General features: G+C 34.4%; 1 protein-coding gene and 1 pseudogene across 1 annotated transcript; one reads left to right on the top strand and one right to left on the bottom strand.

Moving 5' to 3' along the window:
* Positions 1-33,117: 33,117 nt before the first annotated feature.
* On the top strand, positions 33,118-130,727 carry LOC148944620 (uncharacterized). Its single transcript, XM_089100220.1, has 17 exons — positions 33,118-33,223; positions 53,856-54,122; positions 56,857-57,696; positions 63,825-64,121; positions 74,604-74,790; positions 80,725-80,882; positions 83,345-83,575; positions 87,134-87,172; positions 93,343-93,450; positions 93,993-94,088; positions 95,026-95,133; positions 99,697-99,813; positions 101,284-101,402; positions 109,975-110,027; positions 118,981-119,188; positions 123,134-123,257; positions 127,427-130,727. Exons 2-17 carry the CDS (start codon positions 53,865-53,867, stop codon positions 127,460-127,462), a joined length of 2,979 nt encoding a protein of 992 aa, XP_088956346.1. The 5' UTR covers positions 33,118-33,223; positions 53,856-53,864; the 3' UTR covers positions 127,463-130,727.
* Positions 38,934-40,892, bottom strand: LOC148944621 (uncharacterized; annotated as a pseudogene).
* Positions 130,728-138,545: the final 7,818 nt, after the last annotated feature.

The following is a 138,545-nucleotide window of genomic DNA, read 5'->3' as shown; positions in this document are numbered from 1 at the left end:
AAAAAACAAAAATAATGTCGTGAAATCATTCTCAACACTCAGAGCAGGGGGGGCGCTGGGATTGAATCATAGAGAATCAATGAATTTTACTTAAAAAAAAATTGACTCAAAGACGTTTCGTTCTTTTCACTGGCTTGAAATTGCATACCAACGGGCCAATCAGGTGTTACAATCCTTTTGTTTGCTCAAAATTCGACAAAGCAACGACGGTTAGGCTAGTTTATTTTGCATAATATTTCTAAAGCCAATTAAGATGAAGATATGTCTTCAAAGTCAAGGCTATAAGAAATCATAGTTCTGAATATTTTTGACAGTTTGTAGTTTACGCACTAATATCAATATCAGCAACGATTCTGTTTGATGTTTCTCCAAGTTTCACAAATTGTTCTCTATATGGTTCATTATAAAAAAATAGTTTGGTACGAGAAAAAAAAACCCTAAGATGAGGTACTGAAATCCTTTTCAAGACAGCTATCAGGGGGGCGTTGGGATTGAATCCTGGAGAAAAAAAACATATAATTTTAAAAAAATATGAAACAAAGACGTTTTGTTCTTTTCACTTGCTTTAAATTGCATACAAACGAACCAATCAGATGTTACAATTCTTTATTTTGCTATAACTACAACACAAAATTTACAATTAGGACGGCGTATATTGATCGATACTGCGAAGGCCTATTAAGATTTTGTTATGTCTTCGAATTAGAGGATAGAAGAAATTATAATTTCGATACATTTTTGTAAGTTTGTATTTTTTGCACTAACATGGATGTAAATATTGAACCAATTTGATTTTTCTCTGAGGTGCTCACATTAGGCTTTAATCAGTCTATGATAAGAAAAAAAATTTGGGAAATGAAAAAAAATCTAATCTGATATCTTTGAATTATACTAGACAATAAAAGCAGAGGGGCGCTAGGACTGAATCATAAGAAAACATCAAATTTACTTGTAAAAAAAATGTTACTTAAGGACATTTCTCTTTTTTCACTTGCTTTAAATTGCATACAAACGTACCAATCAGGTGTTACAATCCTTTTGTTTGCTCAAAATTCGACAAAGCAACGACGGTTAGGCTAGTTTATCTTGCATGATATTTCTAAAGCCAATTAAGATGAAAAAATGTATTCTAAGTCAAGGCTATTAGAAAAAAAAGCTCTGTATATGTTTGTAATTTTGTTGTTTACGAACTAATATCCACGTCGGTAATGAATCTACTTGATCATTCTTCGAGTTTATAAAATTAATCTCTAAACAGTTCACGATAAAAAAAATAATTTTGGGAAAGAAAAAAAACCTAAAATGATATCTTTGTATCATTCTCAAAACTAAGAGCAGAGTGGTGCGAGGGTTGAATCATAGAGAATCAGCGAATTTACTTTAAAAAAAATTGACTTAAAGACGTTTCGTTCTTTTCGTTTGCTTAAAAATGCATAAAAACGTGCCAATAAGGTGTTACAATCTTTTTTTTTGCTCAAAATTCGACAAAGCAATGACAGTTAGGCCGGTGTATTTTGCATGATATTTCTAAAACCAATTAAGATGAAGAAATGTCTTCAAAGTCAAGGCTATAAGAAAAAAAAGCTATGGATATTTTTCTCAGTTTGTATTTTACGCACTAATATCAATATCAGTAACGATTCTATTTGAACTTTTTTCAACTTGATTAAATTGGTCTCTAAACGGTTCATGATAAAAAAATAGTTTGGGACAAGAAAAAAAATAACCTAAAATGATGTCGTGAAATCATTTTCAACACTCAGAGCAGAGAGCGCTGGGATTGAATCATAGAGAAACAACGCATATACTTTTAAAAAAATGTGACTCAAAGACGTTTCCTTCTTTTCACTGGCTTGAAATTAAATACAAACGAGCCAATGCGGTTTTACAATCCTTTTATTTGCTCAAAATTAGACAAGGAATCGACAGTTAGGATAGTTTATTTTGCATGATACTTCTAAAGCCAATTAAGATGAAGAAATGTCTTCAAAATCAAGGCTATAAGAAAAAAAAGTTCTGGATATTTTTGTCAGTTTGTAGTTTACGCACTAATATCAATATCAGTAACGATTCTATTTGAACTTTCTCCAAGTTGATCAAATTGGTCTCTAAACAGTTCAAGATAAAAAAAATAGTTTGGGAAAAGAAAAAAAAATCTAAAATAATGTCGTGAAATCATTTTCAACACTCAGAGCAGGGAGGCGCTGGGATTGAATCATAGAGAAACAACGAATTTACTTGTAAAAAAAATTTGACTCAAAGACGTTTCGTTCTTTTCACTGGCTTGAAATTGCATACAAACGAGCCAATCAGGTGTTGCAATCCTTTTGTTTGCTCAAAATTCGACAAAACAACGACGGTTAGTTTAGTTTATTTTGCATGATATTTCTAAAGCCAATTAAGATGAAGAAATGTCTTCAAAGTCAAGGCTATAAGAAAAAAAAGTTCTGGATATTTTTGTCAGTTTGTAGTTTACGTACTAATATCAATATCAGTAACGATTCTATTTGAACTTCCGCCATGTTGATCAAATTGTTCTCTAAACGGTTCATGATAAAAAAATAGTTCGGGATATGAAAAAAACCCTAAAATAATGTCGTGAAATCATTTTCAACAATCTGAGCAGGGGGGCGCTGGGATTGAATCATAGAGAAACAACGAATTTACTTGTAAAAAAAATATGACTCAAAGACGTTTCGTTCTTCTCACTGGCTTGAAATTACATACAAACGGGCCAATCAGGTGTTACAATCCTTTTGTTTGCTCAAAATTCGACAAAGCAACGACGGTTAGGCTAGTTTATTTTGCATGATATTTCTAAAGTCATTTAAGATGAAGAAATGTCTTCAAAGTCAAGGCTATAAGAAAAAAAAAGTTCTGGATATTTTTGTCAGTTTGTAGTTTTCGCACTAATATCAATATCAGTAACGATTCTATTTGAACTTTCTCCAAGTTGATCAAATTGGTCTCCAAACGGTTCATGATAAAAAAAATAGTTTGGGACAAGAAAAAAAAAACCTAAAATAATGTCGTGAAATCATTTTCAACACTGAGAGCGGGGGGGCGCTGGGATTGAATGATAGAGAAACAACAAATTTACTTGTAAAAAAAATGTTACTCGAGGACGTTTCGTTCTTTTCACTGGCTTGAAATTCCATACAAACGTGCCAATCAGGTGTTACAATCCTTTTGTTTGCTCAAAATTCGACAAAGCAACGACGGTTAGGCTAGTTTATTTTGCATGATATTTCTAAAGCCAATTAAGATGAAGAAATGTCTTCAAAGTCAAGGCTATAAGAAAAAAAGTTATGGATATATTTGTCAGTTTTTAGTTTACACACTAATATCAATATCAGTAACGATTCTATTTGTACTTCCTCTGAGTTGATCAAATTGGTCTCTAAACGGTTTACGATAAAAAAAATACTTTGGGACAAGAAAAAAAACCTAAAATAATGTCGTGAAATCATTTTCAACGCTCATAGCAGGGGGGCGCTGGGATTGAATCATAGAGAGACAACGAATTTACTTGTAAGAAAAATGTGACTCAAAAACCAGTCTGGTTGAAAAACTTGGAGTTGAAACAAACTTGTGTGGGGAATCCCCACTCATGCTGCTCGCTTTTTTGCAATGTGTAGGAATCGGAGGGGAATCCCCGCTCGTTTGGAAAGGTACCAAGGAAAGGCAAGCGAAACGTGTTTAATCACGTGTAGAGGTCCCATAGAATAACATTGGAAGGAACATAAGCCTTTAGAATAGCATGAGGGAATATAAACCCTTAGAATAGCAAGGGAGGGAACATAAACCCTTATAATAGCAAGGGAGGGACCAAAAGCCCTTAGAATAGCATGGGAAGGAACATAACCACATAGAATTGCATGGGAGGGAACATAAGCCCTTACAATAGCATAGGAAGGAACATAAGCTCTTAGAATAGCATAGGAAGAAACATAATCCACCCAAATCCATAAGTACATGCTCTGGAAAGACGCCAAGAAACATAAGGCAAGCAAATCCATAAGTACGTGCTCTGGAAAGGTACCAAGGAACATACGGCAAGCAAATAGCACAGGAAGGAACACAAGGAAAGCAGAGTATAAGTTAGCACTCTACTCACACTGGCTAATCATGATAAAACAAAAAAATAGTAAAAAGAAGAGAAAAACAAGGATTATACAAGCCAGTGAAAAATTTGGACTAAAATGCAAATATTTCGGTAAAGAACTCCGCTTGACTATCCTCAATGCACTATAATAACATAAAAATTACTAATAAAAATCCATGGATACTATAAAATCCATGGATAAATTTTAGTTGTGCTTTGTTTTAAGGTTTGAAATTTTTTTATAGTATCCATGGATTTTTATTAGTAATTTTAATGCTATTATCTTGCACTGAGGACGGTCAAGCGGAGGTCTTGACCGAAATATTTGCATTGTAGTCCATATTTTTCGCTGGCTTGTATAATCCTCGTTTTTCTCTTTTTTATTATTGTTTCGTTTTAACAAATTAGAACTTATAGTTTTCCTTATTATGGGTCAAAATCTATTGGCAAGCATCCAACAATGGGGCAACAAACATTTTTTCTATGGTTTTTCCCTATTCTGCTTTTTTTCTTTGGTTTCCTTATAATTACTATATAGTCCCAAATTCCCAAGTGGAGGCCATGAACCCTCTACCCCCCACCCCTTACCGGTGCCCATGGCCTCGTTAAGCCAAAAATGTATAGAAATAAATTCAAATAATTTTCCAAGCGTAAAACAACCACCAATCACCATAAATAAATGAATTGAACCCAAAACGAACAGAAATAATAATAAATAACCCATTCAAACTCAAAAGAGCAACAATTAGCATGAGTAGGGCTGACAACCCCCACACCTCCTCAAGGCCAGAAAGTAATTTGCACTTTACTGAAAACAAAATACATTTTAAATGTTTTGACTTTTTTGACTTAAACAAATAAAGAAGCATTAAGACTATAAAGAATAGATATCACAATATGTATATCAGACTGACAATACATGTTTTTTTTTTTTAAGGAAAGTTAAAGTTATTTTTTGGTCTGAAGAAGACATTGGGGTTGTCAGCCATACTCCTTTTACTTTTTGCTCGTTTTGAGTTTGACTAGGCTATCTATTATAATTTCTGTTAGTTTTGGGTTTCACTTATTTGTTAATAGTGATTTGTGGTAGTTTTATATTTGGAAGATAAGAAAAACAAACTCGTAGAATTTGATAACGCTTTTGTCCGTAAAAACTTAAACAATTTAGAATGTTTTGGTTCCCAAAGCCAACTGTCTTTTCACAGGATAGCCAAACCTTCTTAAACTTTTTGATGCCATGTGTTTTATCTTAATATTGATGATTGTTTGCCTAAATTGTGTTTCTTCTTCAATAGTTTTTAATTTGGCACCCGCTACTGCCAAAAAATGCAGAAAATCATATTGAGTCTTGTAACACAGGTAGATTTGTGTGTCCTTTTTCTAAGCATTTAAGACATTTCTGATGTGTAAATTTCACAGTTTCCAGTTCCTTGCCACCTTTCGACAAAACTATAAAAAAAACTCAAATAAAAACTTCAAATTTAGAAACCTTATTTTCCACAGGGGGAGAGGGTATTTTCCACGAGGGTATTTTCCAAAGAGGGGGTATTTTCCGCGTGGGTTACTTTCCGAAGGAGGGAGAGGGGTAATTTTCGCGGGGGAAGACATTTTTGGTGGGTTAAACACCCCCCTCCCCGGTCACTATATTCAGTTATGTTATTTTACTGTGTTCATGGCCGTATATTTGGCTTTAAAATACAATTATTTGTCTATCTATCTAATATGCAGAATAATTTTACCAAACAAATTTTGCATGCAGACCCTTTATGCTTACCCCCCCCCCCAAATGTGCAAATCTATAGCGCATATTTATTTCTAAAGTAAAGAAGAAACTAAAAAAAAACAAAAAACGGTGTGTTCTCGAATTTTACACTGCGTAAACTTGAGTGAGTAGCGCATAATACACAAGTACCAAAATTCCATCCCCCTACGGAAATTGAAAAAATAAAACTCAAATAAAATTCTCCAATTTGGAAAGCCTTATTTTCCACGGTTTTATTTTTCTTTTTCTTTTTTTTTTGGGGGGGGGGGGTATTTTCCTCGGGGGGTATTTTACGGGGGCATTTTCCTCGGGGGTGGGATTTTCTGGGGGGTACGTTCCGGGGGGTATTTTCCGGGGGGTATTTTCCGGGGGGGGGGGGGTATTTTCCGGGGGATATTTTCCAGGGGGGTATTTCCCGGGGGGTATTTTCCGGGGGGATGTTCACGAGGAGAGGGTATTTGCCTAGAATAGGAGCTTGAAACTTCTGTAGCAGATTTCTCTGATACGGTGAATCTGATGGTGTGATTTTCATTCAAGTTCTATGACTTTTAGGGGGTTTTTCCTCTTTTTTTCGAAAATAAGGCAATTTTTCTAAGGTTGGTAACTTTTGATGGGTAAGACATAAACTTGATGAAACTTATATATTTGAAATCAATTTAAAAATATGATTCTTTTGATATATCTAGTAGATAATTTCGGAGACCACACTGCCTTTCCATGACGATAAAATAAAAGTTCAAAATAGGGATAAAATCCTTTTTAATAGACAGTGTATAATAAATTTCACAAAAAATACCAGATATTTTGGTCACATATGCAGTAACCGTCATCAGTAGTAAAACTGTTTTTACTACTGATGTAGTACGTTTTTACTACTGATGTACGTCATCAGTTTTACTACTGATGACGGTCACTGCATATGTGACCGAAATATCTGGTATTTTTTGTGAAATTTATTATACACTGTCTGTTAAAAAGGATTTTATCCTTATTTTGAACTTTTATTTTATATCTAGTAGTATCAAATTTCCGTTTTTTAGAGTTTCGGTTAGTATTAAGCCGGGCCACTCCTTACTTAAAGTTCGTTACCACGAACTGTTTGATAGGTTGGGAAGCATACAAATGTACCACTCAAGTTTACTTTGTAAGGAGCCCTTGACTTTGGTTTTACAATACCCCCTCTTGAATACTCCTCCTCTCAAACCCTTTAGTATGTGAAAACTTAGAAACATGTTTTGAAAAAGACAGCCAAATGAAAAATATTAGTTAAAGTTGATTCACAAATAACAATTGTTATTTACGTTTGTCTTAATAGCAAACTTTGATCATGAAAACAATTTTTTGAGCATTTCGGAAAAGAGCTTGAAGCGCTGATATGTCTGATTTTTTTTTTGTATCTCTTCAGCACTGAAAGAGCATTATGCAGAGCTGATTAAACGCTTATTTGAAAGCAATACTTGTATTGCTGTCTCTTTTGTAAATTAAATAAAAAAACACGTTTTTTCAACTGAAAGTAAGGAGCAACATTAAAACTTCAAACAAACAGAAATTATTACATATATGAAGGGGGTTGTCCCCTCCTCAACACCTCACTCTTTGCGGTAAAGTTTGAACTTTGACCCAATTCTTTAAGAATGACTCCTGAAACACAAGGGCCGCTTGATTAGAACAATAAGACGTTTTTTTTAAAAGTACTAAAAACCTTAGCGTAAAGAGCGAGGTGTTAAGGAGGGGGCAATCCTCTTCATATACGTAATAATTTCTGTTCGTCTTAAGTTTTAATGTTGCTTCTTACTTTCAGTTTTTTTTATTTATGTTTTTTTTTTCATTATATATAATGTTTTTTTTATTTAATTTCTGATTGTTTTTTAAATAATGCCAAGAAATCTGGCCCCACCTCCACGGAGAAACCCCTTACCCAAGGAAATATCCTCTAGACAATTCAATCCCGGTGAAAATTTACCCAAACAATTACTCTTAACCGCTCCGCACTTAAAATTGAGACGGGAAAGAGAAAGCAAGACATATAAAAAGAATTTTATATAAGAATTCTGGCAAATTCTCCTATTGTATAATTTCCACTGACAAGTTCACACCCTGAAAACTTCCCTCTCCATGTAAAATTCCCCCGTGAAAAAAAGAACAGCAGAAAATTTGTCCCCCCCCCCCTCCCACCCACAAATGTATGCATACATCCCAATAACAAATACCATGTGTAAACAATGGGCAAATTTTGCAACCAAAAGACATTTTCTCTGGATCTGTGGGGGGGGGGGGAATATTATACCCAAAGGCATAGTTATTGGGCCTTTCAACTATGATGAACAAAATGGCTATCTCAAAATCTTGATCGGACGATTTTGGGAAAAAAGGGACGGGGGAGGGGGCCTAGTTGTCCTCCAATCTTTTTGGTCACTTAAAAAGGGCACTAGAACTTTTAATTTTCGTTCGGATGAGCCTTTCCCGATATTCTAGGACCACTGGGTTGATACGATTACCCCTGGGAAAAACAAAAACAAAAAATAAACGCGCAACCGTGATCTTTCTTCTGCCAAAAAATACAAAATTCCAAATTTTTTAGATAGGAGCTTGAAATCTCTGCAGTAAGGTTCTCCGATACGCTGAATCTGATGGTGTGATTTTCATTAAGATCAGTTGACTTTTAGAGGATGCTTTCCCCTTTTTTCGAAAATCAGGAACATTTTCTCAGGCTCGCAACCTTTGATAAGTAAAACAAAACTTAATGAAATTTATATATTTGAAATCAGTATAAAAAAGCCAATCCTTTTTATATATATTGTCATCAAAATTCCGTTTTTTAGAGTTTCGGTAACTTTTGAGCCGGGTCGCTCCTTACTTAAAGTTACCAGTTATCAGTTCGTTACACAGTCATTAAGTGCCATATGGCACCCAAATGACACAAAAATACCACTTGGATGCTCCCCTTACAGCCCTCCTTGTAAATAAAAACTTAAAACCAGCGTCTGAAAAAAAAAACACCAAATGAATATTAGTTCAGTTAAACTTGATTCAGAATTGACGACTGTTATTTATTTTTATTGTAACAGTAAAGGTAAATCATGGAAATATTTCTTCAAGAGTTTCAAAAAAAAAAGCTTGAGACGCTGATATTCATCTTTCTTTTTTCTTTTTTTTTCACTAACACAACAGGGATGCTACAACATCCTAAAGGCCTTTTAAAGAGCTGATTTAGAAGCTAAATAATGCTTACAGGTATATTTAATGCATAAATCAATTTGAAAAAAAATCCTTCGGAAGGAAACAGCAAAGTTGGAACTCAAAACGAACAAAAAGTACTATTTTACAGATTAGCTTACGCAAGATACTTCTTCAAAATTAGCTCAAATAAACTGACTGGTGATATTTTCCGTAGAATTTTAAAAACTAGCCCTTTTCTGAAAACATAAATCAAAGCCTATAAATATGATGTTCTCTTTGGAGCAGAAAATTCCACGAGCAGGCAGCAGAAACTAAAAGACTAATTTGCAAGTATCTAAGTAGTCTTTCGCCGACCACGATGTTGATAACTTTTTGCATACAATTTTATTTATCTATAAATCTTAAGCAACCCCAATTGTCAGTAAAATGCTAGTTTTTAGAATTCTAAAAATACTCTAAAATGTCTTGAGTCAGTTTATTTTAGCTAATTTGTATATAATTTCATAGTAATCTGCAAAGTAATAAATTTTAGTTCGTTTCTAAGTTTCAACTTCAATCCTTTCTGGGTTTTTTTTCATAACGAAATATTTGTTTTTTTAAAGAATTTTGATCGCTTCTATTATTTTTAAACATACACAACACACCGTGCAGAAAGACCTATGTTTTACTTAGGCGATGAAGCTAGAGATGTCAGTATGATTTATTGTTAAAATAAAACATAGGTTTAACCTATGTTTGATATTAAAGATTGGCCTTAGGATTATGAAAAAAGACTTCAAGCCTCACTACAGGTTTTCCCTCATCACCGTAGCTTAATCAATGTGAGTGCTGGTCAAATTATAGCTGTTGTTCTGAAATTAAAAAAAGGGAAAGCAATGGGACTTGATCAAATTAAAAGTGAGCACCTTAAGTTAGGTTCGAAGCCTCTTTTTGAGTTGATTGCATTGCTCTTTTTATGTGTCTGAACACTGGTATGGCCCCGAAGAATTTTGTTGTGGAAAAACAACTAATATACTGAAAAAAGGGGGTGACAAAAGTATATGTTCCTCGTTTCGCCCCTTAACAGTTTCTTCGGTTCTTGGCAAGGTTTTCGAAAGAATTCTGCTGCCACATCTAGTCCGGTCTTGTGTTACGGGTTTTAAGCAATTTGGTTTTAAGGCTCATCATGGTTGTGCAATGGCGCATAGACTAATGAAAAAGATTTTCAGGTGCCTAACCGAGTCAAAGACAACTCTCTGCAGTGTTGACATAGCTGCAGCATTTGATTCAGTTTTGCAACCACAGTTTCTTCTGACTGTTCTAGAGAATGGGGTTGATCCCAGCATAGTTAAGGTCCTACATTTTTGGTATAATAATAGTGTTATTCGTGTTTTTACCGGTATAATGGAACGTGAAGGATGATCTGTACCTATTCTTACAGAAGAAATACACCTCAAGAAAGGAGTCAGGCAGGGATCAACTATTAGCCCGGTTTTATTTATTGCGGCAATTTACAGCGCTACTAAGCATATCCATGGTAGCTACTTTCTTGATGGTGTAGATTTGAGTTTCATATCGTATGCGGATAACCTCCTTCTGCTAAGTTCTTCACTGTCGCTTTTACAAGAAAATCTTGAGATGCTGGTTAACCTTTACAAAGATATTGGTCTCCGTGTTAATATCTCTAAGACAAAATTTGTAGTATTTAACGGTACAGATAGCACGAGAACCCCTCTTTCGGTTTGCGATGACCCTGCTGTCGCTTGATCAGAGACAATTAAGTATCTCGGAATTCAGTACGGATCTGACATTAGAATGCTGCACGGCCTGGTTTCGTCCTGGGCATATTGGGACACGCGCACCGGGTAAGCAAAAGCGGTAGCTATGTAAAATACAGTGAACAAAAGGATTGTTACATTTTCCCTTTATTTGATCTGCTTACACAGTCCGGAAAACGACAACTTCGTACTAAATACTTCAAGCTTGCAAAATATCTGTTAGGAATCGTGCCCTGGACGTCCAACACCTCCTTAAGTCGAAGGTTCAGAATTATTGATCCTACCGCAAAATGCGAAGAATTTGAAAGCCGTGCTCGTGCCAAAACCCTGACGTATCTGTATTTTTCTCCGCTGACGCGGCTTATGTATGATTTTGCTACATTCACACAATGTAGTTGTGTGAAGTGTTCTCTTTTTTTCTTTTGTTGATTATTTACTCCACTACCTTCTTTTGTTCTGTAGTGGGTATAAATAAAATATTATTATTATTCGTAGTAGGCCAGCGGTATCTTTGAGAATTTGCACATAAATAATTCAAGTATTTCATTGAAAATGAAAATAGACAACTGACATTTTCTTTCACTAAGCAATTTTCTTTTCAAAATACTTTTTTTTTAGTTTTTGTTTACTAAGGGGATTGGTGGGGGAGTATACATGAAGGGGGATTATAAACCTCCACTGAAAGATTCCCTGCCATGGAGATTATAATGGCAGACTTACTGTGCTTGCCAGCCTTTCCACTCCAGAAGATGCCATGTGGCACTTAAGAACCGATTTATTGAGGCAAATGTATAAGAGGCACGTACAGTGAGGCAGCAGCTTTTAACTTAGCCATTAAATATTCTTTTGAGATCCTGCTCTAATCAGATAGCCTTGGAAGAAAAATGAATTAGAAATAAATAATAAGAAGCGTGCTAACCATGCCCAAGGCGATTTTCCTTGTTTTTCAATATGAGTTGCCCAGAGCCTTCATTTACAAATCTTTAAATTTGTCAATTCAATTGCCAATCTTCGAGTTCCCCCTTTCTTCTTGAAGACGAAGAAGTGCCAATCTGCCAATCTGGTATTGTGGATATTCTCCTGGTATTGTGACCCTCTTTGGCAGATTGGCAGAAGATGTCACTTCGCCGTGGCACGATCTCTTTCCTTACTGACAAAGGTCTCAGCATCTGCTGGTTGTTAATAAAAAATCATGGAATCATGACATTATCAGGTGACAATTGGTGTAAAAAAAAACATTGTAGCATCCGCGTCATACTTTAGAGCCGTTATTAAAAGTGGGTTTTTAAAAACCTTTTTTTGGGCCCTAAAACCTTCTGTTTACAGTTTTAGACCTTGAAAAATTGAATTTTTATCTTAGAATTTCTATTTCATGGCATTGGACCGTTTTTGGTCAACATTGATGTTTTGTGGCATAAAATGTCACTCTTCTTGTAGTAAGATCTCTGTTCCTATTTCAAAAGTCATCATCTGCTGGTGACCTATTGACAATCCTGGTAATCCCTCCTAATTTATGTCTTGATCAGCTGAACATTTATGATCAGCTGAGCACTGCGGTATTCACGTCATACTTTACAGCTTTTTTTAAGACGTGGGGCTGAAAACCTGCTGTATTATGTTTTGGACCCAGGCTTTCCTATTTTTAGATCAGGCATGACAAATATACAGCCCGCAGGCCAGGTTTACTAATCGAAATAGTTTAGATAGGAAAGTATCACTACTATTCTTAGAAATATTATTATTAGAAATGGCCTTTTCCTGATGTGAAAACTTATTAACTAACTAAACTAACAATACTTATTTTTGTAACTTTTACACGGGAATAAATATAGACATAATATATAGAAATTTATATATACAGACATTCCAATTCCATTTTTGATTTTTGCTTGTCATTGGTTGTCATGAAATCCAACATATTATCGGAAAACTTATATAATACATCTGCTGTTTTGTTTTCTTAGCCATTAGTCAATTGTCATCTAAATAATTAGGATAAAAAATAGAAAGCCATGTGCAAATTGTTTTAAAACATAGATGGCGAATATATTTTTTCGATTGCTTCTATTTGAGACGGCATTCAACGACATTTTGACCCTTTTTGGGGGAAAATGGATGTTAAAGACCCGTTTTCTATGTTTTTTTTTTCAAGATTGGTTTATGGCTTGTTTCAAGCTTCAGACCATGCAAAACCGTTTAGGTCTACTGTAATTTTTATTGTCTGGCCCTTTGTCCCTCTGAATGCTGAATGAATATCCTGTGGCACAAAATGGTAGATAACACTGCTTTGCTGTGGCATGATCTCTTTTTTTTTAATCCCTTTTTTGAATGCCTGACTTAGCAAATGAAAAGTAATGAACAAATTTTGAAGTAAAGCCGCCTAGCAAAAAAATCGTTTAAATTTGATTCAGGAATATTAATTGTTTTTATGTTTATTTTAACAGCAACACTGAACTACGAAAATACTTCTTGGAAATTTTGAAAACAGCCTTGAAATCCTCGAAAAAGGAGGTGGATCATTGTGAAATGTGTAAAAGTAGATTCACCATGATTCAAGTGTTTAACCAATGGTATATGATCCCCCATCTTAGAAATTTCAGTCCGATCTCTATATTGAAAATACAACCTTCTTACGCATGAAACACTTGTTTAACGTCATCTTGTGATATTAAATCCAGGAATTATCCAGCCAGAATACTGTTTTGGATCATAAGAAATGGTAATATTCAGTAACTTATTTTAAGTTTTTAGTATGGAGGTTTCTAAGTAAAAAATATATTCCTTATTGCTCTAGATTTTCCTTACAAAGTTATCTTAACTCTTGATACCAATAGAACAAACAACCTAACGAACTTTAATTTACAAACATTTATGAATATAGGCCACACTAAAGAATATAAAGTAATTAACAAGAGTGGAAATTGCCGCTATTGTTGACACACAAAAATTATCAACGCCATCTAGCGTGTGGCGACACTTTGCATTTTCCAAGCTATGCAATCATTTTTTGTCAGTAACTGAGATAAAATACTTATTACTGCCCTAATTTTACTAATTACATTAATTAGATTAATTATTCTTATTATTACACTGAACAAGGTCAAGTACTGCCAAACACCAGCTGGTATTGATAGTTTTTTTCGACACTAGCACCAGTTCCCACTTTTATAAGTTAACCATACCCCATACCTATTTAAGCCATACCCCATACTTCAAAATGGAACGTGGGTTTTATTTCTTGAAATATATTCTTCCCCTTGAAATACATCCAATAATGAAATTGAATTTGGATTAGCGGGGTTTCTGAAACGTGTTTTCGAGACATTAATTTAAGACTACGGTAAAAATGCCTGTTTAAAGCACACTATCTGGACATCAGAGGAAAAACAATCACTCAATCGATTAGATTCATATAAATTCTGACGGTAAACCAGACTTATAAAAAAAAGATATATGTGCAGCAACTTGTTTGTTCTAATGGAAATGGGCGCGATTAAAAAAAAAAAAAAAAAAAAAAAACAGGTGAATTAAATGGAAAATATAAGCCAATGTGGCATAAATATTAAATATTAAGCAATTTAAATATTTTGGCGAAGAGGGACTCTCAAATGTGCTCTATTGTTTTGCGTTTGTGGCTGTGCTAAGCATGTAGGCTTTTTGGTTCAAGTAGGCGATTATTAAAATATGAACCTTTCCTGTATGGTCTGAGAGCAACTGAATCCCCGTTTAACTGAACCTCGTGCAACTCATCCCATTTAGCCAAATCCTCGTTCGACTGAAGCCTCGTTCAACTGAACGCCCGTTTAACTCAGCCTCTATACAGCTCAACCCCCATGGAATTCAGCTCTCATTCAGCTCATCCCCCGTGCAATTAAACCCTTATTTAATTGAATCCCGTTTAATTCAATCCCCATGTAATTTAACCTACGTTTAACTCGAACCTGTTAAATTCAACTCTAATGCAACTCAACCCTATTTAACTTATCCCCAGTTTACCTCAACCCAGGTTTTATACCAACCCTTTTTGACTCAACCCCCCCCCCCCCTCAACTCCATTGCTGCAACCGTGAAATTATAATGTGTTCAGGCCCTGGGTATGACAAATTTCCTAATTTCAAATAAATAAGAAGGAGGGATAAATTGTTTTTTTTAAGGGAGGGAGGGAGAGGAATAATTTTGCAAAACATCAGCATAAAAACAGTTACACTTAAATTATATTTGACACACTTACATTTGAAGACCATTTCACTCGGTTCCCGTACAACTGAATCCTCGTTTAACTGAACCCCGCGCAACCAAACTCATTTAACTGAACCCTCATACAACTAAGCCCCGTTTATCTGGATCTCTTGCATGTCAATCCCCATGTAATACAGCCTACATTTAACACGACCCCTGTTTGACTCAACCTTCATTCAACTGAACCGAATTCAACTTGAACCCCATGCAAGTCAACCCTGATTCAATTAAGCCCGTCATAACTCCACCCCACTCAAATAACTCCTCCCCCCATAAAACTCAGTCCTCTTTCAACTCAACACACCTTTAATTTAAACCTCATTTAACCTGACCCTTCTTTAACTCAACCCGTCTAATTCAACCCCTGTGCAATTCAACTCTCGTGCAACCCAAACCACATTCAACTCAACCCCCATGCAACTCAACCTTCATGTAACTTAATCCTCATCCAGCCCAGCCTTCGCTTCACCCAACCCTATTTGACTCAACCCCCATTCAAATCAACTTCATTCAGCTCCTCAAATCAACAATACAAATAGAAAATGTAATTCAGGCCGTTGTGTCGGAAGCGGTAAAAACTAACTCGAACGAAATGGTCTTTATTTATTGATTATCCTTATGCTGGTGTTTTTATTGCATGCTGCATAAGCGCAAAACTACCCCCCCCCCCACCTATGAAAACAACAATTAATCATGTCTTAATATTGGGGAAGTTCATGCCCAGGGCCCAAGCACACTTGAATCTCATGGTTGCAGCAATAGCTGCAAGTTATTGCACAGAAGACCGCGGACCATATCAGCCAAAGGCTAAAAAAAGTTTAAAAATATTGTCTCGTAAGAAAAATTTAGCATTAACTCTGATTCAATAATGATAGCTATTATTTAGATTCATCTTAATAGTGAAAGTTTATTGCGAAAATGAATTTATGTGTATTTTTCAAAAGAGCTGGAAACACTGATAAGTCTCTTTTTTTATTCTTTATTTCTTTACTGCTAATAAGGCACTAAAATATCGTATATATCTATTCAGGGTCATTTGAAAGCTAATATTCACATTTATGCGGTTTTTATAGTTTCGTCATGCCAACACTATCATAAAATGCTTCATGGCATCAAAATACGATTTTAGTGTCATTTCCAGAGTGCATTAAATAAAAAAAAGTTTTTTTTAAACTGAAAGTAAGGAGCAACATTAAAACTTAAAACGAACAGAAATTATTCCGTATATGAAAGGGGCTGTTCCCTCCTCAACGCCTCGCTCTTTACGCTGAAGTAAGACTCTTTCTCACAACGCCATTTTTTAAAACAATAAAAACTTTAGCTTAAAGAGCGAGGCGTTGAGGAGGGGACAGTCCCTTTCATATACGGAATAATTTCTTTTCGTTTTAATCGTTTTAAGTTTTAATGTTGTTCCTTACTTTCAGTAAAAAAAACTTGTTTTTTTTATTTAATTTTTGAACGTTTTTGAACTAATGCAGGTTTTGATTCTGGCTCACCGTACATGAATAATTAAAACAAAATTTTCATATTAATTTTACTTTTATTTGGTTAAATAGCTTTCTCAAACATTGTTTACTTTTATTTATGAACGTTTGTATTAGTAATAAATATAAGTAACTTACGAATTAACTTACGTAACGAACTTCTATATTCATATATTTTTAATACGTATATTAGAGGGTTCGCCCCCAAGTCAATACCTCGCTCTTCACGCTAAAGTTCGAGTTTTGTTCCAATTATTCAAAAATGACTTCTTAATCACAAAGGTCGTTAATTAGAATAAATAGCTCTTATGAAAGTACTAAAAAATCTTTGGCTTAAATAGCGAGGTATTGACTAAGGGGCGAACCCAATCATATACGTAATGTTTTCTGTTCGTTTTAAGTTTTGATGTTGCTCCTTACTTTCAGTTGAAAAATTGTTTTTTTTATTTAATTTTGGATTGTTTTTTAAATAATACAAGGAAATCCGGAACCCCCTTCATAGCAATGTCCCTTCCCCCATGAAAACTTCCTCCTTGTAAAGATCCTTCAACATAACCCCCGACCGCCCCCCCCCGCACTACCAGAAACAACCCCCCTGAAAACGTCTGTATACTTCCCAATAACCAATACTATATGTAAACATTGGGTAAAGTTCGTAACTTTCAGCCCTCCCCTGGAAGCTTTGGGGGATTAAGTCATCCTAAAAGACATATTTATTATATTTTCGGCCATTTTGAACAAAATGGCTATCCCAAAAATTTGATCGGGTGACTTTGGGAAAAAAATGAGTGTGGGAGGGGGCCTAGTTTTCCTCCATTTTTTTGGTCAGTTAAAAAGGGCACTAGAACTTTTAATTTCCGTCCGAATGAGCCCTTCTACGATATTCTAGGACTACTGGGTCGATACGATCACCCCTGGGGGAAAAAACAACAAAAAAACAAAAAACAAATAAACACGCATCCGTGATCTTTCTTCTGGCAAAAAATAAAAAAATCCACATTTTTGCAGATAGGAGCTTGAAACCTCTACAGCAGAGTTCTCTGATACGCTGAATCTGATGGTGCGACTTTCATTAAGGTTCTATAGCTTTTAGGGGGCGTTTCCCCCATTTTCGAGAATCAGGCAAATTTTGTCAGGCGCGTAACTTTTTATGAGTAAGATTAAACTTGATGAAAGTTATATATTTGAAATCAACATTAAAATCTGATTCTTGTGATGTATCTATTGGTATCAAAATTTCGTTTTTTAGAGTTTCTGTTACTATTGAGCTGGGTCGTTCCTTACGTACAGTTCGTTACCACGAACTGTTTGAAAGGTTTGAAACCATAAAAGGACTACCACTGAAAACTAGTTTTTATAATCCCCTCTTGAATACTACCCTTCCCAATCCGTTTTGCAAGTGGAAAATAAAAAAAAAGAGATTTTTAAAACTACCAAGTAAAAAATCAATTAAATACAAAGGTGATTCGTTAATGATAGATGCTATTTATTTTCATTTCAATACTGAAATAAATTACGAAACAAATCAAGGGAATTTCAAAAAATATCCGATACTCGGATGTTTCTTTTATTCTTCACCACTAGCGGGTCATTGGAACATCGTAGGGTACTGAAAAGGGTAACCATATGAGACTCCCGGAATTATGGTTTTATTTCCCCCGCCCCATAAATTTGCGCATTAACTGGTCACTGGTTTTGACGTTACATAGCAGATTTCCCCCGATAGTTCCAAATGATAAAGATGATTTATTCTCTATTCATAGCTGCTTCAAAGTATAATGATCTATCACATTCGTAATTTCCTCTTAGAACTTATTTTTTGCAGCAGTAATTTTTGAATCTGTTAAACTTCCAATACCTCTCAGTTTTTTCCAAAGTACTTTCTCCTATTGTGTATTCTTAAACTAGAGACTACATCTTATTAATACTTAGCCCGACCAGAGAAAATACTGTTTCTAATTTTGGAACTAAGGCCCAAAATCAACGACCCTCCCCATTCACACTTTTCAAAACAACTTAAAAAAACTTTTTCGCCTGCTGACCAATGGTCTACGTTGCGCAGGTACCGCTCTCCTGATTCGATGCCTTTGGCCGGGAGTGCAATGTGTGGTTGGGGGCAAATCATCCGACGCTTCCCGTGTCTTTACCCCAGATTTCTCCAGGTACCCATTTAGATCATATACTAAATACGTAACCTAACCTAACACAATCTAGGTACCTTTTTTTGCCCCTTCAACCCCAAAAAACTAAAGTTTAAATATTTTTCACAGAGTGAGCAATGCCTCACAAGGCAGCGGAAACCTGTTTTTCAATAGCATCTTTGAGATTCAATTTGCAGTTCTTCTCGCGTGTTGCCAAGCTACTAAAAAAGTACTGGGTTTAGTTACACAAGGATTTAGTTGTACGAGGGCTCAGTTACACGGCATTCCATTTTTTCATGTTGTACATAACAACTTCTGCATTGCGATCATTTTGTTTCCAATTGAAGTGCTGCTCTGTCTCTAAATAAATAATAAAAAAAACAAGTTTTTTTTCTTTTTAACTGAAAGTAAGGAGCGATATTAAAACGAACAGAAATTATTCCGTACATGAAAGGGTGTGTCCCCTCTTCAACACCTTGCTCTTAACGCTAAAGTTTGACTCTGTCTCACAAGTTTATTTTTTAAACAATACAAAATTTTAGCGTAAAGAGCGAGGTGCTGAGGAGGGGACAGCCCCTTTCATATACGGAATAATTTCTGTTCGTTTTAATGTCGCTCCTTGCTTTCAGTAAAAAAAACTTGTTTTTTTATTATTTAATGCTGGATAAAGACTGAATGCCTAATAACGCAAAATAATTAAGTATATACGACCCATGGATTAAATGGGGTTATAGAACAAAGTTGAAACTTAAAACAAACACAATTATGACCCTTCTACTTGTGCCGTCATAAAATTGACTAGCGCTTTAATGAAAGCATGATAATGGAATAAAGGTTGTTCTCTCACTTCCAGAAATAAACAGCCACTTAGTGGGCTATACCTATTATCAATTATCGCCCCTGAACCTCTGGAGGATATTTATCTGGTAAATTTGGAAGTGATATGCTAAAAGCTTGGAACAAAATAGTGCAGAGCCAGAGGTGTATTTTCTGTTTGTTACTAGGTATTCTTTTAAGCTTACATAACACTGTTTTTTAACAAGATCATGGTATGCATGCAATAGCCCGAGTGTATAAAGATCAATTTGCCTTTATATATCTTTTTCTTTCAGTGAAGCACTTGTCAATTTTGGTGCGGCATACTTGGAGGGGTTGTTATTTTTGTTCAGAGAGCTCTTTTGACCTATACTTATGTGAAGATTATCTGATATACCGATTGCATTTCTTCCTCGTTTACCCCACACCAGAACTATAATAACGCTCACTAATTTTGGGTTAGTGATTACGCCTGTTTGGGCTATACGCTCTGCCATAAAACTGGCAACCGTGCCTACCGGTTGTTCTGATTAGATGGAATGTTAATTTTGCTAGCTGAAACCTGAATTCAGAGTTACCATTGTTCAAGGTACGTCAGCTTTTCACAAATTGTTTTTAACTCTACATTATTGTCTTATCATAATAATATTCTAAAGATAAATATAATCCTTTTAGATAAAAAATAATTTTCAACTGCAAATTGTATTTTTCAAAAATATTATGACAAACAAATAGTTAAAATATACATTTTGCAATAAAACAAGTTTTGTATAAAATATTTTTCATTTTATTATATTAGAAATTTCAGCAGAAAAAAAACTTGTAATTATTATAACGCATATTTTTGAAATATAAAAGCAGAAACAAGATGCAATTTGTAATTAACATATATGCCTATTCCATTTGATATGTATTAAATAAAAAACAAGTGTTTTTAGCTGAAAGTAAGGAAGGACGTTAAAACTTAAAGCGAGCAGAAATTATTCCGTATATGAAAGGGGATGTCCCCTCCTCAACGCCTCGCTCTTTGCGCTAAAGTTTTTTATTGTTTAAAAAAAGAGTTGTGAGAGTTGTGAGTTGAGAGTTGTTTGACTTTCTCACAACTCTTTTTTTTAAACAATAAAAAATTTTAGCGCAAAGAGCGAGGCGTTGAGGAGGGGACAACCCCTTTCATATACGGAATAATTTCTGTTCGTTTTCAATTTTAATGTCGTTCTTTACTTTCAGCTAAAAACACTTGTTTTTTTTTGTTTAATTTTTGAACGTTTTTTAATTAATGCAGGTTTTGATTTTGGCTCACCGTACATGAATAATTAAAACAAAATTTGCATATTAATTTTACTTTTATTTGGTTAAATGGCTTTCTCGAAACTTGTTTAATTTTATTTATGAACGTTTTTATTAGTAATAAATATATGTAACTTACGAATTAACTTACGTAACGAACTTCTATATTCATAAACTTTTAATACGTATATTAGGGGGTTCACCCCCTAGTCAATACCTTACTCTTGAAGCTAAAGTTCGAATTTTGTTCCAATTCTTTAAAAATGACCCCTTAATCACAAAGGCCTCTAGTTAGAATAAACTTATGAAAGTACTAAAAAATCTCTGGCTTGAAGAGCGAGGTGTTGACTAGGGCATGAAGCCAATCATATACGTAATATTTTCTGTTCGTTTTAAGTTCTGATGTTGCTCCTTACTTTCAGTTGAAAACTTTTTATTTATAAAAAATTTTTGTTTTTTATTTATTTGATTTCTGATATTTTTCTTTAATAATGATGAGAAATTGGAAGCCCCTTCATAGCAATGTCCCTTCCCCCATGAAAACTTCCTTCATGGAAAGATCCTCCCATATAACAACCAACCCCGCCACCCCCCACCCTTACCAGAAAAAATCTCCCTTGAAAACGGCTGTATGCTTCCCAATAACCAATACCATATGTTAACATTGAGTAATGTTCATAACTTTCAACCCTCCACCAGGGAACTTTGGGGGATTAAGTCTTCCTAAAAGACATAGTCTTCATATTTTTAACCATGTTGAACAAAATACCTATCTCAAAGTTTTGATCGGGTGACTTTGGGAAAAAATCAGCGTGGGAGGGGGCCTAGTTGCTCTCCATTTTTTTGGTCACTTAAGAAGGGCACTATAACTTTTAATTTCCATTTCAATGAGCCTCCCACAATATTCTAGGACCACTGGGTCGATACGATCACCCCTGGGGGAAAAAAACAAAAAAAAAACAAAAAAACAAATAAACACGCATCCGTGATCTTTCTTCTGGCAAAAAGTACAAAAGTCCACATTTTCGTAGATAGGTGCTTGAAACCTCTACAACAGGGTTCTCTGATACGCTGAATATGATGGTGTGATTTTCATTAAGGTTCTATAACTTTTAGGGGGTCTTTCCCCCTTTTTTTGAAAATCAGCCAAATTTTCTCAGGTACGTAACTTTTGATGGGTAAGACTAAACTTAATGAAACATATATATTTGAAATCAGAATTAAAATCTGATTCTTTTGAATTATCTATTGGTATCAAAATTCCGTCTTTTAGAGTTTCGGTTACCATTTAGCCGGGTCGCTCCTTACTTACAGTTCGTTACCACGAACTGTTTGAAAAAAACTACGTTTGGTATTGGCTATACCTATTTATGGCTATACCTATAATGGAGGTAAAACCTGTTTAATATTTGAGACTCCTGTCATGTTTAGTTCACACGTTTGAGATCCGCAAGACACATATAAATCTTAAAAACTGTCTTACTGTGCCTATAACTGTGTCAACTCTTTACATTCTCATATTCTCAAATTATTTTGGGTACGTTTTCATGTTTCTAGCTTGATTGTTTTGACAAATTTGTCAAGTACAAAGAAAACTGGCCACTTGCGTATTATACCAAACACAGTCGAGAAGTGAAGTCAGGTTAATCATAATGAAATATACCAAAATATAATGAAAAAAAAATAATACTTTAGAAACAAAATTATGGAAACTACGACAGAGAATTATGTAAAGCATGCCGCCCAGAACGCATTATATTAAGTACTTAACCCAACCTAACCTAACCAAAATACCAACTACCGAAAAATGCACACACACAAAGCTACACTTGATTTTCTGTGATCGTTTTCATGGTTTCATGTATTCTTGATACTTAAAGGGATCCTTAAAGTACCAAAATGAAAAAATCACCGCCACCACCCCATTTCCTTGGTACTTAAGAATTCTTAAAAGCACCAAACCTTCAAAGGAAAGCTACGCCATTATTTTAATTTATTTATTATTTTTTAATGTAGAGTCAATTGCTGTCAAAAATTGCATAAATGCAGCACATGTGTCAGTTATACTAGTTTTTTTAAATATATATATATTTTTGTGTAAGTTTCCTGTGTAATTAAAAACAATCGGTTTTCATTTTCATTGATCTTGGAATTTTATGTTAATAGCCTTAAGAAATAAATTGTGAACATAATGTATCCTAGTTTGGTAGATACAAAGACTTTATGAAAATGCACTGATTGTCATTTGACATGATTAATTTCACCATATGGACTAAGAATAAGGAAGTAATTAGGTAGCGACCAAGAACAAATGACAACGAAGAAACTCCTTGATTTATAACCGCATATTTATAACCGTATATTTATCATCAGTATGGAATCATGACTAAGGCGATATCTGCAACTTAGTAAAGAACAAGTCATAGCCAATAGTAACTGAAAATTAGGCCGCCAAACATCTGTGTGTGTTTAGACTCCCCTTGCCCCCGGGACTTACGGGGTCTGGCTTATCCCCACCCATCCCCTAGAGAATTCGGTACTCCTGTATTAAACGCACTCTTTTATATACTGTCACTGCAAACCAGTCACTAAAAACCTGTTTTTGACGACTTAATTCAAGACACCGCTATAGGGTAATAATACAATGGATAGCGTGGTTTTCATTGCGTATACAATATTTAAACTGTTGTTTTTTGGGGTTTAAGGGGGTGGGGGGAAGGGTGCCTAGGTTAGGTTAGGTTATGCAATAATATATGCTATGCTTTACCCTAGCACTATATAAAAGAGTGCGTTTAATACAGGAGTACCGAGAATTTTCCCAGAAAATTCTACCCTCCTCCCATAAAGTATCCCCTCCCAATATTTTTCTCTGGAAAATTCTCCTTTAATGTCTGTGATTTTTCTCCGGCGGCACGCCGCCGGCTGACGGTGATTTTTCTTATTTGGGAAGAGTTTCAAATCTGTTCAAAACACCACGAGTGACGTATTGTTCAAATTCGAATAAACATACAACCCTGTTAAAGCGCTTTAGAACTCCGAGGGCAAGTACTACTTAATGACACTCGTAAATTCGACGAAAACATGGCTCAAGCAACAACACTTAAAAATCTGTAGGATCAAGAGTCTTTTTTAGGACTTTTAAATCTCTTGCTTTTCAATAAAGGGTAGCGTTTACTTCCTTCCGTGTTTGTATTTTCGTGATACCTGTCGTTGTGCTTAATAAAACCCAGTAATTGCAGTATCATACCTTTCAACCCAGTGTCTGTCGCAAGAGTGAAGCAGCTTTTCTTCTTGTGTGCAGCGGAATACGGAAGAAGTTCGGAAACTGTTTGTTTAGGGAAAGAGTACGAAAAACAACAGACAACTACGTCTTGCAAAGTCATTATATCATTCAAATTAGACCAAGTTCGGAAACCTTAACTAGGACAAGATTTGAACAATGGAAGCCGCAATGCTTGTAAATTTAAGTGGATGCTGTTGTCTATATTGATTGTAACGAGCAGGGGCGTCACAACAGGGGGTGGGACATCAACCAAACTTTTTGTTATTTGGTGAAATTTTGACCAGAAGTCCAAAATTACACTGAATCCGAGAAAAGACGGAGTAGCTACAGCGGAATCTCAGAAAGTCCAAAGTTTCGATCTGATACCAATTCCAAAATCCGATAGTGAAGGTCCGAAATTCAGGAGTACAATTTGCAACTTCTGTGAAGAAAGTCTTGTGGTGATATGTCTAGTTATTCAATATAGTTAAAGCCGAATCAAAATCTAAAATTGTCATGAAAATTTGAAAAAAAAACTTGAGGATTTAGTTAAATTTCGCACGAATTTTTAATTCTATTCCTCTTTTCTTTCCGAAATCCAAGTGAAATTTTTGGAACGGATGTGATAAAATGCGAAATTTGTTAACTTTGAATTTTCGCAGTTTCGCCAAATCGGTCAAATTTAAATTAAGAAATTAAAATCTGTTTCTGATCTTAAACAAGTTATTCGCCTACTGAATTTACTTCTTTTGCATTGGTTTGACCAATTCTTATTATTTATTTCCGACAAAGTTGAACAGTGAGCAATAAAATAAGCAAAATACGACCTTGGTTGCAAGAATTTAAGAATGTACTTTCATCCCACGGATTCTTAGAAATATCTTTAACTGAGAATCGTTGATCTGAGCTGAAGTCTTCATCTGCGATAAAAAAAAAAGAAGTTGGTACTGGTGCATTATGCAGGCACCGTAAAGAAGTCAAGTTCTTGAATGCTTTTAAGCGTGGAGTCAATATTTCTGTCATCAAATCGATACGTGATATGTATAAAAAGCTAAATGCCAAAGTTAAGGTTACCATCTCACCTGGTACGGTGGAACTCACTCCTTCAATTCCAGTAAAAAAGGGCATTAGACAGGGTTGTGTTACTTCTCCCCCCCCCTGTTTAATAATACTATTATTGTGCCACAACAGAAAGTTCTAACCATATGTATATTTAATGGTATTAATGTTTCGCTAGCTAACTATGCTGATGACATCCTTGATATTAGTAGAACAGCATTTGGAATTAAGAAAACTTTTCGAATTCTCGATAGGAAGTATAAACGTATGGGTCTTCGATTTAATGAGAGTAAGACCGAGTTCCTGGTGTTCAATCACCGCTTAGATTGCCCAAAAAATGTTCAGTTGGGTGAACATGTTACTAAAGCCCAAGATACACTGACGTATCTGGGTGTACGGATTGGGTCAAATCTTCGCACCACGCGTCAAATTTTGAAAGATTTTTTTTGTCAGAAAATCTAGGAACGCGTACGATTTAATAGTTACGTTAAAGCTTAAATTTGACCACCGTATCCTAGCTAGCGTTTATAGTGGATTTGCTGTTCCGCATCTACTTGCCCTTGCACCATTTTGGTCTCTTCTTACTGCTTCAGATATTAAGGATATACGGAAGTATATCCCTACGAGTATGCGAAATATTTGCTAAGGCTGCCTCTCTGGACTAATAACAGCTCACTATCCTTGCGGTATGGAGTTGCAAGTCCAGTGTCCGCGGTACAGAAAAGAAATGAGAGATATCGGAGGCAGATTATTGGTGAAAGCACCTCTGAAAATGTCCGTCTTTGATAATAGGTTTGTTCTTACATATAATTGCCCCTATTTGTAATTGTTTTTCTTTTTGTCTGTTCTTCTCTGTTTTGGTTCTGTTTGTATTTGTCAGAATTTATTTGTTTTTTTCCATTTTCTTTCTTTATACTCCATCAGTGTTGTATTTTACATTTATGATATTCAATAAATTTATACATACATACATACATAGCGATGCCCGCATAATGCACCAGTACCAAAAAAAAATATTGATGGAATGTTGCCCCCAGTTTTTACCTTGCAAAATTCGAAACAATTAAAAACTAGTTTAGCTCTTTAAATGCTGTCATAGATTAAGCAATTCAAATCTTTAGTTGATACATGACATTGTAAGGTCGTTTCATGAAGGAAGAAAAATTTTACGGAACAAACACTTTGTAATCCTCTAAATTCTAAATATTTTGTAAATTCGTGACATATTGAGTCACTTGAGAGACGGAAACTGATAATTCTTAATCCAAAATTAAAATAAAAAAACAAAAATTTTGCAATTAAATACGCTTGAAACTAAGAGCACAGGGATGAACTGACAGAGGGAATGACAAAGTACGTCTAATGACGTGAGATATTTCTTAAAAGTGAATAAGTAAAAGTTTTTTCAACAGAAAGTAAAGAGCAACATAATAAATTAATTCGAACACACTATTCCCCATGTTAGGGGTACCCTCCTCCTCTACCCCTCAATCATCACACTAAAGATGTTTAGTGCTGCAAAAAATATTATTAATCACACCAGCAGATTTAGCATATCAGAGAATCCTGCTGTTGAGATTTCAAGCTCCTATAAACAAAAATGGGGAACTTTGAATTTTGCCCAGAAGAAAAATTACGGATGCGTGTTTATTTTTTTTGTTTTTTCCCCTGGTGTGATCGTACCAAACAATTTATCCTAGATAATTAGGAGAAAGGTCCTTTTATCATAAATCAAAAGTCCTAGTGTCCTTTTTAAGCGACCAAAAAGATCTACGCACTTTTTCCCCCAAGGTCATCTAATCAAAATTTTGAGATAGCCATTTGATTCAGCATAGTAGAAAGGTTTGATAACTATACCGCTGGAGATAACATGACGTCCCACAGTCCCTAGAGAGAGAGGGCTATAAGCACTACACAATTTTCACATTGCTCACATATAGCATTTGTCATTGGGAAATAAGCGGAATTTTTTTAGGGGGAGGGGGATTTTTTATGGAGAGATTTTCCATTAGGAGTAAAGTTTCCGGGGGAATTTTCTAGGAGAAATTCTACACAGGGAGAAGGGGATCTCCTGGCATTATTTGAAAAACGGTCAAAAGTTAAATAACAAAACAAATTTTTTCCACTGAAAGTAAGGAGTAACATTAAACTCTAAAACTAACAGAAATTATTCTGTATATAAGGGGAGCTGTCCCTTCCTGAACCATAACTCTTTTCGTTAAAGTGTGACTTTTTGTTCTGATTTTTAGGAAAGACTACTCAAACAAAAGGAGCGTTGATTTTGAACGAGAATTATAAAAGTTTATAAAAAAAAATGTTGACTTTAGCGTAAAAAGCAAGGTTTGAGAAAGGGATAGGCCACCTCATATACAGGAAAATTTCTGTTAATTTTAGGGTTTACTGCTGCTTCTTACTTTCATTTGGAAAAACCTTTTTTTATATTTAATCCTAAAGTATTTTCAATTGTGGATAAAACACACTGCACCTTTACTATTCTGCTTTTAAACATGTTACGAAATCTTTCATTCATACTATCATAAGTTAATGATGCTGTGGAAATCCACGAAAACTACCATATATTAGGTTAATTTGTAATTTCTCCTATTACATGCTTGTGAAAGTAATTTTCTTTATGTGTTTACTAGTAGAATACATCTTGAGGGCAATAGATGACGTTTCTAAGTCTTAGAGACGAGAGTTGGGCTACTTTTGGGGTAGTGCAGACGAGTTCCCACTGTTCCTCATGATCATCAGTACCTTACTCAAAATTTATGATAGACAACTAATCCTAAGTTCTTTTCAGGGTAAAGCAAGAGCGTAACTTATAATTTTCGAATAAAATGTACGTCTAAACATGTGAATTGATACTTAGGGTTGGGTAAGCAATGATAGTGGTGAGCAAAAGGGGGACTATTTGGTGCTAATCCTAATGGTGGTGCTGAACTAGAATATTGTCCTCAAATTTATGCATTGGGCTGCTCAGACCAAATAAATCTTTGTGCTATGTAAAGATAAAATGGAAGCATTTGTTAAATATGCATGTTATTAAAACATTGTTATTATTTTTTTTTAACTGGGATGTTTTTGCAATAAAACCTAATAGATGCTGGTCCATCGCCTGCGTTTTTGTTAATTCTTGTTGAACTAATTCCTATCCAGTTACGTTCTCTTTCATGCTGGTGGAGGTCAACTGTATATTTGTATTTTTCATCGCAGTTCTAAAGACACCATTTCTTTTTTTTCTTTTTTTAATTTTGACTTTTCATCCCATTTGTGAGGTGCTACCATTTCGACTATCCGTCAAAAGCACTAAACGTCATAACATCTAAAAGGAAAATCTGTCAGAACCACTAACCTTCATAACATCTAAAAAAATTTATAAGTTTATATTATAGTAATAAGTATATAATAGTTTAGAAACAAATTTCGGCTATATATTTGCACATCAGGGGGGTTGGGGTAAAGCACAGCATATATTAAATACGTAACATAACCTAACCTAGGTACCTTTTCCCCCCCAAACCCAAAAAAACTAAAGTTTTAAAACTTTAGATGTTATGACGGTTAGTGGTTCTGACGGATTTTTTTTTCGATGTTATGACAGATTTTGTAGTGCTCCTGACGGTTAGATGTAATGACGCCTTTCCCCCATTTGTTTGATTTAAAATTTTCACCTGTAGGGTTGCCATCCGTTGAAAAAATCACTAGATTCTAGTGATTTTTTGGTTGATTTATGTGCTGATATAGTGATTTTCTTCAGCAATATAAAATATCGCTAGAAATACTAATAAATCACTAGGGGAGGCAACCCTGCTCAGCTGAATTATGAAAAACATTCCTTCATACTTTATAAGTCAGAAAAACTATCTGCCCATAGATTTATGAGATTGAAATCTTTTTTTATTATTCCATTTTAGATGCTGTTTTGGAATCTCCCTATCTTTTTTGTTAACTCCATTTTGAGACAAATAAGAATTATTCTTAATAGGCTATACTGCTTCTTCTCAACGAATTTATGGCTTTTTTGGGCATCTCTAGTCTTCACTAGGGCTTTTTAAGGCACAATAGCCGTATAAGGCGCATGAGACGTGGCTTTTTTAAGGAAAAGTCTAACTCGGCAATCAAAGGTTGTCTACATTGAAACGGCGCTCGGCCGACTTTGCCTGAAAAAGCCATAATGGAGAAAGGCCTTAAACATATGCGAACCTGTGCTGCCAAGTGGTGCGTATTTGCGCCATTTGGGTGATTTTTTGAGGTGATGGCGCATTGAATTTTTTTAGCTGTTGCATTGCGCCGATTTCGCGCATGTCAAAAAAAATTCGGCGCAAAGTGGGCACATTAGGCCTTTACAATAACAATGACAAAATAATGAAAATGAAACTCTTGAGGAAATTTTGGGCGATATAGAAGGAGTGTTTGCTATTTTTTAGAAGTTTAAATTTATATTTTATTTCTTTGTTGTTTAACTTTTAAATGATCTTGAATACTAGTCAAAGGTAATTATAATATTTGATTAAAAAATGTACAAAACTAATTTGAAGTTCATTAAAAGGGAAGCACAAATAAAATAACTATTGAAGGACCTTGCCAAGTACAATTTTGTCTCATATGTATGTCTTTGGCTTCTGTTTCATGACAAAAAATCTCAGAACATTGTCTTTGACCCGCAATTTTGTAGATTGTTGCATTAATAACGGCCGGTCTAATTCCTATCTTTGACTTGGTCGTTCTTGTCGTTCTAATTTATATTTTGAAAGCTACGAAATATTTTGTTCTCATAACTATGTTTGAGCATTTACAACTTTTAAAACTTAAAATTGCGATGTCATAAAAACATTGATGTTACTTACCTAAGGAGAGATGTGACCTTCAAACATCATGCTTCTCTTTTGTTGTTCATTAGAAAATCCCATCTATGAGTTATCTTTGTCAAATGCGCCTTTAACTTCCACGTTTTTGTGTAACTTATGTATATTACAAGACCAGCATACTAAGTAACTATTGCTTTTTTAGTTATTTAATCACAATTTCCATTGTTAATAGGGAGTAATTCAAAATATCAGCCAGAAAGTAATGTAAAATACCACCTTAGATGCTGGCAAGTATTTTTTTTTTTTTAGATCTTCTTTACTTCTTGATTTTATTTAATTCTCTGACACACCAGAGAACTGAGGGAAATACCTTTTTTGTCAAGCCAGAAACTGAGAACAGAAAATTTCGACCACAAGAGTGCATGTAATCAGTCAAAAAGTGCTTCACAGTTTCATATTTTGGAATCTGGTGGCGAAATCTGTCAATGAAGACTGAATCCTGCTAATTTTGGGTTCTAGTATTCTGAAAGACAAAATTCACACAATTTGTACCTATCTGGTAACGTTGTCTCTGATTTTTTTTTGCACTCACCCCTGCAAGATCTAATTTCTCCTGAATTTCGAACTCCTCCCATAAAATATATAGCTACCCTTGGTGCGCTATCTTATGTCAGGCACCTGGCATCACTGATGCGAACTGACCCAGCTTGAAGCTAACTGGCTTGCCTAAATGAGAAGATTGAAATTTTTTTGCCTCCGTTACTTGGCAATACCCATTATTAAGTCCAATGTTTCTCTTTTCTGTTTGACTGGGTGATCTTGATTTATCGTATCAAATTTAGACAAGACAACTTCCATTTCAACTCACTAAGATTACAAAAGCTAACTCTAGTTTCTTGTATTTTATACCTGACAACTATAGTACCATTGAAAAATTTCATGATCTAGATTCAGATTCACTTTAACTCTTGCATGTACGTAATATTTTTTTTGGGGGAGGGGATAGTAGAAAAATAACAATAATATGAACAAGAAGTTCCCAGAAATTCGGGAAGGTTTGGGCTTTTAGGTGGAAGGTGGGTGAAGGATATGGGGGTTGACCCTGTTTCCCCCTCCATACGCCCTTGCTTCAACCCACAAACTCTAATTAACTTTATCTGAGTAAAAACTAAAGTTTATTCTTGATCATTGGATCTTAGTAGAATAGAACAGAATTTATTGGTGCTCATTGCCCATAGGCCCTGCCAAAACATATAAAGAAGACAACAATTACACAGAAATTACAAAAATCCTAACATAATCATGCAAGAACTTAGCTTTATGATCCATCATGAGATGGAGGAATCATGCCAAATTTCTTACACCCTTAAGACATTGATTTGCAAGCACTCCCCTAACCACTCAAAATTAAAATCCTCTCTACCAAACTCCCTAGAAATACTTTCATATGTAAAATGGTAGCTCACTTCAATTTAATTCAACTTGGTAACCAATAAATGCTTAATAGATTGCTAATTTTAGCTCACATTCACTGTGCTGTAGATAAACTTCATTACACAAAGTTTAACTAACTAACCAACTAAAGTTTGCTCTTGCTCACTTTGTGTTACAGCTTACGACAAACAATAGTATAGACAAACTTCATTACATAAAACGCCAACTCACTTCAATTTAAATCAACTTGGTAAACAATAAATGCTTAAATATTGCAAATTTTAGCTCACATCCATAGTTCTGTGAATAAGCTTCAATACACGAACTTCAATTAACTAAGGAACAAAAGTTTGCTCTTCCCTTTTTTATTTTACAGCTTACGATATACAGTGGTATAGACAAACTTTATTACATAAACAAGTTTTAATGAATGTTCTTGACCATTTGATGTCTTTGCTAAAATACCTGAACAGACTATCTTTACGTCTTAACAGTCGTGTATATGGGATTGATTTTTGTCTTTTTATTCTGACGGAAAGTCAATGGAAGCTAGTGAAATGGTTTTAGAATCGCTCAAGAGAGAAAAAAAGAGCAAGTGAAAATTTTCACGTATTTTTGGCCCAGTGAAATAGTAACTTGTATATTTCAAATATGTTCCATTTCCCCGGTTTTCGGCCGTTGATGCTCCAGGGGGATTTTGTTCTGCTACCGTAGTCTGTACTTGAACCTATCAGGGATGAGGTTCACTTAAGAAAAGTTTCTGTATCAATGCACATAATTGACGAAGCCTAATCTATTGACGAAACAGAAATTTGAACAAGTCAAAAATCCGTTACCAGAAGCTTCAAAAACAAAATAATTCATCATTATATTCTTAAAAAAGAAAGTATCCGAACGGTAAATTCTATAAAAAGAAAATTTCGAACATTTACTTCTAAAAACAAAAAATATCAACATTATTTTTTTTAAATCGAAAAAAAATTAATTAGAAAAAATTAATTAAACATTCATGGTTGAGCAAAAGTAAAGTTAAAATACTAATTTTTGAAAAAAAACTAAACTTTAAACACTAATTTCGAAAAAAACAACCACTTTTTTCTGAAAAAAGAAAAATAATGTGAGTTTGTGTGTATTTATGTGTGTGTGTATCTTTTTGTTTGTGCATGTGCACGTGTGTGTGTGTGTGTGCGCGCGCAAGTGTTTGTGTGTGTATTTGCGTGTGAAATGAAAGCTTCTGATCAATATGATGTTAAAGGTGTCTACAAAAATGTAAAAAAACAAGGTTGCTCCCCCCCCCCGACCACAGTTTGGCCCACCAGCTGAAACTTAGTCTCTTCGAAAATCTTGTCAAAACTAAGATAAACCAGCATAATTCAAGCATCAACAGAAACAAATCATTATTTTAGTACATATTTACCTTTATAGTACTATAAGTTACCTTTATATAGTACTATAAAGTACCTTTATAGTACTTTTAAAGTAGTAAATAGTACATTTATGGTATCAAACGGCTTATTTTTTTAGTTTTTACTGTCATTTTCACTTGATTTGGGAAAATCGGCTCCAAATTTGCCCCTCCCCCAAGGATTCTGACGAAATTATGCCCCTGTTAATGAGCAGTAAAAAAAAATAGAACTTATCCAACACAGCTCAGGATACCAGAGTTTTCAGTTGGCTAAATTCGATATGTGCCCAAAACACCGAACAAAACAGCGGTATTCTACTATGCTGCTATCATCAATTGTTTCTGTGAAATGGCAATATTGTAAATATCCGAATTTTTAGAGCATGCCTTTTTCAGACAGATGAGGTGTTAAGTAGGCCTAGGCTAGCCTTACCTAAGCCAGATAACAAGTGCTGACAAGCTTCTGAAGCATTTAAAACAAGTAATATTCAAGCCTCTATTTTCAGATCAGCCCAGTAGGCCTATGAGATCTTCAAGTTTGATAAATTGTGGAACTAGGCCTATTTTACCTTAATTTTCTGCTATCAGTTTCTTTTTCTCTAGGTCTAATTCTGAAAATGCAATTCATGCTATTAGAGTAAAATTTCAAGCCATATGAATGTTCTTTTTTCAAAATTTAGGAAATGTATTTTCATATCTTTAAAACCTTATAGGCTAAATTGGGATTGAGTAAATTTGTGAAGCTGAAAACAATTTTGTTGCACTTCATTTAAGCAGAAGATGTATTTTGCAAGGTTTCATTTTTATAACCCACAGATTTTAAAGGTCAGGACCCTCTAGAGAGAGAAGGAGTGAAGGTAGGTACTTCAAAATACCTTCCCAGGACATACTTTTAGCCTATAGACCCATCCCTGAAAGATTCATGTTCCTAACTTAACACCTTTCCAAGACAGCCAAAAGTTGCTAAAGTAGAATTTTACCCTTAATGACTAGCCTATTTATGCTCTTTCATAATTCAAAAATGATTTCTAAGGCAAATAAAATTCTTGAGTCCTTAAATGGCTAAAAAAGCTCAGAACAACCCATAGAAACCAAACATCCACCACATGGCTAATATGGGAGTAGGCTAAACTTCATTTGTGATGCAAATGGATGTTAGCCTATATTTAGATTGAGGATGCAATTCTTGGTATTTATTTGCACACTAGGGGGGTGGGGGTATATATTCTGTGAATATATAGGCTCTAAGAAATTCATGAATTTCTTAGAAAAACAAGGACATAAGTGAAGATGAAGGCCCCCCCCCCCTGCAAAATGTGTTAACTAAGATTATTCTCCATATTATGGAGTAAGAATTGTCTTCTTAATATGATTCCTTGTGCCCAGCTGGACTCTTGTGCTTAAAATACTGGTTGGCTGGTTGGCGAATTTAAATATTTGTATATATATACACTGTCAAATTAGCCATCTGGTGGTATCCCATAGAAATCTAAAGTTGAAAATGTGTTTCTATAAAGACTGTTGATAATATTTTGCAGTTTGTATTATTGAGTTACAAATAAAGTGAACTTACTACTCAATGCCTTTTTTTATGCTCTTTACAAATATAATAATCATTTTTGTTGCAAATGAATCTTACCCCCACTCAATTGGGGGTAAGATTCCAATTAAGGGTATATATTTGCACATTAGGTGGGGTTTGGGGTAAAGTTTAAACTTTACCTCTCATTTGCATCAGAAATAAACTTTACCCCCACCCTCCCTAATGTTTAAATATATACCTTGAATAGGTATATATTGGGGTGTGGGTAAAATTCATTTGTGAAAAATATGACTATTATATTTAGAAAGAGCATGAAAAAAAAAAACAACAAGTGATAAGTTTACTTTATTAGTAAGTCAGTAATATGAACTGCAAAACATTTACCAAACTGTCTTATGAGAAAAAAATTGACATTTATAGCTGATTAAAGAATTGTGATTATTATTTTCCTTAGCACTAATAGTAAAATGCTATTTTGAAAACAAGTTTTGCAATTTTTCTTGACACAATCCAGAAACTCCTAAAAAGTTACACTGGTTTTGCTGGGACATCATTTTCAAAAGTTTTCAGGTTTTCTTCTTAAAAAGTTTGTGCATATTTGTTTTCAAAATAACAATTTACTGTTAAAGCCAAGCAAAATAATAATCATCATTCCTTAATTGCCTAAGACAGTTTTTTTTAGAAACATATTTTTTTACTTTTGGTTTCTATGGGCTGTTTTACCTTTTATTGAGGGCTCAAAATGTAATTTCATCCAGAAGTAATTATTGAATTATGAAAGAGCATAAAAAAAAGGCACCAAGTGATGTACTCATAGCGCTTGTATGATATAATGCCAACTACTTGAAAAGTGAAGTTTGGTTAATCCTAATGAAATTTACATAAGTATAATAAAATATAGGTAACTTTCTAGGTAGCACTATAATTTAGCTAAAATGAAAGTGAAAATGTCATTTGATGCCTTTTTTATGCTCTTTTGTAATTCAATAATTGCTTCTGGGGCTAGTTGCATCTTGAGCTCTTAAAGGGGCCCCAAAGATATTTCATTTGGTAAATTTCTTGGTGGCCCTATAATTTAGCTAGGATGAAAGTGAAAACTTTATTTGATGTCTTTTTTATGCTCTTTCATAATTCAATAATTGCTTCTTTTGCAAATTGCATCTTGAGCCCTTAAAGGGACCCCAAATGTGTTTCATTTTTCTAACCACACATAGAAGTTATAGCCTATCCTGCAAAATACTTGATTTTCAATTCAAACCATTTCAAGTTTTTCAAATGCCACCAACAAAAATAGTGCTGAATTTTGTGATTTAAAACTTTGCTGTCAACAATTTAGGGTATATTCCAATTCAGGGTATATATTTGCACATTAGGGGGGTGGGGTAAAGTTCATGGTAAATTTGCAGTGGGCCATATAATTTAGCTAGGATGAAAGTGGAAAAATCATTTGATGCTTTTTTTATGCTCTTTCATAACTCATATAAAATACTTTTGGGGGCCATTTATGGGCTCAAGATGCAATTTGCAAAAAAAGCAATCATTGAATTATGAAAGAGCTTAAAAAAAGACATCAAATGATGTTTTCACTTTCATCCTAGCTAAATTATATGGCCACCTAGAAATTCACCTTTCATTTTTGTAACTGCACAAAAAAGTTATCAAAACTAGTTAAGTTAATGAAAAGTGGTTAAGAACATATAACTAGTTTATAAATAAGTTGTTCAAGAGTAATATATTCCAAAAATACTTATTGATAACAATTCAAACCTCATTTATTAGGCAACTCAAATATACTGTTTTCCTTCTGTTTCAATTTTTTCAAATGTCATCAACAAAAATAGTGCTGAATTTTGAGATTTGAAACTTTGCTGTTGACAATTCAGTGCATATATTTGCACGTTAGGGGGGTGAAGGTGGGTAAATTTCATGATAAATTTGCTGTTGACCATATAATTTAGCTAGGATGAAAGTGCAAACATCATTTGATGCTTTTTTTTATGCCTTTTCATAATTCATGTAAAATAGATTCTGGGCCCCTTTAAGGGTAATTGTCTTTATTGTTCCCGCTCAATTTTCGAAACTGGTCTTACAGATCTTGGTAACGCCACTGCTTGTATCTCGTCGATAGCAAACCCGGTATGAGACTATTGACAGAAACATAATTAGTCTTCGACACCTGGGCTCTTTTTGTTAATCCAGTTTAACGCAGGAGAAAAAAACAAAAGTAAAAGCACGTTAGATTCTATGAAGATCAAATTAGATGAGCAGGTTAGGATATGTAGAAGAAAATATAACCACTTCTGAACTAAAAATTGTATTTTTTTGCATATGAAATTAATCTTGATTGGGTCACTTTGGGAAAAAAAGAGCCATTGTTTACGTATAGTATTTGTTACTGGGAAGTATGCATACATTTTTAGGATGGGGTAGGGGAGAATTTTCTGCTGGGATAACTTTCCAAGGGTAGAATTTTCCATGTGGAAGGAAGTTCGGGGGGGGGGGTGAACTTTAACGGGGAAATTTTATCATGGGGGACTCTCCCGTAATTCATGTACGAAATTATTTTTATATGTCTTGTTTTAGCTTTACTGACTCAATTTTACCCACTGAGATGTTGAGGGTAATTGTCCTGGTTAAATTTTCACCGGGATTTAACTGTCTATAGGATATTTTTGTGGGGAGGTGATTTTTCCGTGTAGATTTAGCCAGATTTTCTGGCATTATTTAAAAAAATGATCAGAAATTAAGTAAAAAAATAAATACTCATTTATTTATTTGTTTATGCATGTATGTATTTGTAAATTTTTCCCCCTCAACGGCTCCATATTTTTGTTTTAAATTGGCACCCTGGTATATTTTGCCTGAAAAAAAAACATCTAGATGGGTCACAAGCTTGAGAAATTTTTTAAGAGCCCTAATTTCAAAAAATAATTCATATGAGTAATGTCATATATATGAACATATTTCAAAAGCACAAATACGTCATTTCCGCGTCAGGAGCTGTTCTTTCATTTTTAGTATCTATGGCTCATGTAAAAATAAACAAAAACATGGCTAAGTATAAAATACCAAATGTAATGATACTATTTACAAAAGATATTTCCAGCAGTTTGATAATATCTCAAGGACATAAACATAAATTAACTATTGCTCAAAATGAACAAACTAGAGCATCAAATGAGACAAGATCAAGAGGACGACCTTAAAAAACGTAAATCCGCAATCTGTGAAAATGAACATTCTAGATCATCAAATGTGACATGACTAATCCAAGCAGCTAAGGCAAAGGGTATTGAAAAAAATATCTGATGATAAAGAAAATGAATAAAAAAAAATATGTCGTTAGAATACTGGCGAAAAATACAATTATGAGTCGAAAACGAAATTGAAGAAAAAAGAAATAAGCGTTAATAGTTAAACGGCAGCGAAAATTACAATGACTCAAAAACGAAACTGAAATATAAAGAAATGCGTGGTTAAAAGATAAGCAGCAGTGGAAATTGCAACGAGTCAAAAACGAAAGTGATGCGGTCACTGAAAAAAAATTCTAAAGTAATGATGAACGAAATTGAAGAACAAAGACATATGCAGTTAAAAGATAAGCGGCAAGGGAAAAAAGTGCAACAGCAAGGGAAAAAAGTGAAGTACAAAAAATGCGGTTACAAGACACACTACAATGGAAATCAGGACGAATCAAAAATTAAAGTGAAGAACAAAGAAATATGTGGCTAAAAGATATGTAACAGTGGAGATATTGGAAGAAATATTGCGAGACACAAAAAACTATGCCAAAGGTTACATGAAAATGTCCAGGATAATGTAAATCAGCTTGCTGCTTCAATGGAGCAACAGCCATGGATACGAGACAAGTGACAATGAAAATCGATATATGTAAAAGCCTGTCTATCACATCACAAATAAAAAATTGTTAAACACATGCAAAAAGTCAAGGATGATGTAAATCAACCTCCTGCTTCACTGTAGCAACAGCATTGGATATGAGACAAGTGACGATGAAAATGGTGGAAAGAAAAAGATGGAATATCGAGTGGCTTTCCACTCTCTGAAATCATGTACACCAGGCAGTGCTTACCAAGCGTGGTGGGAGTGTGCAAAGAACGGCGGGCCTCTGAGAGCTATGCCAAGAGTGTTGGAACTATGCCAAGCATGGTGGATATGGGGCAAGCCTGGTAAAAGGACACGACTTTGATCATCACAGCAAGCTGGGATTATGCATTATACACTTACTAATTAAAATTAAAGAGCCGTAATAATCACATCACTGTCACATCACATCAAAAATACAAGTACATCAAAATGCATCACATAAAATACATCAAACACAAAGATTCATTTATTCCAAATCAGACCAAAATATTTCTTCAAAACCGCTGTTTTCATGCGCTGAATGACTGGTGGATTCTTCGTTGTCTCCCGATCCCTTCTGTGTATTTTTCCTGTTGTCCACGTCAACTAAACTTGACCTTCTTTTCTTCCCTCTTTTGGTTTCTTGAGACAAGCTTGGCTCTCTGATGTTCATATCCTCTGAGACCATAGGCTCTCTGATTTCCTTATTCCTTACCAACCGCGAGTCTAAAATTTCAGGTAGGCTAGTAAGGATTCATTCCAGAAAGCTTCAAGCTTTGGAAATACTTTCGCCCAGTATTCTTTTGACCGGTGAACTGTAATTATTTCCCAGTCATCAATGGAGTTAAAAACTATTAAGTGGCATATCTTTCTATATAGTATCTCGAGTTGGCCTTGTATCTGGGAAAAATACCTATGATTTTTTTTTAACTGAAGACATTCTCTGGATAATTCAATAAAAAATCCTTTGACTAGATTTTTGGACTGAGCAGCATCATAAATGGTTTTGAATTCTGGTATATTATGTACAGTTTTTATCTCTATAGGTGTGCCATCAGAGAGCAATCCATCTACAGATGCACCAAGATATTGATGTTGTGGATGCACACTAAGTCCTATTTCATCTCCCTTTATGACATTTAAGTTGAATTTCTTTTCATACGCTTCTAGAGCAACTACTTCTAAATCCAAACCCTTTTTCATAAGGGCAGAGCAGAATCTAGGTGCCAAATTTCGAATTTGCTTAACAATTGGGGCAACTCTAGTGCTATTTTTTCTAGTTGCAATTCTATGAAAATAACTGCTCGTTATTCTCCTAGATCTCTCTTCAACCCAGTTCTCATTTTTTGATTGCCCCTTGGTATTATAAAACAAACGGCTAATACTGGCACTATCCAATTTTAAATGTTGCTTAGTATATTTTTGTCTGGCTGAGCTTATTTTATCAGAAGTCATATCTGGCTTATTGCAGTTTGGTCCATAGTCCCGATCGCCAAAGTTGTTATTTCTGTTTTTTAACTTAGCAAAATGTTTTCCTCCAAGAGAACTATAATAACTGGTCAAATTACGTTTAGATCTTAAGCGATGTTCTGCTGTTTTTTTTGCAATACTTTTTCGTCAAGCAAGAAGGACTGGACCTAAAAATATTTTTCCAAGCTAATTGATGCCATTTCGGACCTGAATTATAAGCAAGGCTGGCTCCATTTACTCTTGCTTGGTATGAACCTCCCTTAGACCGGCTTATTTGCTTTCCCCCGATGAACTTTGCAACAACTGACATGTAGCTTTCAGCTAAGTTTGTAGTTGCGTCATTTCGGAGCTGCTCTGATTTTCGACACACAACCTCTACCCCTGTCATAACATCCTCAAACACGTGCATGGGCAGAGTATTCCACCGACTTTCTATTTTGTCATTAATGAATTTAGGGCAACCGGAATCGCATTTTATGTGGTTTCCAAAAACATGGTACGAACCTCTTTTTAACAGGTTCTTCAATTCTTGCGCTGTTCCATTATTTTCGGAATTTATTTTGATCGAACCTCTTAAATTTTTGGTCAATTGTTGGATAATTCCTCTGGGAAGAAATTTTGGGTACAACCCTTTCTTATTTTTGCACAAGTTATATAGATGCGTTGTATAGTTCTTTGTGACGTGATTGGCACATTCATCTTTCCGTATGTTTGAACTGTAAGAGACACACTGTTTTAGCTTATAAAAAACACTTGAATCACTGTCACCAATAAGCTCTAAAAACTGTAATCCATGCATCTTTTCACTGGAACGAAAGCCTTCAACTAGAATGTCTGTTTCCATGCTCTTCGAATTTCCGTTATAGTTCAGAAAGCAGAAATGGTCTTTAGGACTTACTTTAGAGTTTGCAGAAGAAAAACACATATAACAGTATTTATTTTTTATGCCAACATATAACAGTTTTTTCGTAAATGCATCTATGATAACCGCAACACATCCTTTGGCTGAATAATCATGCCCTTTGCTACGCTTATTCCACCCTCCATCACATATCACTTTTGTCCAGTATGAGTCCTCTTTATACCTATCTTCATGAATGGCTAATTGTAAGGCCTCTCGTCCATTTACTCGCAAAATTTCCGACAAACTATTCATCCAAGCACTACCCAGCTGTCTTTCAATACGGGAATAAACTATTTGCGACATTGGCTTCACTCCAAGCACTCCGATGAGTTCACACAGTGTAGAATATCCACCTCCAGTGCCCATGGCTCCCCAAACGGCCTTCAAATTCAAGCAACCTTTTAAAATTGAGTCTTTTTTTGAGAAAGTAACTTGTTTACTTTCTGTAGTAAAGCTTGAAAAATATTATTTTACACTTGTTACTGGACATTCTGGTTCATTTTTAATCCTCTTTTCCCAGTTACACTTTTTACATTTAACTTTCACTTCAGTTTGCAGGCCTTTCTTTTGTAATTGTTTTATTATCAAATTTTCATATGAGAGTCTACAACTAATCTTGTGTGCGAATACAGAAGCTACTTCACTGAGGAAATGTCTTAGATTTGCAATGCAGTTTCCATCTGGAATTCCAGATAAGTCAATATCGGTAAATGTTGCCGACCCATTGATAGCAGAAGAACCTCCACCGCTTCCCAACTGCTTTACTTCGTTTAGTTTAGGATTTACTGAAAGTTCTTCTGTAATTTCAGATAAGGTTGAAAAATAATCTTTTTGTTCTCCAAGCTGTTCCTTCCTAAAAATAAAAAATGAAACATAAAAAAGGAATGCTGGTTGATAAACCCATCATTCACAACATATATACACATAAGGGAAGTAATTATTGATGTATTGGAAACACTACTACTGTTAACAACTCACCGCAGCACTAAGTCACCTGAGGCCAACACAGCTACACACGCTCCCAATCCATCTTATTCTATTCAAAGCCCCCTTTTTACACCCTCCTTGGAAGTTCCCATTTCCCTTGAATCTTTCTTAATGACATCATTCCATTCCAACTACAGACGACCTGGTTTTCGTTTAGCCCTAGGTGGTTGGCCGAAAATAAAAAATCTTCAGCAGTCTGTCATCTCTCATCCGCACAACGTGCCCTAGCCATCTCAAACTTTCTCTCATTATAGTCTTAGAAAGAGGGATTTGACCACACTGGGACAAATCCGGATTGACTACTCTCTCTTAATTTATTAACATGTCAATACAACATTTTATTATCATGCCGTCTAGCTGCATCTTCCAGATCCTCGGCAATTTCAGCCAAGGTCTCCACTTCACACCTCCTGAGTTCATATTTTATGCTTTCTCCACTTTCATTACATTTTTATTTTCATATGATCCATTGGAAGTGCTCTGTTTTATACAACTCATAAGGATAGACATAACTTTACAAATCTCAGGAATAGCTCAAGGATAGATTTATGTTTGTTCCCTTTAGAAACTACTATAAAAAAAAGCCAAAGTAAAGCTTATTGCATATCATTATATACCAGAACTCCACTGACAAGGCCCTGGGATGTCTTCTTCATAGCTTCACAAGTGTGATAGCTGGAAACCAGGGGCTAGAAAGGCCCCCTACTCCCCCTCCTCGCCCAAAAAACAAAGCTAAAAAACTTTCAAGCAAGTTTGCTTCCTCTATTGGATATCCTGGAGGCAAGTAGTTAATCTTCCTCCAAATCATAAAACATCCTTTCACCTGAAACAGAAATTTGTATTGTTTGTGTAGAGCTGGTAACATTTTTCTGCATCCTCCTCCATAAAATTACATTGTACGTGTCTGGGAAGCCTAATATGAATTTGTCTCCTAACCATTGTACATATAAAAACAAAGTTTTTTTCCATAAATTTTAGATTGAAGGGGATGTAAAACCAGAACCCATCGGAAGCAATTTTAAAAGCTTCTGGACTGGATGGAATGAACATAGCATATGTAATATTTTGTTGCTGGTATTTTAAATTCAGCCACCTTCTGTTTATATTTTTCTTCCTCATGGCTAAAATGTCTTTTTGACGGTTTCTATCCCAAAGTCATAATGATATACAAAACAGAATCCAATCAGAATTGCGGGTTTTCTTCCAATTGGCTGACGAAATAGCGCTACCAAGCGGGAAACAGTGGATATATAAGGTAAAAATCGAGCAATTTTTTTATTTGTATTTTTTTGCTTTTGTATTTAATTTAAATTGTGGTAGACATCAGACACTTTCTGTAATCATTGTAGATTATAGAATTTGCATACTGTCAAAAATTCTAGTCATTGGAGCACATTTCATGCCTTATAGCAAGAAAATAATAAAAACTAAAAATAATTTTTTGCACCAAAAAAAAAAAAATTAATAATTCTGTAAACAACATTTTTTTTTTAAATACCAGTAGATTCAACTGAAAAAATATATACTTTCATTTCCCATCTACTAAATTTTTATTCAACAAAATAAAATAACTTGTTTTCTTTTTTTCGACAAAAGTAAACAAATATATAGAAAAAGTTAAACCAACATTATTTTACTTTCTAACTCGGGATTCGTCAAAAAAAAAAATCAGCGCAAAATCACTTATATCGCAGCAGTTATTCCCGATTTCCTAGCATAGGGAAAATAGCATTAGCCACTAATAAAGACGATTAGCCTTAAAGGCTCAAAATGCAGTTAGCCCCAGAAGCAATTATTGAATTATGAAAGAGCATAAAAAAGACATCAAATGACATTTTCACTTTCATCTTAGCTAAATTGTAGTGCCACCTAGAAATTTACCAAAATATAATGCTTTAGAAACAAATTTGGGCTATATATTTGCACATTGGGGGGGGGGGGGGGCAGGGGTAAAGCATTGTGGGTCTGCATGCAAAATGTGTTAGCTACAATTGTTCTGCATGTTATGAACTAAGAATTGTTTTCTAACTTAAAATTGTCCAAATACTATACCCCCCCCTGCCTCTAATGTGTAAATATATACCCCAATTTTATATTTCCCATCTATTCTGTTGTTTGTTTTTGTCTTATCTCACACTAAGCTGAAAGAAAATAGCAAAAGAAACCTGTTTACAGCACATCAATGGATTAACAACATGAGTGGTTGGCACTATATAATACAAGTACCATATTCACTTTTGCCTAGCTAAATTATGTTGAAAACTGCAAATTGACCATTTCAATTTCAAACATATATGCATATATATTGAATCAGAGAATAAATCTTAGAAGGGGAGAGGAGGCTCAAAGGTAAAGGTGGAGGAGTTTACATTACTGACTGACAAATAAGGTGAACGTACCACACATTGCCTTTTTAAGCTCTTTCTGAGTGTAATAGTTTTACTCAGAAATTCAATTTCAAGCCCTTTAAGGACCCTCATAGATAATACCTTTTTCTCTTATTCTTGGCTATATGGAAGGGTTAAAAATAACATGCTAACATGCTAATCATAAGTGCAGCAATAACTGCAACCTAGTAAAAGACAAACACAGCCCATAGTAACCCAAAAATAGCCTGAAGCCCCTAAAAATGGTGTTAGATCTGAACACAAAGTGTACTATTAGCCAGATAAAATAAAAGAATTACATCTGGATTGCTTATCTATGCTGTTTTCATCACGGTTGCTTTTCTGTCAATGCACCCCACCTGCTAATGGTCCTAGATATAGCTCTACTATTATCTGTCTTTGTTATTTCTTATCTTGTGATATGTAATGTTTTCTTTATTTAGTGATCAGTTAGCTCACATTCTTGACCTGGTGAAAACAGTATTCCCAAAGATCTTAATACAATTGTTGGAAAAAAAATACTGCTTGAAACAATTTAATATATAACTAGCAATTGAAGGAAACATGATAATCTGATTAATAGAAATATGGTGCATCTGAAAAACTAAGAATAGCTTTGTTTAAGTGTTTTTTATATTTATTTTTTGTATGTTGTAGAGCTATGTCTTTGACCATCAGGGGAAGGGGGATGTCATGAATTGAGAAAAGCAATCTTAGAGTTTAGAATGAGCAATACTAGGGCAAGGCTGTACCCAGAGGGGGCTGGGGGTTAGGGGGTTTCACCCCCCCCCCCTGAACTGTTTGTCTGACTTGTAAAAACATAACATAAATGGATATAAACAAATTTTGTTTGCATTTTTTAAGGTTTTTGTATACCCCTCCCCCCCCCCCCAATTTTTTTTTTAGTAAAACCTCCTCCGAAGATAAATCCTGGGTATGGCCTTGTACTAGGGTACTATATACAATAAACAAAACCCATTGATCTTGAATTTATCCTTCTATTCTGACCATGTTTTTTATATAATTAGAAAAAAGATATCCAACTTTTCTGACTGTTTTGCAATGGTGTGATGTTGTGTACTTGAAGGAAATTCCAGTAATCAAGAGGTGCAATAATTTAAGCAATAAAGAAAATCAGATAAATATGTTATTTATGACCATATCAAGCCCCTCTAGGAAATGGGGGATATTATCACAATAAAATTGTTAAATTTGGAAAGAGCTTGATTGGGAAATTACTTCTGGTACCAATCTTGTATTATTAATAATAATTTATTGTTACCCTCTGTGCATAACAAAGATAAACTAAGAGGAGTATGAAAAGGACACTGACAAAACTTACATACAAATATTGAAAACTTAACTAACATGGATACTTAAAAGGGAGTTTTGCCTAATGATCTGTTGCTACCTGGAGTAACCTCTCAGCAGAGGTTATCTCTCAAAACCCCTTGCTTGAGACCTTCCAGCAAAGGGACAACAAGTATATTAATGCTCAGAATAAAATAAAGAAACTACTAGGACTAGCTCCTTACAAAAAAAATAAATTTTCAAATGTTGATAAATCCATTTAAATACCTAATTTAAGGTGTTATGTTGAGAACTAGCTCCTTATTATCATTGTTAATGGAGTCATTCAGATTGTAAGTTAAATATAACGCTGAATAAAGTCAATTTGAAATGGAAACATGCAACATTTTGTTTATAGCTTAGGACTATATCTTGCCCAGTTAGGGATGCTGTGATGTGATTCTTTGTTATTTTCATTAGTGCATTTGGAAATAGCATTGAATGCTAAAATTGAATGTTGATGACATAAGACAAGCCAAGGCAAAAGAAGAAGTTTTTGTCCCACCACCTGAACAATCAAAAGAAACAAAGGTGGTTGTCAATGCCTTCTATACTTTGTGAAACTATAAGCCTGGACTAGATAGATCATTGGAAGAAAAAGAAGTGTTTTTTCCACCACCTGAATAATTGAAATAAACAAAGGCTCGACAATATGTCTTACATGATGACAAAAGACAAACAGAGGCAAAAGTTAAAGGTCCAATAAAATAAAATTAATTTTAAAAAGGCACCACTTCTAATTTAAGGTCTATTTGAACCCCCCCCCCCCGAAATGTCCAAGAAAATTGCTTTTTTCAACACTTTGACCTCTTTATGAAACTATCATATTTTAAGCTTACCAAATCACAAGGTCACTATAATTACTGACTTAGCTTAGGTCAGCTCAGCACTGGCTTAGGTCAGTTTGTATCTAACACTGAAACAATGAGGAAGGGACAAGCGGATAACGATTTATTTTGATACTTTCAAGGGAAAAGGCCTGCAATAGAAAGCCTGGACACCTGGCAACCAGAGCCAGAATGCGAATCTCAGAACAGGTACATTAGGGCAAAAGACCAGTATCCAATTGAGCAAAACTGTGTAAAACTAAAACCCTCACATCTTGTTACCAAATAGGAATAGAGACGAATTGCATATGTCACTGAATAGCTAAAAACCTAAGCTATGCATCAATATAGTTATTAGTAAAATTATTCTAGATTAAATGCTTGAAATTATTAGTTTATTGACTAATAATTGATGAAAAAATAACAAAATTAGTTTTTCAAGATATATATAAAAACTGACCCCCCTTTTTTTATGCCAAATAAATCCTTAAATAAAATATAGCTACAATTTATTTTCCAATCAAGCCAAAACTAATTGTCTGGTATAAAGAAGAGGTTGCTTTATTACCCATGATAAAAATGTTAGTTTCAGAGATGTCAAGTTAGTTGTACTGAGTGCCTGACTGTTTTATCTTGAAAAACTGTTAGTGAACTGGGGACTGTTGTCTTAGGACTCTTAGGTATAGCTTCGGAAACACCTTGTACCAGTTCTAACCTCGAAAGTTTTCTCCAGGGATGATGACTCATCAACGCAGGAGACCTCCCAAGGCAGCAATCATCTTCAGATCCTACAAAACGACATTGGACAAGCTGTCAACAGGGCCTGTGATTTAGACATTACTGCGAAGTTGCAGTTACTTGAATCTCCATGACTGCCAGACAAGAGCTAATTGTTTCCAACATCAGGCAAACATTATTTAAGGCTTCAGCAAAACTTGATGGCTCGTTTTCCTTGGCTTGTTGTACTAGGATAAATTTAAGGGTGCTTTCTGCAAATACTGTGTAATCATTGCAGCTGAATGCTCTGGTAAAGGAAATCACCAAAGGCTTGGAGCACTGGTCCTAAAACCATTTACAGAATGGAAAGACGCAATTAAAGTTCTTGCTTGTCACAGTACATTGAATTTCCATATAGGAAGTGCTGTACTTGCAGAGGGCTTTGTAGCTGTACAGAAAGGTAAGCGCAACAATATTCTCTTCAAGTTAGATGATGCTCAAAAAGCCCAAGCAAAAGAAAATTGCATGAGACTCAAACTAGTTGTAGAAACTATTGTTTCTGTTATCAACAGCAGCTAGCCCTTTGTGGTATGAATGATCACAGTCCTCTGCATCCCAAACAAAAAGAACCAGCTTTAAACAATGGAAATTTCCATGCTCTTTTGAGAATGACAATGCAATGTGGTGATGACGAGCTGAAATGGGATATTTCTGTCTCCAGTGTTGCAAAATAAGCTTATTGGTGTTTGTGGAAGGATGATTCAAGCTGACATTGTTAAAAGGGTAAACGAAAGTGTGTGCTATTTGGTTTTAGCAGATGAAACATCTGATATAAGAAACACAGAGCAGCTGTCCATTCGTATTTGGTATGTTTCAAACAGAGCTTTGCACAAATATTAGAAACCTTGAAAAACTATGGTTTGGATTTGAGCAAGCTTGTAGGACAGGGATATGACAGAGCAGCTGCTATGAGTTGGTGCCTGAGAGGCACTCAAGCTTGGATTAGACAGCAGTACCCACAAGCAATTTATGTCCACTGTGAAGCACATACGCTCAACCTGACGATCGCTTCAGCTTGCTCCATTCCAGTCATGAAAACGTGTTTAGGACAACATCTCTGATCTCCAACTTTTTTGGCTCATCCCCCTCCTGTACCCAGGTACTCAAAGACAGAATTCGACAATGCATGTCAGAACCTTGAAAAACTACTCTCAATACCCTTTGTGAAACACGGTGGGTGGAGAGACACGGTGCCGTTAACCGCGTTGTGGAGCTCTAAAAGCCAATTTTAGAAGTACTGGAAGAGCTTCAAGAAGGAAATGTGAATGCTGAGACTTCCGCAAAGGCCCATCAGTTAATAAGCTCAATGAAGCAAGGACAGTTTCTAACCAGTTTATTCATAGCAAAAGAACTCTTTGGTCTTATGTTGCCGCTGTGTAAAGTTCTTCAAGCTGTTGACTGTGACTTGGTGCTTGCATGCGACCACGTTGAAACTGTGGTGCTGACAGTTGTGGGCCTACGCGAGGACGCAGATTCTTCGTTCGACTCATTGTATTCAAAACTTGAAGATTTTGCCAGAGATCTGAAGATAGAATTGAAGTTTCCAAGAGTTGTTCCTTGTCGAAACGACCACTATGAAATCAGTTCGCTGAAAGAAGCATACAGAGCTTCCATATACATTCCATTCATGGACTACTTCATGTCAGAACTCAAGGAGAGATTTACGGTGGATTGCACAATTTTGACAACTTTAAGCGGCTTCATACCTGCAAACTTAGACAAAAGAAATTTGTCTGACACAGCAATCCATGAGAATACTGATATTTACTCCAATCTTTTACCAGAGCCAGATCCCGAAGCCACAAACTGAAATTGTAGAAAACTAAGTGGCAGAACGTTAACAACAAACAAAGATCAGTCTCGGCTTTGGCTGCACTTGATACGTGCAATGCTGATTTCTTTCTAAACATCAGTTGCCTTCTTACAATTTTAGCTACTTGGCCTGTTTCAACTGCTACACCAGAAAAGACTTTCTCTACCCTGCGACAGCTTAAGACATGGCTACGAAATGCAACCGATGAAGAATGTTTGAGAGGTCTGGCGTTACTGTCAGTGCACAGGAATGTTGCTATTGACACTGATACATTTATTGACATGTTCACAACTCAAAAACACGTCGAATTGGTTTTGTTCTGTGAATTCATTTTGCAACTATTACGTTTCTTAACTTCAATATACAGTGTTTTATGTTCCTATGTATTGTCTTCTTTTACCAATAGACATGGATTAGGTCCAACCCGAGGAGACCCCCCCCCCCCTTCCGAAATAATTTCCTGGATACGGCCTTGCTAATATGAACTATTTGGAGGTTTTAGAAAACTGAAGAACATAATAAAAACTTTTAGCTGATAGACAATATTTTTTAGCTTCCCATAAGAAAGTATAATTTTGTTGTTTTTGCTTCATGTGCTTCAGCATTCTAGGAGAACTCAAATCGTTTGGCAAAAAAAAAAAAATTAAAACAGAAGTGAGTAAAAAAAAGTCAAGATTTAGTAGTTTAATGTACAGCTTAGGGTCTTTATTAACAAGCTGGAAAATGTAGTTCAATATAAAACTTTATTATCTTTGCACTATCAAATTAATTCAAAATTTTTACCATTAAAGAAACAACAAAAACATATAAATTGAAAAGACAGGGGATGATAATTAACTTTTTATTCCAAATAAGAAAACAATAAAAATAAAAAATCCAAAGAAGAGAAAATCGAGAATAGGGTTTTTATAAGGCCAGCAAAAATACTGGAAGAAAGAAAACACATATTTGAAGAGGACAACTGTTTCCCTTCTTTAGCCCTATAAGAGAAAGTCTCAAAAAAAAATTGCAATATCATGAATGATTGCTTCTATGCTTCTATTGCTTTTCTGCTTATGCTTCTAGTGCCTGTATATGCTTGCAGTTGCATATTTGGCTTTTTGTTCTAGATGCCTGGATTTTAATAAACTAATAATCTGGTAGAAAATTATAAATATGCTATTTTTTTTTTTTTAGCAAAAATGCTAAAATGGTCAGAATTTCTTATTCCAGATAAACAAGCAATAGTTTAAGTAAATAATGTGAAAGGCATGTGAATGTGAATAGGCATGTAAATGTAATATTATAATTTACACAGAAAAAGATTGTCACAATGAAAGATTGTCAAGCCCTCTCCCGATCTTCTAGGGCTCTTGGTTCAATATGATCATCGCCTGGGAAAGGGATAAAAACAACACACTCCCGTGGTCTTCCTTTGGCAAATAATACAAAGCTAAAAATTTTTGTTGATGCAAGCTTGAAACCTATACAGTAAGGCTCTCTGATTGTTTTGTAGCTAGGGAGGGGGATGATGCCTCAAAGGGCGCATTTTAATGTCATCCTAACTCTCATTGAGTCTTCAGATAAATACATAATTCTTTTTAAGGAAGGGAGATGAAAATGGAAATTGATATATATTCCTCTTCATTTGCAGGAATATTTCCCGTCTACGCCATTATAATAAAAGTAAAGAGTAACATTGAATCCCGAAACTAGCAGAATTCAGTATAGTAGGAAGGCTGCCCCCACTTCATCCTCAGTCTCTCCTTCCTGATTGTAGAAACTTTGTAGGATGCTCATTAGATTGGAAATGGTATAGTAATGCAAACTCCAGAGATTTATAGTCCTTTTTAGGTCGAAAGTGACTGGAAACAAACCAACCCGTTTCCTAAAACCGTTTTTATATCTGGCCCTTCTGTCATCCCTTAGGATATCTCATCAACATTTCGAGGCAACTATTTTGTACTTTCTCTGCGGCTGCTCAATTTGCGTGTGGGGTAATTTACCAGGGAAATTTCCTGAGGGGAAATTTCCAGGGGATGGGCGGCCCCCATGGCTAAAAGGGCTGAAATGGGTAGCACTAAAAAGGGGAATTGTGAATCTCTGGCTACTGGTCTTCCATCATGTAGATTTGTATGGTACCCTTTTTTTATAATTTTTACTCCAGAAATTCACCAAAAGCCATTTTTGGTGGCATTAGGTTTAGTTATCAATTGGAATTATGGTGGATTTGTGTTAGAGTTATAATGGAGTTATCAAGACGTATTTATTAAGGGGACGTAGATGTGATCAAGAGCTTTAAAATTGACCATTAAACATCTTTCTATTGTTAACTTTTTGTAATAGCATTGTTGAGATGTTGAATTTGTTCAAGGAAAACTGGTGCTACACAAAAGTATTTTATTTAGATATATGTAGATCCATGTTAAACACATCGGTTATTTGATTGGTATTAACAGTGCCAAACCCAGTAGAACACTACTGTAGGGGGAGGGGGGGGGGTGATTTCCGAGTAGGTTTCCAATTGACGTGGTAAGTTTAGTGTAATACTCCTATCAATGGCTCAGCAACAATACATTCTAAATGCACAGTGCCCGTTTGTAGAGTGTTCATATCTTGAGGGCCCGAGAAGTCCAATACAATTACACCATGAGCTTTTGAAAACATAGAATTGGTTATTCCGTTTTGGAATACTGCAATCTGGAGATTGAATAGTCAAATTGTGCAGGGTAATGTACGATTTATTAAACGACATGTTGTACAGATAGATCCTATTCACTTTACAAACAATATTGGAAAGTCCAACAAATTAACGTGGAGAGGCAGTCCACCATCCTATGGCACTGGCACTATTCACAAAAGCCAATGCAAGATTTAAAGGGATTTTGCAGCTGATAAATGAACGATCAGTGTAGGTTTGTGAATCGCACTATGTCGTTGATTGGTGATTGTGTGAGGTACATGTAGTTTGATATTGTTCTCACTGACTCTCAATTTTTCAATTGCCGGGGCAACAGAACTCATACCCTGCTGTTTTTGGACATGATGTTTTGCCAAGGTGAGAGTGACTGATTTATTGTGTATGCCTGAAATCAATTTTCACAAAATGAAATTAGATGGAGCGAGTCTTAATTCTATGTCCACATTAACATTTGACGGCAATCACTGGGATATTTTAAAGATTTCATGATTTCCAGCCATATTGAATACAGTACTTTTGCATTTTTAAGGGCAAACATAACTCCGTATCTGTAGTATATTCACACCCCATGGCTCAACATCTCAATTTATTACAGGACTTTGGAGTCATCAGCATGAATTGTATGTAACTTGTATAGTTTTGTAGATTGTTGCTTGTGCTCACTAGTCTTCCATTTACACAGACACTAATCTGATTATTGTGCAATGCACAACTTTCATTGGGCAGACCTTCAGCAAGAGTCGGCATTTCATTGGTAGATTTCTTGACTGCCACATGCAAATCTTTATACGTGGAAAACAAATCCTCAAAATAGTCATCATGGAAAAAAGATTGAAAATTAATATTTTGATAGAGTGGTTGCTTTGGGTAGAATTGTTCATAGTAGCTGCGCTTTACGCTTGCATCAACACTTTCTCCTGTGAAGAAATTTAGACATGAACTAATTACCGGGTGGGATTCCTTGAGGGAAAGATATGTCATCTCTGCCTCTTGCTTAAGAGAAGAAATACTTTTTGGATCTGATAATTTTCCGTCTTTGTCATTTCTTTTTTTTCTGTTGTTGTTTTTTTCGACTGTGATAGCTGTGATGTCTTTCCTTTCTGTCCTGAGTAGAGACTGATCAGTAAGGAGGTAGCTTTTGAGTTTTACAAAACTTTTCCACTTTGTTGGGATTTTAGTTGGTCATTGAGTGCTCGGGCAGAGGATAAAAAATTTTCTGAAATTGTTTCTTTCAAATTCTTGCCAGAACCCCATCATGTACCGTGGAGATCGTAAAATCTGTAGCAGCTGGTACAATTTACTTTTTAACCAGATGTAATGCGGAGTGAAATAACCTAGCAACCCAATTGCCGAGACCATAGACCAATGCTGACATACAGACATACAACCCTTATAATACCCCATTGTCAGGGTCTAAGAGCAGAAACATAGTGATCAATGTCAGGGCAAGCGAAGGTAATTTTTTTACTAGCCATCTTGAACGTGTCAAAAAGGACATGTAATTACCATCAAACCTTTTGTTATCACTAAAAGGTTCCCAAATTCCGTTCCTAGTATTAGCTAACAGAGTTCAAAATACAAAGTGTTTACAGGAACATATATGAGTTGTCTTATATTGTAGTGATTAACGTGATCTTGAGTGGTTTTCCATTTAAGAAACAATAGGAGGGGAATATTACTATTGCCAGTTTTGAGGGCTCAAGGGATGAAGCAGAAATAAATATATAACTATCTGAGGAGAAGCTGGGTGTATAGTTTGCATAAATTAATAACACTAATTTATTTGCACCCTCTGTACCCAAAAATGTGCGCTAAGGGATTAAATAAAAAGAAAAAAAAATCTAAGCACAGGAGACACACACAAACGAGAACAAGAACTACTAAGGGAAAGTAATAAACAGCAAAAAATACGAGGACTCAGGCCTCAGCAGGGACTCGAAAAAAAAACATGAACTTAAAGAAAAAGCAATTTTACTTCTAGGTTAATGCATAAAGGTGTCCCAACATTATCTTCAACGTCTTTCAAAATTACATTCGAACCTACCTGTAGTCTTGATATATGCGTTATGTTCACCTTCGCTGCTAAATACAATTGTTCATCCATTTTAAATCTACCTAAAAGATATTACATATTTGCCAGACATTTCCTCCCACTCAAAGGTCAATTGGCATCCCTTTGCATTTTCTACTGTCACGTTAGTGACTCTTGTCTTCATATAATCAATTTCCGTTATATCAGCAACATAGAGCCGTTTAATAAATGTTATAACAAGAAAGATTTTTTTCTATATAAATAAGAGGGAATCACAGCTTATTGAGCTCTGTAGCATAGTGAGTAAATGATCAATTAATCGGTATCAATAAGCGCTTTTGAACGCAATTCAATAATCTTAATTGTCTATTGAACGCCAAAAATGATGAATTCGGTTGCATTAAGCTTATTGAAAACAGGTCTAACCCATTCTTTTTCCGTGTCTTCTTTTCTTATAAACATAGTTTTTTTTTCAGGAGCAAAATATGGAATGCGATTATGAGAAAGCGAGGAATAATACAATGTGTATTTTAACTGTTAGTCCAGATGGCCTATCGTTGTCAAGATTTCTGAAGGAGTATTCAGAAACTATATCTGAAACATTCCCTTACCGAGAGCTTGGATATAAGACCCCATTAGATTGCCTTAGGTCGTTCAAAAATGTGCTAAATATCATAAACAATCCCCGTGGAAACGATCCTCTTTTGGTGGCTATCCCAGAAAATGAAGTTAGACATATGAGGGTGAGTAGTTTTTGTATGTGACAAAATAAACTTAATTTTCCTAATTGCAGATAATAAAAACGTGTAGCAACCTGGTAATGATTTATATTGTAAGGTAGGCTTCTTGAGGAAGCTAAGGGATTTTTTTTTTCAATTTTTTATCGTATATATGACTTGGTTCTAGCATCTCCAAGAACACTAAATTGCAAATCGACTGTCTCATAATTTTTAAGAACACTTTACATGCAAGAACACTAAATTGCAAATTGGCTCTCTCATAATTTTTGCCATATGTCATTTTGGCTTTTTAGGACCAAGATTTACCTTTTGCAACTTAAAATGTCACAAAAGGCTTTGGCTTTTTAGGACTAAGATTTTCCTTTTGTGACTTAAAATGTCAATAAGTGGTAGCAGAAGGTTAAACAGATATTAAGCAGAGTACTTTTGGATAAAGAAATAGACTGTACAGTGATATTCAAGCTTTTGGGTGTAGCCTATGAGTGAATGCGAAATTTTTAGCTAGTAAATCCATGAGTATTTCACTGTCTATTCAAAACGAAGAGTACTAAACTATTGGAAAACTAGAAGAAATAATAAATAGATGCAAATACTACGAAGATAAAATAAATACAAAACCGGTATAATTCACAAAGGCAAAGTTAGTAACAAAAGGAAGAAAAGATAATAACTCCAAAAAAACGTACAGTTAAAAATTATTCTAAAATCCGTTATGAGCCTTTTTAACATATCAAAGTGTATCAATATTAAATATATTAGCCTCTTAAAACTGGTTCAGGATTCCCAGAGTATAACAGTAAAAACAAGAAAATAAAATAGATAAAAGTCCAAGTTCTTCATCCTTAGGACTGAATAGGCTGTGTGTGATTCTGGTGTCTCTTCTCCACGAGCAAGTATCGACAATTTAGATTTGGGTCTTTTTTTTACACCCCTTCTAGCCTAGAAATACATAATTTTAGCCCTGCATTTTTTCTAACTCTGCAGGTAGCGGGTGAGGACGGGTTAGAACAAGGCAAATGCTTTGGATTAAATTATTCAGGCCCAGGCCTGGTTGGGAACTAATGTATATTTTGTATATTTTAATCACTGTATATAAGTAATATAACAGTAAGATCACGGCTCATTGATTTTTGGCACTACATACTCGGTGATTACAAACAGCTCCTCCCATTTAATCTGCCATCAACGGTCCAGTGTATATTACCCTGGAACGCGTATTTTCGCAGAAACTTTCTCAAAATGCCTTTGAAACCAACTCGAGACTTCGAGACCTACTTGTAAATTCTAAAAACACTTAATATTACTTTTGCGTCATTTATTGTTGATTTTTATGTATGTATTGGGATAAATAAATTTAAAATTAGGTTCTTTAAAATTCAGTGTTACAAAGGTGAAACCAAGTTTCACGTTCAAGAGAAATCTGACTTGTCTACCCGTGAAAAAATAGAATGTCGCTTATGTTTATACTTGTTTAAATGTTTTCTGTAGAACTTGCATCTCGGTCCGGCTGTCTGGCCAAACCTAACTGATTCCGAAGGCATTCCTTTTCACGAAGAAAAGTATTCCACTTAAGGACTAATAAGGATGGTCTCCCAACTCTAGGACCCTGATCTACACTAGTAAGAATCAATCCACGAGCAATGTCCCTTTTGAAGTACAGAACAGACATATGCTGAGCATTTGTCTCATTGTACTGTTGGCTATGTATCAGCCAGGCGTTGTTCACAGCCATGTCAAAAAAGTAAACCGTAATTCTCGTATGTCATTATAGCGAATATCAGTCCCTTAAAGTTCAAGGAGTATTTCCCCAAGATCTACCCAAGACATCGATTTGTTGTAGTCATGGACGATTTGGGCCAATCAACTTCGACATAGTTCCTAGTTGTACCATCCCATTTTCGTCACTTATCAAAGAGGGTGACTGCACAGTATGACGAAGCCAAATAGACTGATTTGTTGTCATACCATCTTATGAGATTTGACCCCTGGAAACCCAGTACGGTAACTCCTTTGCAACTAACCACTTTACTGTAATCCCGTTGCTTTACAACCGTTTTCTGTGGATATCAACTTTAAGTAACTTACTGTAGCTAATGTAAAGTTACAGGTGTTTACAACCTGGAATCCACCACTCTATGAATTCTGTGTTGAAGAAATGTTCTCTAAGCATCCAATGAATCGCAAACAAATGATACACATGTGTTGCATTTCTAAGCGTAACAACATTGATTAGTAAAAGTAAGGTAAATAAAATGGTGCTGGACTTTACAGTCCCTACTGGTGGTGCTGATCTCCGTTGCATGGTCCTTCGGCCAGAGAGTGCAGCGGCGGACTGAGGGCCAGCCATTCTGTGCTTTCCCACACCATTCCTGTTCACCTTCCCTAGATTTCTCCAGGTATCCGTATATAGCTGTGTCGACTCTGGCTGAGCTTATAGTTACCCCAGTAACCCCGTTCCAAACCAGATAACCAGCGATAACAGTCTAGCGTGCTAAACATTCGTCTAGTAGGGATGTCACTCGGCTAGGACGACTGATTGGTTGTTAAAATTGATTGGATGCCAAAAAACAGAACAAAGTTAGTTTTAGGCAAAAGCAGTGTGTTTTGAGATCTTTTCTGTGCTTGGTTGTGCTTGGTTTATCACAGAAGCTTCTGTGCTTGGTATCAAAGGGTTGATGCAAGGGTTGCGCAAAGGGTTTCTCATTTTATGTGCATCTAATATATTTCTTTCTTGTAGAAACTTGTCGCACAGCAGAAATCTACGTCAAAACAGTCCAAAATAATCAGAAGTATTTATCTTAATATTGGGAAGCGTTTAAACGGACAAGGAATTTCAATGACCAATTGTGAGCCAAGGAGAAAAATGGAAGAAGGAACACCCATTAAATCGAATGAGGGAGAAAGTCGACTTGACGTTCCAAAAGTCGTTGTTCAGCCCCAAAGACAAATAGTAGAACTCTCAACTAGTGCAAGTAATCAAGAATATAATGTAATTGAAGAGTCTCTAGATGATAATGTTCCAAAAACACTAGATGAGTTGAAAACCAATATCAAATTATTAATGTCTCGTCATCCTGAAGGTATACAACTTCATTCATTTAATGAATGCTATCAAGAACTGTTTTGTCATACCATTAATCCACGTTTTTATGGAATGACGAACCTTAAAGGGCTACTCATCAATTTTAGCCCTTTTATAAAAGTACAAGGCGAAAATGTGGTTTTGACCTGTGAAGAAGACATTGAAGAAAAGCTGAAAACAGCCCACCGTCAAAAGTTGAAAGCATTAAAAAAGCGCATACTCTCCATTTGTGAAAAATATCGAGAAAAGGGTGTTCTCCTCACTGAGTTATCTGCTATTCATAAAGAAATCTATGAAACCAGGATTAAACCAAGCGATTTTGGTTTTGCCAATCTTTCTGAAATATTATTGGAATTCAGAAGTGAAGTCAAATTGGAAGATTCAGAAAAAGGCTGTGTTATTTATGAATCTGGCTATAGGCCCAAATGGATGAAAAGGATATTAGTGCCCAATTTACCAGCTTCAGTTCAAAATCGCATTGAAACTGTTCTCAAGGTAAGAATAATTATGATTCATAACATTAGGAGAATAAACACACATGTGCTCGTTAAGTGGAATTAATTCGCGATTATTTTTTTTTTTTGGGGGGGGGGGAGGGTCAAATACACTTTTTAGTAGGTAATTTCAAAAACCACACTGTCTTTCTATGACGATAAATAACAGTTTAAATACGAGATAAATCCTTTTATTAGAACTGTTCACTTATGACTCTGGCATAATTTTGCAAAAGTATTTTTGGGTCTAAATTTCTAATCTTTAGTGACTTTAATTGATTTTTGGGTGATGATTCCCATCTTCATCTACTTTGATGTAGAACAATCGGTCAGAGTGATCAAAATAAAGCTTACAATCAAAAAGGAAAGAAGGCTAAAATGAAGATCATTTTCCTGTACTTCCATGTTAAAAATTTCGCCTATATTCAATTGGTTTATTTTTGTCAAGTTTTTCCTCAAAATTGTCACTTTATTCCTTAAGCGTATTTTAGAAAGGAAAGCTAAATAACCGATTTTGTGACGTTGTCGATACTAATACTCAGCAATAAGTTCCGACTGGCAAGGAAATACAATTTCTGAAGGAAAACAACTCCACCTTTTTTAAAACCCTTTTTGGTTCTTTTGTTAGAAATATTAAGCCAATAAAATGAATAAAAACTTTCTGAGTCACAAAACTTCTTAACATAGTCCCGCTTTTAAAAATCTTTGTGAAATTTGAAGCCTGTAAAATGAACGAAAAGTTAAACCCCTCCTGATTAGTTCATTTCTGTAAAATTTTAAGCCAATCAAAAGAAAGAAAAGTTTCCAAGTCACGGTACTTACAAGTAGTCCCACTTTGCAGTGTACACTCTCTGTTTCTCGTTATAAAAACCGCGTTTTCAAATATAATCTTCATTAAGTAATGGAAATGTACTTTGGATAAAACTGAAAAATTGTTAATACTTCTGTTTCCTTGAATTAGACGTTTAAAGATGGCTCTGCGGGAGAAGGATGTTTTTTCAGTCCATTCTTTACTTCTTTGGGAAATAAATGTCAATTCAGATATTAATTGTAGCCGCAAATATGAGAGCACTTTAAAGTAATTCCCTCACCTTATTTATTGCTTGAATGTGTGCTGTTTAGAAAAAAAAATCGTACTTTAAAAAGAATATTTATTGCAATATTTGTCCATTTATTTATTGAATTGTTTAGTCCTAACCTTTGTTAACTGCTGTGTTAACTTTAATCTTCTGGGCACTAGCCAAATTTTTGGAGTAAATATTTCCAAAATGTTTTTTTGTCCATCTTTGAAAATTGTTGAGATTGAAACTTTTGGGAATAAATACAGCCCAAATTGTGGGCATAAATAGGTTTTTACCAGCTTCTACGCCCACCCTACAACTGTTGGATTTAATAGTGGTATTTTAAGGCTTAAGTAATGTTAAGAGTTAACTTTACTGTCATTGAAACGTTATACAGGGGCGACAATTCAAGACAATGTAGGGAAGGGGGGAGACCCTCAAAATCTAGTAGTCTGTGATCTTGCTGTTCTTTCAAATTTTTCAACAAAAGTACCAAAAAGGCATATTCCAGTGAAAATATCAAACAAACATGTTTTTCAATGGAAATACCAAATAATGGTATTTTGCAAGGTTTAATGCAAAGAAAGGTTCAAAACAGGTGTGTCAGATGGTGTCTACAGAGAAAGGAGAAAATGTGACAATGTTGGGATTTTGATTGGTAAAAGGTCAACAAAACCGCCATTCTTCATCTTTCCAACGATGAAGGTCTATGATCAAATATTTTGTGAAGGTCTGCCTGGCTGTATTGGGTTACTGTACCAAAGTTGTTGGGCGACCCCTCTTAACTTTGTGTCTTCCATCCTGTGTTTAATCCAGCTGCTGAAACCTTCAAAAGATGATCCAGCATTACTACTATTTGACAATCATGAGTTCAGGTTGTGAAACTCTGTAGAAACACTAGTATAAGTATTTTGACCTTCCCTCCACGTTGTTGATATCCACTTAATGACTCATTGTACTAGCCGATTAAGAGAACAGTTAAAGAAAGGATGAGCTTATGGCTGCAGCTTAATCCTGGTTAGCCAGTTTCTGTTAATGAAGCAGCTCAGCTGTGCAAAGTGCCATTTTTGAGCAAGCTTTATCCAGATAAAAGGTGGGGCGATAAGAGCAGGGATTTGGCCATTCAGCAGAAGTATTTTTACAATATCTGACTTTTTACCAGCCCAGGTGAGTGACAGACAATATTAAAATGAAACCTCTTGTGAAATTAGCCCAACAGAGGGCACTCCTTTACCATGAGGAAGTGCAAAAACAGCAGAGAAGATTGACTGGGCTCCTGCAGTAGTAAGGCTTAGTTCGAAGGCCAATTTCACCAATGGCGAGGAACTTCTAGAAAGCAGGAGAATACTAAAATACTCACTGTCATGCCAGAAAAGAAGCCGCCGCACAAGCTGAGAAAGAAAAACGAAACCGAAGTAAGAAGACAACTAAAACAATTTTTCAACTCAATCCAGCACAAAATAAAACATGGCTGACCAAAATACTGATGATTCTCTTCATCTTAGTGAAAATGACATTCAAGACACATGTGAGCTTTAGGCTAGAAATTTTGTGCTATTATGGTTTGAGTACAAGAAAAAGAAAGCCCACTTGCACTATATTGGAGAAATCATGGAAACGGAAGGATGCTCACATCGAACTTCCCTTTGTCTGAACTGTTGAGAAGACACGCCAATAATTCCTAGACTAATTGTTCGATTTGATTTGTCTAAGTTTCACATTAGAATCCATTTCACTAGGGTTCCAATGTTCATGGTTCATAACAGTTCCTACTGAAAATTTGACTGTTTAATTTTTTTTTTCAAAGGTATTTTTAGAAGAATTTTGTTAATTTTGTGTTTTTTCTTGATGCCTGTTCTCTGCAAACTCCTGTGAAGACCTGAACATCATGTTCAGTGTTTATAGTCACCCTATTTTTCCCCAGGTTTATCCCTTGGACAGGGCTAAAATTTATAACAGACAAGGGTCTGGATTCATGAATATCCTGCTTGTCTGAAATCTATTTAAATCTGAAACCTTTTTCGATTATTCAGGAGATTTTCAGCTTTCAAGCGGTATAGTTTTTTTTTTTTTTTTTTTTTTTTTTTTTTTTTTTTTTGCTAAACCAGATCCTAGCAACGGTTGGAAAGGCAAAAGTTGTCCAATTTCACACCCTTCTCTCCTACCCTAATCGTCAGAAAGTCTGCACGCAAGCAAGCATATTTTCTTACCATATATTCGGTTTCCTACTCTACACGTTTTCCAACTATGATGATTGCCACCATGACAATTGCATCCCACGCTGCCTAAGTAAATTCGTGCTGCCTAAGTAAAGAACGATTTTGGCAAATATATTATTATTTTTTCTTTTTGGTTTTATCTTTTAGACCAGAGCACTTCGTATCAAAAAAGTTGTCATAGAAACTTCGAAAGGGGCTCATTTGATTCAAAATTGGAAGGGCTTGTGTCCTTTTTAATAGTCGAAAGTGATTGACTAACACCCCTTCCCATGCCCGCCATTTGCCCAAACATATCCAATCAAAATTTTGAGATTGGTATTTTGTTCAACGTCGTTGAAAGGTCCGGAAATTACGTCTTTGAGGATGACAGGGCAAGGGTTGTAAGATATACCCTGGGGGTATATAAGGTCTTTATATGGTTATTGGGTAGGTAAACCCCCCACAGGTATTTAATTTGCCCATTATGCTTAAAAACTAAATGTTGCTTTAAAATTAAATCGAAATACACTGTTTGTATGCTGGTTGCCAATAACACATCTCAGCAATATACCAAGAACGACTGAGGGTATTAAGTTCAAATTTTCGAGGCTACTTCTATTACTACTTCTGCTCTTAAAATTTTACTAATTCAAAAGAAAAATTTTACTAATTCAAAAGAGTATAATTGTATCAAGGCTGTGAAAGAGCATAGATATAATGTTTTGGGAATGGTATTAATTTTTGTTTATCTGGTCAACTAGAGGATGTAAATGACTAAATTAAATTCTACTGTCTCAGGATTTTCAAAAAAGTTTATGTCGTTCAAAATTGCTGAAGAAGTTTCTCCAGCACATAAATAGCAGGCCAAGCTATAAATTCTTAAAGGAAAACCAGAAAGATTCAAACTATTGTTTTCTTTTTCCCTGAAAAAGACTATGTCAATATAAAACGGACAGAAATAATTTAAAAAAGCTTTTCCCACAAAATAAGTTTTTCAAAAAAAGTAAAGAACTCCATTAAACTACAAATGAACAAAAATAGAATCAAATAATCTACCAAGCTCGAAACTACCACAAATCAGCATCGATAAATAAATGAAACCCAAAACGAGCAGAAATTAACATGAGTAGGGTTCAAAACCCATATGCTTTCTAAAAGCCAGAATATAATTTTTACTTTACTGAAAATAATTCTTTTAAATGTTTTCACTTTTATAACTTTAAGAAATCAAAAATGAATTAAGATTTTAAGGAATAAATATCAGCATATGTATATTAAACCGAGAATGCATATTCATTTGAATTTTTTAGTACAGTACAAATTATACTCTGGCTTTTAGAAAACATAGGGGTTTTGAACTCTACTCATATTAATTTCTGCTCGGTTTGAGTTTGACTCTACTATTTATTTTAATATCTGTTCCTTTTGGGTTTCATTTATTTATTGATACTTATTTGTGGTAGTTGTATGCTTGGTAGATTATTCGATTTTATTTTTGTTCATTTTGGTTTAAACTTATTTTGGGGATTTTTTTTTAACTAATAAGTAGATAACAGCAAGTCAACAGAACCAATAAAGTGTCGTATATAGCCTAGGGCTATATCTGGTCAGATTGTGTGGGGGTTGGGACTTATTTGACATGGAAGCAACTATTTAGTCAGAAACCTCTTTAATGAGGAATTGAACTCTTTTGTTATTATAGTACTTAGCTCAAAGGAGGCCATGTTTTCAGTAGTATTTTCAACAAGCATGTGTTCTTTTGGCGGCTATATAAAATGGTTCTAGGCTTATTTTCCAAAGTACAAGTTGAATATATGTTGTAGGATATCCTATAGAATTTATTTTTAATTCTTTTAATATATTTTTCGTTTTTCGCGGGTTGAATTATCATTGCAGGGTATAATGAAGATAAAAAAAAAATAATTTGGAAATATGAAGTTAGTGGGCACTGTAGAAAGGCTGCCCTTTGATGGAAGTGCACAGAGAGACATGCTGGGACTAAGAAGCACGAGTAGTTAGTTTTCGTGGACTTGGTACCAACATCTGTAGTACATGATACCAGTTCACTCATTGCGACCGAGAACGCGTTCACTAGGTGCACATCAAAAGGATTTCCTGTCTGGAGTACCATTAAGAGGCTTTTATTATTAATTTTTTTTTTTAAGTTACGTGGATCAAACTTCAAGTCAGAATCAAGCACATTTGAAATGGACAGAACTTCTCATTTGAAATAAGTTAGCAATTTTTTTTTTTTAACCTTCATCATACATATGATAACTCAATCACCAGTCCCCGAAAATAAAACGAATTAAAAGAAGTAAAAATATAAAAATAAATCCTATAGTATGCTTTATGCCACCTATTCTACCTTTATTTTGGAGTATAGGTAGAATGCTCCAGCATTCGTTCTTTTCTTCATTCTTTCATTTGTTTTACATTCCCTTAGGGCTGATCAGTTTTAAATGGGGGTAGAATTTTCGGGGAGGTGGGGGGGCATCAGCTGGACACCATATATAATACCGTACCTAGTAAATTATTAGGCAAGATTGTTTTATACTTTTTCTAAAGGCCTGCTAGACAATAACAAACTACACCCTTTCTACTGCTTCAAAAAGTAAGTAGGTGTATAATCGATTTGGTGATTTATTACTCATTTTCTGATTATTTCCTCAAGATCTTATTGATGTTATTTTTGATCTGGTGGTAACCCTGGCTAAAAGTGTCATCCATGTATCTTAACTATTTCCGGGAAGGGGAAAGTAGCTTTAATCTGCTGTTATTATTTTTTTTCTTTGCGTAAATACTGTTGCTACCTAGCAGATACTAACTCTAGATTTAACTTAATTTTAATTTAATTTTAATTTTTCTAGATTTACCAAAAAGGAGGAATATTCATGGATAAGCTGGAATTTGGCTATCAGCATCATTTCAAAACGAATTTTGCGTTATCTGAATGGGGGTATGAATCTCTGGAAGACCTTGTTAACTACTTGAAAGGCAAAATCCTTACAATTGACAAAGATGCAAATGACCGATTGCTGCTTCATTATTTGCCAATGGCAGAGCGAGATCAGCATTCCTTGCCGATTTCTTTTGATTCCTCAATTATTAGTGATTGGGCGGTGCCAATTCCTGAAAATGTTGTCCATCCACTATCCCCCTTTAAGGTATGGCATCTTTTTTTGTAGCTAGTATAGAGTAACCGTATTCAAGAGATGAAATCTAGTTCAGTTTCTGCTAATTAAAAATTGTTGTCATTAACGGCAATTTCATTGCCACAGGTTAAAGGAACCAACAGAGATAGTTCCTTCACTCTGGTCGACTCTTTTTTTTTGTCTATCTCCTCCCATTAATAGGTTAAATGAGTTGACTCGTTGCAATTCGTTGAAATAGGATATTAAAACTAAAGATTTAAGTGAATTTAAAAGGTTGTTGAAGAATGGATTGTTTCAATGTATAATTTAGTTATTACTGTTAATTATTACTGTTTTGTGGATTTTTTTTTATTATCCCTCCTCCACATCACAGGGATGACATTATGTTACTCTTTTTGTTAGTGTTTGATATTAAATAAATAGATTAGTTCTATATTGGAGGCATTTATCATGCTGTGGCATTTGGAGGGGATATCTTTATCTAGCGTTTTTGTTAATAGTTGATATAAAATAATAAATTAGTTCCAAATTTGGAGGGGATATCTTCATCTTACTTGTTGGTTAAGAGTTGATATCAAATAAATAAATTAGTCCCATGTTTAGAGATATTTATCATGCTGTGCTATTTGGAGGAGATGCCTTTATGTTACGTTTTTTGTTAATAGTTGATATTAATGAAATAATTTAGTTCCATATATGGAGGCATTTATTATGCTGTGGCATTTGGAGAGGATGTCTTTATGTTACGTCTTTGTTAATAGTTGATATTAAAAAAAAAAAAAAAGTTCCATATTTGGAGGTATTTATCATGCTGTGGCTTTTGGAGGGGATGTCTTTATATTACGTTTTTTGTTATTAGTTAATATTAAGTGAATAAATTAGTCCCATATTTGGAGGCATTTATCATGCTGTGGCGTATGGAAAAGGTATCTTTATATTACCTTTTTTCTTAATAGTTAAAATTAAATAAATGAATTAGTCCCATATTTGGAGAGATCTATCATGCTGTGGCATTTGGAGAGGTTGTCTTTATGTTACGTTTTTTTTTATTAGTTGATATTAAGTTAATAAATTAGTCCCATATTTGGAGGCATTCATCATGCTGTGGCGTATGGAAAGGGTATCTTTATATTACCTTTTTTCTTAATAGTTGAAATTAAATAAATGAATTAGTCCCATATTTGGAGAGATCTATCATGCTGTGGCATTTGGAGAGGTTGTCTTTATGTTACGTCTTTGTTAATAGTTGATATTAAATAAAAAAAAAAAATAAGTTCCATATTTGGAGGTATTTATCATGCTGTGGCTTTTGGAGGGGATGTCTTTATGTTACGTTTTTTGTTATTAGTTGATATTAAGTGAATAAATTAGTCCCATATTTGGAGGCATTTATCATGCTGTGGCGTAAGGAGAGGGTGTCTTTATATTACCTTTTTTCTTAATCGATATTAAATAAATGAATTAGTCCCATATTTGGAGAGATCTATCATGCTGTGGCATTTGGAGAGGATGTCTTTATGTTACGTCTTTGTTAATAGTTGGTTATAGGCAGCGCAATAGCGCTGCCTATAAAGAACGATGTTGGCATAATGTATTATTTATTTATTTATTTTTTATTTATTTTTTTTTCCATACCAGGACACTTCGTATCGAAGGATTTGTCGTAGAAACTTCGAAAAGGGTTCATTCGATTGGAAATTGGAATGACTAGTGCCCTTTTTAATAGTCGAAAATGATTGGAAGGCAGCTAATACCCCTTCCACGCCCACCATTTCTACAAACACATCCAATCGAAATTTTGAGATAGTCATTTTGTTCAGCGTAGTTGATTTCCAGATAGAAAATATGGTTTTGAGGAGGTCACTCCCCCACAACTGTCAGGGCAAGGGTTTTGAGTTATACCCCAGGGTCATATAGGAACGATGTTGGCACAGTGTAGTATTTGTTATTTTTTTCCTTTAGACTAGGGACTTTGCATCAAAGAAGTTGTCGTAGAAACTTAGAAATGGGCTCATTCAGTCGGAAATTCGAGTGGCTTGTGCCCTTTTTAAATAGTCGAAAGTAATCGGAAGGCAACTAACACCCTTTCCACGCCCACCATTTCCAGAAAAACATCCAATAAAAGTTTTGAGATAGCCATTTTGTTCAGTTTAGTTGATTTCCAGATAGAAGTTATGTTTTTGAGGAGGACACTCCCCCACAGCCCTCATGGCAAGGGTTGTAATTTATACCCTGGGGCATGTAAGGTTTTTATAGAAAACGTTATCATAGGAACTTCAAAAAAGCTCATTCGATTAAAAATTCAAAGGGCTAGTGACCTTTTTAATAGTCGAAAGTAATTGGAGGGCCACTAACCCCCCTCTCACGCCCACCTTTTCCCCAAAAGCATCCATTCAAAATTTAATATGGAAATTTTGTTCAAGGTAGTTGAAAGTTCTTGAAATTAGGTCTTTGAGGATGACAACCCCCCAGAGCCCTCAGGGCAAGGGTTGTAAGTTATGCACTGGGGGCATATAAGATTTTTATAGAATATGTTTTCGTAGAAATTTCAAAATAGGCTCACTTGATTGGAAATTGAAATGGCTAGTGCCCTTTTTAATAGTCGAAAGTGATTGGAATACAACTAACACCCCTTCCACTCCCACCATTCCCCCAATCATATCCAATAAAAATTTTGATATAGCCATTTTGTTCCACGCAGTTGAAAGTTCTGGAAATTATACCTTTGAGTAGGACACTCCCCCCACAGTCTTCAGGGCAAGGGTTATAAGTTATGCCCTGGGGGCATATAAGGTTTTTAGAGAAAGTGTTGTTGTAGAAAGTTCTAAAAGGGCTCATTTGATTGGAAATTGAAATGGCTAGCGCCCTTTTTAATTGTCGAAAATGATTGGAAGGCAACGGACACCCCTTCCACGCCTACCATTTCCCCAAACACATCCAATCAAAATTTTGAGATAGCCATTTTGTTCCACGCAGTTAAAGTTCAGGAAATTATACCTTTGAGCAGGACACTCCCCCCAGTCTTCAGGGCAAGGGTTATAAGTTATGCCCTGGGGGCAAACAAGATTTTTATTGAAATCTTTGTCGTAGAAATCTGAAATAGGGCTCATTCGACTGGAAATTCAAAGGGCTAGAGCCCTTTTTAATAGTCGAAAGTGATTGAAGGGCAACTAACCCCCCTCTCACGCCCTCCATTTCCCCCAAACACAGCCAATCAAAATTTGAAGAGATCCATTTTGTTCAACGTAGTTGAATGTTCTGGAAATTGAGTCTTTTAGGATGGTAACCCGCTCAGAGATTTCAGTGCAAGGGTTGTAAGTTATGCCCTGGGGGCATATAGGGTTTACATAGAAAGTTGTTGTAGAAATTTCAAATAGGGCTTATTTGATAGGAAATTGAAAGGGCTAGTGCCCTTTTTGATAGTCAAAAGTGATTGGCACTCCCCCACAACCGTCAGGTCAAGGTTAAGTTATGCCCTGAGGGCATATAAGAACGGTGTTGGCACAATGTATTATTTACTATTTTCTCCCTTTAGACCAGGGCACTTCGTATCGAAAAAGTTGTCGTAGAAACTTTGAAGAGGGCTCATTCAATCGGAAATTGGAGTGGCTTGTGCTCTTTTTAATAGTCGAAAGTAATTGGAAGGCAACTAACACCCCTTCCACGCCTACCATTTCCCGAAACACATCCAATCAAAATTTTGAGATAGCCATTTTGTTCAGCGTAGTTGATTTCTGAATAGAAATTTTTTTTGAGGAGGACACCCCCCACAGCCCTCAGGGCAAGGGTTATAATTTATGCCATAGGGGAATATAAAGTTTTTATAGAAAGGGTTGTCGTAGAAACTTCAAAAAAGCTCATTCGATTGGAAATTCAAAGGGCTAGTGACCTTTTTAATAGTCGAGGGCTAGTGACGCAGTTGAAAGTTCTGGAAATTATACCTTTGAGCAGGACACTGCCCCCACAGTCTTCAGGGCAAGGGTTATAAGTTATGCCCTGGGGTTATATAAGGTTTTTAAAGAATGTGTTGTCGTAGAAACTTCAAAAAGGTCTCGTTCGATTGGAAATTGAAATGGCCAGTGCGATTTTTAATAGTCGAAAGTGATTGGAGGGCAACTAACCCCCCTCTCACGCCCACCTGTTTCCTCAAACACATCCAATCAAAATTCTGAGATAGCCATTTTGTTCAATGTTAATTGAACGTTCTGGAAATTAGGGCTTTGAGGATGACACCCCCCCCCCACAGCCCTCAGAGCAAGGGTTGTAAGTTATGCCATGGGGGCATCTAAGGTTTTTTATAGAAAGTTTTGTCGTAGAAACTTCAAAAAGGGCTCATTCGGTTGGAAATTGGAAAGGCTAGTGCCCTTTTTAATAGTCGAAAGTGATTGGAGGACAACTAACACCTCTTCCATGCCTACAATTTCCCCAAACACATCCAATCAAATTTTTGAGATGGCCATTTTGTTCCACGCAGTTGAAAGTTCTGGAAATTACGCCCTAGTGCAGGAAACTCCCCCCACGGTGTGCATGACAAAGGTTATAAGTTATAGCCTGGGGTTATATAAGGTTTTTAAAGAATGTGTTGTCGTAGAAACTTCAAAAAGGTCTCGTTCGATTGGAAATTGAAATGGCCAGTGCGATTTTTAATAGTCGAAAGTGATTGGAAGGCAACTAACACCCCTTCCACGCCCACCATTTCCCCAAACACATCCAATTAAAATTTCGAGAGAGCCATTTTGTTCAACGCAGTTGATAAATCTTGAAATTATACCTTTGAGCAGGACACTCCCCCACAGTCTTCAGGGTAAGGGTTATAAGTTACGACCCGGGGCCATATAAGACTTTTATTGAAATATTTGTCGTAGAAAATTGAAAAAGGGCTCTCATTTGATTGGAAATTCAAAGGGCTAGTGCCCTTTTTAATAGTCGAAAGTGATTTGAAGGCAACTAATAAAATAAAAATTTAATAAAATTTTTTAGACAGCCATTTTATTCAACGTAGTTGAAAGTTTTAGTAATTAGGGCTTTAAAGCGTAACAACCTCTCCCCCCCCCCCACAGCCCTCAGGGCAAGGATTGTAAGTTAAGCCCTGGGGGCATATAAGGTTTTATAGAAAGCGATGTTGTAGAAACTTCAAAAATGGCTAATTCAATTGGAAATTGAAAGGGCTAGTGCCCTTTTTAATAGTCGAAAGGGATTGAAGGGCAAATAACCCCCCTCTCACGCCCACCATTTCCCCAAGAACATCCAATCAAAATTTTGAGATATCAATTTTGCTCTGGAAATTACGTCTTTTAGGATGATAACCCTCTCAGAGCCCTCAGTGCAATGGTTGTAAGTTATGCTCTGGGGGCATATAAGGTTTATATAGAAAGTTGTAGAAATTTCAAAAAGGGCTCATTTGATTGGAAATTAAAAGGGCTAGTGCCCTTTTTAATAGTCGAAAGTGAGTGGAGAGTAATTACCGCCCCCCCCCCCCTCACGCTCACCATTTCCCCAAACACATGCACTCAAAGTTTAGAGATGGCCATTTTGTTCAACGTAGTTGAAGTTCTGGAAATTATGTATTTGAGGATAACAAACCCCCAAGAGCTCCCAGGGCAAAGGCTGTAAGTTATACCCTGGGGGCATATAAGATTTTTATTGAAAGCGTTGTCGTAGAAACTTCAAAAGGGCTCATTTGATTGGAAATTGAAACGGCTAGCATCTTTTTTAATAGTTGAAAGTGATTGGAGAGCAACTAACGGCCCTCTCACGCCCGCCATTCCCCCAAACACATCCTATCAAAATTTTGAGATAGCCATTTTGTTTAATGTAGTTGAAAGTACTGGAAATTAGGTCTTTGAGGATGACAACCCCCCTCACAGCCCTGAGAGTAAGGGTTGTAATTTATGCCCTGGGGGCATATGAGGTCTTTATAGAAAGCGTTGTCGTAGAAACTCAAAAAGGGCTCATTCGATTGGGAATCGTAAGGCCTAGTGCCCTTTTTAATAGTCGAAAGTGATTGGAAAGCTTGACATTTTTATAGTAAAGATCGATGTGGGTACATTGTATTATTATTTATTTTTTTTTGTTTAGATCAGGACACTTCGTATCGAAGGAGTTCTCATAGGAACTTCGAAAAGGGCTCATTCGAAAAAATAGAAAGGACTGATGCCCTTTTTAACAGTCGAAAGTGATTGGAGGCAACTAATCGCCCTCCCACGCCCACCCTCACATTTGCCTTTATGTTTACAAACTAAATGTTGCCTTAAGATTAAATCAAAATGCACTGTGTTGATGCTAATTCCCAATAAGGCACCTCAGCAACAACCCAAAAACGACTGAGGGTGTTATGTTCAAACTTTCGAGGATACTTCTGCTCTTAAAACTTAACCAAAATCAAAATAGCGTAAGTATATCCAAGCTTTCAAAGAAAGTAATCAGATTTTTTTGCCAATGGTATCAAGTTTTTCATTTCAGGTCAACTATAGGAGGTATGAAACTAAATTAAACAGTACTATTTGTGTCCAGATTTTTAAGAGTGTGTAAATTGTTAAAAATTGCTGAAAATTTTTCTCCGGCATACAAATAGCAGGCCAAACTATAAAATCTTAAAGAAAACGTACAGACCTAAAGCATTATTTTCTTTTTCCCTGAAAAGACTATATCAATGTAAAACGAACAGAAATTAATTAAAAAAAAAATCCACCAAGTTAGTTTTTCAAAGAAAAGTAAAGAACTCCATTAAACCAAAAATGAGCAAAAATGAAACCCAAAACGAACAGAAATTACAATAAATAACCGAGTCAAACTCTAAACGAGCAGAAATTAACATGAGTTGTGCTCAAAACCCCTATGCCTTCCCAAGGCGAGAACATAATTTGCACTTTACAGAAAAAAAAATACAAATGAATGTGCATTGTCATTTTTAATATACATATACTGATATTTAGTAATCAAAATGTTAATTTTATGTGATTTATTATAGTTATAAAAGTAAAAACATTTATATTTTTCAGTAAAGTGCAAATTATGCTCTGGCCTTGGGAAGGCATAGGGGTTTTGAGCCCAACTCATGTTAATTTCTGCTTGTTTTGAGTTTGATTCGGTTATTTATTATAATTTCTGTTTGTTTTGGGTTTCATTTTTGGTTTAATGGTGTTCTTTAATTTTCTTTGAAAAACTTATTTTGTGGAATTTTTTTTTTAATTAATATTAAATAAAAAAAATAAGTTCCATATTTGGAGGTATTTATCATGCTGTGGCATTTGGAGGAGATGTCTTTATATTACGTTTTTTGTTATTAGTTGATATTAAATAAATAAACTAGTACCATATTTGGAGACATTTATCATGCTGTGGCATTTGGAGAGGATGTCTTTATGTTACGTTTTTTGTTAATAGTTGAAATCAAATAAATAAATTAGTCCCATATTTGGAGGTATTTAACATGCTATGGTGTTTGGAGAGGATATATTTATATTACATTTTTTCTTAATTGTTGATATTAAATAAAATAATCAGTCCCATATTTTTAGAAATTTATCATGCTATGGCATTTAGAGGGGATTTCTTTGTATTACATTTTTTGTTAATATTTGATATTATAAATAAATTAGTCCCATATTTGGATACATTTATCATACTGTGGCATTTGGAGAGGATATCTTAATATTACGTTTTTTTTTAATAGTTGATATTAAATAAATAAATTAGTCCCATATTTAAAGACATTTATCATACTGTGGCATTTGGAGGGAATGTCTTTATAATAAGTTTTTTTCTATTAGTTGATATTAAATAAATAAATTAGTCCCATATTTGGAGACAATTATCATGCTGTGGCATTTGGAGAGGATATCTTTATATTACGTTTTTCTTAATAGTTGTTATTAAATAAATAAATTAGTCCCATATTTGGAGGCATTTATCATGCTGTGGCATTTGGAGAGGATGTCTTTATATTACGTTTTTTCTTAATAGTTGTTATTAAATAAATAAATTAGTCCCATATTTGGAGGCATTTATCATGCTGTGGTATTTGGAGAAGATGTCTTTATATTACGTTTATTCTTAATAGTTGATGTTAAATAAATAAATTAGTTCCTTATTTGGAGGCATTTATCATGCTGTGGCATTTGGAGAGGATGTCTTTATATTACGTTTTTTCTTAATAGTTGATGTTAAATAAATAAATTAGTTCCTGGTCATTTAGTCCGCTTAGTGTGCTATCAAAAAAAAAACGGCAAAAAAAATAGTTTTACGAAGATAGGAAAAACCGTCTCTTGTGCAGTTGATCACTGATATCTAGTATCTGTCCACACCATATCGGATATGTCCGACATGACCAATATGTCCTATAGGCAGGAGTGGGTGTGGATAGACAGGGGTTCTGAATTTTTGTTCTCAGGACAAATAAGAAAGAAGTTGTTGGATTTAGCTGAACCTGGTGGACAACAAGAGAATGTGCCGTGATAGTAGGTCGAGGCTAGTGTCCTAACTGTGCTTTGGAGCGTCCTGACACAATCTTTCAGTGGTGAGGTAAGTTGAGGAATAAAAAACTAGGTAAAGAATGCGACATTGGATTTTACAGTCCCTACCGGCTTGTTCTTTCGCATACTCTTTCTGTTTACTTTCTTCACATTTCTCCAGGTACCCATTTAGAGCTGGGTTGACTCCCAGCTCTAAACCAAAATAACCAGCGACATCGGTACTCCAACCCCTATCCTTACGGGCAAAGGATGTCAAGTCTAGCGTGCCTGTGGGGTAAGGGGGATTCCCGAATTCTTTTCGTTAGAACACCTACTTAAAAGGACATTTAATTTCGACCAAACGTGGTGGAAATTAAGAACTCTTTCATGGATCAGAACCCGATCCACGAACCCTGTATATATATATATATATATATATATATATATATATATATATATATATATATATATATATATATATATATATATATATATATATATATATATATATATATATATATATATATATATATATATATATATATATATATATATATATATATATATATATATATATATATATATATATATATATATATATATATATATATATATATATATATATATATATATATTTATATATATATATATATATGTATATGGAGGAGGGGTGTGGAAGGAGGATGGATCCTAAACTCTTGTCACCAGGACATGTAATAGAAGAGATTGTCAGATCCAGTCAAACCTGGTTGAAGATAAGAGTAAGTGTTCCAGTTGTACTTTTGAAAGCCCATGTCTTATGTGACTTTAGTTAAGATGGAGAGGAAGGAGGTCCTTAAACTCTTATCATCAGAATACCTAACTAAAGTGGTTAGTGAAAAGTATGAGTCCTTCTGTTCCTTCTAGCTGGACACTGTGTCCTCGAAGGCACTCCATCCGCTGCGGGGTAGAGGCCAAGTAGAAAAGCTAATTTTATAAACCTGTTAAGAGGAAATAGTTTTAGATAGACTCCAGCTAAAAGAACTATCAAGGTAGATCCTGTATGCCAGTAGAAGAATTAGAAAGATGGGAATATTTAATCAGAAAGTATATATATTAAAATATTTTACATGGACATTTGATGTTCGAAACAAACAGTTTTTGCACGTAACAGCATCTTTTGCCTCAAGTTTTAAGAATGTGTCTGGTTTTGAGCGTGCATTTTAAATTCTTCCAATAGCGAGCTTGCACACGTGAAATGATTTTCGCAGGTTATCACATAGGCAAGAGGCGAAGAGAGGGATGGAAGGCTGTGTAAAAAAAAAAAAAAAAAAAAGGTCGATTATACAAGAATGATGGAAATTATAGGAGAAACCAAGGGCATTTAAAGGCAGCTCAAAGGCTGCCTGTTTACATGCAATCAAAAACCAATGAGGGGTCACGTGAAAATTCATAGCAATCTTAATGTTCAGAGGGAGACCGAGTGCTTGATCAAACATGTACGCGAGGATCTTTTGGCTGGAGCCCTGAAAATTTTGAGAGGACAAGATATTGATTAAGTTATGAAAATAGCCGAACATGGAAAACAACATATAGGAAGAAAAAGAATGACAAACTCGTAAGATTTTGGGCAGAAAAGAGAATGCCTTCATCCAAATGCCTCCCCTTGCTCACTTACCCGGACTTACCCATTGTCAGGTGCATAGCTCCAGCATTTAATTGGGGTAGGGACAAAAGGGGTCCACATTCGGGAGGTCAAGGGGTATGGGTTATATGATATTTTTATTTCCAAGCTATGAGAGGGGGATGTCTCTCTTGCTCCCTCCCCCGCAAACGACGTCACTGCCCGTTATCCTGCCAATTAATCATATCAGTCTTTAATTTTACTGTACTGTTTAAAGTAATACTAAAAGTACAGTGTTTGAATTTGTCAGACCCTGTGGTGGACTCAGAGACTAGCACATCTCTGCACCCCCTGGTTACACCTCTGTTCGAAGGTGCTGTATGAAAACAATTTAAGTTTTAATATTTTTGTAAGTTTTCTTTTATTTTCTCATTCTAGCATTCGGAGCTGCCTAAAAATATTGATGGAAACTCTGAAGTGTTTTTGGCTGCCGGTGAAATTATTAGCCCAGGAAAATTCTATTTTCAATTTGCTGACGAAAACCAGAAGACAGAATTCGAAGAAACAGAATATAAAATGAACGATTTCTATTGTGAAAACTACCAACAGTATCTTCTGCCCAAAGGTTAGATGTATATTTTTGTATTTACTATTACTTTTTATTTTTATATTCTTATTATTTATTCTATTTTTATTTTTGTTTTATATTTATTTTTGTTTTATAAAGGTTAGATGTGTATTGTATTTGCTCAGTTTACAATAACTAAAAGAAAAGGCTCAGGAAGTCATCTGACTTATTATGTATTAATTAAAAAAGACTTTTCTTACTAAATATGTTTTTCAAAGAAAAGTAAAGAACTCCATTAAACGAAAAATGAACAAAATAGAATCAAATAAACTATAAAGCGACAAATCAGCCTCAATAAATAAATGAAACCCAAAACGAACAGAAATTACTACAAATAACCGAGTCAAACTCAAAACGAGCAGAAAATAACATGAGTAGGGCTCACAACTCCTACACCTTCTCAAGACCAGAATATACTTTGCACTTTCATGGTTTTTTTTTATAATTTCACTTTCATAACTTTGATAAATCAAAAAGTGTTAAGATTTTAAGGAATAATTCATTTGTATTGTTTTAGTGCACTTTTGACCCCCTTTTGATGCCCTTTTAATCTTAATACTCTAACCCTTACAAGTTGTAGCAATTGAAGTAGTAGTTGGGGTAGTTTAGTAACGGTAGTACTATTAGTAAAAGTAGCAGTGATAGTAGTGTTAATAGTGACATGCATATATCACCTTTTTGTCAGTTGATCTTCCCTTTCAAGTACTATCTGAAAGATCAAACTTAATACCCAAATCCATTCTTGAAATACGCCCTTTGGGCAACCTGCATCCGTGTTTTGATTTAGTTCGAAATCCCCCTCCATATTCTGTCAAAGTCTCACCTTCATACGCGTAGCCTTAATTGTACTAGTATCATAGTAGTAGTGGTAGTAGAAGAAACAGTAGTAGCAGTAACAGTGTATTATTAGTAGTAGTAGTAACAATAGTAGCACCAGTATTAATAGCAATAGTAGCAGGTACATTTCGCCTTTTGGTCAACTGAACATCCCACTCATCCTGCCCCTGAAGTTTCCTCTTGATGCGATAAGCCGTTTCAATAATGTTGCTTATACGCATCAGCAATCTGTATGCACATAGCATATTTTGATTTAGTTCAACTTTCCCCTCAACCTTTCGTCAGATGTTTATTTCTATATTCTCAGTCTTAGTAGCACTCGCTACAGAAGTAGTAGTTTTAGTCGTAGTAGTGGCAGTAGTAGTAGTAGTTAAAGTAGCAGTTGTAGTAGTGGTAGCGCGCAAATATTGCCTTTTTGGTTAATTGACCATCTTCCTTAACATTTTCTGAAAGTTCCAAATTAATATACTCATTCATTCCTGAGTTACGCCCTTTTGACAACCCATATACACATAATTTGTTTTGATTTAGTTCAACACTCCCCTTTAAATTCTCTGAAGACTCACCTTAATGCCCTTCATATTTTGCGAAAGTAGAAGTGAAACATGCATACCTTTTCTCAATAACTTGTGGTGTAATTTTCATGCCGATTTGACACCATGGCTTTCAGGTCTTTTCAAGTTCCCATAAGTTTGTGTTTGCAGTAAACTTTTACGATTAAGATTAATCGGAATCACAGTTATCTGAATCAGTTTCAATTTTTTGTCTCGACAGCTTTTTCAAAAAGTGTTTTTAAAAATTTTCGGTTACTATGGGTTGAACTTTGTTCTTTACTAGGTTGCAATAATCGCTGCAACCTTGATGCAGAGATGTATTTTCTGATGTTGTTTATGTGAAGCCCTATCCCCCTCCCCCAGTCACTTCAGAGGTATTTTGACGTCGTAGCTGTGTTAATTTTACCCATGGTTTTCGGTTATTCTTAAGTCATTCGGAGGAAAGTACGTTTTCTAATAAAGATTAGGTAACAGTTGTAACCTCGCTTACACCAATTACCTTAGCAACGGGAACTTTAGGTGGGAATATTTTTCAATGTATATTAACGTCAAATATTTGTCAAATATTAATACAGTCGTCGTTTGACCCGTAACTATCATCCAGCATGAGGAATTCCCTGAGGAATATCCTTTAAAACCTGTTTCGATTATTTTTCGGTTACTATGGGCTGAAGCTTAAAATTTTGCCCTCATAGAATGACTGTATATTTGTCATAAGGTTTATGTTCCCCCTGAAACATGTAATTTCATAGCAAGCAGCAAGCATACAGTTGTGTAATATGATTGAATTAATTAGTTTCAGATTTGTCCGTTCACCGAGCTAGAATTATGATATTTGTTATATTTTTTCTTTGAGGGTGATCTAAATTTGCTTAGAAAGTAGGAAAATTTTCCTTTTTTCAGCGGTTTTCAGTCAATTTTTGACCTATATTTCAGTTTAAAAAATCACAGATTTCAAAAATGGTTGAAAAGTGCAAACTGCTGGACTGTCAAAAATAACACACCGAGAACTTGCAAAGGGAATACAAACCCTAATGCTGGTGCTTTATGGAGACCATGGCTCTTCCCCACTTTGAAGAAAAAAGCATATAACCTCTGATGTTTGTTTTTTTTTTGTGAAAAAACGAGTTGATTTCAGGCCTTAGAGTGTTTGTTTCCCTAAAGATTTATATTCAGTTGCGGTGGCCCTGTTTTTTATGTAAACTCTTTTGAAAGATTTGCTAATTTAAAAAAAAATATTTTGCATGACCTTGTTGTTTTACCCATCTTTTTGGACGATTGAGATACGTATAAATCTGCTGAGCACGCAGGTGGTTCTGGCCCTTTCCAACCCAAGCAGGGCTACATCGGTTCTGTATTTCTTCTCTTTTTCTTGTCATCAGATAAATTGCCATTGTTTTGATCAAAGGCATTATTATAAATAGTGCCATAGTGTCATAACTAATGCCATAAATACATATACAAATAAATGTATTCAATATGTATAATGAAATACAATAGTACCATATATGGTGCCATAGTGTCATAGATAGTACCATAAATACATATACGAATAAATTTATACAATGCTTAAAATGGAATACAATGCCATAAACACGATCAATGTTTTGATCTAGGCCTATTGCCTTCATAAGAGCCATCATTTTTCTGTCATCACATAGAAAGTTTGTTTGTAAGTGTTATTGTAAAGAGTACCATTCCTTTCATATGCAATCTACTTATCTGTTGGGGACCCCCCTCCTTCCAGTGGCTTCAATTTCGTGGTCAAGAAGGGTATGTGAAGCCTATTTTTTACCCCTCCCCCCCCAGATTTTGAAAATACAGTTTTTTTGGATACATATTTTCAGTGAAAAATGCCCTTTTGGACCCCCCCCCCCCCCCCTCAGTTTTGAAAAATACATTTTGTCTCCCTCTAAATTGTTGTGAATTGTCGTTATCCCTCCCAGGGATAAAGAGGATAAGGGGGAGAGCTTTTTGTGATCCCGGGGGAAAATGGATCCATAGAAGATCACATCCATGGAAGATTGGAGTCATGGAAAACTGCAGGATAGAAGATTGCGCCCATGGACAAACTTTTCAACAGGTGAAACAATTAAGAGCAACAGCAACAATACTTTTTAATCATAAATAAAAGCTAACAACCATAATATTTTTTTCCCGTGATCCATGAAACAACAACATTTCATCCCATGACAGAAAATAATTATTAAATTTTATGCAATTATATAAGATAAAATAAAAAACCATGTCACTCTCTTCAATGTCCGAGTAAAGAAGTGACATTCTGCCAAATAACCGAAAGAGTCGTGACACTTTTAGCGATCACCAAAAATTGGTAGTAAAGAAACGTTGACAAAAAGATGAACAAAAGAAACGTTGGTCTTGTGATAAAATATTATAGAGCCCTATTTGGGGATTTTCTCAGGGATTAAATAAATACACAATAAAATATAATAACATAAAGAAGTAAATGCAATATAAAGAAGTAAAAATAAAATAAATACGCAATTTAAAGTAAAAGTGGCAAAAGCAGAATTAGATTTCTATAAATTGTCTCATGAGAGCCTGAAAAGGGGGGGGGGGGATTTCTATTGATACTTTCAACTGTTAAAACTAACTTTAGTACTTATTGTCGTTCTGATACATCCAATTTAAAAATAGCGTCTTTATAGGAGCTATTTGTTTTAAGAATTAGCCCATGTCCGCATTCGATGTGAATTATGGTCATATTTCTATACTTGATTCCAAGTTGAGCCCAATACGGACACAATTATATTGAAATCAACCTGTATCGGGATTATTTTAAAATATCACAATATCACAATCAAAATATCATAATAATCAATAAAAAATATCACATCATGGAGCTCCAGAAAGTGCAACTTTTCTGATTCCTGTAGCAAAAGATTGACATTGCCATTAATTGACAGTAAACTGGGTAAAAAACAGTGACTGAATGAGTAAAATTACGCAAGAATATAACCGTAACATCTTAAATTTAATAAATATAAAATAGAAAGAAAAACAGGTATGATGTTAAAACAAAGCAGTGCAACAAAAAAACTAATAATAAAAATCTATTATTTAAAGTTTGTTGTTGTTTTTTCGCTGCTTTGTTAAAATATTATACCCATTTTCTCTCTATATTTTCATTGATGAAATAATGTAATAGAACGGCAGTGTGATCTAAAAAAATATTTACCAAAATATCTTATTACCAAATAAGAATTGAAAAGTAATGTACATAACACTGAATAGCTAAAAATCTAAGCTATTCATTTATATATCCTTTAAAAACGCCGTCACCGTTCTTATGTCTAAAATTCGATTCACTGAGCTTAGCTCCTTCCCCTGATAGGCTCCTTGACTTTTATCTATATATATTTCTCTTTTCTAATTTCTCTGATTTTGCATTCTTTTCAAATTCTTACGCTTCCCTCCCCCGCCTTGTGTTTTTCAGCTTGGTTTTAATTGGAGTGAGTTCAGAAATTGTTAACATCTACAAATTGAGTGAGTTTAGTTTATGGGTTCTGTTTTTCAACCCATTCCACTGGAAGGTGGTGCCTTTCATGGTAAAGTATTTACAGTACTAATAGCAAAAGAAGCAATAAACTCTCCGATATTTTTTTTTTGGGGGGGGGGAGGGGAGAGTGGGAACCTAAAAGTTGATTATGAAGCTCAGAGAATCAATTTTAGAAGGATGTTAAGCAACTTCCAATTGCTTGGTATTTTAAGCACAGGTCAAAATGTGCCATAACTTTTGTAAGAGCACTATTTGTTTCGGCTGTAGCTCCCTTATAATACGAAGCAATTATGGTTTGTTTTGAGTTTCGATCGCACTATTTACTGTCACTGAAATTACTTTTCTTCTTCATATGTAGGGGGGGAATATTTTTTCAAAATATGAGGTCTTTCAAAATATGGTTTTTTTTTCAACAAATACCACTTTTGTTGTTTTTCAGTGAAAATACCAAAAAAGGTGTTTTACAGTGAAAATATCCTATAAAAAGTATTCTTTGAAATCAAGGGGATTTGGGGGTGCGGATGCGTCCCTCCAATTAGTGATTCTAATAGAAACTATATTATATTGGAAACTAGAAAGTGAAATTCAGTACTGACAGGATCACGACCTTGAAACAACTCAAATTTCAGTATTTGAAAGGATATAGATATGAGAAATTTCAAATAATTTTAATTCTAAGTAATTTTATAGATAGCTTGTATTGTCTCTTTTATTGTTTACATTATATGTATCTTGTTTATATTATAATCTTGTATTATAGTTCTAGCTCCTACATTAATTTTGAGGTATTTTCGACGTAAGACCTTAAATTAGGTATCTTTTTCTCAGACCACACTGTCTTTCTATGACAGACAAATAAACGTTCAAATGGGGATACTGTTTATTTAGACAGTGAAAACAGGTACAAAAGTCTAGATATTTCGATCACATATGCAGCGATCGTCATCAGTAGAAATACTTGAGGGTGTTTTTTTATTGAATATGTTCTTTTTTTAAAATGTTCTTTTTTTTTAAAAGATAACATGATCAAAGGCATGGTTGTTGCGGTGCCTTATGAAAATTTCTGGCACAGAGCCAGAGTTATTGATCCAAATGACTTCCAGAAGATAAGGCTCTTTTGTTTTGATTATGGTACCTATTATGACGCCTGCCAGACTCAGATTTGTTACTTAGAGGTTAGTATTTGTTTTGTGGTCAAGTTCATCAAGTTATATGTTGTTACTTTGTCAAAGATTTTACTATATTTGTAAGTTTTATCCCCCGGGTTTGACATCTGGCTAAGTATGCCGATTTATTGTTGTCTATTAGGCTTAAAATCTGAAGATACGCAGATTTTGGTTAGACATTCCAAAATGTCTAACCAAAGACTCGGGACCAATTTTTAAGTTGTCAAATTTTCAGAATAACTCACTAGTGAGATAGCTAAGAAATACACATACCTTTAGAATCAGAATATCATCCTGAATCCAAATATGGTATTTATTTGCGTTGGAAATGAACTTTACTCCACCCCCACTACAATATGCAACTATATATCCCGAGTTGTATATATCTACCGAATTCTCCGTAAGTCGCTCTTTTCTTCAAACTGACTAACAGTTTGTCAAAATAATGGAAAATTCATTTCATATATACAAGTCAGGGTGTATATTTGCACATTCGGAGGGGGAGGGGGTAAAGTTCATTTCCGACGCAAATGAACCTTATATTTGGATTCAGGATGAAATTCTGATTCTGAAGGTATGTGCATCTCTTAGCTATCTCATTAGTGAATTATTCGGAAAACTTACCTTTCAGTTTAGCGAAATTAAACTGTTTTGAATTAAATTGAACTGACTTAAATTAATTAAATTTAATTAATTACATTCAAGTAGTTAAATTATTTGAATTAAATTGATTCGGATTTAATTATTATGAAGCCAAAGAGAAAACTGGCTTTTGTCAGATAGTATTAAATTAGTTGTTGATATCTAAACAGACCTTGTTTTAACAAATTTGTTTGATTCGTTTGATTGTTTTAGTCGACCAATTCTTTCAATTTGTTTAATCAATAATTTTTTTAATCGGAAATTAAAATTTTTGATTATGTCGACTTTCTGTTACTGAGGTTTGTCAATACTTTAAGTTAGTTTTTTTTCTATCTTTTTTATGATTTAAGCCATTTTACTATTAACTAGGTTTATATTGTGCGCTGAATACCAACAAAATACGTACAAATGATGCGATATGGGGATTTCCTCCACGGGAAATGTTTAATATAATCAGTGATTCCTGTTTTACCCCTTTTGATAGATATAATTAATACCTTTTGTAACTGCTTCAATGAAAAGCAGTAAGTTTTGCTTCTAAAACATGAGAATATTTCTTTCCGTAAAAAAATCTTCTCGTTATTTGTTGCAATGAATAAGACGCGCTTAACAGGGGACTTGGTACTTTTAATTCATTTCAAGCTTGACATCTTACTATAAGCTATATCTACTGGTTTTAACTTCTAAATTCTTTCTTTATTTTTTTTTTTTGAAAAAATGTGATTTTGTTGATTTTCAGTTAATAGTAGTAATCTTGGTTAATGAGTTCTATTAATATCAGTAATTATTGTTGCTTATTTCAGAAGTATGATATTGATAGTCGTTATTGGGGTAGTTGTAGTAGGTGTAGCTGCTGTATTAGTAGCTTGGGAAGGAGCAGTCGTATTGGGAGTATCCAAGTGGGTTTAGTCGTTGTATGAGCCTTAGTGCTCCTTTGAAGTTGTACTTCTCGGTAAAGGTAGTGATGGGAGGAGTAGTCATGGAAAAAATTTTGTCGGAGTATTAGGGGCTAGATTACTCATGGTAAGACTAGTGGAAGGGGTGTCAATTACAGCAGCAATAATAGAGGTAGAGCTGAACTCTTTCTCCGAAGTTACAATTTTATTGGCTTTCTGGAAAGCTAAGTTTTCTCAAATTGTGACATAGCTTGTTAATACGGTTAAAAAGTTGAAATAACTTTTAGTTATTTAGGGTCATTCCCTAAATAATTCCTGAAGAATTAAGAGTTAGAAAAGATGCAATATGTCTATATGCACAGAATAAGGGGGGGGGGGATATAGGGAGGAGGTTTGGATTCTATACACCCAGTTGGAGTAATCCAATTATTCAGAATTTAAATCCCTGTATTATTCTGATTTTAATAAGGTCTAGCATCTACACTAAAATCATCCGTACTTCCTCTCAACTAAAATGTAACTAATTCAACACTTAAATATTTATTTTGAAATTCTTATTGAAAGTCACTTGGGGATGAAGTTGTCTTGCTACGTTTGGTGCCCTTTTTGATATCGAGACTGAAAAATGGTACACGAGCTCAATATATGTTTTTAGAAGTCTCCTTAAGTCTTCTTAAGTTGTCAATAAGTCTCCAAAAATCTAATAAGCTCTGCTCGAAGTCTCGGTAATCACCCGCTTTATATGTTGTGAAAAAAAAAAAAAAAAAAAAAAAAAAAAAATGTGGGAGACATAGTTCTTTATTAAGTCAGCACCATTGCTGTGGTTGTTTTGCAGTCTTTAGCAACACCATTGGAAAAGAATAATTTATAATGCTTCTCCTTTTTGCGCTCAAACTTATCAATAAACTTTTTTCTTTTCTCATACGCATCTAGGAAAGGTTCTATACTTTCCCTGCCCAAGGTCATATTGGATGTCTTGCGTATATAGAACCTATTGGCGAAAAATGGGACCGCAGTGCTACTAACCTCTTCCTAGATTGGTTCAAGGACAGAGTTCTATTTGCCTATGTTGTAAAAATTGAAGAAACTAGCAAATCTCCGATTGTTCATTTAGAAGTGCACTTCACTCATGATGGCCTAGAATTCTGCGTTAACACATATCTTGTAAGTTTCTTTTTTTTATGCCTAATTATTGTGTATAATGCTTTTTTGCTATTGTAGTTTTTTTGTGGCACTGAAGTAGCATCTTAAGCCACTCCTATTATTTTGCCCCTCTTGTTTATGTCTTAACTTGTTGCATACTTATAGTAATTTATAATAATTTATATATCTTATAATATATTTTAAATGATTATATATTTTATAATAATTATAATAATTTATTTATCTTATAACATATTGTATATGATTATATATTTTATAATAATTCTAATAATTTATATATCTTATAATATATTTTATAATAATTATAATAATTTATATATCTTATAATATATTTTAGATGATTATATATTTTATAATAATTATAATAATTTATATATCTTATAACATATTGTATATGATTATATATTTTAATAATTATAATAATTTATATATCTTATAACATATTGTATATGATTATATATTTTATAATAATTCTAATAATTTATATATCTTATAACATATTGTATATGATTATATATTTTAATAATTATAATAATTTATATATCTTATAATATATTGTAAATGATTATATATTTTATAATAATTATAATAATTTATATATCTTATAATATATTTTAAATGATTATATATTTTATAATAATTATAATAATTTATCATGTATAATAATTTATAGTCATTAAATTATTACATACTTTATTTGAGCCAAATTGATAAATTATCTTCATAAAATTTTGGATTTTACTTTCGATATTTTATGTCAAGGTAGCTAGTTGGGTCTTGCATTCTTACATTCATTAGAAAATTTCACAAAAAACGGGATTTGTGCTGAAAATGCATATGTTTTGCCGTTTTCTTAGGAATAATTTTCCCAGAAGTCAGTTTTGCCAGGACTGCCACTCCTTAAAGTATCTCAAAAACTTGAGATTGAGCCTCTACCCCCAAAGAATATTATTAAGTTTATATTTAATTCCTTGTGATTTTACTTCAAATCTTTGGCTTTTCACATGTGAATTTTCGGGTAATATGCTGGATGACTTTTGTTTATCTTGGAAAATATTTGAGGAAGCTGATTTAAACTCTCTGGAATGAATCCAGAGCCTCAAATACCTCAAAATAAACTAATGGACAAAAGAATCTTGACTGGAAAGAACACAGGGTCGGATAGAAGAAGAAGAAGAAGACTAGTAATTTATCTTCTTTGTAATCATCTCTTGTATTTTATAGAGCTCTATCTTCTGATTTGTGGGTCATTTATAAGTTAGGATACTCGCAGTCACGGTAATGACAGTATTGAGAGTGGTTCTGATACGTGAGTGGCTTGAGAAGTTAAGGAGGGTGCTGGAGGGTGTTAAAATTGATATAATTGAAGTTAAAAACAGAGTTTTTCACTCAAAATCAATTAATTATTCTAAATAGAAAACGTGGCACAAAATTATGTACCAAAATAATTACAAATGCAGTCTCATTTTTTTTCTATTAATCTCTTTAAGTATTCTAAGTCAAGATACCACAACTATTTGACAATATAACTACAGATGAAATGATTTATGGTTGTTTTTCGGTAATCTTTTTAGTGCTCTTATATCAAAACTAAGATATGTGACTAATGTGGTTCGATCTTACTGTCCATAGTATCCTGAAGGAGAAATTTACAGGGTTAGTTCATATTTTACGGATGAACGACGAAAGGTAAGCCAGACGCCCTAAATAGGGTTGCCACCATGGTCAGTTCCTAAAGTGCTGCAGTTGCCCAAATTTAAGTGCTACACAGCGAGTTCCGGTGCTACAGTCAAAAAATTGACTCTAATAGTGCTAAAATAGCATTTTCTTTCTACAGAGGGCAACCCTGGCCCCGAATGGCGTTGGAAATGGTTTTAAGAAACTATTTTGAGGTAGTGGGATGTTCACGGGAGAAAGTAAAGAGTGAAGCTTAGGATCGTCGAAGGAGGAGTACTTCCTCTTTGATTAAAATAGGTGGATTTGTGTTACGAAATGTTTTTACTGTAGTTTTATATTACTACATATAGCTATTAGCAGGAGTATACCCCCCCCCCCTGCCCCATAGATACTTGCCCCGTAGACTCCTCGGGTTCGAATAGTTGCATTGATTTTAAAGTATTAAGGTATAAAAGTATTAAGGTATTTAAAGTATTGATTTTAAGTATTAGATAAGGGAAATTACGGGGATTATTCATTCAGGTGGTGGTAATATCTAAATCCTCTGGGGGTAACTTATTGACAGAATTTCGTGTCCTTTGCTTAACTTTCTCCACTTTTTTTTTTTTTTTTTTTTTTTTTTTTTTAATATTCGATCTTATGCTAGTGTAAGAGGTTTTAGCGTACTGTGAGAGCACCATTAACCTATGAGCCACCCCGTCTTTTTGAAAGCCAGTATGCATAGCTATGACTGAGAAATTCGAGTGTTTCTTCACATGAAGGAGAATAATTTTCCAATATTTTTCCACAAAATTAACCAGAAAATAATACATAATTATAATTAGCATAAATACAAATAATTGAACATAAATAAATAAACTAATAAGATAAATTAACATAAATAAAAGTAATTATATTACATAATTATAAATAATAGAGAACAATTATCCTTAATGTCTGACCTATCTCCTCCTTTCGAAGGCGAACTTATGTGTATCTATGGCCAAGGGCTGGAAGAGTAACCGCATCAACACTTGCCTATGTTGTGATAGAAGTTACGAAAAGCCTTTTACGCTGTTATTTACTTTTTCATGTACAATCCCATATGACTTAGCATAATAAGCAATAATCGCATAGTTAATAAACCAAAGTTTGCAAATAATATATATAAATCTTAATTAGAATACCATATTTAGAGAAAAAAGAGGAAAGACTTTAAGATATTAGTTTTTTCCTACGTTAGCTGAAAAACGGTCGATTTCTTAGAGATCAGGAAACAAAACATTATAGTTATCAGTTTGTAATTTCTAACCTTTTGAATTTCATCGAAACATAACCTACCAGTCGAGTTTATTTTTTCTAAGTTTGTTAGGTTAAGGACGGCAAGGTTAAGGTTTGCATGTTAACTTGATATGAAAGTGCACGTAAGGTACCTAAGGCTGAGTGAGAGGTTATGCGAAACAACTATGACTACTCCTTACTTTGCACAGTCCCTTGAAGATTGTTGAGAGGTTGAGAGGGATAATTTTTCGAAATAAGTAAAGATACCCTGACTAGTATAACTCTGTAAACATCCTAGTATGGTCTGTTTTAGCCAGTTGTGAAATGTGTTTTTTGAAAACATTCTTCTCAAAGCGATTTGTAAAACAAGCATTCTCCCTGCACTTGCTGGAAAGTTTTTTAAAAAGGTTTGGCTGAAGCACCTATGTGAAGTCGGCGGGGGGTCTTTGGGCCAAAGACCTCCAAAATCTTAAGAATTTTACAATTCCTCGGATATTTACATAATTTGTTTAGTTTCAAGCTACGTACTCCAGCTAGCCTCATCTGCGGTGCAACTTTAAAGAAAACTTTTGCCATGGTTTTCGACAGAATGTCATCAATGTTTTTTATTATTTTTTTTAGGTCGACAAGAATTATGCATGCATAAGCCGCCCCAATAAGGTATGTATTGGCATTTGTTTTTTTATGTAATACGATATTGCTAACATTGATAAATAAAACAAAGACCGCCTCTACATTGGGTTATCCGCCTCTACATGTTATCGCGGAGACCGCCTCCGCGATAACATTCTGTTGCAAGAAAAATACTGATATTTTTGCTTCGATTTTTAAACTAATCTTTACTAGGTTGCTGCTATCGCTGCAAGCACGATGGTGAGCTGCGATAGCATGGTGTAGCAAGGAAATACTTAACGTTTTTGCTTCAGTTCATGAACTGATTTGACGAGGTAACCTGTTGCGGTGCAAAGTAATTCTCCAGAGTGACTTATCTTTTGTATGAAGAAAAGTGCTTTTGTGCCATGCTGTTTAAAAGGTGAAATACTTGAATGATTCCGTTTTGAGGATAGAAATGCTCAGTAAGTTTTTTTGAGAACAAACAAAAATAGATTCTAAGAATAACATTTCGAAATCTATTCTGTTTTTTATTCGTCAATAATGTTATTCGAATTTATTCGTTATTCGTAAAAATAATGTAGCACTATTCATTTGTGTCTGTACATAACTATGGATCGATATTGCCAGGGTTTTTTTTTCAGTTGCGAAACGATGTTCTGACTAACCGATTTAATTACTGAAAAACGCGGTTTTGGAATGCCGAAAATTTTTTTGAACATTCTTATGGCTTTAAAGTGTATATCTTCAAAATTTCTTTGGTTATCTTGAACCTCCTTTAAGGGAGATATATACCCGTATAATTGCTAAGTGCCCCTAACTCCTAGTCATTAATTTTCGGCCCTGATATTGTCATTAATTTTCGTCATTAATTTTCGGCCCTGATAATTTTCGGCCAGATATTGGCATTATATAGCCAATATCTGAAGCCAATTAAGTATCCATAATGTATATATACAGTCAGAAGGCTTAATTAAAATGGCGGCGAATTTTGTATGTAGTTTTGGCAAGCCTACCCATTTTGTCTCATAGCTGGGGCATTGAGTTAAAAATTTCGTTGAAACTTCGTTTTTACTGGCGGGGGACTTTGAATTTGGCTCTGCCTGGAAACACGTAAAGTTTACTCAAATATGCCTTCTAATTTTGGTACATTTAAAGGCTCTTATTTAATCACATTGTAGTTGATACGAAAATAAACATCCCCTCTCAGAGGCCTTCATGGTTCGAAAAACAGGGAAAGAGAAAAGAAAATGAATTATAAATTGCACAATAAAAAGGAAAGGGCAACAAAGTGTCATTTATGACGATTTATCCACTCAAATCAGGCGATACGGGAATCCTCAGTCGAAAAGAAAAAAAATAAATAAAAATGAAAGGAAAAGGCGACACCATCCTCTTTCAACCTACTCGAAAATATAAAGAAATAACGCCAATATTTTTCAGCCAACTGAAAAATATCAATAGAACTGATGTTCTCTCAAGCTTTTTTTTCTCTTTTTATGCCTGTCGTCCTGCCTTTATGCCTATCTTTTTATGTCAACGGCTAGTAAACTTATAGTTTACGATATAACGTTGCCGTTATTATGGCATATAACGGTTTAACGTTGTATCCTCGTATAACATAGCCAAATTTTCAACGGTATTTGTTTAATGTGATGTAATTTAGCGATTGTTTTATTACTTACTTTTGCCAAATGGATGGGAGGTTGGGTAATCCTTCAATTTTATTTTATTTTTTGAATCTCAGTTTTTATTATAGTTTTTAGTAGTTTTGGTTTTTAATCTATACTGAACAGACAGTTAACTTTATATATTTTAAAACTTTGATCTTTACACTTGTTATACTTTATAATTTTATAATTTTTAATCTTGGGGGATTTCCCAAAAAAAAGTTGTCTTAGGAAATTGAAAAAAAAAAATTGATGGGGTAGAAATATATTCAACAGAAATCTAGAGAGCCACAGATTTTTGGATAATTTTAAAGATGTTCGTATCCAGTGAAAATTCCGTTTAAAATTGCGAAAATTTTGTTTTCGCCACAAATGCAACAATTGCTGAAATTGAACCTATAGCTTAGGTAGATGATTTCTGGAAACCTTGGAAGTACCTTCTTCGGATTTCCTTGGATTGTACTAGCCTGAAAGTAAAAAGAAATGAAGAAACTTAATCAATGGATCCTATGAATAGAAATATTTCATATTAAACCTTAAATGAACTGAGATTGACTTTAATAAGACTCGGGTTTCCGCTCCCCTCAATCACCCTCAACGCTTGAGTGTCATTTGCGCTCTGCTTTATTAGAAGATTTGTTCAAATATGTTTCTGAAGATGTTTTTAAATACAGTGGGATCTAAAAAAAGACAAAATACGCTAATGAGATTCTGAGATTGTCTATATGTACTTACATATACAGGGAAAGCCCCCCTACAGTAACAGTAGTATGTTGTTTAAGATATATTTATGGAATAATGTAGTAGAAACTCGTCATGTATTTTTTTTCGCTTGTGCTAATGACCTACAATCATTAAAGGGGGTAGGAAGGGTCGGTAACCCTACTCCGAGGCCGTATCCAGGATTGTTTTTCGGAGGGGGTTTTACAAAAGAATTTTTTCAGGGGGGGGGGGGTTTACACACAAAAAAGCTGAAAAAACGCATAAAAAATTTGTCTTCATTTTTGTTAAGTTTTTACGAGTCGGAAAAACATTCCAAGGGGGTTAAAACCCTTAACCCCCTCCCCCTCCCTGGGTACGACCTTGTCCTATTCTTATTAGTGGCAATTTCTATTTTTAAGTTGAGCTTTGATTTCTGTTTATTCAGTTTAATTTGTGTTCATTTTAGGTTTGTATGCGAGTCCAGATTTATTATAGATGTTTTGTTGAGATAAATTTTACTAGATTGCTTATACGATTACACAAATAGAATAAAATAAAAATTTGCATGGACGTAAAAACGAAAAAAAAGAAAATTACTGTATAAAAAAACATATATAATCAAGAAAACTTAAAAAAAATTGTTCCATTCAATTCTTATTATTATTTTATTTTACGTATGGCTGCCTATCAAATGATTGGTCCCCGGTCATACAACAACCAGACCATTTTTTCAAAAAGACAGTAATGCATTAGAAAAAATCCAAAGGAGGGCTACTAAATTTGTTCGATTTTTGAGAGGAGATCTTATTGAAGTATATAAAATATGCAACAGATACTACGACAACATCCCTCCAGAAGAGATAATAACATTCAGGAATAATAACCTGAGAGGTTACGAGTTTAAGCCAACCAAAGAACGTTTCAGAAGAAATGTTGTTAGATAGGAATTCAGCAACTACATTGTCTCCAAGTGGAATACACTACCGTCAGACACTGTCAACTCAAATTCAGTCAATGCATTTAAGACCAAGATTGACAATCATTACAGTAAAAAAGCATTTGATTATTTAAATTTTTGTAGATAGAGGCGTAAGCCTGTTTTTTCAATATATTATTATCATTATTATTAATATTATTCTTTCATACCATATTCTTGCCCTTTATTTCTTTATTTGTTTTATGAATTTTTTCCACCTTCTGCTCTATGCTGCCAGTTATTCTTATATTTATCTATTCTCTAAACTTTATTAATAATAATCACACCATTTAAAAGTTGTTACGGCATAAAAATATTACAATAACAATAACTCATGTTCATGTTATTTGGAAAATAGATTGTTAATTGTTAATATGAAAAATTAAATTACCAAAGGTCAACAAAGAGAAAAAATCTAAAGGAGAAGAACAAAACAAATGTAACTACGTAGAAACGTAAAATGTAGAAGGAAAAGACAAACTAAACGACGGATATTTTGCTTGTATAAAACAAGGCATCTTCAGAGCTAAATATAGAAAAAAACAATTAAAAGAAATAAAGATAAAATATAAAATAATCTGTAAAATATATAAAATTAGGTATAAATTTAGGACCAGTACTGGTCATAAGGAGAGATGATAAGAAAACAATTCTTACTTCATAATATGCATAATAATCCTAGTTAATATATTTCCCGGGGGGAGCACCTTTATCATCACTATTTTCACTGTTGTACAATTATTTTTAATTTTTTTTTTAAAATAAACATATTTGATTGTATTTTTCTGTTTTCAATTGTTCTATATAGGGAAGTTAAACACCATCACTATCATCTACCAAAAAGATATAAATAGGCTACAATTAGGCTTGATTAGCTAGATGGCTCTTGGGTTTTTGTTTTAAAACAATTTTCAAGACTTGGAGAAAAGACAAAATATTGAAAAATCTGATTGTAAAACTAGAAAAACAAGGAAAATAGAGAGGATTAAGGTGCTCCCCTTGGAGAATATGTTAACTAGGATAATTTTACATTTTATGAAGTAAGATTTTTTTTCATAACATGTCTCCTTATGACCAGTACTGTTCCCGAATTTATACCAAAAATTAAATAAAGAAAATGAATTTGAAATTAATTACTTATTCATATTTATGATATTATTCTTAAAAATGAACCTATAGTTAATAATTGTAATAAGGTCTTGTGAGATCACCATGGGACTGCAATACCAAAAAGAATAGCGGCATTGGCTGTCAACAGAAAGATTATTTCACAGCAAAATAATTAATTTCATACTAATTTTTGTTAATTTTTATCCAGTTGCTTTTGAGGGTTCACTGAAGTGACTTATAATTGCCTATAGAAATACTCTGTGGTGCTCAGTCACAGTAGTATTAATTGTGTATATAGATATTGTTTTTTTTCTTCCTTTTCTTATTTTTAGTTTTATATCTTATAGATTATTTTAGATTTTATGTTTAGTTCTTTTAATTAGTTTCTTCTATATTTAGCGGTGAAGACACCTAGTTTTATAGGTGATATATCTGTCGTTTAGAATAGAATACAATTTACTGGCTAAAATAGCACAAAAGCTATCATAAGCACGTCAGAAAAATTAAAATGATAAAACAGATGTTAGGGGATAAACAATAAAACAAAAAGTTAATTCAATTACTAAAATGGGAAAAAAATAGGGTATACAAGGGTGTTTGTACCTCGTTTTGGGAACACAAGTCAAGTTGGGTATTTGGAGCTCTACGAGCATTGACCGGGTATTTGGAAGGATTGGGGAGGGACGTCGATGATAGTCAGAACTAAGGCACTTATTACCACAGTCCTTGGTAAGGATGTGACGTCGTGATTCTAATGTAGTAAGTTCAAATCTAGCCAAACCTTCATCGTATGTAATATAGGACGTCCCTAGAATAATTTGTATTGCTCTTTTTTGAATACTTTCAATTTTAGAACGTTGGTCTTTGGTCATCCCAGGGTGCCAAATAGGGCAAGCATATTCAAGACAGGGTCTTATGTAAGAACAATAAATTATTTTAAGGTTCTGGATTGATATGGATAACCGTTTGAGAAGGGAGAAAGATTTAAGGAGAGAACTACTAGATTTAAATAAGTGGGAATAGTGGGACGTCCATTTAAGGTCATTGTCCAACTGCACACCAAGCAGTTAAACCGTATTTAAATTTGGTTTGCAAAGGTCTTTATTAATAGAGGGTTTATTTTTAAAAAAGGAGAATAGCATGAAATTGCTTTTGGGTATGCTTTAGTTGAGTTTAACATTGTCAAGTTCATTCTTTAAATTGTTGTGTCAAGTGTAATATCCGAAGTAGTAGATCTGGCTGGCCAGATCCAACTTTTGATTTTTTATTACCAAAGGTAATATACCTTGGTGACGTGGAACTTGAGACAGAAAAAAGTATGTGGACGGAAAGAAGTAGATAGGAAATTCTTGACACTTGAACAGGTTTTTAAATATACGTTCTTCATTTGCTTACAAAAAGGGAAAGAACTACTCATCTACTGAGCCTGACTTTTCTTCTCCGGTAAAAAAAAAAAAAGAAAAAGAAAAAAAAAAGATTGACAGTTTGCCCGAGCCAGTAGTCACACCTCCGTGTATTAAATTTAAGATTTTTTTTTATTTTTATTTTATTGTATTATTTGTTTTTTTTCAATATTTGTATTTTTTTTAATGTTATTAACTTATTATCATTTAATTCATCAATCCTATTATTAATATAATTATATTTATTTCAATATTATTTGAATTGATTTAATATCATATTTTTTAATGTTTATTTATTTAATATAAAATTCTGTACCAAAAGCTGTCTTGATTCTACCATACAAGTATTTTCTCTAGGATCTGGCACCTGAAGCAGTCCATTCAGAGCCGATTGACCCAATATCAAGTAATGCAGCTGGCCCGGTGACGGTTCAAGATAGTCATTTTCATCAAGATTCGTTTAAGGTGAGTACTTCATGTAGTAGGCGAGGGTGGGGGGGTGCTCTTATTAGTAATAAAATCTGTTTATCAGTGTTTAGTAATTGAAATTTTAGTTCGATCTAGTTGTGATTTATTATATAAATTAATTTCTGCTTGTTTGAAATTTTAATATTGCGGTTTCCTTTTGGTGAAAAAGTTTTATTTATAGTTATATATATTTATATTATTTATAAAAGTTATATTTATAGCAACTTATTCAATTATAGGAAGTGAATTAATAACCACCCATAAATTTGAAACAAACAAAGAAATCTTTGTTAAAATGAAACACTTAATAAAATGAAAGAGAATTGTAATTTTTGTTATTCATACAATCTATTAAAATATATTCATTAATAAGAAGTTTTTGCAATTTTTTAAGACAGAAATGACAAAGCAGTATGATTACCCATCTTTATGGATATGACTACCAATTAGATTTTGTATTACCAATATTATTTCCTCTCCTTTATCTTTCAATTCCTTTATTCGTTATTATTTTTTTTCATTAACTTTGTGTTTTCTAGGATTTGATGCTGGAATCAGTTTCTCTGAAGGCCGTTGACGAAATATCTGGCAATGCGACTGCTCACTTGCCGGATTATGGTCGTCAATTTTATCAAGTAAGTTCAAAATAGATTATATTTTTGGTCAGTCCCACTTTTATATTTGTTCATTGTAAGACAGGATAAATTAAAAAAATAAAATAAAAAATTTAAATCACTCAGCGAACGCAGCACTAATCCCCACAAAAGTTTAATTGCCTTTAAGATAGGGAAAATATATACATACTACCGAATCACCAAGTCACATACCTTAAATAGGTAGAGAGAGAGAGAGAGAGAGAGAGAGAGAGAGAGAGAGAGAGAGAGAGAGAGAGAGAGAGAGAGAGAGAGAGAGAGAGAGAGAGAGAGAGAGAGAGAGAGAGAGAGAGAGAGAGAGATTCCATGTAACAGGACACGTAACAAAGGGATTAAAATCTGATTTTACTTTTGGAGTGAGTCGAATTTGAGTATTGTGAGAATTACCGCGGATACGCGAAAAAAAAAGAACTAGATTTGGAAACATTCATTGCAAGAGAGTTAGTATTAAACCAAAAAAAAACTCTTGAACAGGACATTACTTCATCAAATATGTCATTCCACGTTCAACTTATCAAACCTTTCAACTTTATCAAACATTCCACTTTCAACCTTCTCAACTTCTTTTTACCAGTATTGTTTCATGTCATTTTTCTTAATATGATTTTATGGAGTTTAGATTTCTTTAATCTTACACTCTATCTAATTCTACTCTCTTCTTCGTCAAATATTTGGTTACTAATATTGTTTTATGTTCTTTTTTGGGTTTTTAATTTTGCCAGTCTTCCACTCTACTTCATTTCATTTCTATTCTTTCTTTCACTCTATTTCCTCAAATGTTTCACTACCAGTATTATTTTATGTTCTTTTCCTATCTATTGTAATGGATTTCATTTTTTCAGCCTTGCAATCTCTCTTTGATCCTATTGGATTTTCTTTTGTTCTTCATTATTTTCTCTCTAAGTCTTATGGTTTCTAGGATTTGACACTCGAATCAGTTTCTCTGAAGCCCATTGACCAAACATCAAGCAATGCGACTGTTCCCGTACCAACATATGACTATCAGTTTCATCAGGATACATTGAAGGTAAGCAATATTTGTAGTATAATTTAAATATATAAACACTTATGCGTCGTCCACACTGTAATTATACCAAGTGTAAACTATTTCCTGTTTTTGATATTTACAAAGAATTAAAATCATAATTTAGTAAAGATATTTGAATTGATTTATAAAAAGTACTGTATTAATAATTTGATTAGTCAAAGAATACTTTTCATCTCCAATTCCGGTTTCTTGTGTTTCCGGTTTCTAATATTCTTCATCTTCAGTAGAACATGTTTCTCTGACGCTCAATCCTGATGAAATATACGTAAATATGATACAAATATAATACTTTAGAAACAATTTTGTGCTGTATGTTTGCACATTAGGGGGTGGGGTGGGGGGAAAAGTCTAGTGGGTTTGTATGCCTAATGTGTTAGGTATAATTATTCTGCATATTATGAAGTAAGAATTGTTTTCTAACTTCACACTGTCTAAATAGTTTACCCCACCCCACTAACGTGCAAATGTATAGCCCAAATTCTATATTTCCCATCTATTTTGTTACTTCCCTTTCTCATGTCTCACGCTAAGCTGAAAGAAACTCACGAAAAAAAAGGGTTTTTTTTGTTTTTTTTTTTTTTGCGTCAATGGATTAACAACTTGAATGGTCGGGGGGCTATATCATGCAAGTACCGTGTTTTCTGTTCTTGTTTTTTTTTTTTTTTTTTTTTGTCTTATTACATATTCTAAAGCTAAGCTGAAAGAAACTCACGAAAGAAAAACGGTTATACAATGCGTCAATGGATGAACAACTTGAGTGGTCGGGGCTATATCATATAAGTACCGTGTTTTCTGTTCTTAGTTTGTTTGTTTTTTTTTTGCCCTATTACATATTCCAAAGCTAAGTTGAATGCTCGTTGTTCGTTGATTTTCTTGTCGTATTTGAGCTAAAAAAAGGTACGATTCATACGTGCTTTGAAAAATCTGAAAATCTTTAAAGGCCCTTTGAAGGTATTTTGGGTCTATATCAGTGCTACCACATAACTGAATTAGTCATGGTTTCCTTGAATTTTCCTAAATAAGAAATTAGGTTCCCAAAATCTTTCCAAAAATTAAATTTAACGAAAATTAACGATTTTTATTGTCTTCTTCTTCAAAAAGCATTGCAGCTTAAGAATTATTTATTCCCTTTTCGGTATCTTTTTAGCAATTAACCAAATTGGGTATATAATGAGCTTAAATAATTTCTGAGACCACACTGGCTAATCATGACGAATGATTGCTTTTAGAACCTGAGAAGCGTTTAGCTTTTAAAAATGCTTTGTATAAATTAAAAAATTGAATTACCACTCAGTATTGTATTTTTATTCAGTTACTTTTTTGCCGTTACATTGAAAGGGTCGTCATATTTTAGTGCTTCTAGTTGTTGTAAGGTTGGATTTTTTATGTTATCCTTGGATTTTTATTAGTAGTTTTTATTCTATTACCATGCACTGCGGCCGGTCAAGCGGAGGTCTTGACTGGAACAATTGCATTGCAGTCTACGTTTTTCACAGGCTCCTATTATCCTCGTTTCTCTGTTCTTTACTGTTTTGTTTTTGTTTTGTATCCTGAGCGTTGCAAGTAATATGATAGTGTGCCAGAATATCTTCTTTTTTGTATCGTTAGGTAGATCTTCGTGAATGTTGGGCTGAGGGTGGTATTCTTCGAGATCGTCGTTTAGTTAGTAGAGGCTTCAAGTCATAATATACAGTCAAATAATAAATGGTGAATTGGTTCGATTGTTGCTTGGCAATTTGGTGAGGACCCAAGACTCACCTTCCATTCTATTTCCTTAGTGAATATGGCTTGACATTTAACACTGTGGGGTATTACCTAGTCTTTCTTTTTTAAAAACATGGGCTGAAATGGCCTAACAGGTTTGGGGACTTTGCTCTCATATTATCTCTCAGGGTGTGCCAAGGTAGAAATTTTAATTTAATGTGTATTTATTTAAATTTAATACGAATTAAGTGCTTATCTCGAACTATTTATTAACTCGTGCCTTATACGTACTATAATGAATATTAAAATACCAGTAATTCAATAATAAGTGAAATATGAAAGTTATTATTTTTAATGCCTTAAGTAAAGTAAGTGTGACGGCACTAGACCCTTAAGGTCCAAACCGACGGTGCTGATCTCCGTTTCGTGGCCCTTCAGCCAGGTAGCGCAATGAGGGGTTGGGGGCCAGCCATCCTGTGCTTTCGCATACCCTTCCTGCTTACCTTCCCCAGATTTCTCCAGGTACCCATTTACAGCTGGGTAGACTCTGGCTAAGCTTACAGAGTCACACCATTGACCCGCGTCCCAAACCAAATAACTGGCAACGCCAGGGATCAAACCCGTGCCCCTTGGACAAATAATTCTCCACCCAGCCTTAGTACTCGTTAATTCTCATAGATTTGGTCATTTGCCTTTATTTTTCTCAGTTTGATGATGATTGTGCAAACGTTACTACACTAAACATTCTAGTTAACCATATTCACAAAACTTTGTATAAAATTTAATGCTATCCAGCAGTTTGGTCGTTCCAGCAGTTAGTCTGCTGTCATCATGAACGAAACATTAAATTGGGATTAAATAATATTAAATTTTTGTCGAAGCTGGAACGTATTCTTAGTATTGATAGTCTATAGCAGGTGGATTTGGTTGGCTGGATCACCTCTACAGCTAATGCATCGGCTAGCTTGTTCCTTCTAAATCTTGGGTGACTTAGTGGCTTTAATTCTTTTGTGTTAACGTCTAAGTATTTAGAAACTTTAATTTACGGACGTTCAGTTTCGGGGAGATTTAGGAAAACCTAGTTTTCTTTTTGGAAATTCAGCAAACCCCCCCCCCCCAAAAAAAAAAAGAATGGGAGGAACGGAAGCACTGCTCTATACCATGGGTGACTATAAGTAGTAAAAGTTTTTTTTCTGATGCTAGTTGAAGCTTTTGCTCTATGATTTCTTAGAAATTCCCATTAAAGCATTTTCAAGGAGTCACTAGTGGTTCGTTACCGTAGACAATAGTATCGTTAACTATTGATTATGAGTATAAAATTAGGATTTTGGGAAACGCATTTGGGGCCAACAGAAAAGTCAACGTCAACGAGTGAGGTTGAGAAAGATAACAAGAAAAGATTCAAACGAAATGAAGAAAGGGCCTGAGAGGGAGTAAAGAATGAAGCTCTGCAAGAAGGAGGTGGAGTGGAAGAGGATTTTGTTGACCTCTGGTGAAGTTGAAGTTGATAGTTGAAGTTGATAGTTGATAGTTGAAGTTGAAGTTGAAGTTGAAGTTGATATTGAAGTTGAAAGTGCATATTTTCTTCTATATATTGATTTAGGCATTGTGGAATGTTTTGTCCATCGTGTCCAATAATATTTTTCTAAAATGAAGAATATAAAAAAGCATTTAGTAAATCCTCGAGGCCTTGATAACAAACATTAGCTCTAAATTTTAAAAGCATGCTGTCAACGGAAATGGTCAACTATAAAAAAATAAAAAATAAAAGAAAGCACTAGCAGTGCATCTTGGGATTTCTCTTACTGAATTTGATCAAGATTGCCCCTGGAGCAGAGCCACTGTTTCACAGGATTAAGGTGTCCAAGGCTCATACTATGGCCTGATATTGTCCAATTTGTTGTACAGATAACAATTTCAACCGTTATTTGGATCTTGAGACTGTTTAATACTAACTTTGATAGCTCAATTTTCTTGAATTAATATACAAACACTTGTTTGTTTATAGTTAGGCGTTGGGGTTGGGGGGGGAGGGGGTCACTGGCGATATGAGGATGGTTAGCTCTGACCCTACTGGCTCCATCCCTCGTGCCTTACAAAACTGGGCAATGAGTCCCGCCTTGAAGACGCCTTAAAGCCCCGCTCTTACTCTTGAAAGCTAGCACTTAAAACCTTGTTAATCCTTCGATATTGTTTTCAGGCTCACCAAAATAAATTAACCAATTAAAGAAAATAAAAATGTGGGGTGGGTGCCCAGTCTAGGATAGCCAGGATTAAAGCTGCTCAAACTACCAGACAGAATATATTGTCCATTTGGTCAAATGCAGGCTGTGAAATAAAATATTGCTGATAAATGGCGGTGTTCAATGAATAATATATTTGCTTGTATAGTATTTATCGGGAAAAATGGGAACAAAGATTTAAAATTTCCCAAGGAATCAGTGTAAATTCAAAAAAAAGGCGAAAATGTTTTCCCTATCGAAATTTCATTCTTAGGAGATACTCCAAAATTATCAAAACCGCCAAAAGCCTCACCCCGAATCAGCCTTTTTGGCTAAGAAACAATATGGACAGGTAATCTTGTCATATAATAAATCCTTCAACAGGTAAATCAACTAAGGGTATACCTCAAGCAATCTGGGGTAGAATCCCTCCAAAAAATTAGAGGAATCCTGACCTTCAGCCTAAAACTCACATTGTTTTTCAAAACCACTCAAAGAGCGCATTTTATAGGGGTACTTGAAAGTGCAAAATCAGTATTTCAAAAAATTAATCCTTTATTTTTCGAAATAAAATTCCTCGGTAAATTCTTACAATAATAATAACTTATATTTTCAGAATGGAGAACTTACACTTTCGCCTGTGGCTGATTCCACATCTTCCAGTATGCGGTCACCGCCTGGATTCTCAAGATCTGCCACATTTCAACGGCAAACTGTATATGGCCATACCGAGGTACATATTATTTATGTTATGAGGAATTATTAAGCCTAATAAATAAAAAATTAAATAGCTAAACAAACTAAACAAGATGTATAACAAGAAAGATAGATGTAACAAGATATATAACTTAAATTTAAAATAACTGGTAATATTAAATAAGTTTGTTTAAACCCTTCTATCCTTTTTTTTTACTATTTTATTGTTTCATAATATTGTAATTTGAGCAAAAAAAAAGTTTTTCTTACAATTTTAGTGAGTGAGTTTAAAGATAAGTTAAACGCGACGTAAAAAACGTAATGATTTGTATCATATGATTATGATTGTGAATTTTCTTTGTTGAATTTATTTTATTTTATTGATGTAGAACGATCAGTATCAAAATTACCTTCGTCTCTTTTCCTCTATCTCCTTTTACCAGTTATTTTCTTACTCTTTACAATTGTTTCTTTAAGTGTTATTATTTTCGGGATAGATCAGAATTAAAATGAATCAAGTCTGCATTTCTCTATCTCTTCTCAGTTATTTTCTTACTCTTTATTATTGTTTCTTTAAACTGTTATTATTTACGAAGATAGGTCAGTATCAAAATTAACTTCGTCTCTTTTCCCCTATCTCCTTTTACCAGTTATTTTCTTACTCTTTACTATTTTTTCTTTAAGTGTTATTATTTTCGGGATAGATCAGAATTAAAATGAATCAAGTCTGCATTTCTCTATCTCTTCTCAGTTATTTTCTTACTCTTTATTATTGTTTCTTTAAACTGTTATTATTTCCGAAGATAGGTCAGTATCAAAATTAACTTCGTCTCTTTTCCCCTATCTCCTTTTACCAGTTATTTTCTTACTCTTTACAATTGTTTCTTTAAGTGTTATTATTTTCGGGATAGATCAGAATTAAAATGAATCAAGTCTGCATTTCTCTATCTCTTCTCAGTTATTTTCTTACTCTTTATTATTGTTTCTTTAAACTGTTATTATTTACGAAGATAGGTCAGTATCAAAATTAACCTCGGCTTTATTCTTCTATCTCCTTTTACTGGTTATTTTCTTACCCTTTACTATTGTTTATTTAAACTGTTATTATTTACTTAAATGAGTCAGAATCAAAATGAACCAAGGCCTGTATATCTCTATCTCATCATATCAGACATTTTTGTTTCTCATCGTTAATGTTTCTCTAAAGTTTCATTGTTTGCGTATTACGTAGCCTAGTTACGTGTTGTTTACGTAGATTGGCCAGCATCAAAATCAGCCACGTTTCTAGCCTAGTGTCACCTATTTCCGCTAGGATCACTCTCTACGGTCCGTATTTTGGGCCTTGGCGCACGCTATGTTTTGTCTTTTTTTGAACTGTGTTATAGTATAACTTTCTTTTAACCAGCTTTATACTCAGAATTATGTCTAGAGCACAATTTTTCATAGGTATTTATTGTATATTTGCACATGTATTTATTGAAGTTATAATTTCTTTTCCGTTTTCAAGAGTGTCCAGAAATTTGTAAAGAAAGAAGAGGACCCTGCGAAGCAGGATGAAGTGGCCTCAATTTGGGCAGACCGAATGAGTCCAGACGGAGGGGACTCAATTTTGACTGATTCGCCACGGTAAGTGTTAATCTGTCTTAAGGTTGTGAGTCACATCTTGAAATAGTGAACAGCTAGAGTTATCAATTGTTCCAAAGATCTTCCCAAATACTTTGCTTTCAGCATCGCATGCTCACCTCAGATAGCTTACCCCCCTTAAACATAAATGTTGATTCTTGTGCTATCGTTGTGCTGCAAAATACAGCAGTGTGAGCCGGGAAAGTAATTGCACTATTGTTCTCTTGCTGAAAAGGCCAATGTCTGCACCTTTTAGGGTTTCGAGAATGACTATTTTATTGTAGTTAAGATTCAAAAATTTTTAGTGGATCCAGTATACCTGCCAACAGCCTATCGTAATATTACTTCTGACCTCCTTTTTGACAAAACCTGCCGATCCCTCATTACCAGATTGTGCATTACTGAATTTCGTAGTATTTTTTTTCCGACCGTACGGATTGTAGTCTTACAGAAAAGATAGCAGCTGTGTAAATATTCTGAGCAGGACGTGCCACTCCTTACACCGTTTGAAAATGAGGCAAGCCTCATTTATGCCCTTAACTCAGGAAGCAGGTCGTCGTTTCGTTTCTTGTTTTGTTCTTCTGAAGCGAAATCAGACCTGAAGATTACAGTCAATCCGGCATTTCAGACTCTTCATCACTTTCCTAGTAATTTCAAGGTGGTCAACACCATATTCCTAACTAAGCTGAATCCTCTCAGGTCAAGTGATTCCATCAAGTGAAACATAATAACTTACTAGAGTAAAAGTGACTTGGCTATGTTCCAACATGTCTTTGACTCCTTTATTAGAAAAATCGGATTTCCTTTTGAGCATTTTTCAGAGAAACTCCAAGAAGTCAGTCTGTGCAACTAATCTTGTTAAACACATATTCTGCTGAAATTGAACGGACTTCACCTGTCGTTGAGTCCTAAGTTACCTTTTGAACAGAGTCTGAGCCAGATCGAAGAAGTGCGAATGCTCAAGTAATTCTGACTTTATCAATTCTTGTGCAAAGTTAAAATTATAGTTCTGTATCTGGAAAGAGTGCGATATGCCGCTATGACTAATGGAATCCGATTCTATAGGGAGTGCCGTTTTTTGAAAGTGCTGAAAAACATAAAGAGAAGTCAGTAGCTGAAGTGATCCCAAACCTGTTTCTAATCTGCTCAATGACAGAAAATCTATCTTTGTATAAATGTTCAAATCAGTTTTGGTCAGCGACATCAATAGTTCAGGTTTGATTTGTTGCACGATTGTGAAGTTTGACAAACGTTAGCTCGATTTTAATAGTTTTATCTTCATTCACGTCAGTGTTTTCTGATTGTATTACGAACATACGAAATAATTTATCTCACGGTGTTGACTCCATTTGCGGTACCTCGTTCTTCCTCGAAGCTCAAACTTCGAAGCCTCGAAGCTCGTGTTTGTGTTTCAGTTGATCATTTTACGCTGTACCAACTAATCTTAGTTTCTGGTATTCTTCTCGATTTATTTAGTATTTGTTTAATTAGTCCCACTCTAAAAAAGGAAAATATCTGAACAACACTTCCCTCTAAACCAATGAATGTTTCTCCTGTTCTTTGCAAACCATTCGAGTTACTTGTAGTTGGCCTAATTCTAGTAAATATATTCCAGATAACTAATTCAGTTTTAAGAAAGTTGCTGGACGTGACCTTGATCATCATCGTCTTCCTAACCTGCTTCTCTCTGCTGCTGAGAATGACGAGATGATCTTTTTCGCCTTCGATGCCCGTTTTGCCTGGTATTATAACTCGAATTAAAAGCTATTTAGTGATCCGAAGGTCAAGGTTATTCCCTCTTAACCGCCCCCCACAATTCTTCCTGGAAAATCCCCGCAAATGTAAAATTGAGCAGCCGGAGGGAAAATAAGATCAACGAAAAAATGAAGAAAAGAGTATAATTGTGCTTCGGCTATTATGAAGGAGGGGTGGTGCGTCATTATGTTGGTGGGCGGGTGCCAGGTGCCTAAAAGACCGCATTTCAATGCTCGACTTGTCTAAATCTCAATGGGCCTTAAGATAAATATAGGAAGGAGTATTGGAGAGGGGGGGGGGGTAGGAGACCTCTCATATTCCTTATTTAGACTAAACCTGAATAAGGGTGATATCTCCTTTCTCATTGCAGAAAAATGTTTCTGATATTTATTTAAATTCTTTTCTTAACTAAACTAATTTGCTTTATATTTTATAGAATTATACACAATGATGTGTAAATGTGCATCAGCTATTATGAAGGAGGCGTGGGGAGTGGGCATTATGCCTTAAAGAGTGCATTTTCACGCCCAAATATGTTAATTAACCCTTCAGTTAAGTATAGAATGAGCCTCGGGGAGGGGGGGGGGGTGAGGTAGAAAATTATAATTTAATTCTTCTGGATTCCCGGGAATATTTCTGGTCTACGCCTTTATTATTGGTGCTATTGTTTTGTGACAACTTTTTTATGTGTAGCATAAGATTTTCATTCACAGATCTACCTATAAAGAGGTCGAAAAGGCAAGGCGGAGCATCATGAGCCTTGCCAGGACATTTCGGGTGGGGGGGGAGGTTGGAAAATCCTAACTGGAACTTTTGTTCTCAGCGATTTTAAATGGTATTTTTCTCCTTTCCTATTTATATACAATATTTCAATGCATTTTAAGATATATACAATGTATTTAAGCATAAGATAACCGTATCATAGAGGTCGTGATGGCTTCAGCCGCGTATAAGATCAAGTGTCATGCTGACTTTCAATCCAATGAACAATAATACCCCATCCTGTACACCCAAAATTCTGTAGTAAAAATACTGTTAAGAACTTATTATTCATTGAAAATTTTACTAAATATTCAAAACTTATGCAAAATTTAAGACAACATTTTCAGCAGTCGTTCTTATTGGACAGGGCTATTGAATTGGAACTGCAAAGTTTTTGAAAGCGCTAAAAAGATTTAGCGTAACGTGCGAGGTGTTAAGAACTCTCTTATACGGAATAATTTCAGTTTTAAAGTTTTAATGCTGCTTTTTTCAGTTGAAAAAAGTTTTTTTTTTTAATTGTCCCATTGGATTGGTTTTTAAATTCTTCTTTTCGTTTGTTTAGGGGCAGGGAGTCGAGTGATCATAACCGGGCAAGATAAAGGTTAAAAAATTCAATTTGCTTGTTTATTTGAAATAAGCAGTTCTGTTCGTCTTAGATTTTGACTCGGAGTTTAACATCATATTATTAAAATTAAATTGAAAAAAAGGACAAATAATGCCCCTTGAAGGTACTTCCGGTGGGAAAATTTTCTGATGTACGCCTAGTGGGCGTATTTTCGGTCCTAAGGGGTGAACTAGTATTTACTATAGTTGTCGGCAGGGGCATCATGTATGGGGGGAGGGGCCCCCCCCCCCCCCTCTATGTTTTCAGTCAGTTGAATAAAAAATTTGGGGTCAGTAAAATAGTGGCGCAAAGCGCGACTAGTTTACCCCCCTTTTTTTTTTGTTTAGTATAAATAGGCTGATGGAAATATATAACGTAAAATCAATGGAAGAAGATAAGTCTCAGTCGGAAAAAAAAAGAAAAGAAAATTAAGTAATTTTAATAGCGATATCACCCAAATCAGTCAGTAAAAATGACCAACCAGTCGTTAAAATTCATCGCCTTCCCTCCAACACTTTGACTAGTGACCCCTTTGGTCAGTACCAGACCAAGGCCACAGGAGGTAACTTCTCGTACTTATAAGTCCCAGTCTGTATCTCAGTGCATTTCCCTCATTGGGCTAGCCTTCTACAATTTCATATTTTCAAATTATTTTCTCTAACCTATCCTCAACCCTCAAAATACGAAAAAATAATTATAATAAAGTAAAATAATATAGGATACTCTGCATCATATTTGGCTATATTTTGAAATGTTGGTAGAATTTTCCAAAATTTCCTTCTTTTCTTCATTATTCTCATTTCTCATACTTTCTCTTTGGCTTCTAAATTTGTATGTGTTGGAAATTTCCATGGGGGGGGGGGGTTGTGGGAGAATACTCCTAGCACCAGTGATCTTAATTAAAAAAAAGTGGTGGCTCGACTTTTTCATGTTAGTTCAATAATACCGTTGTTGAACCCATGCAGAAAGTTTAATATGACCTCTGTGTTCATGATTATTTATTTGTACTAAGCGAACTATGCCAGATTATAGATTGAAAGTAGGCTGGAATTGAAGAAAATTTTCATGCCTTATCACAAGAGTATTATTCTTGCGTCCAATGAAAATATAAAAAAAGATCATAGTTTTAATCATGGCAACCAAAATCCAGATACTATCGCATAAATTGCAGGTTTTACAGTAACAGGACCAGTGGCAGAAATTCATGAACATTTAGGGGGCAAAATGTATTTTTCAAAAACTAGGAGGGGTATGGGGCAAAATTGTCTTTTTTTTTTTTTTTTTTTTTCATTTAAAATTTCAAAAGGCTTTTTGGAATGAAAATACCTCCCCCCCCCCCCCCCTCTTAACGAAAAAAGTTTTTTCTTTCAAAATTTGGGGAGATGAATGCCCCCTTCTCCAGTTGACGTCACTGAACAGGATCGGCTAGTGTGCCAATGAGTAGGAATCTGCATGTAACATATTAAGAATTTGTTTGTACAAATAGACTAAGTTTCGTCTCTATCTGTTACTATAGACTAGTAATACGATAGTATATACGATATGGGTTAAGTTAGCCTATTGGCTGTGGTCAAGAAAAGAAATAAGCTAGGCTTGAAGCGGATGAGTGCTAATAGCAGTTTTTAGTGCTCCTGCAAAATATTACAGGTGTAATTTTTGAACCATTGCTTCATATTTTAAATTTATGTATTTTCTCAGGTACATTTCCTAAAAGATGGAAAATTGCACGTGTAATACCATTGCATAAAAAAGGAGATAAATCTGATACAAATAATTATCGTCCTATTGCAATTTTATCACCATTGTCTAAAGTATTGGAAAAAATTTTAAAAGGAAGGATTACTAATTATCTAGATAAAATAAATTTTTTTACCAAATATCAGTTTGGATTTAGGGCAGGCCATTCGACGGAACAAGCAGTTGCAGCTCTTGTATTAGAAATAAATGACTGCTTAGATAGTAATTATCATGTATCTACTGTTTTTTATGATGTTAAAAAAGCATTTGACACTTTAAACAATGAAATTCTTTTTGATAAAATGGAAAATTCTGGTATAAGAGGGAAAGGACTAGATATAATAAGATCATACCTTTATGGACGTAAAATCGTGGTAGATGTTGATGGACATTTGTCTAGTTTAAATGATCTTGAAGATATTGGTGTCCCACAAGGATCGGTATTAGGTCCGCTTTTATTTTTGATGTATATTAAAGATCTTACACGATGTTTGCAGGGAAATAATGGTCTTGCAATTTTATTTGAAGATGACACATATGTTTATGTTAAAGCGAAGGAATCATCTACATTAATTCAAAATTTGTTTAACACTGTTAGTTCAGTTAATCGATGGTTTGTTTCTAATTATTTAGTACCGAATTTTAAGAAGACTGAATTTATGGTTTTTGGTCATTCAAAACGTGCTACTAAAAAAATTTAATGTCAGGAGCTTCAAGTTGGTGAGCATAAAATACGTAGAGTTCAATCATATCGTTATTTAGGAGTTTTTATTGATCCCCTTTTGTCATTTCAAACTCATATTGATCATTTAAGGGTGAAACTTTCGCAAAATATTGGGTCTATGTATCGTTTGCAACATGTTTTTCCATTTTCAATTTTAAAAATAATTTATCATTCTTTGATTGCTCCTTATTTAAATTATTGCACAATTATTTATTTAAATACTTTTTGGACGCATATAAAACCCCTACGGATCCTTCAAAATAAAGCAGTGAGAATACTTGGAAATTTTTTACATCGTCCATCAAAACTTAGAGATGCATCGGAAAATGAAACATTATTTCTTTTCTTGAATTTATTAGATCTGAAACACATAAGAGAACTTAATATATCAATATGGCATTTTAAAATACAAGATCCTAGTAGTTATTTTTATGAAAAATCTCTGTTGATTCTGCCCCCTCCTTCGGCTCTTAGGTGTTCTGGAACATATCGAATTCCCTTTGTTAATTGTGAAAGATCTAGATTTTCAATTAGATACCAAATACCATTTATTTCAAATAAATATAGGCTGAAATATAGAATTCAAATTGAGGCATCTTTTCGGCAAATATCAGTTCTAAGGAAGAAAATATTAAAATTATGTATTGACCTGTGATGGTGGAATAGAAATTTTTTTTTATTATTATTGTTATTTTTTTTTGTTTATATTTGTTACCCATGTTGGGATAGCCTTCTGTGCCTCACTTGTCCAGCGTTTGTTTTATTTATGTTTGTTATGTTTTTTGTTTTTTTCTTTAACCATGTTTTTTTTTTTTTTTCTTTCTCTTTTTTGTTATGATGATATAATGTTTTGTTTTTTTTTTTTTTTTTTTTTTTTTTTTTTTTTTACCCAATTTTACGAGCTTTGCTCTCTGTTGGGGGTATATGTTTTTTGTTATGTTGAATTAATTAAATAAACAGTCAAACAGTCCTTCAAAAATTCTTTAGACTTGCTGTATATGTGTTATAAATGATGCTTTCTTTTCTTCTCATTACACCATCAGTATGTTCTTTTTAGCTTATGATGGGAAAAAACATAATATGTTCATTGTTATTCTTCTTACTATTACTTGTTATTGTTGCTTGTTATTCATGAGCTTAAGAAGATATGGCATATTGAAATCATTTTGTGAGCCTATGCCTCGGCTGACCGCCACAATGAGATCTTAACGCTGTTATGTGAAATTTTAATCCATTTAATCGGTAAGCTTGTCAATCATAGGGGCTAATCACGCAGGGAACTCCCAAAGCAACGGAATTGCAAAAATGATAATTCCTTTGAGCTGATCTTTTGCGTTTACGAGCAAATAGAAGATCGTACCTATACCTATATAAGTACGAGCACTCAAATATTAAACACTCACTTAGTCACGAATAAGCTGATTTTCCTCCATTTTTTTGCATTATTAAAAATGGTTGAATGCTCAAGTCGCAGGTGAGCAATGAGTCAATTCATCCAAGTCTCTATTCCGATTATATTACCAAAACGTATCTTATGTGTCCGAAGAATTTGCGTAAAACATAATAGGCTCTACTAAAATATTGCACACGTCAAAATACCTCTTATCACAGTTTTTCAATTAGACTATTCACTTTCCCCTAATTTATGCATTTAAGCCCACTTTCACCAAATTTTCTATTCATGCAGCTCTCCGGCTCAAGGTGTTAAAATGCTGACTAATCTCAGTTTTACATCATCTTCCGTTTTCAGTTACTGTCAAAATTGTCGCACTTGGCATTGAAAAAGGGCAGTCTTCTATCAAAATGTATTAGCTGATGGGAATTTTCAAACTATTCTGGAATTTTAAACAATGGGAATTTCAGACATCCAGACTATTAATCTATCCCTATTGTCTCCGCTTAAGTCCATTTCTACTAAAATCTTCTAGTCTTCTAGTTCCCCCTATGAAAGTGCCAAAAATCTGATGCTCTTCAGTTTTCGTCAGTTTTCTATCCTCTTTGGTTTTCACTTTTCCATTGGAAAACATTTGCAGATGGAAATTTTTAAATTATGAATAGAATTTTAAACGATGGGAATTTCAGATATCCAGACTATTTACCTATCTCTAAGTGTGAATCAACTGATGTTTCAAAGGCGTGCTAATAGACTGGAGGTAAGCTATATATATATATTATATATATATATATATATATATATATATATATATATATATATATATATATATATATATATATATATATATATATATATATATATATATATATATATATATATATATATATATATATATATATATATATATATATATATATATATATATACATGGGCACCCATACGCTAAACTCCCGGGGGCGGTCAAACCTCGTCTAATTGGCAATTTTAATGCTTAATAATAGGAATTTCAAAACAAATATATGAAGATATGGTTGCATCATACATCCAGGGGGGGCCGGAGCCCCCCCCCTGCCCCCCCCATATGGGCGCCCATGTATATATATATATATATATATATATATATATATGTGTATATATATATATATATGTGTGTATATATATATATATATATATATATATATATATATATATATATATATATATATATATATATATATATATATATATATATATATATATATATATATATATATATATATATATATATATATATATATATATATATATGAACGACCCATGAAACATTAGTTTAAAAAAAATTATGACTGTTTCCACTGAAAAAATATTGTAGGCGTCCAACCCCATGGCAGCGCTAAGACCGAATTGGAATACGAGTAGCTGAGTCTAATCTCCAATAACACAAAAGTCCAATAGTTCCTCCATCTCCCGGTTGCGTCTATACATAGAAATTAATTGTATCTGGTTTACGATAATAGTAGCTACTAGAATAACAATAGAGAAATTAATTACTACAACTTAATGTATATACATGGAAGTAACGAGTAGCATGAGACTTATAATAAGTTTTCCCTTTCAGGAATAGCGGGATACTGTCAAATCAGGCTCCTCCCCCAGAAATTTTTAAATTTGGTAAGTTGCTCTTTCTCTTATCTCTTTTTCGGTGTTACCTAAAACAGAAGTTGATAATATTCCATAAATAAATTCATCAAATATTCCATAAATTATCAATTTATTTCCTTTTATCGTTTCTTCTTTCTAGGAAAAGCAAATTATGTTGAAACGCAAAATCAAGTATTTCAATGAAAATTAACCAAGAGTGAGTTGATTGTATCTTATTCGTCAGATTTCTCTTTTTATGCGAGTTTTACTAAAATTTAAAATTTTGTTTTTTGCATAGTTTTGAATCTTTTACACAATTTTTCTATTCTTGTTCTGCTGGTTCTTGGATGTTATCATTAGTATCAATTCAAACTTGAATTATTGGAAAGGTTTATTCACATTAAAAAACTTATTATATTTTATATGATTCTTTTTGGAAATTGCTCTTTTCTCAAAGAAAACAAAAATCTAATGTTTCAAACAGTTCGGGGTAACTTACCCATCAAAAGTTACGCGCCTGAAAAAATTTGGCTGATTTTCGAAAAAAAGGGGGAAAACCCCCTAAAAGTTATAGAACCTTGATGAAAATCACACCATCATATTCAGCGTATCAGAGAACCCTTCTGAGAGGTTTCAAGCGTCTATCTACAAAAATGTGGGATTTTGTATTTTTCGCCAGAAGAAAGATCACGGATGCGTTTTTTTTTTTTTTTTTTTTTTTTTTTTTTTTCAGGGGTGATCGTATCGACCCAGTGGTCCTAGAATATCGTGGGAGGGTTGGAACAGAAATTGAAAGTTGTAGTGCCCTTTTTAAGTCACCAAAAAAATGGAGGGCAACTTGGCCCCCTCCCACGCTCATTTTTTCCCAAAGTCACCCGATCAAAATTTTGAGATAGCCATTTTGTTCAGCATGGTCGGAAATATGATAACTGTGTCTTTTATGATGACTTAATCCCCCGAAGTCCCCGGGGGGAGGGCTGAAAGTTATGAACTTTACCCAATGCTAATATAGTATTGGTGAACCCCCTAATATACGTATTAAAAATATATTAATATAGAAGTTCGTTACGTAAGTTAATTCGTAAGTTACGTGTATTTATTACTAATAAAAACGTTCGTAAATAAAATTAGACAAGTTTCGAGAAAGCCATTTAACAAAAAAAAAAGTAAAATTAATATACAAATTTTTTTTTAATTATTCATGTACTTTGAGCCAAAATCAAAACCTGTATTAATTCAAAAACGTTCAAAAATTAAATAAAAAAAACAGGTTTTTTTTACTCAAAGTAAGGAACGACTTTAAATCTTAAAACGAACTGAAAATATTCCGTATAACGCCTCGCTCTTTACGCTAAAGGTGGACTTTCTCACAACTCTATTTTTTTTTTAAACAATAAAGAACTTTGGCGTAAAGAGCGAGGCGTTGAGGAGGGGACAGCCCCTTTCATATACGGAATAATTTCTGTTCGTTTTAAGTTTTAACGTCGTTCCTTACTTTCAGTTAAAAAAAACTTGTTTTTTTCATTTAATAGCCTACAGAATCGACATTGTCATTTAATAATATTGTACAATAAAATTTCCTAGTGCTTCAGACAAAAAATATTATAACCCAATATTTCGGTCAATGCTTGGTTAAGATTGAGTCAGGTATGAAAAAAAAGAAGATGATTTCGATGCTAACTTCTTTATGTTCATTTTATGACTGAGCTGTATTCATCGCATGCTTAATAAATACTAACGTCTTTTGATTTAAAAGATGTATTATAAAAGTATTCAATTTGAAACTCAGATTATAAATATAGCTGTTATATTTCTGATTGTAATGTCTGTAAAAGAAGTTTTTTTTTTTTTCAGTTTTATTCCGTCTAGGAGTTTTTGCATACTTATTGGTCCACAAAAAATGAAGTTTGATGCATGTGGAGGAACGCTATAGGGGAATGGTTTTCTAGGCCTTTTTTTATTTACGTAAACATAATGTAAATGACCCTAATATGCATTTTTTTAAACCGAAAAACAGCGGCGATAAATGAGAGAGAAAAAGGTTTTATTAAAAAAAAATATAACACATTAACAACAAAACCCGAAGTTTATTAAACTTGTATGGGCAGACATCACCCTTTACAAAACCTTACATACACAATTACTACCAGCCATCCTTAGACCCCCCCCCCCAAAAAAAAGGGCAAAAAATAAGAATAAGAAAATAAATAAATAAAAATAAACGAAATAAATTAATTTCTAAAAATTTCACGACCTAATTGGATACCGAAGACACAAAATTAAAAATCATTCTTCTATTCTACCTCCTCGTCACCCTCCCAAAAAAAAGTGTCACAATCACTTGAGAGAAATTTCGCCCAGCAAGGATTAAAACTCATATGTAGACAAACACTGTCCTTTTAATTTACTGCGAAATTCATTTAGCTCATCAATTGTTGAAATTGCCTGCGTTAATGGTTCCCACACCCGAGGGCCAATATGTCTTATGGAAAAAACGGATCGCTTTGTAATAACCTGAGGTCGCCGAACTAGTGCTGATGCTCTAGTCGAGTAATTATGAAAATTAACACCACTTGTAAACATTTCCCTAAAACACTCAGGTAATAACGCGTGTGCATATTTGAACATAAAAAGAGCATTAAAAAAACGGAATAATCCAGACATCGGTAATATATTTACTTGATTATATCTATGTCTAACAGACATATTATGATTATCTCCAGTTAAAACACGTAGGGCATTATTTTGTAAACTTCTAAGGGGACGAAGGTGAATTAAAAACGTGCTTGACCACAAAAGACAACCATATAGAAGGTATGGGTGAACAAAAGAAAAATAAAGCAATCTCATAATGTCTTTCGGAAAAAAGTGCTTCAGTTTCCTCATCATCCCAACATTTCTGGCGACTTTGCCACTAACGCATGAAATGTGCTCTTTGAAGTTAAGGCACTCATCAACAATCACCCCTAGATACTTTGTCGAAACTTCCCGAGGCAGAATATTTTCATCTAACTGTATTTTGTCAATCCAAGGGTAGTAATTGCTACTTCTCCCATACATTACAAAATGGGATTTTGCATGGTTTAGCTGAAGTCTGTTAACCCTCATCCATTTTTAATGTTTAGCATGCCAGTCTGAAGATTCTATATAAGCATTTCCCCGGTTTTTGCAGCAACAGTTAGATGCGTGTCATCAGCAAAATAAGGCAAAATAGATTTTGATGCTCCAGTATCACGACATTTTAAATCAAAAGACAGTCCATTGATAGCATTTCGCAGGTCATCAATATATATAAGAAACAGTAGTGGTCCCAAAACAGACCCTTGAGGGACACCGAATTCAACGCTTTTAACTTGCGATTTAATTTCACCAGCACTGACTAACTGCTTTCTATCCTGGAGAAACGATTCCAATAGACGATAAAACATACCTCGAAAACCACAATTCCTCAGCTTCACCAGAAGAATTCCATGGTCCACTGCATCAAAGGCTTTCACAAAGTCCAAAAAAACAGATGCAACTTTCCACCCTTGGTCCAGAGCATCGTTCACAAAGTCGTGAGAAAAAGAAGAGCTTGATCTGTCGACATTGCTTTACGGAATCCAAACTGAGTTCTACTAAAATACTATTTATTCTCAAGAAAATCAACCATACTGCCACTAATCATTTTTTCAAAAACTCTCGATAAAACTGGCAGCAATGAAATAGGCCTATAATCATTTGGTAATTTTTTTTCTCCGCCCTTAAAAAGCGGAACCACTCAAGCGATTTTCATAAAATCGGGAAAAACACCAAATTTTAGGCACATATTGAATAGAACACAAACCTGGTTGCATATTTCCGAGAAAACATACTTAAGTACACGCAATTAAAGGAAGTCAGCACCCGAAGCATTATTTCTCATGTTCCACAATCTGGTACGTAATTCACTAGCAGTTACTGGTTTCAGATACGCAGATACATTACTTTCCTCGGGTAAAAACCGGTGGTATGTTCCATCCTCAGAAAATTTTGTTGTGGAGTTCGCTATCCGTTTACCAACAATAGAAAAATGGTCACACAGATTATCTACAATCGAAGCATCAGTGTTAAAATTTTCAGGTAAAATTGAACTTTTGGAAGGGCTCAGAACAGACTGAATTACTCTCCACGTCTGCCTGGGATTACCTGCACTTTTTTTACACTCATTTCAATAATAATTAATTCTCGCTGTTCGTAATAGGTTACTGAGTTCACAATTATATTTCTTGTATCTCACTTTCGCCTCAGGAGAGAATACAGAATATTTATATAGCAGTCTTCGATTTGGTATGGCCTTCATCAGTCCTCTAGTAACTCAGGGTTTTCTAGTGGTAACATGAAACGCCGACTTTTTAATAACTGTACAACTTTCTTTTAGTAATTTAGTTATTTCTGAATACCACAATAAAAACTTTTCATTCACTTGCAGATCACTACTTTCTAAAAAGTCAAATTGAGTGTTCTTTAATTTTCTTCTGAATATGTTAAGAGCCTCAGCATCCATTTTCAATGCAGAAATTTGTAGTGGTATATTCATAGCTGTAGGGACACCAAACTCTGTAATAACAACAAGAACACCAAAATGATCAGAAACATCATTCAAAATAACATAAGCAAAATCATGCTTCACATTAACAAATATATTATCCAAAAGTGATTCCGAGCGCCAAATTACTCGACTGCATATATTAACTGTCGGTCTTAAACCTTAACCCAACATAACATTTAAAAAATCATGAACTCTCATCATGAATGAAAATATAAAACATTTTGCCGTAAAGTGATAAAGTAAGATACGAGTAATTCCTCGCATGTTACGAGGAAAGAGAGCTCTGTGCTCTGTGGAGCACAGAGCCGCTTGAGGCCAAACAGCTGCACAAAATCATGTCAGTTTCTTGGTTGCATGTACTTCGAGGGTCGCCACTTCTTTGTAGCCTTGCAACAAGCCGGGTTGAATCGTATTTCTCTAGGTTTCCAGGCATAACTTTATCCATGGAGCTGCCGCATTACGATACATTTCTCCTGGCCTCAAATTACAAAGTTTAGATTCTATAGGTTTAACAGAAAAGTTTTCTTCAACTGAATTCGAAATTGTGAATTTTTCAATAATAAAGTTTTCAGATTTGTTTTCAGTTTAATTGGTGAAAAAGATAAATTGTTCTGCTTATTTTGAGGTTAGACCCATTTTTACTTACGAAGTTATCAATTAGAAGCAATTTGCGTTTGAATTTATCTTTGAAACGGGGATTCCCGGAAGAAATCTGATATGTAAATCTTTTTTCGTAAAAAAGTAAAATACTATGTTTTGAGTCAGTGTCAGAAAGGAATATCTTTCCAAATCTAAGAAAACAAAAAAAGTAAAAAAAAAATAAAAAATTCTTAGCCTATTATAGGTCTGTTTATACTGCAAAACCGTGAGAAGATTTTTCTATTGGATCTTTAAAAATAATGAAGTTTTTACAGCACCACCGCATTTTCTCCAGTGCTGCTACATTGAACCATGAAAACAAATAAGTAAAACTGATTCAGTAAATTTGATAGCTCTTTTCATCTGTAGAGCCCAAACGTTAATAGTCTGTTGCTTACTTTTCTTTACTTACTTTCGGCGAGACCCAGACGAAGAACTGTCCTGCCCGGCACCAATGGACTTTGGAATTTCGTCTGACGACCACTTCGATCAGTCGGTTGCAGCTTCCCCAGTGATCTCCAGCCAGTCTCTGTCCCATCTCTTGCCATGCCTACAGAAGCCTCCCTGTGGCTCAATATCCTCCTTGAATTTTTTCCAAATATTTTCATCTGTCCTCCCCGATGTCGTCTCCTGGATGATACTGGCTCGTAGATAAGGACGTCTCGACATATCGTACCTTTGGCTCGGCGGAAGGTGTGACCCAGAGGTTTGAGGCGACGTCTTTTGATGGTAGAGGATAGCTCTTCAGTCTGGCCACAGCGGATACTTACTTCGCCTGTGAAATTCTAAACCATCTGCTAATTCGAAGTATATAGCGAAGGTAGCGGTGATCGAACGCGTCCAGAGCTCTAGCTTCTACAACCTTCAGCAGCCACGTCTCCCAGACATACAGTAGCACAGTTCGCACTGATACTATGTAGACTCTGACGTTGGTCTTTATCAAGATCTCACGTCTGGCCCATAACAACTTTTTCAGACTGGCAGACTCCCCAAGCCCTTGATATCTGGGCAAAAATGTCTTTACCATTTCCACCATCTGATTTTAGAATAGACTCAAGGTACTTGAATTCGTCGACGTTTTCAATTGGTTTGTCGTACACAATGATTTGATATGAAGCAGAATGATTGACGCCCGTCACTTTAGTCTTGTCGCTTTTTACGGTAAGCCCAGTGCGCTTCGAAATCTTATATATATGATCAATCATGTCTTTAAACTGTCGGCTGTGGTTTCCAATAAGGCAACATCGTCAGCAAAATACAAGTTTGTCAGGCATTGAGGAAAGCCATCCAGTTGACCATAGACAACTTCCCTGTGGCTGATCAGGGTATTATTCATTATCCGGTATATCTGGTAGTTGAATAATGTGGGCGATAGGGGTATCCCTGCTTAAGACCAGACTCGACGGTAAACTTGGGAGTATTGCTACCCGAGTGGGGGACAGGTCTCAATATCCATGTATCCGCTTCGGACTAATTTTCAACTTGACCAATTCAAACAGTCAAATTTCATATTTTAGTGTCCTTGGTATTTTAAGGGCCTGTCAATGGTTAATGGAAGTAGAAGAGTTGAAGTACCAAGGGCAGTCAAAATGAAATCTGAAGAAATAGCTTTGTCTATGAAGGTGTACAGTTTGAGGTACACCTCAATATTTGTCTTTGGGGATCAACTGTGTCTTTGGAAGTTGTCTTTGGGGATCAACAGATTATTAATATTTTAAATATTAATAATGCTGTGTCTTTGGGGGTTGTCTCAAACTGTGACTTTGGGGGTTGTCTTTTGGGATCAACAGATTATTAATATTTTAAATTTTATTGGGGAAAAGTGTTGGCAAATTTAACTAGTTATTTTTGCTTGTTTATTCTCAGAATTGCACATGGTAACATTGACGAGAATATAGCAAAGCCCCAAAAACCTTCTAATTTGAAACAACCAAAAGAAAAATCGTGGAAAATTGAGGTTTTCACAGGGGCAAAAATGTGTTATTTTAATGTTCCTGGTACGTCTGTTGATCTTGGACTAGCAATGTTTATTTTTTTTCTTTACCCCCTCCCCCTCCCCCGCCTTTCCTGGGTTCTCTTAAGAATTTATCAATTTTCAATAAAACGTAGGCTAAAAGTATTAATGAATCTTCAAAAGATCATTCTTCTATTCGTAAATATTCCGTAGTGGAATTAGAGTTAATTTTCAATTAAAAAGTTAAATTCGATTTTATTACACATTTGATTTGATAATATGCCAAAAACTGCCTTGATTGCACATGTAAAAAAGTAAAATTATGGCACCGAAATGCTGTGTACTACTCTGTAATCGTCAACCCAATAAAATTACCCTTTCTTTCGATTCTACACTCATAAAACCAGTCGGATTGCGGTTATTTCTAATTATTAGTTTATTAGTTTATTTTAATATTTATTTTATTTTTTTCTAAAATTTTCTCTTTGAATATCAGGGATTCTGCAGGTTCAAGGTTAGTTTCTAGGCCTGGATGACCCTCAGAATCTGACGATTTTTACAACTCTAATGACTGTATCTTTTTGCAATATTATTTTCTTTTTCTTTTCCTTTCTTTAGTTCCTGAAATTAATTCTCATATTTCAATAGAACTAGGAAAATTCTCCTTGCTTGAATGTATGTTTACAGAACAAAAATTCGTATATTTAAGAAAGAGTTGAAAAACAGATACGCTGCCTTGATTCTATATTTACAGAACAAAAGGGTGTTTATTTAAGGCATTCTTTAAAAAGTGTTTAAAAGCAGATGCGTCCACTTGATTACATGTTTATAGAACAAGAAGTGTTTTACAGAAAGGGTTTAAAGGCATATTTGCTACCTTGATTGTATGTCTACGGAATAAAATTATTCTTTTATAAAAATGTTTAAAAACAAATGTGCTGCATTGATTGTATGTCTAAAGAATAAAAATTATTTAGAAACAGATGTGCTGTTTATTTAAGAAAGTATTTAAAAGCAGATGCGGTGTCTTCATGGTATTTTTAGAGAACAAGGAAGTGTTTATTGACAAAATTGTTTAAAAGAATTTAAAGCTGATGCGCTGCCTTGATTGTATGGTTTATAAAACAAAAAAGCGTTCGTTTAAAGAAGTGCTTAAAACCAGATGCGATGCGTCGATCGTGTATTTACAGAAAAAAAGTATTTATTAAAAAAAAAACATTTAAAAGCAGATGCTCTGCCTTGATTGTATGGTTATAAAACAAAAATGGTCCATTTAAAACAGTGCTTAACACCAGATACGCTGCGTTGATCGTGTATTTACAGAAAAAAGTATTTATTTGAAAAAGCATTTAAAAGCAGATGCCCTACCTTAATTATATGCGCACAGAAGAAAAAAAGTGTTGCTATTTTTTTTTAAGTGTTTTGAAAATGGTTAAAGTAAATGCGCTGCCTTGACTATATGCTTATAGAATAAAAAAGTGTTTATTTAAGGAAGTGTTTAAAAGCAGAACCGCTGCCTTTATCATATATCTACAGGACAAAAAAGTGTTAACTTAAAAAGTGTTTAAAAGCTGATGCTATGCCTTAATTACATATGTACAGAGCAAAAAAGTGTCGTTGTTTTTAAAGTGTTTGAAAAATGTTTAAAGCAGATGCACTGTCTTGATTGTATGTCTAAAAAACGAAAAATGTTTGTTTCCACTATGGTGAGTGTGCTTTTATAATTGTAAAGCCAATTAAAGTAGATTTATTATAACTTAAAAAGTAACTTAACAGTTAGATTTCGTAGCTTAACACTATTTTTTATAATTTCTTTTTAGAGTACGAGGGATTCGATGTAATAACACTTATTCGCACAAAGGACGGCTATTTTATACCAGCCCGTTGTCTTGTTGATAATATTCCAGTTTTAGTGCGTAGCGAATCGGCTTTGCAAGTTCTGCTTCTTGCTGCCAATTCAGAAGTTGAGCCTGTCGTTCTGAAACTTTATGACAAATATTTTAGCCAGTTTTTGATGAAGCTCATCAGGTTGGTAAAACCTCAGTCGTTTAAAGTTTGTATCAATGATATCTTTTCGTGAAGTATACTTAAGGTTTACGTTACAGTATACTTAACTTACCTTGTAAATTATGCCTGCTAAGTTTATTTAAGGTTTACGTTACAGTATAATTAACTTACCTAGTATATTATGCATGCTAAGTATACTTAAGGTTTACGTTATAGTATAGATAGATAGATAGATAGATAGATTTATGTTCCATATAACAGTAAAATAATTACATAACAATCTACAAATCCCCACAAAGGCTCCATGGCCTGTAGGAGGGGGATTGTGAAAAGATCACATAAACATTAAACATTTATACTTTTAACATTTAAACATAAAGATAAAAGATTAATATTTAAACATATAATCATAAACATTTAAACTCTTAACTTGTAAAGCTTTTGCTTCATAAAATGTAGAGAAAAAAAACCCCAACAAGATAGGCATGGAGAGTTCACTAAATAAGCTTTGCCAAATTGCAGTGAATCACAACATCTATAAATATACTAATAATAATGAAAATAAAAAATGGATAGCGCTATATACTTCAAGGAAAAATTAATCACATAAAAACAGAAACATTTTTACAGGTCTTTTGAGGGTGCCAAACGAGTGGCATTCTCGAGCCGAATCGGGAAGGGTGTTCCATGTCAAATGACACGCATCAAAAGAATTAAAATTGGATCTTATTGTTGGTGTATGTAGAATTTAGATATTTATTGAACTACGGGGCTGATCATTTGACCGATCAGATACAAAAGAAGAAGCAAATCTAAGGGACCTAGGAATATCACCATTTAGCTGAAGAAAAGCAAAAGACGCAAAGGAAAGAATATAGAGTTTTTTAATATCAAGTAATGGTTTAGTTGCCAAATGACTTGCATCGTGGATAAGATTTAAAGCTTTATCGTAAATATTCGAAAGCGGTTTGAGAAAAGAAGGGAAAGTAGACATCCATATGACTGGAGAATAGGAAGCATAAGAATAAATCTAGCTATGAAAGAGTATACTTAGAATTGGTCCTTGAAAATTATGTTTGAGTTCTCTTAGAATACCGAGGTTTCTGGATACCTTGACTTTAATCAAATCAAAATGGCATTTAAAAGATAGATTTTCATCTAGGAGGGTACCTAGGAAACGGACATGGCCATCCTTTGGTCTACTCATAAAGCCTTTGGATATATGAATTTCAGATATTTGAGGACAAGGCTAAGATATACGAGAAAAAACTAAAAACTAGTTTTAGAAACATTTAAGGCAATAGGGTTAGCATCAAACCAAATTGAAACTCTCTCGAAGAGGTCCACTAACTTTTTACGAACCTCATCCTCTGTTCTCCCAGAAGTAATAAGGGTGGTATCATAGGCAAAAATAATAAGAGAATCTGAGGCATGCAAACTATGATTATGGGTAAGGGAGAATATTGGACTGCATAGACGACTGCAATAAAGAGGATTTTTATTCCTAACTGCAAACATTAGGTCATTTACATAAATTAAAAACAGTGCCGGCCCTAAAATTGATCCTTGAAAGACTTAATATACTATGCATGCTAAGTATACTTAAGGTTTGCGTTACAGTATACTTAACTTACTTAGTATACTATGCAAGAAAAATATACTTAACATACGTAGTATACATAATAAGTATACTGATGTAGATTTTGAAATTTTCTTTTAATTTTTTAGATGGAAAAATGTATTGAAAATATATTAAAAACATGTGAAGTTAGGAAAAGTTTCTTATCTTTAAGCAGATTTAAAACATTCTCCAAGAATAAGTATAAGTAACTGCACATTTCTGTCTCGTTGAATGATTAGATCTGAAAATAACGAATCCAGTGACCTAAGCATCTCGTCCTTTAGGCTCAGCTATAGAGCTGTAGGCTCCTTGCAAAATCGTATCTCAGCGAAAAATGCCTTCAGAGGGTTCCATTGCTCCCATCTCATGTCCCTCCTCCAATCTTCATATTCTTTACATTTTATACTCTGTTTTATTATATTTTCTGTATAATTTCCATTTTAATTTTTTTTTCTTCAATGTTATATTATCCCCCCCCCCCCATCGGCCAAATTTTTTCCCGTATATTCTTATTTCCGTGAGCAAGAGAGCGCAAAAAAAAAATTAAGTTGTGTTTAGCAATATCACAATGACAATGTAATGCTTCTGGCCAAGAGAAGTTTGAATGGAAGGGCTTTTGCATTTGTATTTGCTTATGTAGGTAATTACAAAGACCACACTGCTTTTCCATGACGATCAGTATTTCTGCTGATGATGATCACTGTACATGTGATCGAAATATCTTTTTTTTTTTTTTTTTTTTTTTTTTTTTTTTTTTTTTCACTGTCTAATTAAAGGATTTATCCCTATTCGAACTATCATTTATCGGCATTTGCTTATAAAGTGAAATTCTTTGCTCAAATATTTTAAATGGCATACAGTCAGTAAAAAGCCTTGGTAATTTGGTAATTAACTGGTTAATAAGTTATTATTGGTTAACAAATTTCTGTCTGTATTCATTGCGCCCAAAAATGCTTTCATCAAAACACTAGTAAAACTTAATGTTTTATAAAGTAAAAATTAAATGTTGTTAACGTTATTGGTATATTTACAACATGGCGCTTAGGCCCGAATTTTTGCGTTTTTTTTTATTCCTTAACTCACTGCGCTAGGTACTTTTAAACATCTCATTTGCCGCTAATCTCTTAAATCGCTCCATGATTAGGTCTTAAGTTACTTTGAGTCTTATTTTGATGAAGTCGAAAGAAACTTTCAGGGAAAAATGGAGTTCCAAATCAAGGTGCAACGTCGAACTAAGATGTTATTCAAGTATCAACCTTAAGATAATTGGACCGTGCTCTATTCCTTCGTGTCTGTCTTGATGGCTGGATAGAGGGGGGGGGGCAAAATACGAGAAAGCTATAGAAGGAGGTGAGCTATGTACTTGTAGGCGTCATTCATTGACGCTGCATCAAACGTTTAACTAGCGGACTGGAGAGAGTAATGGTTATTAGCGCATTAATAATAATTAGCCTATTCTGGATCTTTTGAAGTGGTACTACCAATGTTTTTGGAGCACCAGCATACAGCTAGCATCTACGTTGGGTAATGGATCTGTCTCAAGACTTGTAAAGTGGGATAATTAAGCTAGGTGTTGAAATATTTTGCAGTGAAGAATGATCCTCAGCTTTCTTGCGCTGGAGGCTCTCATGCGATCGAGATAAGTTTTCCAAGGGAGATCCATGGAGACTTGGACTCCTAGGAGACGAAGCTTGTCGATTCTTTATAGCCATATTCATGAATATGAAGTTAGTGTGCATGTGTGGCACTTTCGACCGAGAGATCAGTAGCTCCTTTGCATTTGGCGTATTGGAATTGACCTTCCAGCCATCAATCGGAATGCTCTTCAAGTTTTCAAGAGATCTGACTTAAGGGCAGGGAAGCTTTAGCTGGGTTTTCGTGTTTTGGACTGCTATGTGTGTCGTGGTGTCGTTAGCGAACCGATGCAGAGGGCTTACAAGGTTGTCTTCTATGTCATTTATGTAGGTAAGGAAATGTGTCGGTCTCAAGATACTACCCTGGGGCATGCCTGCCTTTACTGGCGGTTCGGGGGAAGTGTACTCGTCAAGAACAACCCGATGTAAACGATCAGAAAGAAAACTCTTAATCATTTCTAACAGACGTCAGTGGACACAATATGCGTTATGATTGCTTCTCATCAAAATGTTTTTTTATTTAAAAATAGATCAGAATTAAATAATCTGTACATTTGAGCTGATTGCTATTCGTCAAAACGTTCTTTTATGTAGATTTATGTTAAGTACGCTTTCAGAATTTTTTACGTTAACGTTGTTTTCACGTTCAAATACGAGACGTTTTCTTCTGAGTTTTTAAGATAATTGCTATTCATCAAAATGTTATTTTAGGCATAAAGTCTTGGAGCGGAGAGACTTGCAAAATGGATATTTTCATATGTACCCAGTTGAAAAGATTGACATAATTCTAGATGATTGTGCAGTGAAAGAACCGAAAATAAGAAGACTGTTTTCGGTAAGTTCTTTTTTATTGTAATATTGCTTCTCTACATTCACAATTTCCGTACATTAAATAGATTGTCCTCAGTTAGTTCATTTCCATACCTCAATTGAGGCATGGAAATGTCTTACGTGTTCAGTTGTCTTTATTTTACCTCAATAATGCTTCCATGCCTCAAATAGACGTTCTTGTTAAATTTTAATTCTAATTTAATTTACGCCTTATTGAGCTATTTTGTTGGGCATTCTTGTCATATTACTAATATTCCTAGAGTTATCAATTAGATTAGGCTAGAGGGAACTGTAGCCCTTATATGAGACTATAATGATTTTACTTCTCGCATTAAAGAAAAAGGCTTATAGAGTATTGTTAGAATCAGCATAGCGAGTCTTATGCCTTTTTGTTTTCAACTGAACACACTGGTAGTTAGGCCACAACACTCTTAAGTTCACCAATAAATTGTGACAACCATCTTTTATATTTTTTATTTACTTATTTTGTTTGTTGTTTATTTTTTATTCATTTTTTTTTTATCCTTATGCAATGTTTATTAATTTAGATAGTTTGATGTCGGTAATGTGATTTTCCCATGTGTTTAATGATTGCAATTGGCACAATACTCTGGTATACACACTTTTCCTTTGAGGACTTTTTACTGTTTTATATTCACTAGGCCGTCACACTACATCTGTTTCTTGAATGAGTAAAAGCAAACACAGGTACTATTTTCCTTATACTGTCCATGAAAACAATGGAGATCACTTTGTTGTGTTGTCTCTTTTAATCATTAAAGCATCAAAGACATAAAAATAAAAACAATTTGGCTCCCTTGATCCGTCTAGGTCTATTCATATTCGCGCGATTGTTTAAGATTTTTCTTTTGGTCATTTCAAAATTAAGTTTTTAGGGTAGCACCATATTTTTGAAAGTGTCGCTACATGAAGCGTGAAGATAAATTTGATAACCCTCTGATAATCTGCTGATTCCCAAAGTCATCTGCAACTTCAAATTAAAGCCATACCTTCTTCAGCTGTTTTACGCCTTACGTTTTTAGTTAATTTTTTGCTGATTGTTCGCCCAAAAGTTGGATTTCCCATTTTTCCTGATTTTTTAAGACTTATATGGTTGTGTTAGTTTTCACTTTATCAATTCAAACAGTCAGATTCCATTCTCACCGTCCTTGGTACTTCAGAAATATAGCCTATATGATTAATTAGTAATGACTCCAAATAGACAGAAAGTAATTGACAGCTTTGTCTGTAAAGCTTATCTACGCGAATAAGCATGTAACAAATATAAAAATCTTTTCTTCTTAGAAGCATTCCGTCTAGAATCATTTATGGTCTTATTTTTTTTTCAGTGCCGCCGAACTGGTCTCACAAGAGATCAATCAATCAATAAATCAATTTATTTACTGCGCCGTAATATTATAAAAATAGCAGTGGCATTGTCAACAATTATCAACATCTAATTAAAGAACTAAAAACAATTAACTATGTACAATTATTAAAAGATTTGACAAAATATGGTACAAATGAAGATAACTACGCTAACTTGAATTTGGTGCTGGTTGTTTCAGGGCAGCTTTAACAGCAGCTTTGCTCCTTGTTGCAGGACCGTCAATTCTTGGCTCTAAGAAATCCGGTAAGATGCTTCTATGCTGTTGTGAAAGAAGGCATTGGCGTCCAAACCTCATGCCTGCTTCGTATCTGCGTTGGAATAGGGTTTTGAGACCGAGCCTCTGGAGATTCTCCTCGTATGAACTGTAGGCTTGGCCCAGGATGATGCGGCAAGCCCGTTTCTGCATCTTCTCTATTTGCTTGTTCTGTTCATTTGTTAAGCCCGGATGCCATACTTGACAACTGTATTCCAGGGCGGGTAAGATCTAGGTTCTTAGGATGTTTGTAAGGGCCAGGGTGGTAAAACCAAAGCGTTTCAGGTTCGCGAACAATCTTAGTAGTCCTGCTGCTTTGTTTACAATCTTGTTAACTTAGGAATCCCACTTCAGATTTTTGTCAATAATAATTCCATGAATTTTAGCAGAGTCCACTGATTTGAGCTCAACTTCTGTTTCAACGTTGCCTGTATGTTTCTTGAGGAAGTTCACTTTCATGAAAAAACTTTTTTCCTTGCTAATTTCCATCCTAGCCTCCTGAGCCTCCATTGTCAGTTCATCAAAGGCTAGCTCAAGATCGTCTTTGGCGGTGGCTAAATGACGCAAGAGAGGCAAGGAGAGGTCATCAGCAAACTTGGCCCTGTTCGGCTTTTTCTTTAGTAGCTCATTGACTGCTATAACGAAAGCAATCGGGCCCAGGATAGCACCCTGTGTGGAACCGCAGGTAATCCTGGGGAACTCGGAAATGATAACAAGGGAGAGTTGAACACACTGAAGTCTGTCACTCAGGAAGCTAGCAAATAGCCTTACAATGAATTGTCTTGCTCCCATGTTGTTGGCTCTGCTGACAACAAGTGGATGGTCCAGATAATCAAATACCTTCACCATATCGGCAATCAAAAGGTCCATAAAGGAGTCTGGGCACTCTAGGTGACAAAGCATTTCATCCAGTAGGATGACTAGATAGTGTATGGTGCTGCATTTCCTTTATATCCTCATATTCAATTCAATTCGATCGTAAATTTACGTGAGATCGTAATTCAATTTCGGAATTGATTTCTAAACCCATTCTGTCTTACCGTAGTAAATATAGAATAAAAACTTGATGACAAGTTAACCTTTACTCCACCATTCTACTCTCAGTGATATTCTTGAGCGTACTGTATCAGCGGTCAGCAATGATCTAGGAGTCTCCTGTCGTTAGCGGGGGGAGGGACCTAACTATTGCGCACCGGGCTCTCATCCAAGGTCACATAAGGTTAGGCACAACCGGATATGGGGTGTAAGTTCGAAATACTGATATAAGATTGCATCCCTTCATCCTCCACCACTCTTGGCTTTAGGAGAGGCCTCAGCTTTCATTGGGCATCTTTATCCTCTAAATCGGCTTCTCATCCTCTATCAATCCTAGCTCCAGGGTGCAATGTTTGCTGGGTGCAAGATATTCATGAGACTAGAAATTAGATACACAGAAATGGTTGTTACCAAATTCCTACAGCTAATTCCTACCAAAATTTAAGAGGTATACGTAGGTCATTCTTATAGTTGCTGCGTAAAAGAACCGTAGGTTATCCCTCGCAAAATTCCGAGGAAGTACAATAGATACAAGATACAATAGTTAACTGAAGAAACATATCGACAGAGAACAAAGGTAACAAAGGTGTGGTCCCTACTTGTGCTCTGTGGGAGAGTCGTAGCAATATCTTCTAAATTAACAGTGATCATCAAGTTAGGTTGAGATCTGGCTACTCTGTTTTGTAGTTACACATATGATAAGACTAAGTGAAGCACTTAAAAAGAATGCACGACACTCATATTATCTGAGCCTGTGGAATCACAATAAAAGAAGAGTATGTATATATTAAGTCGTATCTATGGTGTTGTTTGTTCGCTACTCTTGTAACGCAGTTTGACAAACAGGGCGATACAGATATTTTTTTACTTTAAAAGAATACTGGTACTATTGAAGCTTATTAATAACTCAATTGTTTAGGTTTTCTCTGAAAAGTCTAGTTTATTAGTTTGATATTTTTGAGGGATGCAACGTTACATCAGCATTTCCCAACGTGTACCCTCATGCAGTTGTGCCTAACTATGATCTCTGGTGGGATCCCGGTAAACAAAAGTATTTTATTTTTCAATCTTCGTAAATATTTTGGTCATTTTACGGTATAGTCAAACTAGTTACTACTACTACTACTCCTTACTTTCTTTTTCCTTTTTTTGTTTGTTATGTCACATAATTATTTGTGTTTTTTTTTACGTTATCCTGTATATGAGAGGAGTTCCCAACCTCCAGCTCCCCTCTATTCATGACTAGAGTTTTCCTGAAAGCATTTAAAAGCAGGAAATACAGACAGATGGTAGTTGCCAGTGTTTTATTTACCAATGGCTGTTCAAAGTATTGAACAAAACTGTTTAGTTTTGTAATTTAAAAGTCAAGTTTACTGCGAGGGCTTCCATCAGACCCATATTAAATTCGAGGAGTTTCTCAGACCTTTGATCCCTGAATTGTTTGGATTTTCTGTGAAACGTCTAATTTATTAATTTGATATTTATTTTATTTCAGTGTCTGGTAAACAAGATTCAGTTCCTCTGCCAATAAGGTCCCATAGAGTCTATGCACTAATCCAGCTTGTGTTTTCAAGGACATCTCTACTACAAAGATGAGATTGTGCCACATTGTTGTTTTTTTTTTTTTTTAATGTTGTAAATGTCCTTATTTTTCGAGAGTGGCATGACAAAATGCATATTTTCGGAATGCTGTTTGGCGAACATTCGCCTAAACAGCTAAAAATTCCGCCAAACTTCACAATTTTTTTTTTTTTTACTCCTTCTTGTTCTTCTCTGTTCGATCTTGAAAACGCTGGCTTACAAGAGATTTTATGGGATAGACTGTTGCGAATTATTGCCATATCATTTTCATAATTACAATATGCCTTAAGAATAGACGGGACCGGTAATTTGCTCTAACAAGATTCATTGATTCTTGTCTGTGTATTACTGTTAGATTAGAATTATAAAGGTAGAGTAATCAGTTTATCAGTGTTTAGTACTTACTGTGATGATTGACTAAGTTAAAATGATATTTTTGTTTTGTACTAAGGATTCTGCTTAGACCAGAGCAACTGAGAATGTATTCAACAAGTAATGTGTCGCTTTTCGGGCAGATAAAGTTTCACTATCGATAATTAAATTAATTAATCAGCAATTGTCAGTTAATCAAGTTTTAATTATCAGCAGTTAATTTTAGAATATCAGCAACTAAATTAATTAATCAGAATTTATCAATTAATTAAATTTTAGTTATCGGCAGTTAATCCTAAAATATCAAAAACTAAATTAATTAATCAGCAATTATTAATTAATTAAATTCTAGTTATCAGCAGTTAATTTTAGAATATAAATCAACGTCAAGATGCCAAGAATAAGGATTTCTGCGGATTTTGCTAGGTTCTTAATATTATTAAAAAAAAGGAAATAAGCCAGAGTATATCAATATAAAAATTACCAAGAACAAGGCATTTTATAATTTCGAAATATTTACCATAGGTTTAAAATTTAGCTCCTTAATAGGGAGGATTCTGATATATTGTAATTTGATATTGATGTTAATAGCTTTAAAATTGCGTTAAAAAAGTTTTCAGGAATTATCAAAGACTATTGGTCTTAAATGAATTAAAAAAAGACCAATATAATCAAAAACATGCTGTTTTAAAACAATTGTTTTCTTCTAGCGACATGGAAAACCGAACGTTTGCTGAAAAAGATTATTCAAAATTTAAAGTCCAAAATTCAGAGAGTAAATTCTAGTTGACAGACAGTAGATTTTGCGTCGTGTCTACTTGGAAATAATAACGTCAGACGAATAAAGTAAACAGTATTTGAAAAACCACCCTAATACTACTAAAAATTTATCGATATACACAACACAAAGAAAATGGATATGCCACAGGCATTGTTACTCTTCAGCAGTGCGGTGAAGTAATATGCTTTAAATGACTTTCAATTCAGTATTGTTTATCTCTACAGAAAAATGTTACATTTTCTTTTAAAAAAACAGCTTTTCTGTATGATGAAGACAACCTAACGTAGTTTCAGAAATGGCATTAATCTTCTGAGTTCAAAATCCAGATGCTAGGTTTTTAAGTTTTATTTTCAAAGTACATTTTTATATTTTATATATTTTTTTTCCATTTTTTATGTCTATTTGAAAAAAAAATCAGACGAATAAGTTAAATAGTATTTCAAAAACCACGACATCATTGCCGTTCACGTATGCGGTTAAATTATATACATTAAATGAATTTTCTATTAACTGCATGAACTATGATTAATTAAAATTTTAGCTTAACGTAGTTGAAAGCACAATATCTGAATCCGTTCCTAAACTGACATGCTATGCCGGTGATCAAAACGATACGTTACCATACTAAAGAATCTTTGGTGATTTATGGTTATGATATAATTACGAAGTGATTGATTTTTAGCGTTCTCCACTGACATATGCATGAATTGGCCAGCTTTTATTGATTTAGACTTTCTTTATTATTATTCATTTTTATTATATTTGTTAAACGATTATTTTTTCCGTTGCACATGAAGTGGGAATTCCGTGTAGTCTATGTACTTTGTCTATATACTATTACACTGGAGAGGACAAAAGAGATTCCGGCAAGTGGGGAGATGAGCTATCCCGGTGTCTCAAAAAGCGATTGCGTGTGTTACCGTTTTTGTTAGGATTTTTATTTTTAACCATGCTTTCGATTTTTCAGTGTAAGTGCTACTGTTTTATGTTCAATCTGTCAGTATAACTGTGTCTAATTTATGCATTCAAGTAATTTGATCTTGGGTGGTTCGACTGCAGTAACTTCCATGGGTGTTATGTGGCATTCGTTTTAACGAAATGAGAGTAGGTCGTTCTTACCATGCTTATTATGACCTTTTCCTTGTCATGTTGATATTTACCCCCTTGGCGCCTCCTATAAGACTGATAAAGTTTCGTATTTGCGATAAAGGTAACACATTTGGGGAAGTCGCAAGGGACAAATATAGAAGGAAATCATGTGCACAAAAGGCAGGTTCTGGTCCAATATTCCTACCCTCCCCTGAAAAAGAAATAGTCGAAGTTTTTAAATTCCCTATATTTTGCATAAACTTTGTATGCTTTATGCTTCATTCTTGCCCCTCTAAACCAACATAGATTCGAGAATATTCTTGATTCCTTACATATTTAGGCTTTTGAAAAATGCGCTTTTCTGTCTAGCCTCTGGAAATATTTAAATAAATGAAGTTTTTTCTGCCAAGATTTTATTTACCTTACCTTAAAAGCCTGGAGAAAAATTCGTTCTTCCAAAATCGGTTGTTATTTGCTACGAGACTTAACAACGGCTTGTTTAACCAGGAAAACATCTTTTGTGGGGTATATTGTTGGGCAAAATGCCATTTGTCCCCTTTAGAAGGGAATAACCGCCGAAAATAAATTGACCATGCTTCATAAGATGAAGAATGGTCAATACCCCTTGAACTCATCCTCAGAAAGTTTAGTTGTAACCATTTCAGAAGCATAGAGAGACGGTAAATACTCGGTGGCGTCTTACTACCCTGCCACCAAGGTAGGGCTACTAACTACAAAGTAATTCACTGACTCAGCCACAGGAGGGTCCCATTCCTATGTTTCGCTGCTAACGCTTATGGATTTCTGCAGTTCAGTTAACATTCAACCACGTGCCTATCCATGTGATTTATTTATGTGATTCTGGTGTCTAAATCTGAAAATAGACAGTGTGTAAATATTAAGTGAAATTTTTGTTATATTTGTATCTGGTCTTTCTTAAATTAAAGTATTTTTACTTGAATAGCTTTAGCCAGCCATGTTAGTGATGAGATAGTGATTCTATCCATAATACTGCAAAACTGGAGTCCAATCTAAGCTTCGGCACTGTTTCTGCTTTACTAACCTTGTTTATGATTTATGGAAAAAAAAAAAAACGGTTTGAGTGTTATAGCTTTCTTAAGCATATTCTATAAGATTTTCTCTTCTTTTAACCGACAAAAATGAACCGGTTTAATCTTGTTCTTTTTTTCTTTTTGAAAAACGAAAATAGTGCTGATACTTCGTAGTTTAGTTCCCCTATCTCTGAAAATGAATGCTTCTTTTAATTGAATTGGGCCGACTGCATCGAAGACAGTGACAATGCCAGTGGTGCCAGTTCATGAAAATCTCTGGAGGGGGAAGAGGTAATGTCGTGTTTTTCCAATAAAAATATCGAAAAGGGTATTTTCGAAATCTAGGAGATAGGAGAGGTAAAGAAATCGAAGGGACAAATACCTCAACCCTACCAATTGGCGCAATTGGTCCAGCTTAAGTCCTATGCTTAGTCCAGCCCTGAATTTTTAAGGATTCAATAGCAAGTGCCGATCTCAACAAGCTTTATTTTGCATCGAAAACAATGTTAATGATTATTGCCCCCTTCCCCTGCAAAATCCCAAAATTTGCCACAGCGTGTGCTTAGTCCTGGGTTCCCAATTCGCGCAAATTTAGGGGGAGCGAGGTCCAAGAATATTTTTCGACTCTTTTTAGTCAAAAGGTATTATTTGCCTTTTTTAGGGATGGGGGAATTTTTTTTGGACTAGCGAAAATACAAAAAAAAGGTATTTTCAAAATTTAAGGAATGGCAGACTGCCCCCTCTCATTTGGTGCCTCTGGCCGAGACGCCTGATGTCTTGCATTTTAGTGTTTCCTGTTTTTTTTTATCTTTTTTTTTTCCATGAGTGGAGCAATTGATTATACAGGCAAAATATTCGTGATATATTGTTCTATATATCAATATAGAACAATAATCTGTATAAGCTTACACAGAATCTTCAGACTGGCATGTTAAACATTCAAAAATGGATGAGGGTTAACAGACTTCAGCTAAACCATGCAAAATCCCATTTTGTAATGTATTGGAGAAGCAGCAATTACTACCCTTGAATTGACAAAATACAGTTCGTTGAAAATATTCTGCCTCGGGAAGTTTCGACAAAGTATCTAGGGGTGATTGTTGATGAGTGCCTTAACTTCAAAGAGCACATTTCATGTGTTGGTGGCAAGGTTGCAAGAAATTTTGGGATGGTGAGGAAACTGAAGCACTTTTTTCCGAAAGATATTATGAGATTGCTTTATTTTTCTTTTGTTCACCCATACCTTCTATATGGTTGTCTTGTGTGGTCAAGCACGTTTTTAATTCACCTTCGTCCCCTTTGAAGTTTACAAAATAATGCCCTGCGTGTTTTAACTGGAGATAATCATAATATGTCTGTTAGACATAGATATAATCAAGTAAATATATTACCGATGGCTGGATTATTCCGTTTTTATAATGCTCTTTTTATGTTTAAATATACACACGAGTTATTACCCGAGTGTTTTAGGGAAATGTTTACAAGTGATGTTAATTTTCATAACTACTCGACTAGAACATCAACACTAGTTCGGTGACCTCAGGTTATTACAAAGCGATCCGTTTTTTCCATAAGACATGTTGGCCCTCGGGTGTGGGAACCATTAACGCAGGCAATTTCAACAATTGATGAGCTAAATGAATTTCGCAGTAAATTAAAAGGACAGAGTTTGTCTACATATGAGTTTTAATCCTTGCTGGGCGAATTTTCTCTCAAGTGATTGTGACACTTTTTTTTTGGGAGGGCGACGAGGAGGTAGAATAGAAGAATGATTTTTAGTTGTGTCTTCGGTATCCAATTAGGTCGTGAAATTTTTAGAAATTAATTTATTTCGTTTATTTTTATTTATTTATTTTATTATTACTATTTTTTGCCCTTTTTTTGGGGGGGGGGGGCTAAGGGTGGCTGCTAGTAATTGTGTATGTATGGTTTTGTAAAGGGTGATGTCTGCCATACAAGTTTAATAAATTTCGGGTTTTGTTGTTAATGTGTTTTATTTTTTTTTAATAAAACCCTTTTTTATCTCTTATCTCTCTCTTATAAATTCAGCTACCTTTTCTTTGTGGTCCTTTTTTTAACTTTACACTTTTCCCTTTTTTTTCTTTTTTTTTTAATTGCAACATATCTGATAATTTGATTTTAAAAATCTTCAAGAAAGACAAAAATACATCTTTACGTTACTATTCCTCAGGTTTTACTATTCCACATGACTAGTGTGAGATAAGGGTAATCTAGAGCCATGCAAAAAAAGGAATTGCAACATTTTTATTTGAAATGTTAGACACCATATTTCTTTTTATATAACATAGGTGGCAGCTGCAATTCCAGTGATTCCGGCGTGATTTCCACAGCTACGAACTCACTAAGATTTGCTTACGTTATTGGGCCAAAATACACCAAATGCTAAAAGGAGAAACAAAAATCACCAAATATACAGTGAATAAAAAGTTCTGCATATTCATCAAACCTACAGCCAAGTGTTTAGAGTACAAAACAAAAACTGAGAACCTGATATTACTTTTAACTTAATCCTAAAATAAACTCACCAGCACCTCTACTAAAGATATCGATTATGTGCGTGTTTTTGCACATTCAAAGGATATAGTCTATGAGGTTAGCAAGCAGAAGAGGGGGACAGAATACATCCTTGGCAGACACCAGACTAAACTGAAAAAATTAATTGGCTTCAGCGGGACGGGACAAACGCCTTAGCCCCCCTCCTGGATACGATTTTGTGATGAAAATGTTTTTAATGACAGGTTAGGTTGTGGCCCATGTCCCGCCGGAGCCAATTAAATTTTTCAGTTTAGTCTGGTGTCTGCCAAGGATGTATTCTGTCCCCCTCTGCTGCTTGCTAACCTCATAGACTATATCCTTTGATAGTGCAACTTCACTGTGGAATCCAACTGAATCTGAGACACACTCCGCGTGACAGTTATTTTGCTGACTACACAGCTCTCTTGTCTCATTCAAGCGAGGAATTGCAGATGAACATTGCTAAGCTTGCAAATAAAGCGGAGCCAGTCGGAGAATTGTCAGTTAAATCTTGTCCTCTAGTGGCATAGTGGGATTGGTTGTAAATTGACTCAGATGCAGTGACGCACTACAGGCTCGGAATTTGATTCAGGTGATGAAGGACATGAGATTCTGAGACTATTCTTAAAATTTGTTTCTGTTGTTAAATAAACAGTCTGAACCACCCAATTAATAAACCATACCAGGAATATCTTCAAATATTTGTGGAGGCGGTGGAGCACGTTCTAAGACTCGAGCCTTTTCGGTACGGTGGCCACGATTGTTACATCGTGAGACCCTTTAGCAAACCCTTTTCGGAAGCGACAAGAAAACCTCTTTCACGAGCGTCGTGAAAAGCCCCTTTAAAGTCAAGGCTTTTGAATTTCAGTCAAACTTCATTCGATTTAGATTCACTCGACCCTGATGGAATTTAAACTAAATAAAATTTGCAGACTTCTGACTAATAAAAAAGTCCACTTGATGATTGTGTTGTTATGATAGAAACAAAATAAACATTGTCGAGTCTAAACTTTTTTGAGTATTAATACCTAGGGCACGAACGTCTCCTCTCGCCTCTTTCTCACGACACCGCTTTCACGGAAGCCTTGAAAGAGGAAAGCTCATCCAAGGCTTTCAAGGAAGCCTTGGATAACTACAGAAATTCTTGAAGCGTCATATTTAAGAAATCAAGTGTATGCAGATTATTTAAATAGTAAGTGTGTCAAGAAATTGGAAGAGTTTAAAATAATACGCAATAAAGTGAACTCAATGAGAAGGAAAGCTAAAAAATAATATTTTGCTAATCAAATGAGTTTAAATAAGGATAATGCGAGAGGAACTTGGAAGGTTATAAATGACCTATTGGGAAAGAGGAAAGAAGCTCCACCCAATTCGCTGCTGATTCAAGGAGCAGTGAGTGATGAAACGATTATAACTAATAAATTTGCTGAGTTCTTTTCAAGTATTGGTCAAAATGTGCAGGCGGAAGGATTAGTGAATTTTAATAATGATTCCTTGGAGGAAGAATTTTTGGATGAAATAGGAATTGGGAAGAAAGTTGAGTTTAACCATGTACTGGAGATGAAATTCTGAAGGTTGTGAAAACAATCAAATCTTATTCAGCAGGCAAAGATGGAATTAATTTTAAGGCTTTTAAATCAGTGATGTGTTATTTAATGCCATGTCTCGTCCACATAATCAATTTTTCCCTGGAAACTGGGGTATTCCCCAATGCGCTTAAAAGGGCAAAAGTCATCCCCCTCCATAAAGGTTGGTCTAAACTAGATATCGAAAATTATAGACCTATATCAATCCTTCCCCTGTTTTCAAAAATATTTGAAAAAATTGTGCATAAAAGGCTATATGATTACCCTACGAAAACAGGGATGTTAAGTGAAACTCAGTTCGGCTTTAAGAAAGGTCACTCAACGTCGGATGCCGTGCATTCTCTCTGTGATATTGTAAATAGATGCTTTGAACGTGGTGAAATCCCTTTGACTGTTTTTTTTTTATTTTAGAAAGGCGTTTGATACAGTGGATTTTAAAATTTTACTCAAACAGTCCCTTGGAGTTCGTGGTAATTATCTGAAATGGTTTGATAGTTTTTTAAGTGGAAAATCTATTCAAGTTGTTTTGAATGATGCATTTTCTTCTCCCTATCAATTGAAGTGTGGTGTACCTCAGGGATCTGTCTTGGGACCACTTCTGTACCTTGTGTATGTTGATTCAATGCGTTTTTACTTACCACAGAATACTTTGAGAAGGTTTCTTAACCGTGATAGCTACAGGAAATGACAGAAACGAATGAAAAAGTTTGTGACTGAGGAAGTGAAGGAAGATTTACTTTCCAAAGAAGAGTTAGAAACAGTTTTTAAAGGATTATAATATTAGACTTCAGACTCTGATAGTGTAGAAAACGAGGTGTTTTTATTGAAAAAAAGCCCATGCTTTATTTCTCTCGCTTTGAAATCGTTTAGAATATGTATTGCTTTCAGTAAAGCGCGTAGAACAATCGCACTATGATTGGAGTGCAAGGGGGAAGATTTCCCATTTCAAATATCTAGTAATTTCTGTTCGTTTTGAGTTTGATCAATTTTATTTTGGGGTCATTCTAAGTTCATTATTGGTTTTATTTTTTTATTAAATCTAATATCCGTTTCTTTAAACTGTTTTATCTCTTATACTGTTTTAACTCTTATAATAACTGTTTTTTTATCATTATTATAATTGGGGCTCAAGACGGACAACTTCCTCATTCAATTATTTAGTAATTTATGTTCGTTTTGAGTTGAATATTAGCTTTATTTTTTGTAACTTGTAAGTTAATTATTGGTTTCATTTTTATTCCTTTGTTTCTTTTAACTTTTAGTTGATTGTTTATTATAATTTCAATTATTTTCTTTTTATTCTGCTGAAGACATATTTTCGCTCTTTACTTTTGTTAAGAAAAACTTGTTTTTTTAGTTTAATTTCAGTTCGTTTTTTATTCATTTTTGTAAAAAAGGAAACAAAATTATATGAAATAAATACATAAAGCACTTTAATTAGAGCTTATGTTTAAATTAGCCATGAATTTATAATTAGTAAAACAAGAAGTAACTTTTACAATCATAATGAAAATTTTTTTCCTGAATTTTTTTTACTACGGCCACTATTTAAATTAGGCCATATTTAAATCAGCCATGAATTTTTATTTAGTAAAACAAAAGTAGTTTTTACAGTTAAAATGAAGATATTTATTTCTGATTTTTTCTAATACGGCCCTACCTAAATTTTTTCAGGGTAGGGGGCATGATTGGTTTGTGAGAGGGGGGATACCCCTCCCCCCTAAATGATGAATTTTGTAATACGGTATTCGAAAATTTGTATACAGTAATTTTCTCGAATAAAAATACTACTAACTTTGACAATTAATTCTGTTACATAGCTGTTTGTTTTTTCAACTATTTGTCAAGGGTTCTGGAATGCCACAGCCATTTCGCTTCTACCAGACTTCTACTTCTCTTGGTGAATAACAAAGAAGACCAGCGTCCAGCCAGCGACTCGCGAAGTTTCTACCTCATGAATAGGCCCAAATCTGTTGTAAATTAAAGATGGGATTTGAGAAAGAGTGATAAAAAAATTCATGTTTCCGGTCAACAATGATCACGTCAGCCTTTTCTTGTAGGTGCGACGCCACGAATAATGAGTATTTTAAAAAAAGAATTGAAGTGTCTGTAAGTAAAATTGTAAATCTTTGCCTTTAATTTCCGCCTTTAAATTTCCCAAGCAGAATTTCGGGATTTATCGCGTCGTGATTTAGCTAAGATTTTCTTTAAACGGATATGTAAATCTCAGATATGAAATGATCGAAGCTAATTTTGAAACTTTTATTAATTGAAATTGAGAACTATTTTATAGGTTGGTTCTATTCTAAAGATTATAGATGCTTATCACAACTAATTCCTTTTCCATTTATCAAAAATCCTTTTCCCCTTACATTAGATACACAAACTATTTTAAATAGCATCATAACACTTTATATTGTTTATTCTTTCCAAAATAACTATTTCTTATTACAAGATCAGATCTACATAGCATATTTTCCAAAGCCAATTTCCAAATTAATCTAAATTTGGCAACACGGGACACGGAGTTTGATCTAAGCGATACCTACACACCACAAGGCCAATTTTATGCCAGTAAGGAGACTATTCAGGAGCTCATAATAGCTCCCCCCCCCATACCTCCTTATTTATTTTTCCGTTCAAATAACGAAAGTAAAATATTATATTTTACAAGGAAAATTATGAAAGAAGGGCGTAGCTATAAATCTGCAGCACCCATGTTAATGCCTCAGTTCAAATGAAGGAAGGTTAGGGAAATTTTTTTTCATTTTCTTCAGTTGTCTGAAAACTTAGATATTTGTTGATGCCTCGCGCACTTTCAGTGACTCTGGTGGATCTTCCATTTCAGAAAGGGTTAGAAAATTTGGCCATACAACGTGAGTTATTTTATACCAAGCATCGCTCCCAAAGCAAGTTACTTAGTAGGCTATGTATAAACGGACATCAAAGTCAGTTATTAAAGAGATTTCTGTCAAATTATAAAAGAAAAAAAAACGCAAAAATAATTGATGATTCAGTGTTTTATTTGTCTCCACCTTTTTAGTCTCACGTGATTTAGTTCCCTTGATCTTAAAATTCTAATTGAGATGCGCTCATGGCCTAAGATATCAAAGCCCATCAGACTAAATAATAGAACAAAATGATACTAAGAAGTGAAAATATAATAATAAAAAATACATAAAAAAAAGCAGAGGAAAACGAGGGTAGTGTCAACCAGTGGACCAACATGAAGAGAAAATAAGCAAATATTTTGACAAGGACATCCGTCAAGTCGTCCTCAGTGCTAAGAAATAATCTAACCTTTTGAAGTAGACTTCACGAGAGACAAATAGACACTAAATCAAAACAAAATATAATGAAAGAAACATTCAGCAATTGAATTGCGCAAAAATTTCCTGCTTAGCAAAAGGTGGTTTTACTTTAAACTGAGGAAGAACTTTATTTGAATCATTTAATATTAAGTTAGCATAAATTGGGCTTATGCGAATATCTCCAGTCTCTCTATTTATAGCAAAATTCTTATTTATATATTTTTAAATCTCAATTGCCTCTCTAAAAGATTGCGGTAGGCCAGATATTTAACGTACCTCCTCAAGAAGAACTAAATGATCTGGATTT

Source organism: Artemia sp. Qi Xiang Cuo, chromosome 14 (genome assembly GCF_049724085.1).
Source record: "Artemia sp. Qi Xiang Cuo chromosome 14, ASM4972408v1, whole genome shotgun sequence".
NCBI lineage: Eukaryota > Metazoa > Arthropoda > Branchiopoda > Anostraca > Artemiidae > Artemia > Artemia sp. Qi Xiang Cuo.
Note: the sequence above shows the minus strand (reverse complement) of the source record. Positions and strands in the feature narration are given on the sequence as shown.

Bases quoted from the DNA above. Each gene is read 5' to 3' on its own strand.
- LOC148944620 (XM_089100220.1), top strand. From the start codon at position 53,865: ATGGAATGCGATTATGAGAAAGCGAGGAATAATACAATGTGTATTTTA. The intron at 87,173-93,342 runs GTATGTATTGGC...TATTTTCTCTAG, and splicing joins GCATAAGCCGCCCCAATAAG to GATCTGGCACCTGAAGCAGT. The intron at 95,134-99,696 runs GTAAGCAATATT...TTATATTTTCAG, and splicing joins TTCATCAGGATACATTGAAG to AATGGAGAACTTACACTTTC.